Genomic DNA, 144179 nt, shown 5'->3' with positions numbered 1-144179 from the left:
GAACATCCAACGACAGGGACTGGTGCAGCCTCCCTCATGTGCTGTCGACTAAGTCCTACATGATAAGGAGGAATGACTGGAAAGATGCGCAGTCTGTGGGCTTCGTGTCAGACAGTCTCACACAAAAGGATTTGCTGATCCTCAGCATGTTAGGCTGAGATAACGATATTTCTCTTTGGGCTCTGAGCACAGAGCTCTTCCTGTGCAACTTCTCGAAAACCAGATGTGAACATGTCTCATTCTGCTCCATAGTGTGAACCCTGCAACAAAAGATTATCTTGGAGACTTCTGAGGTAAAGAGCAAGGCTTGCTGGACCTCATGATGATCCTCCATGGCATCGAACCACATTGCCTACAAAAGTTGTAGGTTCTGCACACTTTTCTGCCCATTTCTATCTCACATTCAGAAGACCCTTGAGAATAATGGTTGTCTTGATGTTCCCCTTGACTCTTTCCATAAGTCTGAGGGAGACTTAAAGTGGCACTTCTCGTTTTTACAACCTGTGGAACTGCTTTTGAACTCCTCCATCAGCAGTTTCACGTTCAGATTCCTGACGACCAGCAGGAGCCAGTGCTCAAAGAAGAACACCAGCTTGACATCGGTGATTTTGTCCGAAACTAATCTCAACCTCTACAGTCTCATTTCACAGGTGAAACACTCGACTCTGATGAACATCCTTCCTAAACGTCCTCCTGTATTTTTTCTTTTAATACGGTGGCATTGACAGGCTCCTTAGCCTATTTAATTCTGATCACCAGGCCGGTCACATGTTTCTTTCGTCTTTGCTGTCTCATCTCCACCTTCAGCTTTATCTTCTGTTTCTTGTAGCGGTGACAGTGGAGGAAGACTGCATCAATGGTGTCTACAGCAGCAACATTGTGAACCTGGAACAGGAATCCTGTTGCTGTCGTGGCGCCAGTTGGTAGGCCAAGGTACACAATACCATTATCTTGATTGATTGCATTGAACCGGTGTTAATGAGACAGTGAAACTGAGAATTATAAGCAGGAACCTTGCAGCATTCACTGCCAAATTCAATAAAGCTAGAGAGGTAAGCAAGACTTCACCTTAATTGAATATTGAATGGGTTGTTGATGAGAAATCGCCTCAAAGTTTCAAGGGGAAAAATAGACCTGAGTTTCAGAAGAAGTGTTTTTGGGATGGGTCAATTTAAAAGAGGAAACAAAAATGTCCAATACTGTTTTATGTAATACGCTGTCTGAGACTGAAACTGAAATAAAATTATGCTTATTATATCAAACTGCTGCTGAACCGTTGTAATTCGAAATGACCTGGAACACTCACTAAAAGAAGCTCAGAAGTCACATGACACTAAGTTATCGTTCAACAGTTTTATTTGAAACCACAAGCTTTCATGTGACTTCTTATCTTTTTCATCCCAGTCCCACACAGGCAACTCCAGAGCATAGGTAAAAGATGCTAATCAAATCAAAATGTTCCCACATGCACTCCAGAGAATATCAGGGCAAAGAAGCAGGAGCATTGGGAGTCGGAAATAAAGCCACGACTCCAATCTGATGAGCTGTAATCTCATTTAAGTATAAAATTGTTATTGGGAATAGACATTTCAGAACTCGAAATGTCCTCGAGTTATTAGAGGGAAAGAGTGATTTTGTAAAGTGGTATACTTATCTGCCTTGTTTTTCTGAGATAGTAAACCACGTCTCATTATTAGTGCAAAACGAGATCCACTAAGAAACAAGTAGATTAGACCATACAAAGATGATATTGTAAATATTTACAGAGAAATATCCAATATGTTGATGATTCACTTTGCCTTAACAGTTTTGAGGAAAATAAAAGCAACAATTTTCATTCATTCCTTTTGGGAATAAAATTAACATCCTTATTTGGTCTGGCCGATATGTGACTCTAGACTGACAGCAATGTTGTTGACTCTTGACTGCTGTCTGAGATTGGCAAAAAAAAAATGGTGTCGAAGCAGTGATGTTTTGATCCTATATAAGACCACAGAGGATATGCTGCAGTTATACAAAACCCTAGTTACTTCTCAGTTGGAGAAATGTGAGCAGATCCAGGCACCACACTTTCAGAAGGATATATTAACTTTGGAATGAGTTTTGCAAGACAGATACCTGCTGTTTCGGGGTTCAGTTATGAGGTGAAACTTTACAAATTAGGTTCTGTTCCTCTAGAACTTAGGAGAGATGATATTAGTAATCACTTTCACGCGTAAAGGATGGTGGATGTTGGTACATTGAAGTGTCCAGCAGCATCAACCAGTTCTTAATGGGGTCAGGAGATTCCAGCTCTCCTTTATGGTAGCTGGCAATGTCCATTTTCCTGGCAGTAACATTTTTCAATTTTTCTTCTACTGTGAGTGAGGGATTCTGTTTTTTTCTTCTTCTGATCTGTCCTTTGTGGCTTTGGTATCACTGGGGTATGAGACTGCACTGAGGGCTTTGGGCCAGCTATGCTTATCGGATCCAGGAACCTTATTGTCAGGTTGTCTTGGGAAATGGACTGCAAGTGGTCATGTTTGGTTTCCTTGTCAACCTGTTTTGTCAATGCTGCGGCATTCTGGGTGGTCCTTATGTGGTTTGGGTTCTGTGTTCTGTGTGGCCATGCTTTGAGTAGGAAGGATGGCTGATCTTTTCCCACAAATATACATATAATACCTATAATAATGTGTATATGATGACTTGAAGGAAGGGAGTGAATGACTCAAAAATAGATGGGAAAACAAGTTCGAACAGTGTGATGCTGCAAAAGCACAGTCAGTCAGGCTGCATCCGAGAAGCAGGTGAATCGACGTTTCTGGCTTAAACTCATCATCAGGATTGCAGTGGGTGAGCGCCATGGGGGCTGAGATAAATGGGAGGGGAGAGGGGTTGGGGGAAGGTAGCTGGGAATGCAATAGGTAGATGAAGGTACTGGTCGTGGTGATAGGTAGGAGAGAAGTGTGGACCAGATAGGTGGGAAAGAAGATGGACAGGTAACGTCATTGAATAGGGCAGTGCCGCTTTTGGAGTTTGGGAATTGGATAAGGCGGGGGAAGAGGAAATTGGGAAACTTATGAAAGAAGTTCGTACATTGTACATGCTGTATTTTGTAACCCACAATTTTGATTCAGGATTGCCACAAACGGCAGGTTTCTGTTTGGGAGGTTTCCGGCTCCTAACTTGTTCTGGTACTGCCTCTTCGGATCCCTCTGGTCAGGTCTTAGTTTCCTGTGTTGAACTGGATCATCCAACTTGAATGTTGCCGATCTGATCTTTAGTATGGAATGCACTTCCTGCTTCATCCATGGTCTACATTTAAGTAACACTCGGATTGACTTTATCTCAATCCTCCACACATTTGCTAATGAGATATGTGATGGCGATGGCATACTCATCGTGGAGTTTGGTTAAGCCTTGGAACAGTATTATACTTCCTCTTGTGAAGGGTCCTCATTTCTCAGCTTCTCCTTGTAAGCTGTTTCCACACGGTAGGAAAGTCGAGTCGCTGACGACACAGACTCAGACTGAAGGGACGACCTTTAAAATGGAGATGAAGATAAATTCCTCCAGCCAAAGGATGATTATCAAAATCGTTGCAACAAAGGGCTCTGGAGTGCAGGCCATCGAGTGCAATTAAGATCGAGATACATCGGAATGTTAAAGGTATTAAAGAGTAGAGGAAGCAGGCAGCAAATGGGAATCTGAAAAAGATCCTTCATGATCAAATGATGGGATGATTGGCCTAATTTTGCTCCTCCATTGTATGGTATTACGATCCAAGACGCAACACTTTTTATGTATGGGCAAAAACAGCTCAAAAATGAAAAAAAAATCTATATTTATATATTACATCCTTGTTTCAAACATGCAGCAAAGAGCTGGTGTCCTGATTTTCTCTATATATTCCTCTGTCGCGCTTAAGTTTTTAGATTTAGGCCTTTGACCTGAAGTAACATTTCAGCTTTCTGGGTTAATAGGGCAGTCACTGATATTTAAATCATTTCCAGATTCCAGAAATACTCAACTGAGATTAATCCGTGCACCGTGACATACTGTAGAGTTCACTTGTTCTTTTTCAGCAGAGGGAGTCATATGATGAAATAAATGCATAACCATGCACAGAAGGACAGCGAAACACACCCATATCCTCACTTACACACCCGCACACGGACACAAAACATACTCGCACAAAGAAATACAGTCAAATTGAGAGAGAGGAACACCCTCACAAACAGAAATAGAAACAAATTAAATACACATACAGGCACATACACACAGACAGACACAGACGTAGACGCATACACACACACGCACACACACGAGAACTGGAATGTGGGAACACACCTACACACAGACACAGAATCATATCCAAACTTTCACAAATCACACAGAGGAATACTGCAGTGCAGGAACATACCTACATACTAGCACATTAATGCACCTACAGCTTAGCACAACCACACAAACATAAATGCAGACATACTGCGAGATATAGGAACACACCTATGTACAGCCAGAATGCTCAGACAGAAGATTTGCTCAGGGCAGGTTCGAGCATTTGGGAGTGAAGAAAGAGGCCATTTGATATGTTCTATGGTGGAATTGGTCATCCTGGAAGCAGATGCAACGGAGGCAGAGGCATTGGGTACAAGGGATAACATTTTTCCAGGAGGAGGTGCAGTCCAGGTAGCTGTGGGAATCATACCCATATACATAAACACACCAATATTAGTTATCAAAATAGTCCCCAAAGACACAGAGGGAAACCACACTCAGATGCATAAGCATACTCAAAATGTGTCACACCCAGGGACATTACCAGAGACAAAAGCCGAGGGATACTCACACACAAAGTGAGACTTCCACAAAGGCAATGAAGACCCCCACACACTGAAAGGGAAACACATGAACAAACCCCCCTCACAGCCAGTCGGTGTGAGAGAGAAAGATGATCAAAGGTCAGGAAATGGATGGAGAGTCATTTAAGGAAATGTAATGTGTATTACGTGAAGGTATTGGTGGCTGTGTCTGTGCGCATTGCATTTTGCAAAATTACCGCCTGGTTAAAATCAGTGAATAATGGGATCAGTAAGGGATTTGAGTCGATGCAATTGAGCATATGCTAAACTGAGGCAAGTGTTTGATATGTTCAGCGTGAGAAAAAGGCACAGGGAGCGCAAGGGGGTGGGGGAGAGAGAGGAAGAGAGAGAGAGAATGAGATAGACAGATGGAGGAAGATAGACATTAACGAAAACAGAGAGGCAGACAGACAGAGAGAAAGAATGATGCAGATAGGAAGAGGCAAAGAGAGTGAGACAGACATAAAGAGAGACACTGAGGAAAGAAGCTAAGAGAGGACGAGAGGGTGAAGGATTGTCTTCAGTGGAATACAGTTATGTGGATTTGAGGCAACAATTAGAAGAGCCGTGGTCTTCTGAAGTGATGTGCGAATCAGGCTCAAAGGGCTGGATCGCCTCCTGCTGCTCATTGTTTGAGAGTCCCCGTGTGTTAACACCAGGGAGAGAAGCGTGGTGAATAGTTACACATCCTCTTTGACCCCCACCATCCACCGCTGGGTGTTATACGAAGATCCACGTGATTGTGCTGATGGAATTCTAGCCGTACATGTGCATTTCCTGCACTGGGAACATTGCTGCTGTATCTGGACCTCTCTCAGTTATTTGCTGAGTCAATAAGGGAAGAATTTACATGACCAGTTGATGCATTGCGTTCCTGAACTTGACTCTGAACTTGTGCAGAGTCGCTGTATAAAATCATGTGCTCGTGCTGCAGCTCAGATACTTCAGCATTTCGTCGACATAAAGAAAAACACGTAGGTATCTGTACTTCCCACGATTTGTTTCTTTAATGCGAAAGTACAATATACCTAAAGGGGGAGGGTGTGCAGCCAGAAGTCGTGGTACACATTGGCACCAACGACATAGGTAGGAAGAGGGGTGGGGAGGTCATTCAAGAGCTCAAGGAGTTAGGCTGGAAGCTAAAAGCTAGGACAGATAGAGTCGTCATCTCTGGGTTGTTGCCGGTGCCACGTGACAGTGAGGCAAAGAATAGGGAGAGAGTGCAGTTGAACACGTGGCTGCAAGGATGGTGTAGGAGGGAGGGCTTCAGATATTAGGACAATTGGACTGCATTCTGGGGAAGGTGGGACCTGTATAAACAGGACGGGTTGCACCTGAACCAGAAGGGCACCAATATCCTGGGGGGTAGGTTTGCTAGCACTCATCGGGGGGGTTTAAACTAATTTGGCAGGGGGATGGGATCCGGACTTGTAGTCCAGCAAGTAAGCTAGCTGTGTGTCAGGATGCCCAAGACTGTAGGGAGGCTGTGGAGAAGGTAGCACTGACAGGGACTACTTGCGGACACAGAGATGGGCTCAAGTGCGTATACTTCAACGCACGGAGTATCAGAAATAAGGTGGGTGAACTTAAGGCGTGGATCGGTACCTGGGACTATGATGTTGTGGCCATCACGGAAACATGGATAGATGAGGGACAGGAATGGCTGTTGGAGGTTCCTGGTTACAGATGTTTCAGTAAGATGAGGGAGGGTGGTAAAAAAAGGAGGGGGGTGGCATTGCTAATTAGAAATGGCATAACGGCAGCAGAAAGGAAGTTTGAGGGGGATCTGCCTCTGGAGGTAGTATGGGCTGAAGTCAGAAATAGGAAAAGTGCAGTCACCTTGTTGGGTGTTTACTATAGGCCCCCCAATTGCAGCAGAGATGTGGAGAAACAGATTGGGAAACAGATTGGAAAGGTGCAGAAGCCACAGGGTCGTAGTCATGGGCGACTTCAACTTCCCAAATATTGATTGGAAGCTCTTTAGATCAAGTAGATTGGATGGGGCGGTGTTTGTGCAGTGTGTCCAGGAAGCTTTTCTAACGCAGTATGTCGATTGTCCAACCAGAGGGGAGGCCATATTGGATTTGGTACTCGGTCATGAACCGGGACAAGTGGTGGGCTTGTTAGTGGGTGAACATTTTGGTGATGGTGACCACAATTCAGTGACTTTCACCTTGGTTATGGAGACAGATAGGTGCGCACAACAAGGTAGATTTTACAATTGGGGGAAGGGAAATTACGATGCTGAAAGACAGGATTTGAGGAGCATACGTTGGGAGCAGAGGCTGTCGGGGAAGGATGTGGGGGAAATGTGGGACTTTTTCAAGGAGCAGATACGACGTGTCCTTGATATGTATGTACCTATCAGGCAGAAAAGAAATGGTCGTGTGAGGGAGCCTTGGTTGACGAGGGAGGTTGAATGTCTAGTAAAGAGGAAGAAGGAGGCTTTCATAAGGTTGAGGAAACAGGGTTCAGACAGAGCAGTGGAGGGATACAGGATAGCCAGAAGGGACCTGAAGAAAGGGATTAGGAGACCTAAGAGAGGGCATGAAAAATCCTTGGCGGATAGGATCAAGGATAACCCCAAGGCATTTTATGCGTATGTGAGAAACCTGAGAATGACGAGAACGAGGGTAGGTCCGATCAAGGACAGTAGTAGGAGACTGTGTATTGAGGCGGAAGATATAGGAGAGGTCTTGAACAAGTACTTCTCTTCAGTATTTACGAACGAGAGGGACCGTATTGTTGAAGAGGAGAGTGTGAAACGGACTGTTAAGCTAGAAGAGATACCTGTTAGGAAGGAAGATGTGTTGGACATTTTGAACAACTTGAGGATAGACAAGTCCCCCGAGCCTGACGGGATATTAGATTAGATTAGATTAGATTACTTACAGTGTGGAAACAGGCCCTTCGGCCCAACAAGTCCACACCGACCCGCCACTCACCATTTATCCCGTTTTACCTAACACTACGGGCAATTTAGCATAGCCAATTCACCTGACCTGCACATCTTTGGACTGTGGGAGGAAACCGGAGCACCCGGAGAAAACCCACGCAGACGCGGGGAGAATGTGCAAACTCCACACAGTCAGTCCCCTGAGTCAGGAATTGAACCCGGGTCTCTGGCGCTGTGAGGCAGCAGTGTTAACCACTTTGCCACCGTGCCACCTATATCCTAGGATTACGTGGGAAGCAAGAGAGGAAATTGCAGTACCGTTGGTAATGATCTTCTCGTCTTCATTGGCAACGGGGGTCGTACCAGGGGACTGGAGAGTAGCGAATGTTGTGCCCCTGTTCAAAAAAGGGAATAGGGATAACCCCGGGAATTACAGGCCAGTTAGTCTTACTTCTGTGGTAGGCAAAGTAATGGAAAGGGTACTGAGGGATAGGATTTACGAGTATCTGGAAAGACACTGCTTGATTAGGGACAGCCAGCACGGATTTGTGAAGGGTAGGTCTTGCCTTACAAGTCATATTGAGTTCTTCGAGGAGGTGACCAAGCATGTGGATGAGGGTAGAGCAGTGGATGTAGTGTACATGGATTTTAGTAAGGCATTTGATAAGGTTCCCCATGGTAGGCTTATGCGGAAAGTCAGGAGGCATGGGATAGAGGGAAATTTGGCCAATTGGATAGAAAACTGGCTAACCGGTCGAAGGCAGAGAGTGGTGGTAGATTGTAAATATATATTCCTGGAGCCCAGTTACAAGTGGAGTTCCGCAGGGTTCAGTTCTGGGTCCTCTGCTGTTTGTAATGTTTATTAATGACTTAGATGAGGGAGTCGAAGGGTGGGTCAGTAAATTTGCAGATGATACGAAGATAGGTGGAGTTGTGGACAGTGAGGAGGGCTGTTGTCGGCTGCAGAGGGACTTAGGTATGATGCAGAGCTGGGCTGAGGAGTGGCAGATGGAGTTCAACCCTGCCAAGTGTGAGGTTGTCCATTTTGGAAGAACAAATAAGAATGCAGAATACAGGGTTAATGGTAGGCTTCTTCGTCAGGTGGAGGAACAGAGGGAATTTGGGGTCTATGTACATAGATCTTTGAAGGTTGCCACTCAGGTGGATAGAGTTTGTAAGAAGGCCTATGGAGTATTTTCGTTCATTAGCAGAGGGATTGAATTCAAGAGTCGTGAAGTGATGTTGCAGCTGTACAGGACTTTGGTTAGGCCACAGTTGGAGTGCTGTGTGCAGTTCTAGTCGCCTCACTTTAGGAAAGATGTGGAAGCTTTGGAGAGGGTGCAGAGAAGATTTACCAGGATGTTGCCTGGAATGGAGAGTAGCTCGTACGAGGATAGGTTGAGAGTTCTCGGCTTTTTCTCGTTGGAACGGCGAAGGATGAGGGGTGACTTGATAGAGGTTTATAAGATGATCAGAGGAATAGATAGAGTAGACAGTCAGAAACTTTTTTTCCCGGGTACAACAGAGCGTTACAAGGGGACATAAATTTAAGGTATAGGGGAGATGTCAGGGGTGGGTTCTTTACCCAGAGAGTAGTGGGGGCATGGAATGCGCTGCCCGTGGGAGTGGTAGAGTCAGAATAATTGGCGACCTTTAAGCGGCATTTGGATAGGTACATGGATGGGTGCTTAATCTAGGTTAGAAGTTCGGCACAACATCGTGGGCCGAAGGGCCTGTTCTGTGCTGTATTGTTCTATGTTCTATTTGCACCGCACACTACCCACAGAAGTGCAAAGCTTGTGGATATGGTGAAGAGGGAAATCACCAACTTCCTCAGGCTCTTCATCTCTGCGAGTTTTTGACTCTTGCCCTTCCTCTGACCCATCAGGGTCTTGCAGGCTCGACTGGCCACTAAAATGTACCTGACCATCAGAGTGTTCATCAACAGAATTAACACAAATGTCATGAAAGGGGTTACTATGATACCAAACCACTTGAATCTCAGCCACCTGGGATCAGTAAAATAACTTGACTTTACATGGCAATACCGCTCAACATTGTCAAATATCCTCCCAGGTTCAAACCGAAAATAGAAGGGAACACTTTTTGAACAGAGCGGAATGCCAGTTGCAGGTAGAACCACAGCCAAGCTTTTCTCTGTCCAATTTTTATTTTTGTTTTCTGGCAGCAAATATTTACAAAACGGTCAAAGGAGAAAAGGGCAGTGAATCATATGGAACAATCTGTGGCTGAATGAGCTAGCACAAAGATAGCATTGCACACAGGGGTGATGTTCAGGAAAGATTTTCAGAAGTAATAGGGTTTGAATTGCTGCAGTATGATCTCCGTGGGAAGAAAGAGTATATTCAATGTTGCCATAGCCAACAGGCAAAGCGCTGTACAGTTAGAGCTCCCACACTTACCACATGCAAGGACCAAAGTCGCCAGGAAATTAACTGAAAGAGACAGAAGGCAAAGTTGAAACTAAACGTTACTGATCAAACGTTCTCTGTATCTGCTCAGACAGCAGTGAGAAATGTTAGCGCCTTACTGGGTCAGTTGGGAGGTTTCAGATGTCAAATCTAAAAATGACAGCGCTGTGCCAAATTCATTTCAATTCTGCTCACTCCTGATTTACGTGGGGAAGGGCAGGGAGTTATCAGATGATATGGGGGTATAATATTGAAGGTAAAAGGCCATAGATTTAGAGGTAATCTGAAGAAAAGGCTTTCACACAGAGAGTGGTGAGGGTCCTGCAATTCAGTACTTGGGAGGTAGTTGATGCAAGAAACCTCACAATCTTTTAAAGCTGCTCAGATTAACACTTTGGTGTAATAGCATTGGAGACAATGAATACAGTGTTGGAAACCTGGGACGAATGTACATAGATGTCGTGTAGATTTAATAGCACAGACTTGATGGACTGAAGTACCTCTTCTGTATGTACAGTTTCTATGTTTCGAGGAGACAGGTTGAAAAGTGAGCCATTTTATTGAAATAAATCAAAGATATGTTGATGTGGCAAACAGGAAGCAGAAATACAAATAGCTGGAAGTAATCAACAGGTATGGCCTAATCAGTGGGGAGTGAAAAAGAGTTAATGGAATCAATTTTCAAAGGAATATCTTCATCTGAATATTCATCACTGGTCTCAAAACGTTGACCCAGTTTTTCTCCAGCACAAGACCATATCATTGCAAACAAAGGACACTGGTTCATTTCTAAAATGGAATTGAGTTTCAAAGCGCTGATACTCATCAACATTAGAACATTTTTTCAAATGCTGTTAGCACTTTGGAGTACTCCTCTTTACTATATTGCAACAAATTTGAGTTACTGCACTTGAGAAGATGCAATTATTCAATGGATTAGAATAATGGAGCTGCAAAAGATTTGCTTCATCATTAAATGCACAAGCCACTAACTCGTGGTGTTCAACTGAGAATAGATTAAATCATTGAGCAGCTCAAGACTTGTTGTCATTTTATCAAATGTTCTAACTTTGCTTTGACAATCAAGTAAATGAATGAAAACGTCAAAGAGGAAAGTGTGACATTTTATTGTATTGGGTTCATTGTCTGACTTAAATTGTTTTGTATTGTACTTGATGACATTTGTGAATAAAGTACATAATGCAAACCAAACAATTCACTACAAAGCAATTACTGAATGCATCTGCTCCAATCCGTTTATAGTATAGGATAATATAAATCTGTTCTAACGAACTCCCTGTTGTGTGCTGATGTTGTCAGTGATAATTAACATTTGAAATGATAATCTGAACACTCTGCAGTTGATGGACAGAGCGTGATTTCGCAGCACATCTTTTAAAACAAAAGCACTTCATTTTGTAAGGAGAATGCCTAAATGACGCATGCAATATTAACCTAATGGTACGATAATAATTTCTTACTTTGTCAACTCAGTTAAAATTATTCCTCCCCATGAAAAATTACTTCATGCTATGTAAAAGTTATGAAACCACAAACATTTCTTCAGTGAACAACTAGAAGGTGGCCATAGCGCTCTGGAATTGACTTTAACATTCCACAGTATTCCAGTGATACCTGACATCTGCTGGAAATGTACGGCAGAGAAACAGGCCATTCATCCCACAGAGTGAATTCATTTTAACACTCTTCAGTCTTTCTAAAATCACATAGTATCGTAGAAATGTTATGGCACTGCAAGTTGTAATTCATGTCTTCATCAAGTAAATAAATGAGCTGCTTGTTCTATTCCCACTTTCCAGCACCTGGCCGGCAGCTTTGTCAGTGACTTCACTCCCTGTGAACATACATGCTCACTTTCAATGAGTTGAGGAATTTTACCTCAAGCATCCCGAAACAGTGAAGTGAATTCTATACAGACCACCACCTTCTGGATGAAAGGGTAAGCCCTCAAGTCCCCTACAATCCTTCCATCAACTATTCTCATTCTGTGTCTTCTGATAAGTGTCCCTCCGTGTGGAGTGACAGATCTCCAAACAAGACCCTGATTATTTTGTACACCTCAATCACATCACCTCTCATTCTCTTTTCTTCTCGGGAATATGACCTGCACTCTATCCAAATTTCCTCAATGCTGCAGCAGTTTCCACGACCAGGCAAAATTCTTGTAAATCTCTTCTACAGTCTCCTGAGTGCAATTCTATCCTCATTATTACCTGGTGATCAGAACAGTGCACAAAACCACAGCTGTGAGCAAACCACTGTCTTGTATATTTCCAGCGTATCAGGCCTGACTGGGCATGGAGGTTATCTGTTTTGGTTTGCCTCTGGTGCAGGATGATGGGGTGGTAATTTTGGGAGGGCTAACATGCAATGATATGTTAGTGTGAATGTCGGTTCATGTTCTACGGTATATAATGGATCTGGAGTGGTGTAATTGGGATGCAGTGTGATCAAAATGTTGGGATATTTAATCAGTTGCTCAGGAGTTAATCTATGTTTTTAATAACCTCACTTCTGTTGTGATACCAGCATATGTAATTATAGAAAAAGCCAGGCAGCAGGCAAAAATCCAGCTGGATGGATCGCAACTTTATTTGTTTTGATTTAACGAAGTGTTTTGTTTCGGAATTGTATTCACATAATGCTGCAAATACTGCTTCATCAACAAAGCAGAATTTAATTATAAAAGAAATGATGATATGATAGATTAAACCAAACCACGTATTTGTAACGCAGATTCAAAGTCAATGAACACACAGTAAATGTGAAATTGTCATTAATTTCAAAATAATGCATTAATGCAAGAAAACGATTTTGATATATGATGCAAAACATCACTCCCAGTGACTTTCCAAAGAAAAGACACCTGGTATAATACTCCCACCAGAATCCCTGCATTTAACACTTGGCTAAGTGAGTGTGACTTCCACTTATAAACTGGAACTTCAGTAAATGTCTTCCTGAAGCTACCATACAACTGAGTGTTAATGTATACAGCTTTATATAATCTCTTCAGAGTTTTATTTTATTCTAAGGCCTGGTATAAACACAACATTTTCATTCCAAGGTAATGTAATTGACTAAAACTCTAATTCCCTTCGCATGAGCACATATTTATACATTCACCCAGTTCTTGGGTCTTACGAAAGCTAAAAGAAATCACGAAAATGATAAAAGTGAAACTACGAGTTTCTCAGTTAAGGGGGTTTCTTTAATGTCAGAACCCAAAAGTCTCCAACAAATCTTTGAGTCTCCATTATTACCATTCTCGGTTTCAAACAATCAAAAATATACAAAAGCTCATTCATGGACAAAGTCATTCACCAGACAACCAAACATCAAAAACCGTTTTTCTAAAAAATTGCTATGGTTACAGAAATCCAGACAACCTAACTGTTAAATTCAGAAGCACAGAGAAGGCCACTGCTTATGCACCCAAAAACCGAAATAAAACTCCTGCTCAACGTTATTGCATTTTCTATATAAATAAAAAATATTTGTTTGTATTTTTCCAAATGACTACTTTTTTAAATTCCAGAGAAATTCTCCGCAGCCTCTGATTGAAATGGAGATTTCTGAAAGAGATGAATTATCCAGAGGAAAGTTCAATTTCCCTGTCACTCTTGCGATGATGGGTATTCTGCAGGGACCTTTGGTCTGAGACTGAATTATTTATCGTCTGCCCCAATATGAGGATGGTTACAACATGCCCATGTATGATTCTCAGTGGCAGAGTGAAACAGCAAAGAATCCTCAGAGAGATTGACACACATTGAATGGCGCAAGGCACTTACCAGGAATTGATACAATCAGAAGGGTCGTGTACAAAGTTTTCAGCACATATTTCAAGGAAAACTGCATTTTCTTCCTGAATCTCTTTGCACAGGTAATCTCTTTGTACTAAATGGCGAGGTAATATAATCCCAAAGCCCTTCCTTTATACCTGCTGGCATCGCGGAGAGGACTGTTACATTACAACATGTTTTTGAGGATTTGAACAAACAGGTGACGAAAGTGAACTTTTGTGATTGAATATGTTTGGAACTGAGGTTCATTGGATCATGCAAATCTCAATTGGTCAATTGGAAATATTAGAAAATGCATATTGAATAAATTCATAGAATCCCTACGGTGTGGAAGGAGGCCAATCGGCCCTTCGAGCTCACAATCACCTGCAAAGTGTATCCCACCGAGACCCAGCGGCTGGCCCTGTGAGGCAGCAGGGCTAACCCCTGAGCCTCATTGCTGCTTATAGCTACTAGCATGAACACTGCAACACCATTTATCCCACTTTGAAATCTCATTTTATTCCAGAGTCGCTCTTCCTTTGACTGTGACCATTTAGAAATCTAATTATAGTTTTTGAGTGTCTCTCTGAAAAACGCTCTTCTCAGCACTGGGTTGTGTTTTTCCTATTTACCAAAGGCTGTTCCCACAAGGGATTGGTTACTTGAGATGACACATTGTCGCCTTTTACAAATCCAATATCTCAATAGAATTCCTCTCCTTGTACAGGTATAACTTCTCAATAGAATATAAAAATCCAATTAAGACAATGATTGAAGCAGGTAAAACTACTCCAAACTCAATGGTTCGATTAGCTCCAATCAATAGGGAACGTCGCACCATAAAAGAGTCTCTTACATATGTTTCAGAGCTGACTCTGAGGCACTCACAAGTTGGTCAGCAGCAGATGGGATTGACTGATTCTCTGCTACCTGCACTGTACTACGTATGTATAGTAGAGAATTCTAGAACAGCTCACTGATTAAGTGGTTGAACAGCCTGCTGGAAAATGTGGAGGTGAGCAGAGGGAGGGATTTGCAAACGCACAAGAATGCAGAAATGTGAAATTCTGGAAATATTTGCACTGGAGTCAATGTTGTCAATGAGGCCTTTAGTCATCGGGGAATGGAACTTGGTGTGAGCACTGGCAAAGGACAGAAAACAGACAGCAGGAATGAATATGACATTTTGAGTTTGTCAGGCTGCTATTAGTGAGTGCCACACGAAAAATCATTTGGAACACATCCATTTATAATCTCTATCAATGACTGAGAGAATGGGATTCTGTGTTACCTTGCCGTTAACGCAATGTCAGGTGGGACAGAAAAATACAAGACCAGAGGACCTCAAGACAAAGGAGTAGAACTTAGACCATTCCATCCTTCGAGTCTGCTCCAACATTCAATCATGTCTGATTAGTTTGTCAAGCCCATTCTTCCGCTTTTTGCCTGAAAACCTTGATCATCTTGACAATCAAGAACCTATCTGTCTCAGTCTTAAATGCACTCAATAACCTGGCTTTCACAGCCATCTGTGGCAATGAATTCATAGATTCACGACTCTCTTGCTGAAAACGTTTCTCCTTATGTCCATTCTAAAAGGTCTTTCATTTACTCTAAGGCTATCCTGTCGACTCCAATGCTCTCCTACCAATGAAAATATATTCTTAACATCCACTCTGTCCAGGCCATTCATAATTCTGTAACTTTCAATTAGATTACCGCCTCCCTTACTTCATCAATCTAAACTCCGTCGAGTTTCGACCCTGCATCCTCAAACTTTCCTCATGTGTTGAACTTTTCATTCCAAGGACCATTCTCACGAAAGTCCTCTGAACACGCTCCAGGGCAAGTACATCCTTCCTGAGATATGGGGCCCAAAACTGCACACAATACTCCAACTGTGGCCTGAGCAGATCCTTATAGAGCCTCAGAAGTATATCCCTGCTTTTATATTCAAGTCCTCTGAAAAAAACAACTATCAACATTGCATTTGCCTTCCCAACTCCTAACTCAACCTGTAAGTTTACCTGGACAGAATCCTGGACTAGAACTCGCAGTCTCTTTGTACTTCAGACTTCTGAATCCTTACCTCATTTGGAAAAATATCCATGCCTGTATTCTTCCAGCCCAAAAACATGATCTCACACTTTCCCACATGCCATTTCTTTGCCACTCTCCAAACCTGTCCAAACTCTTCTGCAGCCTCGCTGCCTCCTCAGTACGAGCCATCTTTGTATCATGTGCAACCTTAGTCAAAACGTTCTCAGTTCCTTCATCTCGATCACGAATGTATAAAGTGAAAAGTTGCAATACCCAGACTGAGCCTTGTGGAACATGACTTGTTCCTTCATGGGATGGACCATTTTATCCCACTCTCTTCTTTCTGTTAGAAAGCCAAGCTACTTTCCATGATAATGCATTGCCTCGAACACCAAGGCCGCTCATCCTACTCAGCAGCCTCCTTGTGCCAACTTGACAAAGGCCTTCTTTAAGTCCAAGTAGATGACGTTCATTGCCTCTACTTGGTTTAACCTGTTGTTCGTTCTCAAAGAATTCCAGCAGATCTGTCAGGCATGACCTCCCCTTCGATAAAACCATGCTGACTTTGCCCCATTCAGGTATACAATTCCAAATATTTAGAAATCTCATCTTTCACAAAAGATTCCAGGATCTTACTCACGACTGCGGTTAGGCTAATCAGTCTGTAATTTACCATTTTTACCTTATTCCATTTTTAAACATGGCTGTCATGTCAGTGATTTTTTTGTCTTCTGCGACCCTCCCTGATTTTAACGATTCCTGAAAGATCACCACTAATGGCTCCATTATCTATTCAACCATCTCTCTTAGAACTTTGGGGAATTGTCCAACTGGTGCAGATAATTTATCTACCTTAGGGCTATTCTGTTCTTCTAGCATCTTTTCCTTGGTGAGGGCCAATATAGGCAACTCTGCTCCTTCACTCTATTGACTTTTTGGGATATTACTCCGTACAATCACAAAGGCCAACCTCCCACCTATGGAATCCTCGGCCAGATTCGCTGTCAAAGAAAGGCCACCAGCATTCTCAAAGATCCATCACACCCTGGCAATGTTTTTTTGACAAATTCTTCCATCGGGGAGAAGGTTCAGAATCTTGAACACACGCACCAGGTAATTTCAAAACAGTTTCTACCCTACTGTTTTAGAATGCTGAAAGCACTTACAAAGTCTTAGCATTCGCCTGTACTTGTGTTTTGGTCTTTGTCGCTGTTTACCTATTATTTTCTGATGTATGCTATTTAAAATTGTTATCTGCCTATATTGCTCGCAAGAGAAAGCTGTTCACTGTGCCTTGGTACATGTACAATAAAATGAATTCAATTCAATTCAATGCCAACATGACGACTGACGCCAAGTAATTATTCCCTTCCTCAGCCATTTCCTTGTCCCCCATTATTATCTCACCAAAGTCATTTTCTGGCAGCCCAATGTTCACTTTTGTCTATCTTTTGCCTTCTATATATCTAAAGAAGCGGTTACAGTCTTTTTTATATATTACCTGCGCACTTATCCTTATATTTAATCTTCTCCTTTCTTATTTATTATTTTATTGCCCTCTGTTGAACTTGGTAAAAACGTAGAGCATAGAACATAGAGCAGCAGTGGCTCATTGGCCCTCGCTTTTGTTCTGACCTTTAATGTTAAAATACGATCATATTACCTGATATGCCCTACATTTTTTCATCATCCATGTGCCTAAAATAGAGTTCATTAAAGTTTCATAATGTATATTCAACACATCCACAACTGTTAGTGTAAAGAACCTCCCTCTGACATCTCCTCTAAGCCTTCCTCCAATCACCTTAAAATTATGTCCACTCGCGATAGCCATTTTTGCCCTGGGAACAGATTTCTGGACATCTACTCTATCTATGCCTCTACATCTCTATCAAGTCACTTCTCATCCTTCTTCGCTCCAATGAAAAAAAAACACAAGCTCCCTCAAACGTTCTTCATAAGACATGCCCTCCAGTCCAGGTAGCATCCAGGTAAGGCTCCACTGCACTCTCTCTAAAGCTTCCACATCCTTCCCACAATAAAACAAACAGAACTGCACACAATTTTCTAAGTGTGGTCTCACTATGGTTTTATCGAGCTGCAGCATTAACTCACGGGCTCTTAAACTCTGTCGCCCTGTTTCTGAAAACTAATACATTGCACATCTTATTAATAAACCGACCAACTTGGGTTGCAACTTTAAGAGATAATTGGATGTGAACCCTAAGATCCCCTGTTCCTCAACATTGCAAAGGATCATGCTTTAACCCTGTATTTTGCATTCAAATTTGATCTGCAAGAACGAATCACTTCACACTTCTCCAGATTGAACTGCATCTACCACTTCTCAGCCTGGTTCTGCATCCTGTCAATGTAGCATTACAACCTACAACAACCCTCCAACCTATTCACAACTCCACCAACTTTTGTGTTATCAGTAAATTTACTCACCCTCCCTTCCACTTCCTCACCCAAGTAATTTATAAAATGACAAAGAGCAGAGGTCCCAGAACAGATGTCTATGGAACAATAGTATTCACTGAGCTCCAGTTCAAGACTCCCAACTAATGCCACCGTCTGTCTTCTGTGGGACAACCAATTCTGTATCTAGACAGACATGTTACCCTGTATCCCATGCCCTTTTATTTACTGAATGACCCAACCGCGGGAATCTTAAGAAACACCTTGCTAAAATCCATATGCACCACATCTACTGCTCTACCTTCACCAATGTGTTTTGTTACATCTTCAAAGAATTCAAGAAGGCATGTGAGACATTACCTGCCCCTTACAAAGCCATGTTGACTGTCTAAAATCAAACTATGCTTTTTCCAAATAGTCATAAATCCTGTCTCTCAGAATCCACTCCAATAATTTGACAACCGGCAATGGAGCACTGACTGGTTTCTAATTCCCAGGGTTATCCCTATTCCCTTTATTGAACATGGGAATAACATTTACCAGCCTCCAATCATCTGATACTATTCCATTTGATAAGTAAATTTGCAAAGATCATTGCCAGAAATCTCTTCCCTCGCTTCCTGTAGTAACCTGAGCTATATCCCGTCTGGCCTAGGAGGCGTATGTATCCTCATACTTTTCAAAATTTCCAGCACTTCCTCCTTTTCTAACATCAGAGTTTTTGACCGTATCAGCCTGTTTCATACTGGCCTCACAAAAGACAAGGTCCCTCTCACGAGTAAATGCGGAAGCTCAGAATTCATTCATGACCTCTTTCACCTTGTCTGAATTCAGGCACAACTTCCCTCCGGTACCCCTGATCAGCCCAACACTCACTCTGGCCATTGTCTTGTTCTCCAGGTAGGTGTAGAACACCTGAGGTTTTTTCTTCACCTTACCCAACAAGGCTTTTTCATGCCCCCTTCTGGCTCTCCGAATTCCATTCTTCAGTTTCTTTCTGGCTACCTTGTGACTCTCTAGAACCCTGTTTCATCCTTGCTTCCTCAAACTTGCATAAGCCTCCTGCTTCATCTTGACTAGATGTTCCACATCTCTTGTCATCCAAGGTTCCTTCACCCTACGATTCATTCTGAGCATCAGTTGGACAAACGTATCCAGAACTCGCAACAATTGCTTCCGAAACAACCTCAATATTTCTGTTGTGCATTTCCCTGAGAATGCCTGTTCCCAATTTATGCTCCACAGTTACAATAGCATTGTAACTCCCCCTCCACCAATTAAATACTTTCCCATACTATCTTCCCCCATTCCTCTTCATGAATAAAGAAAAGATCAGGGAGCTGTTATCATTATCATGAAAATGATCTCTCACTGAGAGATCGGAAACCTGGCATGTTTCGTTGCCAAGCACCAAATCCAATATGGCCTCCGCTCTAGTCGGCCTATCTACATTCTGGGTCAGGAATATTTCCAGGACATACACCTGCCAAAATCTGCTCTCTCCAAGCTATTTCCGCTAAGGGGGTTCCAATCAATATTGGAGAAACTGAATCTCCCATGACAACGAACCTGTTACTTCTGCCTCTTTCCAAAATCTGTCCCACAATCTACTCCTCCATGTCGCTGTTGCTATTGGTATGTCTTTCGAAAATTTCAATAAAGTAAATGCTCCTTTCCTGTTTCTGAATTCCACCCAAAGTGACTCAGCAGACAAAACCTCCTCGACGACCTCCCTTTCCGCAGCTGTTACACTATCCCTGATTAGCAATGTCACTTCCCCACCTCTTTTATCTCTCTCCCATTCCTTTTGAAACATCTGAATCCCAGAATATCCAACAACCATCCTTGACCCTCTTAGATCCAAGTCTCTGTAATCGCCAAAACATCATAGCGCCGAATACTGATCTATGCTGTAAGTTCATCACCATTATTCCACACACATTTTGCGTTAAAATAGATACATTCAACACATCATACTGACTGTAACTTTGTCCAATCAACTGTCTATCCTTCCTCACAGACTCTATGCACGCTGTATCGGGCTTTTCACCAGCTACCCTATCCTATAGCAGAGGTTCCCAACCCCCTGCTAAACTAGTTTAAACCATTCCATAGAGATGTAACAAAACTTGCACAAAGGATATTGGTACCCCTCCAGTTCAGGAGCAACCGTCCTCCTTGTAAATTTCCCAGCTTCCCCAGAAGGTATCCCCATGACCCACATATCTGAAGCCCTCCCTTCTATAGCAGCCGTGCATGTTCTGCTGGAATCACCCTGTGTTCCTCGCCTCACTAGTGCGTGGCACCGGTAACAGTTCTGTGATTTCTACTGTGCTCATCCTGCATTCTAGCTTCCAATCTAACTCCCTAAATTCACTTTGTATGCTTCATCCCATTTCCTACATATGTCATCGGTACCTAGGTTTACCACGACTTCTGGCTGCTCACCCTCCCCTTCAGGCATCCTGCAGCCTCAATCTGAGACATCCCTGACCCTGGCACCCGGAAGGCAAATGGCATCCGGAAATAGAAGCTCCTGTCTCTTCCTCCACGCATTGGATCTCCTATCATTGTCACACTTCTATTGGCCGCTTTTCACCTCTGAGCAACAGAGCCAAGCTCAGTGCCAGAGACCTGGCCGCTGTGCATTTTTCCTGGTAGTTTGTCCCACCATAAGTATCCAAAATGGAATATCGATTTTCGAGGGGAAAACCCACAGGCGATCCTTGTACTGACTGCCTATTCCCTTTCCCTCCCTGATAGTCAACCAGCTACCTTTATCCTTTAACTTAGGTGTGACGACCTCCCTATAAATCCTCGCTATTACCCACTCAATCTCCAGAATGATCCGAAGTTCATCCAGCTTCAGCTCCAGTTCCCTACAGGGTCTGTGAGGAGCGGGAGTTGGGTGCACCTTTCGCGGGTGAAGTCAGCAGGGAAACAAGTCATGACCCTTACCTCCCACATCTTGAAAAAAAAAACATGCAACTGCCCTGGTCTCCATCCCCATGCTTTAAATTTCCAAAAGAGATTTTTAAACATAAAACCTTTCCAACCCTTCGCATAGTGTCTCTTTTTTTGCTTCGAGGGGGAGGACGGGTGGGAGACATAATCCGTGTAGTGTTTCGGATTTAGCCACTGCCCGAATACATTAGTTCACTTATCCAGCAGTCCCTGTGTCCTCATCCGCTCCTGTCAACTTTTGCTTTACTGATTCACAAGGTAAGTATATAATATTCTAACTTCCTTTCCCAGCAGCCCCAAGCATTGCCCTCTGTCAACGTCCCCTCCTGAAATGGAGGATACAGTTTCACGAGGCAAATATTTATTATTGTAACTTGAAAATTCTCATCTCGGTTTTTTTTTTAACATTCTAACTGCAGCATGGCCTGTTTAAACTGTGCACTGTTGTTTGAAAGTAACTTGGTACTTGTCTCTATTTCTCTGTCAAAACGTGTGGTGCCACAAAATCACAACTGGTCATACAACATCCGATGAGCAGGAGAGTACACTTTTCAGCCACATGGTCTTCATCAGGAATGAGATTTTCGAAACGCCGACTCTACTGCTCCTCAGATGCTGCCTGACCAGCTGTGCTTACCCAACACCACATTTTTTTGATTCTGATCTCCTGTATCTGCAGTCCCCACTTTCTCCCTATGTATTTCTGAGTCTCGTTAGACTCCATTTGCAGTGAAATAAAGCAATCTCAGCTACCTCGTGTCTTAAATAGTTGAGATCAATCTGGTGCATTCTTGCTCATAACATATTCTCCTCCCCATTGCGGTAACGAGGCGTAGACTGGGTGACCGCTTCAGAGAACACCTTTGCTCTGTCTGCAAAAGTAACCCTGAGTTTCCAGTTACCTACCACTTTAACACCCCACCCTGTTCCTTGGTCAACATCTTGGCCTCAGGCTTGTTACAGTGCTCCAGCGAAGCTCAGCGCAAACTGGAAGAGCAACACCTCATTTTCCACTTGTGGACACTGCAGCCTTGCGGACTGAATATTGAGTTCAATAATTTTCGGGCCTGATCTCCCCCATGTCCCAGCCCCTTTCCGACACATTAGACCTTGTTATCACAGAGTGAGCTATTACACACTTCCAATTGGTACCACTTACAGTTTCCAATAACAGCTATTTACTTTCTCAGCCAGATCAGTATCCACGCCTTTGTCTGTCCAACTGTTCTCCTATCTTATTGGGCTCTATCCCGACCTACCATTTGCTCCTTACCACCACCACCTTATCTTCAACATATAAACTGGCATTTTCTTAGTTATGATCAGTTCTGAGGAATGGTCACCGGTCTCGAAATATTAACTCTGATTTCTCGTAAAAGATGCTGCCAAACTTGTTGAGTGTTTCCAGCAACATCAATTTTGTGTCAATATTTAACCATGCTCAGTAGTTCAGCCTAAAGTTTTGATAAAAATGCTTCAAACTTAAATTTCACACAAAGAACATTTATTTCATGAGAAGATAAAACATTGTAAACAATATCAATTTGCTGCATATTCATTGATTACTTTGTGATCACTCTCGGAACCATATTTCCATTTTATCAGGAAACGGTACACGTGAATTTATTGTAAGTTATCGATCTGTCTAAACACAATGGACATCATACACAGTCTATCTTGTGAGTGAGAAAAATAAGATTTGTGTAAGTGAGAGAGAAGGAAGAGAAGATTGAGGAAGTGGAATTCTATCCGGTGGGAAGTGACAGAGAGAATTTGGAATGGTCTGTGCATGTGGGTGTGGGTGTCGCAGGAAAATAAGTGGGAAAATGAGTGGGAAGTTTTCGGGAGAAATAGACAATGAGCAAAAAAGGAAAGATTCAGAGCCGGGAGTCCGTGTGAGGATAGGGTGGGGTGTCAGTAGCAGAGAGACTGCGGGACTGGAAGAGGATGTATGTGTGTATAAGAAAGGATGGAAAGGTGATAATGTTATAGTAAAGAAGGACGCAAGGGAGACCCGGTGACATGAACCAAAGATACGGAATGATAGAGGGCAACTTGACAGAGTGGCATGTAGATAAGTCTTGGAGTCACAGAGCTGTATTTCATAGAAACAGACCCGTCAGGACAACTTTTCTAATCTGACCAGGTATTGTAAATTAGTCAATTCCCATTGGCCAGCATTTGGTCCATGTCCTCCAATCCCTTCCTATCCATACATCCATCCAGATGCTTTTTAAATGTTATAATTGCACCAGCCTCCACCACTTCCCCTGGCAGGTCATTCTATATAACATCCTCTTTGTGAAAAAAAACAATTGCGCTGTAGGTACCTTCTAAATATTTCCCATCTCAATGTAAACCTATAGATCTAGTTTTGGACTCGCCCACCCTAGGGAAAAGACCTTGGCTTTTCACATTATCTATTCCCCTGAAGATTTTGCAAACTTCAATAAGGTCACTGCTCAGCCTCCGACGCTCCTAGGAGAAAAACTCCAGCCTATTCAACCTCTCCCTATCGATCAAACCCCCCAACCTTGACAATATTCTTGTAAATCCTATCTGAATCTTTTCAAGTTTAGCATCTTGCCAATAGCAGGGAGACCAGAATTGAACGCAGTTTTTGTCAACGTGACCTCATATTAACTATACTCAATGGACTTACCAAGAAAGGTATATGTATCAAACACCTTCTTCACTATCCTGTCTACCTGCAACTCCACTTTTATAAAAATATGAACCTGCACTCCAAAGTATCTTTGTTCGGCAACACTCTCCTAGACCCCACCATTTTGTGTATAAGTCCTGTCCTGATATACCCGGCCAAGATTCAACACCTCACATTTATATAAATTAAACTTCATCTGCAAATCCTCTGCCCCCTCGCCCATCTGATCAAGACACCAAGACTGAAAAATTCACTGAAAACAACAAATACTGGAGATCACAGCGGGTCCCTCACCATCTATGGAAAGACATCAAGCTATAGTTTCCAGTGGAGATTATTCCTCAGCAGAGCTGATAAAGGTTCACTTTTGGACTTGGTTTGATCATTGCTCTGTGTTATTCCATAGAATGTTCAGATGGAAAGTGCGATTTTATAAGTTTGGAACACCTTCACTCTATTCTGTGACTTACATAAGTTAACGATGAGGTTGAGTGAGAATTTCAGGGCATTCTTCAGCTCCTATCCGAATTTGGTCTGGGTCACGGCATAACTGGACCTCCTGATCCAGGAACTGAGAAGCTGCAGCATCATTGATGCACGTTCTGTAATAAACCGAGGGCCAGTGTAAGACAAAAACTGCGGATACCAGCAATTCGTGTATAGATTTTATAAACAACCCGGGTCACCCATAGCAGGACAAAATTGTCAGATATACAGAAGAGCAACTTGATGGTTTTCCTTCGGTTCTCCATTTTTATATCATCGTGATACTGTCTATTGTTCCGACCTCGAAGTTCCCTGCGGACACATTTGGATATGCCTGACTGTAAGGGCATTGAGCAGCAAAATTAAAAAGAAGGGAAGTACCGGGCTAAAAATAAAGTGAAACAACTACTATGCTGCCCATGCAGTGGAAGTAAAGAAACTTGGTTTGTTTGCACAAGACGAGGGAACGTTGTCAATCATGGGCTATGGTCCGATTGTAAAGTACCGGGGAAAAGCTTCCAAAGATCCCAGAGCAATCCATGCTCCAACAACTATTTTGCGGTTTTCTCTGTGCGATATTTTGTTTTCATCTTCTTGCAACAAGTCATCACAAATCGATTAATAGTGAAAGCAATTGTCAGCTAGACCTAAACCACCGTGACTGCAAATCCTAGGAATACAATTAGATTGCAAACTATAGTCATGCGCAGGAAGGAATGCGTAAAATAAATCACAACGATGGCAGTCAATATGGGATCCATGATAACACTAAGAAGATCAGCCACTGCCAATTCCATCAGGTAGCCACTGATATACTTGGAGAGACAACAGTTTCCTCAAGCCAGAATCACAATTATTACCACATTAGCTGGAAAATAGAGAAAAGAAAACACAGAAATTTCCTTCAACCAGAACAGCAGTTTATGAGAAGTGAAGTTTCCATCTTGTAGTTCTATTGAAAAGTGTAAATAAGTTGATTACTCTGTGGAAACCGTTTGCCTTACAGAAATATTCAGATAATAATTCTCGAAGATGAAGTGGGACAGAAGTGAATTAAGTCAGTGGCAGATCAATGAAATAAATAAAACATTGACAGACCAATGGCGATGATGGAAAGGGATGATTACGCCTGCATTGAGTGAGAGTGTTGGGGAAGGGAGAGTTTTTTTTGAAGAGCTTGTAATTGTTTTAAAACTAACCTGGTTTTGTGGATGTCCTGGCATGCTCAAGGCCAGAAGAATGTGTGGCCAGCTTGCTCTTCTTGTTCAGGAGTGCTTCCAGAGGCTGCTGCAAATAATGGTAAAAAACCCAGGAGACACAGAGTGAAGGTAATGCTCCATATTAGATTGCATCAAGTAACTACAGGCTGAGAAAATGCGTGAGGTTGGAATGGAAAGAAGGGAAAAGACGTGGATGAGCTGGAGCTGGTTATTGCAAATGCAGAAAACCTGAAGATGGGGCAGATGCAAAGGACACAATACGAAGAAGTGAGAAGATGGAATTCATAGGGACGTACTTCAGTAGAATTCTATCAGAAAATTAATCCATACATTCCAGTAACAACATTCAATGAATACATGACGTTGCAGAACATTAACGTGTGCTTCTGGGAAAATGCCTCACAGTAAATTTAGATCAGCGTCAGAGAGATTTCAAAGTGCAATAATTCAACAATAAGTCACTTGCATTGAATAATTCATTGTGATGTATTCATTTATTCTGTCAAAAGTAAAGGGAATTTGTCTGAAACAAACTACAGAAAATAGAAAAGTCACATTCACTCCGACAACATTGTCCCAATAGTTTGCGATCACAGATTCTCTCAATAATTATCCTGCACACTTCAGTCATCTTTCCTTAACAACACTGCGGGATATATTTTGTTGTTACTTAAAGTACTCGATTTTTCTCTGTTTCCATTCTCATCGATACTCCTCCCTCTGCGTCTCTGAATTGCATGTTTAAACGTGAGAGAAGTTACACAATTTATGAGTGATCGTTTCACATAGACCAAATTGAACCATTCTGTACATCCAATTTTGTACGTTCCCCGTCTTCAATGAACTCACTCTCAGCGTCAGATTCTTCACTGCTGTGGTGTTTGGGAATAAGTGAATGATTCGATAGATCATCCAAGATTCTATCCGCCCAAATGCATCACTCACTTCATCGAAAGTAGATGAAAAAGACAGAAGCAGAAGTCTTTTCCAGACAACCTCCCAATAACTGAAACTCGGTCTTCTGGATTTATAATGCTTGATGTTAGATGGAATGATTCATTAATCAATGAATGATCAGCTTAACTCCTGCAATTGTCAATCTACAGATAGATAGAGCTCATAATTTTGAAAGATGTTGTGTGTAACATTACATAAACCCGTTTCATTTTATAATGCAGCTCAATATTGGATTTGCTAAAGCGAATCTCAGAAGATGTATAAGAGTCAACAAAAGCTGAAACATCTGAATCAAAGTCAGGTTCACTGAAAACAGAAGAATATTTCACGTGAGGATTCGTCAAGATCAATTTAACACCAGCTGAAAATGAACCATGTTACTGGTCAAAGCATACATTCCAGTTTTTCCTCTTAACAAAAAGAGCATGCTCTGTCTCATTTAAAATAATTGAAAAACGATCGTAGAAATATTGTCGGACACGTTTGTTCCATTATATGAAACTACACACAGATCATTGGGCTCTCAGCAAAGACACATGATTGTTCAGATTCAGTACAGAGAGTAATCCAACAACAATATCACCGTTTGGTGAACATATATCATTATGGACGGAATTAATCCCGAGGAAACTGAACGAAAAGGAACGAGATTGTTGCATGAATAAACTTTCGCTTCAGGACAGGTGTCTAACATGGAGAGTAATATCAAGCACAGCTGCAGCACAGTTTATACTTAGATACACTATTATAGGTGAAACACCAGCTTACCAGGAACTCCAATGACTGCAAGCACAGAATACAAAACGTCTTCTATCCTGTACATTAATATATGCCCCATTTCTCTGGGAAGCAGCAATCGTCCAACAAACTAAAACCTCTAGGAGGTGGTCTTAGACAATACAATGTAAATGACCCCAATTTATACAGTGGATTGGTCTCCAATGACACAGTTATACGCATGATCATTGCTAGGGTTGTTTTTCAGACTGGAGGCCTGTGGCCAGTGGAGTGCCACAAGGATCGATGCTGGGCCCTCTACTTTTTGTCATTAACATAAATGATTTGGATGCGAACATAAGAGGTACAGTTAGTAAGTTTGCAGATGACACTAAAATTGGCGGTGTAGTGGGCAGGGAAGAGGGTTAGAGCTGAAAAATGTGTTGCTGGAAAAGTGCAGCAGGTCAGGCTGCATCCAAGGAGCAGGAGAATAGACGTTTCGGGCAGAAGCTCTTCTTCTTTCCTTTGTTGTTGCTTTCCTGAGATTTCATTGCAATTTGAAGAGTGAGTAGTTATTGCCTGATTCTCCTTTCAATGGGTTGGCAATGTTGAGTTATCCTCTCGAATCGCAGCAATCCATGTGCTGTAGGGACATAAATGATGCTGGTCGGTAGGGTTCTGAAGATGGGTCTCAGGACTCGAAATGTTAATGTTGGCTTCTAATCCCTATTAATGCCAGACTTGCTGAGTTTCTCCAGAGGTCACTGGAATTGGAATGTTAATGCAGGCTTCACTTCACTGATGATGCCAGACATGCTGACTTTCTCCAGTAGTTTTTGGTTTGGTCTTCTGGGAAGGGCATGGTGAGATTTTGATTTAGCAGCTGCGAAGGAATGGTGGTATACGTTCAGAATAGTGAATGGTATGTTGGAGGAGACCTTACTTATGTTGTTGTTCACATGTGCATGATTCTTTGTGGACACAATGGATCATGGGTTAACTATACAACAGAAGAAGGTTTGATTCAAATTCTGAGTTATTTAAGTTGCTGGACTGGATACCTATCAACCAGGTTTTGTAGTCCCTAATAGTTCAAGTTTGATTTGCTATAGAAGTTACACTTGTACATTGAGGGATATGGACAGTACTGCATCGCAATCCTGGCAGGTTAAACTCAAGATGGCAGACAGATCTTTTTCTCTTGATCTCTTCCCCCTTCTTGTTCTGTGCCTCTGTCTCTCGCTGTCTGTCTGTCTGTCTCTCTCTCTCTCTCTCTCTCTCTCTCACACACACACACACACACACAAGCTCATTGATCTCCTTTGATTTTGATTCTATTATTATTGTCTCATGTACCTAAGTACAGTGAAAAGTTTTGTTTTGTTTGCAATACAGGCAGACCATACCACACAAAGTGCATCAGAGTAATACAACAGAGCGAGGAATACAATGATACACCCGCAGAGAAGGTGCACAATGGGCGAGGTCATTATTACATTTAAAGTTTGAAAGGCCCATTCAGCACTCTAATAAGAGCAGGGGAGAATCTGTTCTTGAATATTTCATTCCGCTATAACGTGCATTTCAAAATCATAGATTCACTTTGAAACGACTGATAAACAAGGGACACTTTTTCGAAAGCCTGACATTTTACTGGCTATGACGTGATTCCGGTCACATTAAGTGAAATGGTACTGCTATTACGTGGTTTTCTTATAACACGGGATTGCTACTGAACAGAAGAAAATGACTCCATGTTTTAGCGTTTATACCCTCTGCTTGGTGGAAAAGTTTGGAGGCGATTATAACTGGGGTGGGAGAGGTTTTTGCTGATGTTGGCAGCCTTCCTGAGGCAGCGAGAATAGATTAAGTCAATGTTTGGGAGCCTGTCTAGCATGATGGACGGAGTTGTGCTTATAACTCTCTGTAGTTTCTCACAGTCCTGGGCAGAGCAGTTGCCGTGACAATCTGTGATTCATTCAGATAGAATGATTCTGATGATGCATCGATACAATTGGTAAGGGTGAAGTTGACTAGTTATGGTCATCTGATTTGGGAGGAATCGACCCCTTAGAGCTGCACAGTGTCTCGGTGGTTGGCACTGCTGCTTCACAGTGATAAGAACACACGTTTGATTCCACCATCGGACAACTATCTGTGTGAAGTTTTCATTTTATCCATGCGTGTGCGCCAAATGTTTCAGTTTCTACCCACAGTCCAGGTATGCGTAGATTAGCTGGATTTGCCATTCTAAATTAACCGTAATGTTCAGGGATATGTTATGCATCAGACTAGACCCCTTAGAACATTTCAAGAAAGTATCCCAGACCCTACATTTGCCCGTTGTTTTGAGCATTTTCACTGTGGATATTCCAGGAGAAACGTTACTGGTCGAATCACTTCGATTTAAACAAAACAGAATTTATTTACAGGCTCAATGAATGAAACATAAGCAACAGAAAACAGAATACCAAATAACTCAACCTCTGTTAAAACCCAACAGATCATACCGACTTAATGCTGCTGTTCCAAATACTTGTAACAATTCCCATGTACACCCCTTGGTACAAAAGGGATAATCAAGCACAGGGTCTTACAGGACAGAAGTTAGAGACAGAGAACCAGCCTGGACCTGCTTCTTTGGTTTCAGCAGGTTTTTCCACCCTACTGCTAAGAATCTACCAAAACAGAGTTAAGCTGAGCCTGGAGAACTTGACACTCCCTTTCATTGTACAAGTGTGTATTTAAAACTTGAAAGAATACTTCTGACAGAGGCAGTATCTGTCAGCTATTCTCAAATTGGCTCGAAATCCAATTAACCCAGAATTTTCGGAGTCTGTGTCATCGAGATCCATGAAAACAAAGGCCAAAGACAACATGACGCTGTTAAAGGAGCAGGTTCGCCATTGATGTACAGGTCAGGTGCAATAGCCATGGGAAATGCAGGGTTTCAGTGATAGGGTAGGGACATACGGCTGGGTGGGGTGCAGTTACTGCAGACTTGTTAGACTGCAAGGCTTGTTTCCTGCTGTCGGGATTCTAAGGATCCTATGCTCCTTCTACACTCAGAGTTGTGTGTCAAATTCAGTACTAAATCCATTTACAAAGTTGACAATGACATCACTGTAGTGGGTCAGATTTCAAACAATGACGAGACAGAGTAAAGGAAAGAGATAGACAGTTCAGTGGAAAGGTGTAAAGACAACAATCGCTTCCTCGATGTAGTAAAATGAAATAGCTGCTCATTGAATTCAGAAAGCAGTGTAGAAGTGGACGGCACGGCGGCTGTGTGGTTAGCACTGCTGCCTCACAGCGCCAGAGACCCGGAGTCAATTCCCACCTCAGGCGGCTGACTGTGTGACGTTTGCATATTCTCATCGTGTCTGTGTGGGCTTCCTCCGGTTGTTCCGGGTTCCTCCCACAGTCCAAAAACGTGCAACTTAGGTGAATTGGACATGATAAATTACCTGAAGTGTTAGGTGAAGGAGTACATGTAGGGGAATGGGTCTGGGTAGGTTGTACTTCGGCGGGTCGGTGTGGACTTGTTGGGCCGACGGGCCTTATTTCCACACTGTATTTAATCTAAGTCACGCCCTTTTCTGCATCAGTGATGCTGAAGTGGAGATGGCTTAAAGTGCCATGCCCATTGGAGTAAATATCATCAACAATTCATCCGGGTCCAGCCACGTCAACGTTACAGTCAAGGAAGCACTCCACATAAATTGCTAACGAAATTCGGCATATCCACAATACCCCTGACTATTTTTTACTGATAAACTATATAATGCATTCTGTTTGGATGCATCATAGATTTGTGAGTCAACTGTGCACAAGACCAAAATTCCAGGGAGTTGTGAACACAGCCCAGACCATCACCCAAACCAACCTTCCATCCATCGACTCTGCCTATATTTCCCATTGCTTCAGGAAAACAGTGAACAAAATCAAAGCGTCCTCCCTGATTATCCTTCACCCTCCCCCCTCCCCCCTCTTCCATCGGTAAAAGACACAAAAGTTTGTAAACTTGCACCAATAAATTCAAGAACAGCTTCTTCCTCGCTGTTATCAGAATAATGAATAGACCTCTCACTCAGTAATTTTGGACTTTGCACCTCTCTGTAGCTGTAACACTATATTCTGCATTATGTTCTCCTACCATGATGTATGGACATAAGGTATGATTTGTCTGGTTAGCATACAAAACAATACTTTCCACTGCATCTCGGCACATGTGGCAATAGATTAGTCGAGACATTAAGACATACAGCACGGAAACAGACCCTTCAGTCCAACTTGTACATGCCGAGCAGATATCACAAACCAATCTTGTCCGACCTGACAGCACCCAGCCCATATCCCTCCAAACCCTTCCTGTTCAAATACCGGTCCAGATGCCTTTTGAGTGTTGCAATTGCAACAACCTCCACCACATCCTCTGGCAGCTCATTCCACACACGCACCACCCTCTGCATGATAAAGATGTCCCTTAGGTCTCTTTCATATCTTTCCCCCCTCAACATAAACCTATGGCCTTCCAGGTATGAACTCCCCACCCAAGAGGAAATACCCTGTCTATTTACTTTATCCATGCGCCTCATGATTTTGTAAATCCATGTAAGGTCACCCCTCAAGCTCCGGCGCTCCAGGGAAAACACTCCTAGCCTGTTCAACCTCTCCCTATAGCTCAAATCCGCCAACTCTGGCAACATCTTTGTAAAACGTTTCCAACCCTTTCAAGTATCATAACATCTTTTTGATAGGAAGGAGAACAGAATTACAAACAATATTTCAAAAGTGGACTAACCAATAACCTGTGCAGCCACAACATGATCTCTCAATTTCAACACTCTGTCCAATAAAGGAAAGAATACCAAACGTCTTCTTCACTGTCGTATCGTCCTGTGACTCTATTTTCCAGGATTAAATCAAATCAAAATCATACTCGGTAATGTTTCCTGTTATAAGACCAAATGTACCTTGGAAATTCTCCAAGGGGTTTTTTTGGATTGATAAACTGCATCAGCTTGTAACTTTGAATTATTGTCATATCTTGGCTCAGCTTAAGTTTGCAACACATTGCCTCAGCTAAGTTCTTCAAACACTTAACCAAAGATTCACACTTAGAATAGACAACCTTTAGCACAGTGATGCATTGCTGAGGCACCCACTGTTTACTTAGAGATAGATGCTCATTGAATAGCCACAGACGAGTGAAGCAAGCCTCTAAAACAATAAATTTGTAAAGATGGGAGTAATTCCATTTAAATTGTGGTTTAAAAACAGTTCCACGGTGAAACTACTTTCAGTTTCCATGAGATAACTTGTACAATTAGAATTTTTCAGCTATCAGAGTTTTACAAAGCATTTGCAGCAGTAAACACGTGACCTCGCAACTTCGGATGCGCATTGCGCTGTTTGCATTTTCTTTTCTTATTAATGAACGATGCAGCAACCTCTGTTGCCAGGGGAATACCGCAGAGGATATTAATTATGGGTTGTGGCAAACCACTGACTTAAAGTCTAATCCAGGGAAACATTTCAGAGCGAAGTGAAGCATACATTCATACAGAAAATGCATTATCCAACTGAAACTGTCCTGAAAATATACAACACTATCCTGGCTGCGATTGGAGTTCCTGGTAAGTGTTTTGCTGATGGAAAAGTAAAAACGTGTCTCTGAGCTACTTTCTGTGTTTTCGTTTGCCTGTGAGTGCTAATGTAACATGCTGGCAAAATAATCAGAATTGAGAGCAATGACATAATTTTGCACAGTCCAATATCCTGTTTTCAACAATACTCTTTTAAGACGGTGCTCAAGCTCACAATGTTATAAAAAAGCACGCAGCACCAGGTTATAGTTGAACATGGTTTATTTGGAACCACCAGCTTTCGATACGCTGCTTCTTCATCATGCAATGCTTCGAACGCTACTGCTTCCAAAAAGCCTGTTGGACTATAACCTGGTGTTGTGTGACAATTAAGTTCATCCTCCCCAGTCTAACACTGGCACGTCCAAATCAAACTCACAATAAAATGATGTTCGTATTTCAGATTTTGTAATTAAGTCGCTGGTCAAAGTTATCCGCATATACCAATGAAATGGAGCTCAGTGTCACAGTCCTAGAAAAAGAATATTAGATAGACTGAAGCTTAAAGTGTCAATTTAACCGGTTGGTTCACTTTCAGAAATGGATCAGCTGCCTCCATTGACCATGACTCACTGGGATTATTGTCGCTTCCACATTGTGCTGACTGTAGGTCAATAAGTAGAATGAATCTGACAGTTCTATTGTGAAACTTCCCATTCAATGGAGTGGTCATCACGTTTTACATATACAAACAATTTCGAAGTGAATTTAGAAAATGAAAGTGATTGGAACTAATTGGTTGACGTTTGATCACTGCTGAACAAGTGAAACAAATTATAACTACGTTGTCACAAGCGTAAAAAAACATACTTACTAATTTCTGAGAAAGTAATAGCCACAGTATTCATATTCTATGAATCATAATGTCTTCCTCTGAGCACACGTAATGTATCTTAAATATATTTTTCTTGTTTGTTCACCTCTAAAGTTCATTCATAAGATTCTTAGAACTATAATGTCTGTGTATTATTCCTGAGATAATATTAATATAAACGTTAAAATATTTTTGTTAGTTATGAAATTATTCACTATTTTTTAACCATTTAATTCCTCTTTTCAAATCTCATTTTCTTTTCAAGTTTTGAACCATTATCCATCACGTCATTCTGTTAAAACCCTTTCACATCCCGAATGAATTACCTTCCCCTGAGCTTGGAACTGTCACCGAGAAGTTAATTAACACATTTCTCCATGTTGGTCTTCCGTTAACTGGTGCAAGGCCCAGTCAAACCCAGCTGAATAACATAATCAGTGCGTGGGATCTTCCCTGAGAGGATACATCAGTCCCTAGCCCTCTCAGCGTTCATCAACCATTTCCTGTTAGATCCAGAGCCTCATTTGAAATTGTTTCATTTTGGTTCATTGACACGTTCCTGCTGGAATTCCTCTGTAAAACAATGGCTCGGCTCTAGAAATGAATAACACCACATTTCCTGGTGCTAATTTTGCGTGGAGACGCTGTGGTAAGGGATGTTTGCATGGCTGCTGGGTGTAAACAGTGAGGCATCCCACTAAAACCGTGTTGGTGTAGAACCTCTCATAGCTCTGTTCTTGCTGAGCTTGTGCATTTTTCTTTGTTCCAGTCTTATTCAGTTACTTTGTTAGACCCGGTACTACAAAGACGATCTTTGCATTATTCCCCCGATTAGCTCCATATGGATTCACTTCATAGAATTTGTTTGAAGTTTCCACCACTTCCCTTTATTCAAAGGACCACGTTTGATACTTGCCTCATATCTTCAATTTCTCCCATTCCATTTCATGCGATAATTTCCCACCAATATCATATTTAAACTCACCAACTCGTTGCCAACACAATCCCCATTTGTTTGACCTGTTTACACGACTGTTCATGCCAGTGTTTCATAAATATCGTCAGCCCCTTCCTTTCACCCATCCCCTATTGGCAGCCTTTCACCAGGTCAGATTTTTACGCAATATATGGAAAGCACATACCCCCCTTGAGATATGATTTTTGACACTGTGGCGAGTTCTGAACGTTGCCACTGGCTAGTTTTTCACCTTGATGGTTTGCACCATGATGGTCTGATCATAATGGGTATTTGGCATTTAGAGGGATGATCAGTGATGAATTGGCAGCTCAGTTCAACAATTCTGCTTTCCTTTGTATGCATTGTGAATTTGATAGAAACAGCTTAGCAAAATAATTTCAAAAAACTCGAAACTTATTGCAACATTTACTTTTGAACACACGTGATGGGAGGTTTGAGTCTGTATGCCTGCCCAATTCCACTAAATGTGCAAATGGGAGAATTGGACTTGAACAGAGGTTGGTATCAAATGTTCTGAAAACGCTCGACTTCTGGTATGACAAAACGCACCCACTTTGTAACTAAAGTATAGAATTTATTGTTTAAGTGTGATGTTCTGCAATATAATGTTAAATTTTATTGTGATTCATTTTTGAACTTCCATCTTTCAGTTAATTTGGTGGCGATTATTATATTATCCCATGGAAAGTGCGGGCTCTCTCACCGCACCACTCGCTACCTGGTGTCCATGGCAACAGCAGATCTGTTGTTTATTTTCACTGATGTAATTGTGTGGAAGGTTGCTTATTATTATGCCCCATTGTGTTTCCTGTACCTCACCCCTGTGTGTCGAGTCACTAATGTGTTACGCCATGCCGCTACAGATTGTTCTGTCTGGCTCACTGTCACTTTCACCTTTGATCGATATGTGACCATATGCTGCCAGAAATTGAAAGCAAAATATTGCACTGAAAAAACAGCGTGTGTAATTCTAGCAACTACATGCTCACTGCTGTGTTTGAAAAGTATTCCATTCTACTTTCCGCTTGAACCTGCAAAGAAAATTGATGACACTGAATGGTTTTGTTTTGTAACACCAAGCTATTACACTGAGGCCGGATGGGCAGGGTTTGACTGGTTTGACACGATTCTCACCCCTCTGCTACCATTTTTTCTGATTCTGTTGTTCAATGTCTTGACAATCAGACACATTTTACTGTCTAGGCAAGTTCGGAAGGGATTGAAGGATCAAAGCAAGAAGGAGAATGACAGTGACCCCGAAATGGAGAGCAGAAGGAAATCTGTGATATTGTTATTTACCATATCTGCAAGTTTCATTCTTCTGTGGTTGGTATATGTATTGCATTTCTTGTATTATCGCATTACGGGCAGGAGTGGTAGAGATTATAACAATTCCGAATACATATTTAGTGAAGTTGGAGATACTCTTCAACATTTCAGCTGCTGCACAAATACATTTATTTATGGGGCAACTCAGTCCAAGTTCAGAAACCAGCTCAAGATCATTGTGAAATATCCATTTACATCCATTATCCAATTAGTCAATACACCAAATTGATAAAATCAGCATAGTGATAGATTATTTCCTCTCTCCTTCCATCAGTTCAAAGAAGGAAACACAGCTTTGCTGCAAAAGTATTAAAGTACTGGCTCATCAGATAGACCAGAGCATGTTATTTTCTGAGTTTCAATTTGATCTGACATTACTCATATATACCTCTCCATTCCGTATATACTCTTCTCTACTTCATTTCCTTGAAGACGTTGTTTCCTTCAAAATCTGTGCAACTGTTTCTGCAGGTACAAGTTTGTGTCCTTTGAAACTAAGTTCTACCCTTTCCTTTAAAATGACATTCTTCCGTAGTTATCAAAGATATCTTACATCATGTTTGAACAAGGACAGAATAAAACTTTAAACAATTGTAAACTTATATACCCACTCTACTGTTGTAACTTGTTCCATATCAATACAATAGAAAACAAAACAACACAACAAGAGACCCTTCAGCTGACAAAGCCTGCCTGGATCCTGATCCTTATTTAGATCCATTACTTTCTATTCCCCTGCTCACCTCTTATTCATGTGTCTATCAAAATATGCTTTAAATGTTGTTAATCTGCCTACTTCCACCATCAACACTGGAGGTACGTACCAGGCACCCATCCTCCTCTGTGTGAAAAACTTCCCTGCACTTCTCCCCTCAACCTTCCCCCTTTCACTTTGAAGCTGTTCTTTCTTATAGTTGACCGTTCCACCCTGGGAAGAGCCTTTGACGATCTATCCTAATTATGCAAATCTTAATAATTGTGGATTCTAGAATTGGGAGGAAATAGTCTCGAAGTCAGGACCAAACCATTCAGGAAAGATGTGAGGAAGCACTTCTGCACTCAATGGGCGGTGACATAACTCCACAGAGACCAATAACCCGTCACCAAGTCACTCTTTACTCACACGTGGTGTCATGAAACTACGGTTGACAGAGGTGCAATTTGTTTCTTTTATGACAAAAGATTGAGACAGAGGCAAAGAGCAGTCTGTTTCAAAGCCCATAAATAAAACAGTCTGTTAGGTCTTGGAGTTTTTTTAATGTAATATTGGAACAATAGAAACAGCCCGAATGGGTGGGGCAAGTTTCAACAGAACCAGGATTTTTACTTCTTAGCTTTTCAGAGGCAGTTACTGGAATCTTGAAGCTGTGTTTAGAAGCCAGCATTTGGCTTTCCTTGCTATTCTCTAGCTCTTTCAAAGTTTTGTCTTAGTATTTTCTCACCTGAACTAATGAACTATCTGTAAGTCGATTTATTTTACAAAATTCGCCTTTGCCAAGTGCATGTTTATGGGGTGTTACTATATTGGTACATTTACTGTTTAGTCGTCAAATAATTTATTATTCTGTTAGGTTTTCTAGTAGTGTTAAGCGATTCAAATTCCTTCTTCCTGTTGTTGTACTTTAACTGTACTGTATGAGTAAAGTGTATTTTCCTGCAAATCTATTAGTTTGGCCAATCGACTTTAATCTGGAACGCACTGCCTGACACTTGCCTTTAAAAATAAGAAATATGTAGTGTCTCAGATTACTTCTTAACATTGTTGAGGGGGTTTAATCTGGTCCATAACAATGGGAACTCCTCCACACTGATCTAGCTCCCTCAGAGTCAGCTCTCAACGTTAAGGGGATCCCTTCACATCAGAGGGCAGTGCTGTGTGATTAAACAGTGAACGGGAGGACAGGGATTAAATCAAAATTGATTTGAACGGGGAAATAATACCCTTTACTCCTTGCTGTGCCCATCTCCCCTGAATATCTCAAGGGCGTTGGTGGACACCACGTACTCCTCCAGAGACACCCGGGCTCTGACATAGCCGCGGAAGAAAGGCAGGATACTAATACATGTTCTTAACAGTATCCCTGAAACTATTGGTTATTTTCAATCCCCGCACTATCGCCTAGCTGTGGTTGTGCTTATTATTTTTCCGCAGCACCATGTTGTGTGTGTACAGGTGTGAGATGCAGTGAAAGACAAAAGCTGCACGAATTTTTAATCAAGTTTATACCACCAGGAAGAAAGGAAACATCCGAGTGGCCTGTGACAAGCAGTGCTCTTCACATCAAAGGGCAGTGCTGCATGATCAAACAGTGAAGGAAATGACAGGGATTAAATCAAAATAGATCTGGACGGGAAATAGTACCCTCCTCGCCATGCGATGCCCATCTCCCCCTGAACAGCTCAAGGGTGTTGGTAGACACCACGTACTCCTTCTGCAGAGAAACACGGGCTCTGACACAGCCGCGGAAGAAAGGCAGGACACTAATACTTTTTTTTTCTTTTTTTTTTCAGTGACAAGCACTGCCCCTTTGCATCAAAGGGCAATGCTGTGTGATCAAACAGTGAAGTGGGAGACAGGCTCCGCTCCTGGTTATATATTTTTTCTTTCCTTTTAACCCCCACACTACGGCCTAAGTGCGGTAGTGCTTATTTTTTTCCCCAACACCCATGGTGTGTGTGTGTACAGCTGTGAGACGCAGTGAAAGACACAAAGTGCACGAATCTTTATTCAATTTCCACGACCAGGAAGATAGGAAAACACCCAAGTGGCCAGTGACAAGCAGTGCCCTTCACATCAAAGGACAATGCTGTGTGATCAAACGTTTAAGGGGAGGGTAGGGATTAAATCAAAATAGAGTTGGACAGGGAAATAATACACTCCACTCCCTGCGGCGCCCACCTCTCCCTGAACGACTCCAGGGTGTTGGTGGACACCGCGTGCTCCTTATCCAAGGACACCCGGGCTCTAATGTAACCCCGGAAGAGGGGACTAATACTTTTATCTGTCAGATGGGGCTGCCTGATTGCACCAAATTCACAGCCCCAATCAACAAATTCATTTTCGATGACGTCATTACAATCACTACAAATACTAAATGTATGAAGCTCTCTTCCACAAAATCCAGTTGATGCAAAAAAGTTTGTTAAATTTACGTATATGATAGTTACATTTTTATTAAGCCATGTCATTTGGGTTAAGCCACAGAACAGTCATGATCTGAGTGAATTTCAGAACAGGCTCGAGAGGCTGAATGGTCGACCCCTGTTCCTATGTTTCTGTCATCGAAGGAAAACAGGGTCACCTACCAAGTCTCTCTCACAGCTAAAATGCTGCATTACAGGCACATTCCCTGTGAATCACCTTTGCACCCCATCCACGGTAAGATCGAACATTATTTGCATTAACCTTTGTGTGGCTAGTTAATAAGGTTAGAGCAAATGGGATTCAGAATTACTGAGCCAATTGGATGCAAATTTGCGTGAAGATATGAGACAGAAGAGGGATGGTGGAGGGTTCATTTTTGGACGGAGACCTGTGATCAGTGGTGTGCTACATAAATTATTGCTAGTCCACTGCCTTTTGATATTTATATGAATGATTTGGATGTGTGTGTAAGATATGTGACTTGTAAGTTAGCTTATTGCACCAAAATAGGAGGTGTCATAGACAGTGAAGAAGATTATCTCACGAGTACAATAGGACCTTGAACAGATGTGCCATCCACCAAAGCGTGGCAGATTGCGTTTAATGGAGATAAATGTGAGGGATTGCATTTTAGTAAGACAAACTAGGGAAGGATTCATGGTAGGGCCTCGCGACCGTTCCCAAAAAAAAACTGGGGTGCAAATGCATCGAAACTTGAAAACGAAACACAAGAATACAGGGTGATGAAGAAAACATTTGGCATGCTTGCGTTGATTGGCCATTACATTAGGTATAGGAGTTGGGATGTCAGATTATTGCTACACAGGACATTGGTGAGGCCATGTTTAGAATTCTGCAAACAATACTGATCACCCTTCTTGAGGAATGATGTTGTTAAACTTGAGAGGGTTTAGAAACGATTTACATGGATTTTGTCAGGATTAGAGTGTTTATGCTTCAGGGAGAGGCAGAGTATGGGGGGGGGGGCATTTTCCTTTGAACATTAGAGATTTCGGGGTGACCTTTTAAAGGTTTATAAAATCATGGGGGACAAAGGTTGGATGAATAGTAAAAACCTTTTTCCTCGGATGGGCGTGTCCAATAATAGTGGACAGTACGTGAGAAGGGTAAGACTTACACCAACCTGAGAGGTAACTCCACACTGAGCGGTTGCATGTGTGGAGGAGAGCTGCCAGAGAGAATGGTGGAGGCAGGTACAAATGCCGCATCTAAAATACACCTATGTCTCTGTGTGGTGAGTGCTTTTTCCTGAACATTTCATGAACATAAAACGGAGACATTGCAAGGCACTAAATTCCACATCAGTGACTCATTACCGAACCAATCCAATCCAATGGATGAGTAAATCAACCAGATGCGTGGGTAATTGCTGAACAACTCCTACCAGTACTGCTCTGGACAAGTATTCATGTTCGAAGTGGACTTTGCACAATACGATAGATATGCACTCAAAAGGAATTATCGTGTTTAATAACACTTTTGCTTTTAATGTATAGACTGCAGGATAAGTCTGCTTTTCTCCAGGTAATGTGTTTGAGTAGTTTCCATACTCTTTTATACAGCAGCAGCATTGGATGATAAAAAAGATTGTTTCCTTTTGACAAACACCCTTCATATTTCTCATCCACTACATTCAACTCTGTTGCTCTCACAGCAGTGTTTATCTTAATTTTCGTAGTTGTCATTGACATTTTAGTTTGATCAGTATTTTCCTGGAGAGTTTTTTTCTGGACAAACTTCTGTGCACCACATTAACTCCCTTGGACACGAAAATGTAATGAAAAAGGTGCCTACCTTGTTCCAACAGAAACACAAGGTATCGATTTTCACTTCCAATCTTATCACTCTCCTTTCTGGGCCATGGAATTCATTCTGAGCCATTGCCAACTGTACCCTATTTATATTGGCTACTTGCTTTTCTTTCACTCTCACACTTTCAATTGTTTGTGGGTTTGCGGAATGACAGAAATACAGCATTAATTTCATGGATCAGCTCAATCATTAGCTACTCCTGCAGTTGTAACACTCTAGCCTTCAACAAGTTTCTCAATCTTACAACGACTACTGATTGCTACCTTACATTGAAAAATATCACATTTTTCCCAAAAACGTGTTATTGTATTATTCACAATGTTACGTTCATTGGTAAGATGGTAGATAATAGGCTTTTTGTATTGATCTCATTATTGTTCTTCACATACCTTTGTTAATAGGTAAGGAAGTATTCTCACAGGAACAGGAGGCAGTTAGTAAGATGTATAACCAAGGCTGACAGTCATATTCAGGGAAATGAATCTCGTTGTCTGGGGCTGAGAGTAAAATACACATGAATGACTCTAGGCTATTTTGGCAGTTTGGAGGTCTCCAGACACCACTGTGCTTTCCGATCTCAGCCTGTAGAGGACAGGCACAAAATCAAACATACAAGGAGTCACTCTAATAAGAGATATTTAGCCCATGAATTCTGAATACTTCAAAAAACCATGATGAATAGAATAGTTTTGCTTCATCACTATCTCCATCCTTTCAAATTGCAACATTTCCTTCATCTTGTTTTCCCTTTTCTTGGATCTTTGGAGATGTTTTTCGAACTGCTTCATCTCTTCTTCATGCTCAAACTATTTTACGTAACTTCTTCATGGGCAATGCCAATGACATATATTGGAGTGATCCCTGATATTCCACACATTCCATATGCTTTGATAACATTTCAATTCCCTGTTTTCTTTGCTCTGATGGGCATTTGCACCTGTAAATCATTTTTCAGTTCAGCCCTGCTTAAGCCTTGTAAATTAGTCAGTGTTATCTCCTCCCTCTGCTGCACAATTAAATCTACTTCCATTGCCATTTGATATTTTCGTACAGACTTTAATACTGGTCTATGCTCTGCTTGCTAATGAATTACTCTAACCCACAGCCAATCCACATGGTCTACATTTAGAAATTCATCACAGATCTTCCAAACCTTTGTCACGGGTTGAACAGACAAGAGTACACTCATAATCAAGTAAAACTGCACATCTGAGCTGTTGCCACCCAGGTTGATAGTGTTGTTGGGACTATGACGTTTCAACCACATTTCTGATCACAAATGACTCTTTTATAGGTAATCAACGTTCTCCACTTGAAAAAAAAATCAGTACACACTATCTATGAGCCATTAAATATGTAAAAATATGTTGCAGACATTAGATTCCCTACGCTATGGAAACAGAACATTTAGTCTAACAATACCACATTAACTCTATGAACAGGATCCCACCCCTCTGACTAATGCTCCTAACAAATTTGGAGAACATAGCATGGCCAATTCACCTGACCTACACATCATTGGAACGTGGGAGGAAACACACGCATTCATGGGGAGAATGTTCAAACTCCACACAGACAGTCGCCCGAGGCTGGAATCGAACCTGGGACCCTGGCACTGTGAAGCAACAGTGCGAGCCATCATGCGGCCCCATTCATGTATGCATCTTGGTATATGCAAGTGACTATAATGGATCAAATGTTTCACTTGACAAACCCAGGCCTCAGGATGTTATTCTGGCTGTGAGCGAGTGGCAAATACATTAATAAGGCAGAGTATATATTTCATACATTTTTTCAGCAACTTCCTTTGAGCAAGCAGAAAATCATTAATCATGTACTCAGTAACCTAGAAATAACTCATTCTGATCCTCTTCCTGGGTGAGCCCAGACACTGAATGCTGGCCTCCATTCGGCACTGATATCGATCCAAGCTCTGCAGCCCTTGCTGGCATCCTAAACCCAAACACTTTCCACGAGGGTTACTGTGCACTGATACTAATCAAGAACCCCTGGTTATTTGATCTCCACACCAAGGAATGTTGTTGACAACTGTCAGCGTTCCAATGCAGCTCAGCCTGAGTCCCACTCTGGCTCTCTCCTGACTGTGTTTGTCCCCATTGCTCAACACTGAGGCCCAGATATCCTGTAGAAACCACACTGGGAGGCTGCGGTTCTGACATCTCGTGACCCTGTGGCCGGCCTCTGACCTCACCATGGGAGATTACCCCCCCTACCCCGACTGAGAATGAGCTGTAAACTGGTAAACGGTCAACCATGTTTCAACCTGGTGCATGGCTGCTTAAAGAGTCATTGAGATATACAGCACACAATCGGAGCATTCGGTCCAACTCATCCACACCGACTAGATATCCTCAACTAATCTGGTCCCCTTTGCCAACACCAGGCCCAAAACCCTCTCAACTCTTATTATTCCTATTTCCAATCAGATGACTTTTAAATGTTGTAATTGTACTAGCCTCCACCACTTCCGCTGGCAGCTCATTTCATACACGCACCACCCTCTGCATGAAAGAATTTGGACATGATGTCCCTTGTAAATATTTCCCCTCTCACCCAAAAGCTATGCCCTCTGGTTCCGATCACTCCCATGCCAGCGAAAAGACCTTGTCCATTTATCGCATCCATGCCCTAATGTTTTTATAAACCTCTATAACGTCACTCCTTAGCCTCTGATGTCCGGTGGAAATCAGACCCAGCCTATTCAGCTTCTCCCTAAAGCACAAATCCTCCAAACCTGGAGACATCCTTGTCAATCTTTTCTGCACCCTTTCAAGTTTTACAACATCCTTCTGGTAGGAAAGAGACTAGACTTCCATTGACCAAATACAATGACAGCAGTAATCTTTAGAGATTGAAAGATTCATCTGCTGAAACAGTCAGTCCAGCTCGAGATTCCTGCAGTGACTTTAGACATCTCTTTCCATTTGGACTGAAACAATTTCCCCATAGCCTGAAACAGAATGAAGACTGAACAGGGAACAAGCAGATTAAGCACAGCCATAACTAAAATGGAAGTAATCCTTCAAAAGCTATTAACAAATATTATCCAGAAATGTGAAGACAAACACTCACCCGATCAGCTCCAAATCTCTGCGGGGCTGTATGAGGCAGGTGACAGTGGGGTGAATTGGTCTGTGACGGAATTTAATCCCAAATCAAGAACTTTCAATGACTGGTTTGTACTGACAGCAGTGGAGAGCTCCTGATCACAAGAATCTATGAGACGGAGGTCATACAAGCTGGGCAGAATGGGAAGACAAATGAAAAGAATCAAAGTAATCCTCCACTGTTCATTAAAAAAATACGAACACTGGTTATGTGAATAATGTGCAGTGTTTGATAGTAAAACAGTCTCTAATGAAAGTACCTATTGAAGTGTGTATTTAAATTAATTCTTGAATAGAATAAGTCATGTACAGTGTGACATCAACTCATAGAAACACAATCTCAGGGTCTGGTACATATTGCAGTTTCTGTAGTTGACAGTCCGAACTCCTCAGTATTTCACAAAGTATCTCCAAAATTGTACTTATTCATGTTCAGTTCCAATAAAGACTGGTTCGTACTGATAGCAGAGCTGACAACATGGACACAAGGTTTTATATCACGACATCTGTACAGCCTAAGGATGAAAGAGAAAGGAACGCCAGGAATCAGAGTACAACCTCGGTGCTGATCATTACTTATCCAAATAATAACTTAATTATAAACGCAATCTCACATAGTGTGGAACTCGCAACAGCTTTTGTATTTTGCAATGAGGATTCAACGGAGCATTTGACAGAAGTTTCAATCCGAACTGTTTTAGCTTATTATTGTCGACATTTAATTCTGCCAGTGACAGTGTTGTGTTGAGGCGAGACTATCAGCACAATATTCTGAGAGAGCGTGGCCATGAAGCCTGAGGATTAGAATCAGCAGAAGTACCCAGTTTTCATATTGAGTTGTGCTAATAATAAAGTGATGAGCATGTAGCTATTAGAAACACAGTTTAAATGTTTGGGTACATACTCTAGTTTCTTTATTTTACCGTTTGAGTTCCCCAGAGCTGGTAATAGCTGTTTCTCTCCTGAATCTCCAAAAACATTATTATTCAGATTTACTGTAGTCAGAGATAGACACCGTGCACGAGAGCCAGGGAGAGAGAAAACGAGTGCATGAGAAAGCCAGAGGGGGTGGGGGGTGGGGGGGGGGGGGGAAGAGAGAGAGGGCGAGGGGGGAGAGAGAGAGGGAGAGAGAGCGAGAGAGACAGATAGAGAGAGAGAGGTGGCGCACATGAGGGAGTCAGAAAAGTGTGTGTGTAAGAGAAAAAAGAGAACAAATTATCAGGGTTTTACTATTAACATTACAATAATGATGATGTAAGCATTCAGAGATGCAGGTCTCACATATCGACAGGCGTACCCCGAGCAGAGAGGAAAAGGGTGGTGTGGAAAAGCACAGCAGGTCATGCAACATCTAAGGAGCAGGTGAATCAACAATTCGGGCATAAGCCTTTCATCAGGGGAGTCGGGAGCAGACAAAGAGATAAATGGGAGCCGCAGTTGCTGCGGAAGACAAGACGAAAGCCACATGCACGTTCACGTCCACCCCCACAGACACCATCGAACACACCACTTCCACTCACCCACTGCTCTGACCATCCCCATGTAGCAGAGCAGGAGCAGGCCATTGGCTCACTTAGATTGCTTCACCATTTAATATGATTGGAGATGATCAGTTTTTATTTTGAACTCTACATTTCCATCTAACCTCAGTAACTTAGATTGTTATTACGCAAATAAACTATCTAACTGTGACTTTCCAATATTCAATAACCCCAACTCCAACACGTTTTTGGACAGTGTTCAATTTCTCTCAACTCTGAAAACGAAGTTCTCCTCATCTTTATCCGAAAAAGCTAAGCCTTAATTTTAAAGCAGTGACCCAACATTCTGAAATCACCCACAAGAACCACCATCCATTTGATATCCAACCCATCAAGTCCCTGAAGGCTTTAGTCACTTTGATCAAGTTACCCACAAACACATCTAAACTTCATTGGAAACAAACCCAGTCCGGCCTCGAATCTTCCTAAGATAAGCTACTCGTTCAAAGTATTAATCTGTTATGCAAAACCACCTCGAATGCATTTACATCCATCTTTAAATGAGACTGGGTGACAATGAATTGAGCCTGTAAGTTTTCAATATAGGTTATGACAGTGAAATTAAAGAGCAGGGTTTAGTTAACCAACCTTGTACCAAATGAACTAATGCAGCCTCGGGTTTTGTGTCAGCAGGAATTCATAAATAATAGTTTGTGCCATCAAATCATTGCAGAGAGGCTTTGGGGCCAGAAGAGGTTTGGACATAGGGAGATGAAGAACACTGGTAAGAAACGTTGTAAAACAGTAATGGTGTAACTGTTCCTTGACTGAGTGGAAGAGTCATGCATGTCATTAATCTATGACCTGGAATTGAAATGTATTTTTCCTTCTGTTTGTCTAAAGCATGAGTAGATGCTTCTGGTATAAAACCACTGAATATTTCTGTATTCTCCAGAGACTTACTCTGGGTGAACTAGTGATGCTCTCCCTGCATTGTTTGAATAAAACAACTGTAATCTTGTACTCAGTCTCCAGTGGTCATTTACATTACAACAACAGAAAACAAAACTACACACAGTATCTAGCATGTGATATCACGTGGCCTGTACACCTGAAGCATAGCAGTCTTACTTTTACGTTCAAATCCAATTGTAATAAAGGATAGTTTCCCTTCAAGTTAATGAAAATGCTGCAGCTGTAACTCAAAAACTAAAATCGCTCAACACCTCAGAATTCATCAACCATTCCGTCTTTAAAGGAGCATAATGTTTAACCAATATAACAGACTTTTATCGAAGGATTGTCATTTGCTTTCGATAAGGGAGGCTGTGAATTTACTGTATCTGTGTTTGATCCCCCTGTACGTTCCTGCTTCCATCCATTTTTGGATACAGGAATTGCCTTTCTTCAAAAGTCCTCTCTTGGCCTAAAGCTTTGTATTAATATTTGAGGACTAAAAGGATGACTAGGGTAGGAATAGTCCAGCCAAAGACAAAAGTGGGAAGTTGTGTGTGGAGCCTTTGGAGATCGAGGAGGGGTTAAATGAAAAAAAAAACTCATCTGTTTTCGCTGATGAAAAGGAGAAAACAGAAATACAGGCTATTGGAATTGGAAGGATTCAGGTTAGTAAGGAGCGGTGTTAACAATTTCCGAAGGTGTGAAAGTAGATAAGCCCCTGTGTTGATTGAGATTTATCCGAGAATTCTCTGGGAAGCGAGGAAGGAGATGGTCGAGCGTTTAGCCGTGATCTTTGAGTTTCCATTTTCTAAATGTTTTGTAACTGAAGACCTTGTTCAAGCAGAACAGCAGAGATGACCCAGATAATTATAGAACATTGATCCTTACGTCTGTTGTTGGAAAAGTTTTGGAAAGGATTACAACAGATAGGACATATAATCATCTAGCAGGTAGCAATTTGATTGGAGAGAGTCAACATGGTTTCGTCAATGGCAGGTCGTGTCTTACAAACTTCATCGAAATTTTTGAGAAATCGACTAAGCATGTGGATCCGGGTAGGACAGTTGACGTGGTAAAAACAAAAACTACAGATGCTGGAAACCAGAGTCTAGTCTGGAGTGGTGCTGGAAAAGTATAACAGGTCAGGCAGCATCCGAGGAGCAGGAAAATCGACGTTTCGGGCAAAAACCCGCCATCAGTTGACATGGTGCACATGGACTTCAGTAAAACCTTTAATGAGGACCCGCATGGTGGGCTTTCAGAGAAAATGCAGAAGCATGAGAAAGGGTGATTTAGAATTTTGGATTAGAAACTGGCATTCTGTAAGAAGTCAGCGAGTGCTGGTGGATGGGAAATATTCAGCCTGGAGTCCGGATGCTAGTGGTGTGTCACAAGGCTCTGCTTGGGTACCTATTTGCCATTTGTATAAAATGAACACAGGCATAGGTGGATGGGTTAGTATGTTCACATATGACAGTAAAGTCGGTGGAGTGGTGGAACGTGCGGAAAAATGTTGCAGGTTGCAGGGGGATCTGGATAAACTGCAGAATTGGGCTGAGAGGTGGCAAATGGAGTTCGGTGCAGAGAAATGCGAGGTGCCTCATTTTGGGAAGAATAACAGGAAGGCAGAATATTGGGTCGATAGAAAGATTTTTGGTAGTGTGGATGTGCACAGGGATCTTGGTGCCCATGCAATAGATCACTGAAAGATGCCACCCAGGTTGATAGTGCTGTTAAGAAGGCATATGGTGTGTTAGATTTTATTGGTAGAATGATTGAGTTCCTGAGCCATGCCATGCTACAACTGTACAAAATACTCGTGCGGCCTGACTTGGAATATTGTGTACAGTTTCGATTGCCCCATTACAGGAAGGATGTGGAAACATTGCAAAAGGTGCAGGCGGGCGTTAGCAGGATTTTGGCGGGTCTGGAGTGAAGGTCTTATGAGGAAAGGCTGAGGGACTTGGGTCATTTGTCATGGAAGGCGTAGAGAGGATTTAATAGAGACATGCAATATTATCAAAGGATTAAATTGGGCGAGCAATGAGAGTATTGTTTCCTTAAACGATGACGCCGGCTTGTATGAGGGGCCAGAGTTGCAAATCGAGGGGTGATAGATTTAAGAGCGATGTCAGAGGCAGGTTCTTTACTCAAAGCGTGTTAAGGCCTTCGAATGCCTGCCTGCCAGTGCAGTGAACACAGTCACATTAGGGGCATTTAAAGAGTGCTTGGATAAGCATATGAATAATGAAGGAATAATGTCGGGAATGGGCTTAGATTTGTTCATTGTTCGGTGCGATATTGAGGACCATAAGGCCTGTTCTGTGCTTTATTGCTCTATATTCTATGAATCTTGCTAATTTTGTAAATTCATGCCAATACACCTCCAACGTCGTTAGCAATTTCCTTCAAGACCCTGTGATGAAGTCCATCTGAAGCTGGAGACTAGTCAGTCCCCCATGTCATCAGTTTCCTGAGTAAGGTCTCCTTAGAGAATGTAATCTCACTACGTTCCTCACTCTCACCTCCTGATTTTGTTTTATCTTCGACAGTGAGAGAGAAGTAAAATACTTGTTCATCTCATTAGCCACTTCCTTATTTTCTACCATTAACTCGATTTTCTCACTCTGCTGAGGACTTATATTTACTTTACGTCCAGATTTTATATTCATAAAACTGTGGAGACTCTTGTTTTTCTGTTTTTAGATTTCAAGTTTGCTTCTTCTCACATGCTAGCTCCCTTTTTCTGATTAACCTTTCAAGCATTCTGTTCCGTTCTTTATTTTCAGATCAATCATCTGACGTATCTTCATCTTTAAAACTGCATCAAATTGAATGGCTTCTCTCACTTGCTTAGCTAACCACAGATAGGAAGTCCTCCCTCTAAACTTTATTCCTTTAGTTGGAATAGAGTAATTCTGAAGGATGCTCTTAAATGTCACCACTGTCGCCATTAATCTACGTCGGAGCTGCTCATGTTATTCACTTCAGCTCGCTTAACTTTCATACCCACACCTTATTTAAAATTAAAATATTTTTCGTCAGCCTAATCTTCTCTGTTTCAAACCTGATGCAAAATTGAATCATATTTTGATTGCTGCTATCTCGGAGTGTCTTTAATCGGAGATTGTTTCACAAATCATGTCACATCACACAATTCCCATAATATGATAAACGTATAACCTGCTGCCTGATTGTTCAAGTACATGCAGGTCGAAGAAACTCTCTCAAAAGTAAGGGATAACTTCTCATCCAGGCGACTACTGCCAAGTTGATTTGGACTGTCTATATATAGATTCAAGTCAGTAATGATTATTGCCATCGCACTGTCACAAAGTCCAATATTTCTTCTTGTCTAACTTGTCCAACACTGTGGTCATCATTAAGGGGCCTGCAGACCACTCCTATTAGATATTGCTTTCCTCTGAGAATCGCCGTGCCATAATGATTCATTTCAACGTATGTTATGGATTTTTTTATTTTATTTTGAAAGACATGAAGCTTTCACTTTTCTCTTTGTTTACTTTGTGATGTTAAGTTTGATGGTTGCTGTATTCCTAGCTTTCCGTTAGTTCTCCGGCCATTCTTGCTATTCTCCGACTCTCATTTCTCATGTTTTCGTTTTCCTTTCAAGTTTCTTTTTTTTTTGACAAATCACATCTTTCCATTTTTCATCCCTTGCGCCATCTACTGAGTTCAAAAGCGTCTCTCATTCCTTGTTACCATCAAGGTGACTGAGCAGTCAGCACAGCTACCTCACAGCTCCACGGACCTGGGTTCAAATCCAGCTTTGTGCGACCGTCAGTGGGTGTTTGCAAATTGTCCCCATGCCTGCATGTGAGTCCTTCTGATGTTCCAGTTTCTGTTCAAAGACTTTCATGCCAGGTGATTTGGCCTTCCTCATTCGCCCAGTGTTCAGTGATGTGCGTTCGTCAGGGGAACTGTAGAGCAATAGAGTAAGGGAATTGGTCTCGGTGCTATACTCTTTGGAGGTTCAGTGTGGACTTGTTGGGCCAAATGGCCTGTTTCGACACTGTTGGGAATCTATGATTCCCAAGATGGGCTGCATGCAAAAGGACTGTTCTGGCACAGGCAAACCGAAGTGTATCACTCTCACTCTCACTCTCTCAGTGCCATACGAATCAAAACACACTTCTCTTACATCATTTGCTGTACAATGTATTTTCCAACTTTATGCATCCTATGTCAACTTGCAAGTGGTTCAGATAGCATTCTATAGATTAGAAACGTTGACAGTCGATTTTTATTTGCTGCCTAGACCCTTGTACTATCTAGGTGAACATTTTACTTAATTCTACCAATGGCATTGATACCAATGTTGACCAAGTCATCGGGACTTTCTCCCTTCCATTAAATATTAGAAACAATCGCACACAGTCTGATACTCGCGCGAGTTGATGCATTATATAGTCCGGTTTGCTCAGAATCTCAGCCAGTAATTTCACTCCTAAATCTTCCACTTTGTTGCTTCCCAGCATAAACAGAATGAAAGAGTGAGAAACAAAGTGAATAAAATACTGTTTGTTTTTATTTTCTTTTCTGTCTTGAATGTACACAGATTTACCAAAAAATATCAGAAAATAATCAGATTTTCCCAAAATTGGCAGCTAGATTTGTTATGTTCAGAACCCCAGTGAATGTCGTTAAATTCAATGATAGGCCTTACTGGACAGTAGGTCTGTAACTCATTAGTGAGAGCTACAGTCTTCATAAAGTGGGGTAGTAGGCATAGCTACAAGGTAAACTGCATCACTGTAAGTCAAAATGATGTCAAGGTGGAAATTTATGGGAAGGATAGTTACATTTTTTTGAGTGCGAGCAGCAGATAAGGTAAGACTGTTTGTTTTAAAAGTACTTACCGGTAGCGGGCAGCGGTGTTTTTTTTCACTCTCTCTTCACAGAAAGAGCGGGAGCAGCAGGGGGAAGTGACGACGACCAGAGAGGCAGCCGGGAAGGAAAGCAGTGAGTATAAATACTCACCCTTCGACGCTAACGGTCAGTTTGAGTGCGAGCAGCAGCTAAGGTAAGACTGTTTGTTTTAAAAGTACTTACCGGTAGCGGGCAGCGGTGTTTTCTTTCACTCTCTCTTCACAGAAAGAGCGGGAGCAGCAGGGGGAAGTGACGACGACCAGAGAGGCAGCCGGGAAGGAAAGCAGTGAGTATAAATACTCACCCTTCGACGCTAACGGTCAGTTTGAGTGCGAGCAGCAGCTAAGGTAAGACTGTTTGTTTTGAAAGTACTTACCAGTAGCGGGCAGCGGTGTTTTTTTTCACTCTCTCTTCACAGAAAGAGCGGGAGCAGCAGGGGGAAGTGACGACGACCAGAGAGGCAGCCGGGAAGGATAGCAGTGAGTATAAATACTCACCCTTCGACGCTAACTGTCAGTTTGAGTGCGAGCAGCAGCTAAGGTAAGACTGTTTGTTTTAAAAGTACTTACCGGTAGCGGGCAGCGGTGTTTTCTTTCACTCTCTCTTCACAGAAAGAGCGGGAGCAGCAGGGGGAAGTGACGACGACCAGAGAGGCAGCCGGGAAGGAAAGCAGTGAGTATAAATACTCACCCTTCGACGCTAACTGTCAGTTTGAGTGCGAGCAGCAGCTAAGGTAAGACTGTTTGTTTTAAAAGTACTTACCGGTAGCGGGCAGCGGTGTTTTCTTTCACTCTCTCTTCACAGAAAGAGCGGGAGCAGCAGGGGGAAGTGACGACGACCAGAGAGGCAGCCGGGAAGGAAAGCAGTGAGTATAAATACTCACCCTTCGACGCTAACGGTCAGTTTGAGTGCGAGCAGCAGCTAAGGTAAGACTGTTTGTTTTAAAAGTACTTACCGGTAGCGGGCAGCGGTGTTTTCTTTCACTCTCTCTTCACAGAAAGAGCGGGAGCAGCAGGGGGAAGTGACGACGACCAGAGAGGCAGCCGGGAAGGAAAGCAGTGAGTATAAATACTCACCCTTCGACGCTAACGGTCAGTTTGAGTGCGAGCAGCAGCTAAGGTAAGACTGTTTGTTTTAAAAGTACTTACCGGTAGCGGGCAGCGGTGTTTTCTTTCACTCTCTCTTCACAGAAAGAGCGGGAGCAGCAGGGGGAAGTGACGACGACCAGAGAGGCAGCCGGGAAGGAAAGCAGTGAATATAAATACTCACCCTTCGACGCTAACGGTCAGTTTGAGTGCGAGCAGCAGCTAAGGTAAGACTGTTTGTTTTAAAAGTACTTACCGGTAGCGGGCAGCGGTGTTTTCTTTCACTCTCTCTTCACAGAAAGAGCGGGAGCAGCAGGGGGAAGTGACGACGACCAGAGAGGCAGCCGGGAAGGAAAGCAGTGAGTATAAATACTCACCCTTCGACGCTAACGGCAGTTTGAGTGCGAGCAGCAGCTAAGGTAAGACTGTTTGTTTTAAAAGTACTTACCGGTAGCGGGCAGCGGTGTTTTCTTTCACTCTCTCTTCACAGAAAGAGCGGGAGCAGCAGGGGGAAGTGACGACGACCAGAGAGGCAGCCGAGACCCGGAAATAGGTAGAGCGTAGGCTTACCTGGGTAGGTGTGTTTCCCCTTTAAAAGCGCGCAGCTGAAGAACCCGAGGCACTACGGAGGTAGTGCCTCCCACCCGCCCTCCTCCTCTAACCTAATAATAAGATCCATTGTGGTAAGTAGGTAAGTGCTGAATTTTGCTTGTTGTATTGTTTAGACCCATTTTTGTTTTAAAATAAAGGTTAGCTTTAGAGGGATGGCAGTGAAGGCAGTGCAATGTTCCTCCTGCAACATGTATGAGGTGAGGTATGCCATGGACGTCCCTGCTGATTACACTTGCAGGAAGTGCACCCATCTCCAGCTCCTCCAAGACCGTGTTCGGGAACTGGAGCTGGAGTTGGATGAACTTCGGATCATTCGGGAGGCAGAGGGGGTCATAGATCGGAGCTATAGGGAAGCAGTAACTCCAAAGATGATAGATAGATGGGTGACAGTGAGGGGGACTGGGTGGAAGCAGCCAGTGCAGGGACCCCCTGCGCCCGTTCCTATCAAGAACAAGTATACCGTTTTGGATACTTGTGGGGGGGACAACTTACCAGGGGTAAGTGACGGGGCTCAGGCCTCTGGCACGGAGCCTGTCCCCGCTACTCAGAAGGGAAGGGGGGAGAAGAGCAGAGCAATAATAATTGGGGACTCGATAGTTCGGGGCACAGATAGGCGGTTTTGTGGGAACGAGAGAGACTCACGTTTGGTATGTTGCCTCCCAGGTGCAAGGGTACGTGATGTCTCTGATCGTGTTTTCCGGGTCCTTAAAGGGGAGGGGGAGCAGCCTGAAGTCGTGGTCCATATTGGCACCAATGACATAGGTAGGAGGAGTGCTGAGGATGTTAGACAGATTTTAGGGAGCTAGGTTGGAAGCTCAGTTAGAACAAAGAGTTGTTGTCTCTGGTTTGTTACCCGTGCCACGTGATAGAGAGTCGAGGAATAGGGAGAGAGAACAGTTAAATGCGTGGCGACAGGGATGGTGCAGGAGGGAGGGATTTTGGTACTTGGATAACTGGGGTACTTTCTGGGGAAGGTGGGACCTCTATAAACAGGATGGTCTGCACCTGAACCTGAGGGGCACCAGTATCCTTGGGGGGGGGGGGTTTGCTAGTGCTCTTGGGGGGGTTAAACTAACTCTGCAGGGGCATGGGAACCCAGACTGTAGCTTTCGGGTGCAGGACCTGGAGTCTAGGGAGGTTAGGAATATGGCATCAATCTTAAAGGATGGTGCCTGTAAACAGAAGAGTGGCTTGAAGTGTGTATACTTTAATGCCAGAAGTATACGAAATAAGGTAGGTGAACTTGCAGCGTGGGACTTCGATGTTGTGGCTATTACGGAGACATGGCTAGATCAGGGACAGGATTGGCTGTTGCAGGTTCCAGGGTTTAAATGTTTTAGTAGGGTCAGAGGTGGGGTTAAAAGAGGGGTGTGTGTGGCTTTGCTTGTCAAAGATAGTATTACATCGGTGGAAAGGAAGATGGACGAAGATTTGCCATCTGAGGTAGTTTGGGTTGAGGTTAGGAATAGGAGAGTTGAGGTCACCCTGTTAGGAGTCTCTTACAGGCCTCCTAATAGTCCTAGAATGGTTGAAGAAAGGATTGCGAAGATGATTCAGGAGAAGAGTGACAGTAATAGGGTGGTTGTTATGGGGGACTTTAACTTTCCTGATATTGATTGGGAAAGCTATAGCTCAAGTTCGTTCGATGGGTCAGTGTTTGTCCAATGTGTGCAGGAGAGTTTCCTGACACAATATGAAGATAAGCCAACAAGAGGTGAGGCCATACTGGATTTGGTTCTGGGTAACGAACCAGGCCAGGTATTAGAACTAGAGGTGGGTGAGCACTTTGGGGACAGTGACCACAATTCGGTGATTTTTACTCTAGTGATGGAGAGGGATAAGTGTGTACTACAGGGCAAGAGTTATAGCTGGGGGCAGGGAAATTATGATGCGGTGAGGCATGACTTAGGATGTGTGGATTGGAAAAGTAGATTCCTAAGCAAGAGCGTAATTGATATGTGGAACTTGTTCAAGGAGCAACTATTGAGTGTCCTTGATAAGTACGTACCTATCAGGCAGGGGGGAAAGGGTCGTGCGAGGGAGCCGTGGTTTAATAAGGAATTGGAATCCCTTGTTAAATGGAAGAGGGCGGCCTTTGTAAAGACAAGGCGTGAAGGTTCAATAGGGGCGATTGAGAGTTATAAGGTAGCCCGGAAGGACCTGAAGAGAGAGCTAAGAGCAGCAAGGAGGGGACATGAAATGTCCTTAGTTGGTAGGATTAGGGTAAGACCTAAGGCTTTCTATAGGTATGTTAGGAATAAAAGAATGACGAGGGTAGGAATAGGTCCAATCAAGCATAGTAATGGAAGTTGCGTGTGGAGGCTGAAGAGATTGGGGAGGCACTGAATGAATACTTTTCGTCAGTATTCTCTCAGGAACAGGACATTGTTGTCGATATGAATACTGAGGCACGAATAAGTAGAATGGATGGCTTTGAGATATGTAGAGAAGAGGTGTTGGAAATTCTGGCAAAGTTGAAAATAGATAAGTCCCCTGGGCCTGATGGCATTTATCCTAGTATTCTCTGGGAAGCAAGGGAGGAGATTGCAGAGCCATTGGCCTTGATGTTTGTGTCCTCTTTGTCTACAGGAGTAGTGCCAGAGGACTGGAGGCTAGCAAACGTGGTTCCCTTGTTCAAGAAGGGGAGTCGGGATAATCCTAGTAACTATAGGCCAGTGAGTCTCTCTCTGTTGTGGGCAAAGTCTTAGAGAGAATTGTAAGGGTTAGGATTTATGCACATCTGGATAAGAATAATGTGATCAAGGATAGTCAGCATGGTTTTGTGAAGGGCAGGTCGTGCCTCACAAACCTTATTGAATTCTTTGAGAACGTGACTAAGGAGGTAGATGAGGGGAAAGCGGTAGATGTGGTATATATGGATTTTAGTAAGGCGTTTGATAAGGTCCCCCATGGTCGGCTACTGCAGAAAATAGAGATATGGCATTGAGGGTGAGTTGGAGGTTTGGATTAGGAATTGGCTGGCTGGAAGAAGACAGAGGGCAGTAGTTGATTGCAAAGGTTCATCTTGGAGTGCCGTCACTAGCGGTGTTCCACAAGGATCTGTTTTGGGACCATTGCTGTTTGTCATTTTTATAAATGACCTGGAGGAAGGGTTAGAAGGTTGGGTGAGCAAGTTTGCGGATGATACGAAAGTCGGAGGAGTTGTAGACAGTGAGGAAGGATGTGGCAGGTTACAGCGGGATATAGATAAGCTGCAGAGCTGGGCAGAAAGGTGGCAAATGGAGTTCAATGTAGCTAAGTGTGAGGTGATTCACTTTGGTAAGAGTAAAAAAATAGATGAGGTACTGGGCTAATGGTCGGATACTTGGTAGTGTGGAAGAGCAGAGGGATCTTGGTGTCCATGTACTCAGATCTCTGAAAGTTGCCACCCAGGTAAATAGTGCAGTGAAGAAGTCATATGGCGTGCTGGCTTTTATTGGTAGAGGAATTGAGTTCCGTAGTCCTGAGGTCATGCTGCAGTTGTATAAGACTCTGGTGCGGCCGCATCTGGAATATTGTGTGCAGTTTTGGTCGCCATACTATAGGAAGGATGTGGAGGCACGAACGGGTGCAGAGGAAGTTTACCAGGATGTTGCCTGGTATGGTAGGAAGATCCTATGAGGAAAGGCTGAGGCACTTGGGGTTGTTTTCATTGGAGAAAAGAAGGTTTAGGGGTGACTTGATAGAGGTGTGCAAGATGATTAGGGGGTTAGATAGGGTTGACAGTGAGAACCTTTTTCCTCGTATGGAGTCAGCTCTTACAAGGGGGCATAGCTTTAAATTAAGGGGGGGGTAGATATAGGACTGATGTTAGGGGTAGGTTCTTCACTCAGCGAGTCGTGCGTTCATGGAATGCCCTGCCAGTAGCAGTGGTGGACTCTCCCTCTTTATGGGTATTTAAGCGGGCATTGGATAGGTATATGGAGGATAGTGGGTTCGTGTAGGTTAGGTGGGCTTTGATCGGCGCAACATCGAAGGCCGAAGGGCCTGTACTGCGCTGTATTCTTCTATGTTCTAAATGCAGACAATGCTACCGGGTGTTAAACAGAAGAGCAGAATAGAATGGAGCAATAAAGAGGATTTGTCCAATTGCAGATGTACAGAGAATTCACTGTAGCTACACATGAAAGTTTAGTCGAATATGTTCATTATTTGCTGTTAGGTTAAGGAAAGTTTCATGGTAATTGGGGAGAAAATGACAATTGCAGAAGACCATGGAAACTCAGCAGCACTGAGTTCAGAAAAAGCAACACGTGGCAAAAGTGGCATAGAATAAATGGTGTCTTATCAAAGGATGCTGCCATTAATACTGGGCAGGACGGAGCTATACTGAGAGGACAGACTCCAGCTGAATCAGTATAAGGCATCTGTTCTCCTGGCAAGAGCAAACAGGGAGGCATAAAACAATTCAAAATTCGTGAATGAAGGCGGTACAGGAAACTAAGTCAGTCCAAATGAAACGGTAAAGGATAGAATAGAAAAAAAAACTGTCACAAATCTGATCCTTTCCTTTCTGAAAGCTGTCCCTTTACTCAAGGATACTACGTTTTTCTTTTTTTTTTCAGAGGGGTAATAAATTGCTTCCGGTTCTGATTACACTGGTTCTGTTCAGAGATTAAATATAAACAGATGAGACTTCAAGCCAAAATGGTCATGTTTCAGAAGTGACTGGTACAATGAAAGGGGACTGGTCCGCTCCCCAGCTGTGTAGCTCAGTGCGAAACTAGTTCGGATTTCAGCTGTGGGGAAACAAGTTCTCTCTCTCTGCCCTTCTAACCTCAACCTGAAAACATCAGTTCCATTTTATAAAACAATTTTAAGGGGGGTTGCTTTTTGGGACTGTTGTGAATATTCGGAACATTCTAATTAAATCTAGGTTGGATTCACTGAGCTCTGTCGGGTTTCTTTAATCTGTTCTTTGTGGTTCATCGCCTAATTTTTAAAATAAATTTATGTCTGTTTTAAAACCTAACAGTCAACCTAGCTTACGTACTCCAGCAAACCTATCGTCGGTGTTGCCTTCACAAGACTGTTTTGAGTAGCCTGGCCAAGTCCATAACAGATCTGGGGCTCTGCGGGAATTTAAACAGCGAGTGGTATGTGCCTTTATTTCGGGAGTTGTTATGGTTTGTTTGACAAAGCTCGGGATTCTAATGGCTCTTTCATTCACCAAAAGTTTTAGTCGCGGTGACTTTAGAAGTTTTGCGAAAAGTGAATTAGACCAAGCTGCAGCAATTAGCAAGCAGCCAATCTGGAATTAGAATTGCCTGCTTCTGAAGAAAGGAGAGATAATTACAGCGGTAGCTCAGCATGTGGATTTGCTGGAGAAATCATCAGAATCTGTAAAAATGGCAATAACTCGGTTGCAAATGAAGCGGTTGAATTAGAGGTGAGATCTAAGGAAAGGGCTTCAAAAATGAAACAGTTTGATTGACTATTAAAACAAAAGAGAGGAAAACAGCGAGTGGAGCTGAAGAGAGGGAAAGGAGAGAGAAAGCAGCAGGAGAGAAAGAAAGAGGTTTTGAACTTCAACAACTAACACTTAAAGAGGAAAGTCAGCTTAGAAGATCGGAGATAAAGGTTAAAGGTAAGCTGAGTGAGGAATAGAGGAAGATGAGCAAGCCCATGGTAGTCAGAAGCCTAATGAGAAACTGGTTAAGTGTGTTCAAGCAATGCCTAATTTTGATGAGAAGCATGTGGAAGCATTTTGTTCATCTCATTTGAAAAAATCGTTAAACAAATGCAGTGGCCAGTGGCAACATGTGTTTCGTTGATCCAAATGAAACTTGTATGTAGGGCGAATGATGTATTCGCATTCCGATCACTGGAGCTTTTTGGGGAGTATGAGGAGGTGAAAAAAAGCCATTTTAAGTGCATATGAGCTTGTACCAGACGCCGATCGACAAAGTTTCAGGAAGCTAATGAGGGACCTTGGTCCAATCTTTATTGAACTTAAAATGATCAAACCGAGTAATTTCAGATGGATAACAGCTTCAAAAATGCAGCAACCAGATGATGGCCTAAGAGAGGAAATTATTTTGGAGGAATTCAAACATTCACTGCCTGAAGCAATGGGAACTCAGGTGGAAGAGTAGACAGTTAAAACAGCAAGGTTAGCAGCTGAAGTAGCTGACCATCATGAGCGAATCCATAAAACTCGGTTTCGCTTCCAGAATCAATTTCAGTCCATGAGGGATGGGAGTTGCGACAAAGAGAAACCCTCACGTGGAAAGGGAAAGATAGATCTCAGTGAAGACTATAAGGGTAACTTTTCACAGGCTAAACATAACCCTTTGTCTTGTGGGGATGGGAGTGGTGCAAAATGACAAAGAAGCTCTGGCGTTTTCATTATAATGAGGTGGACCAAAAAAAAATCACAGTTTGGCGGGATAGGAGAAAGTCAGATGTAGCAATACCAGACAATCCTGGGAGTTTTGTTGAACTAGTAACAAAAATCACAAGTGAATGTGTATAACGTGAGCAGGATACACAAGATAGTCGGAGGTTTATTAAGGAGGAAGAGCTAGATCTGATTAAAACGATACATGCAACGGTAAATATTATTCAGATAGGCCAAGAGGAGCAGGTAAAGAGTTTACAACATTAAGCGACACAGGATCCTCTCCGGCTGTGATGCTGAAGCATGAGGAGGTATGTACCCTTGTGTGACTATTGCTGGAAACGTTTCTGGTAACAGGGATTAATTGGTAAGGGAAAAAAGACGCTGTATTATGTAAAGTGAGGTTAGAATATCCAGAGAAGAGTGGGGAATTTGTTTTAAGAGTACTGGACAAACTCTCAGCTCCAGAAATACAATTTGTCCTTGAAAAGATGCAGCTGATTCACGGGCAGGCATGCCACCTACTCTAGTTGAAAGGTCAGTGGAAACTCAGGCAACAGAAGAAAGGAAGGGTGCGTATTCTGGAACTTTCCCTGATTATGTGGTCACAAGATCACAAGTTGAAGCAGGAGACATCAGCTGTCACAGATAACGAAGCTGACAAAGCTATATCCAAGACGTCTATTGGTCAGATACTTTGGAGAGATCAGGAGCAACTGGATAAAGATGCAAGTATATTTAGCTCTGCTAAGCTTATCGAATTAGAGCAAAAAGAATGAACATCATTTCGCCACAAAAAGACATAACCCACTCTCACTGATATCCTTACATACAGAATAGGAACGACACCACTTCGACTGGGACAACGCATCTATCCTAGGACAAGTCAAACAGAGACACATACAATAACTCCTGGAAACATGACATTCCAACTATAACTACATCAACAAATACGTTGATTTAGATACCATTTACCAACCCCAGATAAAAAGAACAAGAAATGACATCATCATAAGAAATGGTGTCACCACAGGATATGACATCACCAACTGCAGGAAACTAAACATAAAAGGAAAGCGGGCTTCGCCACCAGTGCTTCATTCGGAGGCTCACTGAAGATATTACCGAGCATGGTGACGAAACGTCTGAGAACAAACCTTCCAGTTCAGCGAGCAAAATTACACCCAAAACCACAACCTGAGATACAAACCTTCTCAAAACACGATGGAAAGAAGAGAACTTAAAACAATTGTATCAAAAGACATTTACAGAGATAGAGAGTGAATCCATTCCAGTGTGTTATGATTTAGCAAATGTTATCTTAATGAGAAATTAGAGACCATCTCATATTCAAGCTGATGAGAAATGGGCAGAGATTCATGAAATTGTTTTGTTAGTGGAGTATAGAAAGGACGTGATGCAAGTAGGTCGCATGAACTACAACGTTGAGGTCATGTTCGGGTGATGAAAACACAGGATAAAATACAGCGACATTTTTACTGGCCTGGACTACCACAAATATGCAATTGAATTTTGCTGCATGTGTCATCCATGTCAGCTAATTGGAAAATCACAGGCAATAATAAAACCTGGACTTTTAATACAAATTCACAAATTTGAGGAACCTTTCTCAAGTGTCATGTATGATTGCGTAGGTCCCCGATCTCAAGAAAAAAATTGGAAATAAGTTTTTTTACATTAATGAACCTGTCATATAGGTTTCCAGAGGCAATTCATTATGCAACATCACAGCTAGAAGGGCTGCTGAAGAATTACTTAAAGTTTTCATGAGACACGGACTACCAATAGAGATCCAGTCAAATCAAGGATCAAAATTCGCATCAAATCTGTTCAAGGAGGTTATGGATAATTTGGGAATAAAGCAATTCAAATTTACTGCTTACCATCAGGAATTACAGGGAGAGCTAGAGAGATGGCATCATACATGTTGGGGGCTAATGGTTAGGATTATCCAAATGATTGGGATAAGAGAGTTCCATTTACATTTCTTGCGATCAGAGATGCACCGAATTAATGGACAAAATTCAATCCGTTTGGGCATAAAGTAAGAGGTCGTTAATATTGTTAAAGGAAAAATTAGTAAATACTAATTCAGAGACCATTACTTTGTACTATGTGTCAAATTTTAGAGAAAGTTTTAATGGAGCTGTAAGGTCGGCTAGGCAGGTTTTAAAAGTAAGTGAAAGTGAGTACTGCAGATGCTGGAGATGTGAGACAACTATGTGGTGCTGGGAAAGCACAAAGGGTCAGGCTGCATCCGAGGAGCAGGAGAATCGACGTTTTTCCTGTTCCTTGGATGCAGCGTTTAGACGTATCACTGCGTAGAATGAAACAGGATGCGGATAAGAAGTCATAAATTCGCAATTTTGCAATTGAGGATAAGGCATTGATGTTACTTCCAGTAGCAAGTGAGCTTTTAAATGCAAGGTTAAGTGGATCTTATCAAATTGAAAGGAAATTGAGTGAGTCGAATTCCAAACAGGAAGAAATCTCATAGAGTGTGCCATGTGAATGTGCTGAAAAGGTATTTTGATAGGGAAGGAAAGTAAGAGGAGAAGGTGTTAATGATTTTAGCACAGAAGGAGGAACCAGGTTCAGAGCAGTCTGAACAGGATAATCCTCAATTCAAATTGGACAAGTTTCAAAAAGTGAGATAAATTATTAAATACCTTCCACAAGAAAATCAAAATGACCTGAAAGAGTTATTTCTATTAAATGGGGAGATTTATGCCGAAATAAACTGGTAAGTACTGCAGAGAGGGTGACAGTGAGGGGGACTGGGAGGAAGCAGCCAGTGCAGAGACCCCCTGCGGCCGTTCCCCTCAAGAACAAGTATACCGTTTTGGACACTTGTGGGGGGAACGACTTACAAGGGGTAAGCAATGGGGTTCAGGCCACTGGCACGGAGCCTATCCCCATTGCTCAGAAGGGAAGGGTGGAGAAGAGCAGAGCAATAGTTATTTGGGACTCGATAGTTCGGGGCATAGATAGGCGATTTTGTGGGGGCGAGAGAGACTCACGTTTGGTATGTTGCCTCCCAGGTGCAAGGGTACGTGACGTCTCTGATCTTATTTTCCGGGTCCTTAAGGGGGAGGGGAGCAGCCCGAAGTCGTGGTCCACTTTGGCACCAACGATATAGGCAGGAGGAGGGCTGAGGATGTTAAGCAGGCTTTCAGGGACCTAGGTTGGAAGCTCAGAGTTAGAACAAAGAGTTGTTGTCTCTGGTTTGTTACCCGTGCCACGTGATAGAGAGTCGAGGAGTAGGGATAGAGAACAGTTAAATGCGTGGGAACAGGGATGGTGCAGGCGGGAGGGATTCCGGTTTTTGGATAACTGGGTTCTTTCTGGGGAAGGTGGGACCTCTATAAACAGGATGGTCTGCACCTGAACCTGAGCGGCACCAGTATCCTTGGGAGGAGGTTTGCTAGTGCTCTTGTCGGGGGTGGGGGGGGGTGTTGAAACTAACTCTGCAGGGGCATCGGAACCTAGACTGTAGCTTTAGAAGGCAGGACCTGGAGTGTAGGTAGGTTAGGAATATGGCATCAATCTCAAAGGGGAGGGTGCCTGTAAACAGGAGAGTGGCTTGAAGTGTGTATACTTCAATGCAAGAAGTATGCGAAATAAATTAGGTGAAATTGCAGCGTGGGTTGGTACCTGGGATTTCGATGTTGTGACTATAACGGAGACATGGGTAGAACAGGGACGGGATTGGCAGTTGCAGGTTCCAGGTTTTAAATGTTTTTGTAGGGTCAAAGGTGAGTGTAAAAGAGGGGGAGATGTGGCATTGCTTGTCAAAGATAATATTACAGCGGTGGAAAGAAGGATGGATGAAGACTCGCCATCTGAGGTATTTTGGGCTGAGGTTAGGAATAGGAAAGGTGAGGTCACCCTGTTAGGAGTTTTCTACAGGCCTCCTAATATTCCTAGAGACGTAGAAGAAAGGATTGCGAGAATGATTCATGAGAAGAGTGAAAGTACTAGGGTGGTTGTTATGAGGGGTTTAGCTTTATAATATTAACTGGGAATGCTGTAGCTCGAGTTCGTTAGATGGGTCGGTGTTTGTCCAATGTGTGCAGGAGGGTTTCCTGACACAATATGTCGACAGGCCAACAAGCGGTGAGGCCATACTGGATTTGGTTCTGGGTAACGAACCAGGCCAGGTGTTAGAATTGGAGGTTGGTTAACATTTTGGGGACAGTGACCACAATTCGGTGACTTTTACTCTCGTGATGGAGAGGGGTAAGTGTGCACTGCAGGGCAAGAGTTTTGCTGGGGGCAGGGAAATTATGATGCCATGAGACACGACTTAGAATTCGTGGCTTCGAAAACTAGGGTTCAAGACACGGTCGCAATTGATATGTGGAGCTTGTTCAGGGAGCAACTGTTGAGTGTCCTTGATAAGTATGTACCTGTCAGGCAGGGGGGAAAGGGTCGTGTGAGGGAGCCGTGGTTTAATCAGGAATTGGAATCCCTTGTTAAAGTGAAGAGGGCGGCCTATATAAAGATGAGGCGTGAAGGTATTTTGGGGGGATGGAGAGATATAAGGTAGCCAGGAAGGATCTAAAGAAAGAGCTAAGAGCAGCAAGGAGGGGATATGAAAAATCCTTAGTTGATAGCATGAGGGAAAACCCAAAGGCTTTTATATGTCTGTCAGGAATAAAAGAATGACTAGGGTAGGAATAGGTCCAGTCATGGATAGTAGTGGGAAGTCGCGTGTGGAGGCTGAAAAGTTTGGGGAGACACTGAATGAATAGTTTTCGTCAGTATTCACTCAGGAACAGGACATTGTTGCCGATGTGAATACTGAGTCACAATTAATTAGAATGGACGGCTTTGAGGTATGTAGGGAAGAGTTGTTGGAAATTCGTGAAAGGGTGAAAATAGATAAGTCCCCTGGGCTTGATGGCATTTATCCTAGGATTCTCTGGGAAGCAAGGGAGGAGATTGTAGAGCCATTGGCCTTGATTTTTATGTCCTTGTGGTCTACAGGAATAGTGCCAGAAGAATGGAGGATAGCAAATGTGGTTCACTTGTTCAAGAAGGGGAGTAGGGATAACCCTAGTATCTATAGGTCGGTGAGTCTCACTTCTGTTGAGGGCAAAGTCTTAGAGAGAATTGTAAGGGATAGGATTTATGAACACCTGGATAAGAATAATGTCATCAAGGATTGTCAGCATGGTTTTGTGAAGTGCAGGTCATGCCTCACAAACCTTATTGAATTCTTTGAGAAGGTGACTAAGGAGGTGGACGTGGGTAAAGCGGTAAATGTGGTGTATATGGATTTTAGTAAGGCGTTTGATAAGGTTCCCCACGGTAGGCTACTGCAAAAAATACAGAGGTATGGTATTGACGGTGAGTTGGAGGTTTGGATTAGGAATTGGCTGGCTGGAAGACAGAGGGTAGTAGTTGATGGTAAAGGTTTATCTTGGAGTGCAGTTACTAGCGGTGTATCGCAAGGATCTGTTTTGGGACCATTGCTGTTTGTCATTTTTATAAATGACCTGGTGGAGGAGCTAGGAAGTTGGGTGAGCAAGTTTGCAAATGATTCGAATGTCGGTGGAGTTGTTGACAGTGAGGAGGGATGTGGCATGTAACAGCGGGATATTGATAAGCTGCAGGGCTGGGCAGAAAGGTGGTAAATGGAGTTCAATGTGGGTAAGTGTGAGGTGATTCACTTTGGTATGAGTAACAAAAAGATGGGGTACTGGGCTAATGGTCGGATAATTGGTAGTGTGGATGAGCAGAGGGATCTTGGTGTACATGTACACAGATCTCTGAAAGTTGCCACCCAGGTAAATAGTGCTGTGAAGAAGCCATATGGCGTACTGGCTTTTATTGGTAGAGGAATTGAGTACCCGAGTCCTGAGGTCATGTTGCAGTTGTATAAGACTCTGGTGCGGCCGCGTCTGGAGTATTGTGTGCAGTTTTGGTCGCCATACTATAGGAAGAATGTGGAGGCACTGGAACGGGTGCAGAGGAGGTTTACCAGGATGTTGCCTGGTATGGTAGGAAGATCGTATGAGGAAAGGCTGAGGCACTTGGGGCTGTTTTCATTGGATAAAAGAACATTTAGGGGTGACTTGATAGAAGTGTACAAGATGATTAGGGGTTTAGATAGGGTTGACCATGAGAACCTTTTTCCACGTATGGAGTCAGCTATTACGAGGGGGCATAGCTTTAAATTAAGGGCTGGTAGGTAAAGGACAGATATTTGGGGTAGATTCTTTACTCAGCGAGTCGTGCGTTCATGGAATGCCCTGCCAGTAGCAGTGGTGGACTCTCCCTCTTAATGGGCATTTAAACGGGCATTGGATCGGCATATGGAGGATAGTGGGTTAGTGTAGGTTCGGTGGGTTTGGATCGGTGCAACATCGAGTGTATTTTTCTACGTTCTGTGTTCTACTAACCTAATGGTGCATGATATCGGGATGGGAGATGCTGTTCCGTGTAAGCAACTTCCTTATAGTCATATCCCTCTCAAATTAGCATGGGTTCTGAAGGAGGTAGAGTGCATTCTCCAAGATGACATAATTGAAGTGAGTTCAAGTGACTGGAGCTCACCCATTATCATGGCGACAAAGTCCAATGATAGCCTGAGTTTATGTGTGACTATCGCAAATTCAAAGCAGTTACACGTACTGATGTATATTAAATTCCACGGTTGGAGGACTGTGTCGAAAAAATGGGGCAAACAACTTGCATTTCTAATTTGGACATGGTCAGAACTTACTTGCAAATATCTTTCTCAGAGGGAGTCAAGATAATTTCGGCTTTAATGGACTATATCAATTCAAAGCCATGCCATGTGGTATGAAAACACTCCAGACACATTTCAGTGACAGACTGATGAGGTCATTGCTGAATAACCCAACTGTGTGGTGTATATTGATAATCTTTCGTGGTCTTTGCGAATGAGACTTAGACCCCTGCGTTCATGGTTTTCTTTAGAGGGGTAATAAACCACTCCCGGTTCTGATTAGATTAATTTGACACCGAATTTAAAGGATATTGAAAGGTATGTTTGTCTATGTGTAAACAGATGAGTCTTCAGGAAAAAAATGGTCATATTTTAGAAGTTACCTCTCTAGCTGAGTAACCGGTTCAGAACTATTTAGGTGTTCAGCTGTGTGGAAACAGACTGGCTCTTTCTCTCTCTCTCTCTCTCTCTTTACTCTTCTAACTTCAACATGTCAGTATCTATCATATTTTAAAACTTTTTTTAAAAAATGGGGTTTGCTTACTGGGACTGTTGCGTATATTTGAACTACCTAATTAAGTCTAGCTTAAACAGACTGAGTTGTGTAAAGGTTCTTTGTGTTTCATTGTGAACTTTGTGAAAAAAATTCTGTCCGCTTTCAAAACCTAGCAGTCAACCGAGATTTCTTAATCTGGGTAATTCTCACTGCACATTTACCAAAACAAATTATATCATTATAGCCTCGGTTGGCTGCTAATGAATGGGGTAAAAATAATTATTGCAGATGCTGGAAAGCAAATACTGGATTAGTGGTGCTGGAAGAGCACAGCAGTTCAGGCAGCATCCAACGAGCAGCGAAATCGACGTTTCGGGCAAAAGCCCTTCATCAGGAATAACGGCAGTGAGCCTGAAGCATGGAGAGAGAAGCTAGAGGAGGGTTGGGGTGGGGAGAGAGTAGCATAGAGTACAATGGGTGAGTGGAGGAGGAGATGAAGGTGATAGGTCAAGGAGGAGAGGGTGGAGTAGATAGGTGGAAAAGGAGCTAGGCAGGTCGGCAGGCTGCTCAAGAATGTTTTGCGTGGTCTGGCCTCGACCATAGCATTACAGATAGAGATGAAAACAGAGAAATAGGATTCAGGAGTATGAGAGCAACGTGGCGGATAAAATATAATTAGAGGATTCACAACAAAAATCTGTGGAAGTGTCTCAAGAGGAATAAAAGCAAAACCACCAAAGATAAATTACTGAGGCACGGTCGCTGGAGAATTTTGACAGATAACTCAACTTACAAAATTGATGCAATTGGGAAAGCAAGTGAAAGATGAAGGTGCAAAACTTGACCTAGTCTTGGAAAATAAGGCAGTGCAGGTGACTGAGGTGTCAGTGGTGGAGCACTTTGGGGCCAGCGAACATAATTGTATTAGATCTAAAATAGTTATGGGAAAGGATAGACCAGATATAAAAGTTGAAGTTCTAAATTGCAGAAAGGCAAATTTTGGCAGCAGTAGGCAAGACCTTTGGAAAGCTGGTTGGACACCGATGTTCTTAGGTAAAGGGATGGCTGGATCATGAGAAGCCTTCGGAAGTGAGATAACGAGAATCCAGAGAAAGTATATTCCTGTTAGAGTGAAATGAAAGGATGGTAGATATAGGGAATGCTAGCTGACTAAAGAAATTCAGAGTTTGGTTAAGAAAAAAGAATGAAGAACATGTAAGGTATCGACAGGAAAGATCGAGTGAAACTTCGAAGAGTATAAAGGCAGCAGGAGTATACTTAAGAGGGGAATCAGGAGGGCAAAATGCGGACATGAGATAGTATTGGCAAATAGAATTAACGAAAATCCAAAGGGGTTTTACAAAAACATTAAGGACAAAAGGGTAACCAGTGAGAGTATAGGGCCCCTCAAAGATCAGAAAGGCGGCCTTTGTGTGGAGGCACAGAAACTGGGGGAGATAATAAACGAATATTTTGCATCAGTATTAATGTGGAAAAGGATATGGAAAATATAGATTGTACGTAGATAGATGGAAGCACCTTGCAAATTGTCCAAATGAGAGAGGAGGAAATGCTGCATGTCTTGGAACGCATAAAGGCGGATAAATCCCTAGGACCTGATCAGGTGTACCCTAGAACTCTGTAGGAAGCTAGAGAAGTGATTGCTGGAACTCTTGCTGTGATATTTGTATCATCAGTTGTCACAGTTGGGATGCCGAAAGACTGGAGGTTTTCTAACATGATGTAGGGTACTAAGGACAAGCCAGGGAACGACAGATCAGTGAGCCTGACGTCGGTGTTGGGCAAGTTGTTGGAGGGAATCCTGAACGACAGGATGTACATGTATTTGGAAAGGCAAGGACTGATTAGGAATAGTAAACATGGGAATGGGAAGTCATGTCTCACAAACTTGATTGAGTTTTTGGAAGAAGTAACAAAGAGGACTGATGAGGGCAGAGCGGTAAATGTGATCGCAATGGACTTCAGTAAGGTGGTCGACAAGGTTCCACTTTGGAGATTGATAAACAAGGTTAGATCTCACAGAACACAGGGAGAACTAGCCAATTGGATACATAATTGGATCAAAGGTAGAAGACAGATGGTTGTCGTGGAGGATTGTTTTTCAGACTTGAGGTCTGTGACCAGTGATGTGGAAAAGGATCGGCGCTGGTTCCTCTACTTTTTGTCATTTACATAAATGATTTGGATGTGAGCATAAGAGGTACAGTTAGTAAGTTTGCAAATGACACCAAAATTGGAAGTGCAGTGGACAGCGAAGAGGGTTACCTCAGATTACAAATGTATCTTTATCCGATGGGCCAATGGACTGAGAAGTGGCAGGTTGAGTTTAATGCAGGTAAATGAAGGGGTGCTGCATTTTGGGAAAACAAATATTAGCAGGATTTATGCACTTAATACTCAGGTCCTAGGGGGTGTTGCTGAACAAAGAGACCTTGGAGTGCACGTTCATAGCTATTTGAATGTGGAGTCGCAGGAAGATTTGATAGTGAAGAAGGCTTTTTATATGCTTTATTTTATTGGTCAGTGTATTGACTACAGGAGTTGGGAGACCATGCTGCGGCTGTACAGGACACTGGTTAGACCACTGTTGGAACATTGCGTGCACTTCTGCTCTCCTTCCTATTGGAAAGATGTTGTGAAATTTGAAATGGTTCAGAAGATATATACAAGGAGGTTGCCAGGTTTGGAGGGTTTGACATATCAGAAGAGACTGCGCAGGCTGGGGCTGCTTTCCCTGGAGTGTCGGAGGCTGAGGGGTGACCTTAGAGAGGTTTACAAAATTATGAGGGCCTTGGATTGGGTAAATAGACAAAGTCTTTTCCCTGGGGTCGGAGAATCCAGAAATAAAGGGCATAAGTTTAGGTTGAGAGCGGGTAGATATAAAAGAGACCTAAGACGCAACATTTTCACACAGACGGCGGTATGTGTATGAAGTCAGCTGCTAGATGAGGTGGTGGAGGCTGCCACAATTGCAATACGAAAGAGGCATTTGGATGGGAATATGAATAAGAAGAGCTTGGAGTGATATGGACCGGGTGCTGGCAGGTGGAACTTAATTGGTTTGGGATATCTGGTTGGTATGGAAGGGTTGTTCCGAAGGCTCCATTTCCATGCTGTACATCTCTATGACTCTAAACAAAGTGGTGTTTTTGCAGAAGCTATAACTATTAATTCAAACATAATATCAGCACAAATCATCCAGACAGAAATAGCATCATAAAACTGGAGACAATGTTTAGCAAATGATTGATCGCATATTAATGCAGATAATCTATATAGCACTTCTTGGTGAAGCGAGGGTGGAGGGAGAAATGTACACATAGACTCCTGGGAGAATCTTCTGACAAAATGGTGAAAAGAGTAAATGGATGATAGATTAAGTTCCTGAAATATAGCCATGACTCTTTTTGTTTCAGTTATATAAGCATTTGATGCTGGTCCATAATGAGAATAAGCCACAATGAAACATACATTCTTGGAAACATGATAACAAAATTTTCCTTAACATTGTAGAAGATACAATTCAGAGGGGCATGAGTAGTGTTACGTTCTCCTGTGTAGTCTTATTGACTTCACCAGTTTTGAAGACTTGCATTGGTTGATCAGGAGAGTCATTAAAAACCAATTAAAATCCCATCATATTGACAATAATCCATTAAGGATTCTTCAGTCTTAATGAAATCTGTCATAAATCTTCATTCCTGGTAAATTGTGTTGAAAATGATTCTCTCTGATCCAACTGAAGTTTTAGACTCCCTTCATTATGGAAAAAAAGGCACAATCCATGGCTTGTCAACAATTTGGCCAAAGCTGAGAGATAGATAGTTACCTCAGCAGTTAGCATTTGTGAAGGAAGTCTCCCAATCGCTGCAGTCCTTCGTACTGAATGTAGCAGTTCTCAATATCAAGTTAATTTACTGAATCACAGAATTCAATGTCAAAACAGAGGCCAACACAGTCTGTTGGGGTCAATCGCAAGTCACTTCATGAAAATGTTTCCACACATTTCACTGAGTTCCGTGTAAGTGATTTATTCTGAGGCTCAAACAGGTATTGCAATGAATTCAGGAGAATTTTTTTAACCAGTCTTAGTATTTCCAAATTCCCTTTAACAATGTCCTTCACATAATCAATGACATGGCAGACTGACTGATGAAGAAATTGGCACAGAAACTCTTTCAGAGCTGATTGTGTGAGGACAGACCAATAATTAAACGTTTGAATATTTGAAATCGCCTATCTTCCTTACTGTGGGCCTTACTGAGCAATTTCTGAATACCCCGGGGTCAGGAGTCAGGAATTGTACAAAACCGTTGCAAGTTCTTAGATGATGGGGAGAGGGAATATGTAACACACCATCTGTGCAAATCATGTCTCTCCAAAAGTTCCTTCCAAATCCAGACAGGAACTGGGAAGTTAGCAGATGGTACAGAATGAAACCTCCATTTCGAAACACAGACTTCTTCTCGGAGTCGACAGAGAATGCTAGCTCACCAAGCTTGAGAAACACGTTTTGTTTTGGGGCGGGTGGGGCGGGTTCAATCTGACGTCTATGGTTTATCAGAACGTTGTAAATATAGTAGGAATATATTAGGTAATGGTCTTGGGAACCTGCTGCTTTTTCTTGTCTCTTTGTGTGAAGAAGGATCCCAGTGACAGACCGAGGATCCAGCAGCACGAAGGGCTGTAGCACATTGTGTACAGAATCTCGTTCTCCTCTACATATTTGTAAACAGCTGCTGCCAGCGTCTGATCTTTAAAAAAAACCTCGTAAAGTATACCTTCCGTTCATGAGCAACAATTCCCAGGATTTCAGCCCAGATGCTGACCTCAGCCTATTCAAATAAATGCAATGCGGTAGACACGAGCACTGAAGATCCTGGTAGCAGCTTGTGCTGGATTAAACTATACACAATGTCAGACATTTCACAACAGCTTTCGGGAATAGTGCACATGAACTGAGGTTCCGCATTTCTTCGACTGTCAGAAAAATCAATACTGTCTTTGAATCCATCCAAACCATCAAATATAAACAGCAATCCCTCTGGGTTCTTCCAGAGCTCTCCCAGAATATTCCCAAAGATACTGATTCAGTATCAGCTTACTCAGGTTTATCGTACAATTAGTTATGTTCAAATCCTGGAATTTAAAACTGAATACAAATTGGAACTCTGTGTATGTTTTCCCAGTGGCCCAGTCATAAACCATCTTTTATACCATTGCTGATTTTCCAATTCTGGAGACACTGTTCAGTGCTCGTAAAGTTCCAGTGTTAGATTTTCGGGGAGAAAAGCTGCTGAGGAACAACTAATCAGGTCGGATTTTTTCCCAGTACTCTCCAGAGATGTTTCTGTCTCCAATTTTCATGGTCTCGGCCTCTTGCTAGCAGTTCATGTTCTACAGGTTTACTACTTCGGACAGTGGAAACAACCGTTAGCTCAGTGCGCCTACCAACCAACTGGAAAATCTTCACCTTCTCCTATATTAGCATTGTGTTCACTTACGGTGTTTCAGTTTGGACACGGAGTGTCTCCTTTTATTTCTGTTGAACATCTTCAATTGTTACAGACAGAAATTAGTTCTCCATGTTAGTTAGATTAACAATGAAGGAAAACAAAAAATATTAATCTCTTTTCACAAAAGACAGCAAAACGTTGCATTTAGTGCACAGACACAGTACAGATTTGTGCAGAAGTTAAACGTCCATGCATGAAAACGTCACTTTTTAAGTGAAGGAAGGTCGAGAAAGAATACAAGGTCGTAAGTTTTGGTCATCGAGATTTCTATGAAGGTCATATATACCCTGCTAGCTTTATAATGTGTCTTATAACAGACATTATCTTACAAATTCTCACAGGTCTCACCTCATGTCTCCCAAAGTCTATCTACAAACTGAAAGCCCAGGTGTGTTAATGGAATTCTCTCCGTTTGTTTGGATTAGAGCAAATGTTGGATTGGGACCACTTGTATCACCTTCAATATTCAATCCATCCACCGTGGGAACACAATGGCAGCTATGTACACCTTGTCGAAGAGGTACTGCCACAATTCACCCGATTATTTAGACTGTACGTTCAGTTTGGTCAGACAAGGGCAACAGATGAATGAGACGACCACCACAGATTAATTCGCTGTTATTAGGCCAAACCTTTCAGTAATGTTCTCATTTCCATATAATAAGCATGACAGGGATAGAAAAAAACAAGCCACCACATCCCAAAACACGTGGAAGGTTGTGTTCAGCAAGCGACACTGAATAGGCCAGGACTTCCATCCCACTGCAGAAGTGTTAAGGGTGAGGTTCTCATCATAAAAGTATTTTATTGTATTAATATAATTGATGATTTACAAAGTATATGAAGAGTGTAGGTGTCCATCTGGAAATGAACAGGGTCAGCAATAAATCCTGAAGGTCATTCAGGTGAAATATCTTCACTCCAGAGAGGTGTAGAATATGTGACTCATTATCAACGGAGTGGTCCAGATGAACACATGGATGAAAGTTGGTTAAACTCACAGAAAGGATACAGTAATACAGGTGAGATAAGGTACATGGAGAACATTTGAGGTGAATGGATTGTGTCCGTTGAATAGACTCAATGTTTTTCAATGAACTTCCTCCAAAATCCCAGACAAAGAGCAGCATCAAAATATGACAGTCCCAAAATATAGTTGTAATCATGTCCTCGATGCAAAGAAGTAATCTTTGAAGTGTATCAAGATCCTGCCAGCTGTGTTCAGGCTTTCACGGTGTATTAGGACCCTGCAAAGAGTTTACAGGGCTTCACAGTGTATCAGGATCCCGCTACGTGTTTAGAGTATTTCACGGTGTATCAGGATTCGGCAAAGAGTGCACAGAGTTTCACATTACGCCGGGACGCTAATAGTTATGTACCGTGTTTCAAAGAGTATCAGGACCCTGCCAGCTCTGTACGGGGTCTCACAGTGTATCAGGACTCTGCCAGGTGTGTATAGGGTTACACATTGTAACATGACCCTGCCAGGTTGGTACAGGTATTTACAATATATCAGGACCCTGCAAGGTGTGCAAATGGTTTCACAGTATATAACAGGATCCTGCCAGACATGTACAGGGTTTCAGTCTATCAGGAACTTGCCTGACATGTATAGGCTTTAAGAGTGTATCGGAAACCTGCCAGGTGTATATAGGGTTTCAGAGCTTATCAGGAATCTATCAGATCAGTGCATGGTTTTACAGAGTGTTGGGATCCTGTCAGGTGTTTATAGGGTTTCATGGTGTATCAAGTTTCTGCAAAGAGTGTACAGGGTTTCCCAATGTATCAGGAACCTGCCAGGTGAGTACAGGTCTCACACTGTAACCAGACCTTGTGAGGTGTGTACAGGTTTTCACAGTGCATCAGGAACCTGTCAGGTATTTAGAGGCTTTCACAGTGCATCAGCATCCTGCCAGGTCTGAATAGGATTCACAATTTACCTGGGTACTGTCGGGTGTGTACATGGTTTCACAATGTAAAATATTCTGCCAGGTATTCAGAGGGTTTTGCTATGTATTGTGACGGTCCCAGGTGTATACAGGGTTTTCCAGAATAACAGGACCCCTCCAGGTGCATTCCAGATTTCACTGTGTAACGGAAACCTGCCAGAAGTGTACAGGGTTTCACAGTGTTTTGGGACACTGCCAAGTGTGCACAGTATTCGCAGTATATTAGGACTCTGACAGATGTGTACCGGATTTCACAATGTATATATTTCCTGACAGGTGAGTACAGAGTTTCACAGTTTATCATAATCCTGCCAGGTGTACATTGGTTCACCATGTATCAGGATCCTGCCAAGTTTGTACGAGGTTGCACAGTTTATCAGGATCATACCAGTCGTGTGCAGGATTTCCCAATGTTCATGACCCTGTCAGGTATGTTCAGGGATGCAAAACTTTGTAAGTTACTGCAAGGAATGTAGAGTGTTTCACAGTGTATCAGGAACTTTCCAGATATAGACAAGGTTTCACAGTGCATCAGGATACTGCCAGCTGTGTACAGGGATACCGGGAGCATCGAGACCCTGCCAGATGAGCACAGGTATCACACTCTAACCGACCCTGCCAAGTGTGCACAGGTTTTCACAGTGTATCATGATACTGCCAGGTGTTCAGAGAGTTTCACAATGTATCAGGATCCTGCCAGGTCTGAACAGGGATTCACAGTGTATCAGGAACCTGGAAGGTGTGTGCAAGGTTTCATAGAGAACCTGAATAGTACTGGGAGCATACAGGGTTTCACAGCGGATCAAGATCCTGCCAGGATTGCATAGGCTTTCAAATGTATCAGGATCCTGCCAGGTATGATCAGGGTTGCAGTTATTAGGCTCCTGCAATGTGTGTACACGGTTTCACACTGTATAAAGAAATGGACAGGTAAACAGCATTGTACAAGGTAAAAAGTTTTTACTGGGCGTGCACATGGTTTCACATTGTATCAGGACCTTGCCAGAAATGTACATGGTTTCCCCGTGTAACAGAACCGTGCCACTTGTGTACAGGGTTTCATGGCGTATCAGGATCCTGCAAGGAGTTTACAGGATCCTGCCAAGTGTATACAACGATTCACAGAGCGTAAGGATCTGCTTGGTGTGTACAGATTTTCACAGTGCATCGGGATCCTGCCAGGTTTCTATAAGGTTTGACAGTGCCGCATAACCCTGCCAGGCCTGTACAAGGTTTGACACTGTATCAGGAACTTGCCAGGTGGGCAGAGCGTTTCACAGTATATCAGCATCTAGCCAGGAGGGTACAGGTCTTCACTAAGTATCTGGATTCTGCCAGAGGTGTACTGGATTTCGCAGTTTATCAGGATCCTGCCAGGAGTGCAAAGGATTTCGTAGTGTATCAGGATCCTTCGAGCTGTAAACAATGATACGCAGAGTATGGGGACACTGACAGGTATGTATAGGGATTCACATTATGTCAGGATGCTGCCAGGTGTAACAGTCATCCACGGTGTATCGGGACCTTGCCAGGTGTGTGCAGGTTTTCACATGTATCAAAAGCCTGCCAGGTGGGTACAGAATTTCAAAGTGAATCAGCACCCTGCCAGGTATACAAAGGATTTCAGATTCAAGGCACTCCAAGGACTGTACAGTGATTTGCACATGTATCAGGTTCCTGCAAGTTGTGTACAGGGTTCACAGTATAGCAGAACGGTGCCAAGTATGCTCAGGTTTTTACAGTGTAGAAGGACTCGGCCAGGTGTATACAGGGGTTCATAGTGTGTCAAGACCCTGACAATTGTGTGCAGAGTTTTGCAATGAATCAGCATCCTGACTGGTCTAAACAAGTATTAACAGTGTCTCAGGACAGAGCCACGAGTGCACAAGGTGTCACAGAGTAACATGACTCTGTCAGGCGTGTACAGGATTTTCACAATATACCAGGACCCAGCAACGCTTGTACAGGGGTTCAAAGTGAATCAAGACGGTGTCAGGTATATACAGGAGTTCACAGGGCATCATGACTCTGCCAGGTGCGTACAGGCGTTCACAGTGTATCAGGAAACTGCCAGCTGTAACCAGACTTTCACAGTGAATCAGACCTTGCCAGGTGTGTACAGATTGTCACACTGTAATACGACCATGTCACGTGGGGGCAGGGTTGCACAGTGGAACAAGGTCCTGCCAGGTCTATACATGGTTTCACAGTGTATCAAGATCCTGTCAACTGTGCACAGAATTTCACAGTGTATCAGGATCCTGCAAGGAGTGCACAGATTTTCCATGTCTCTCAGGAGCTTGCCAAGTGTTTATACAGTTTGACAGTGTAATAGGATCTTGCCAGGTGTGTACAGGGTTTCACAACATATCAGGATACTGTGAAGATTACACAGCATTTAACAATGTATCAAGATCCTGCCATGTGGGTAAAGGGATTCACAGTGTGTACAGCGTTTCACAGTGTAACAGGATACTGCCAGTTTTCTGCAAGGTTCGACAGTGTATTATGAAACTGCCAGGTGTCCACAAGTTTTGACAATGTATCAGGACCCTGCTAGGCGTGTAGACCAATTCAAAGTATATCAGCATCCTTCTAGGAATGTACAGGGATTCACAGTGTAGCAATACTCTGCCAGGAGTGTACAGGGTTCTGTGGTGTATCAGGGTCCTGACAGGTGTAGGCAAGGTTACATAGCGTATGGGGACCGTTCCAGGAGTCTACAGGAATTCACAGTGTATCCGGACGCTGCGAGGTGTAAACAGTGATTCACAATATATCAGCAGGCTGCCAGATGGGTACAGATCTCAGTGTATTAGCACAGTATCAGAGGTGTATAGGGTGTTACATTGTTAAAGCGACACTACCACTTTTGTACAGGTTCTCACAGTATATCAGGGCCCTGCCAGTTTTGTATAGGGTTTCAGAGTCTATCATGACCTTGCCTGACATTTACTGGTTTAACATTGCATCGAGACCTTTCCAGGTGTAAACAGGGTTGCACAGTGTATCAGGACACTTCCGGGTGTCTACAGCGTTTCACAGTGAGTCAGGACCCTGCCCCGTGTGTTAATGGCTTCACACTGCATCAGAAGTGTGCATAGTTTCACAGTGTACCGGAACGCTGCCAGATGCACCCAGGTTTTCACAGTATATCAGGATCATGCCAGTTGTGTACACGGTTTCGCAGCATATCAGGATCCTGCGAAGACTGCACAGCATTTCAGTGTATCAAAATCCTGCCATGTGTGTACGGGGATTCACAGTGTGTCAGGACCCGGCCACGTGTGTATAGCGTTTCACAGTGTGTCAGGTTCCTGCTAGTTTTCGACAAGGTTCAACAGCATATCATGACCCTGTCAGGTATTCACAAGGTTTGACACTGCATCAGAACCCTGCTAGGTGTGGAGAGCGTTTCACAGCATATCAGCATTCTGGCAGGAGTGTACAGGATTTTGTCGTGTATCAGGATCCTGACAGGTGTAGACAAGCTAACACAGCGTATTGGGACCGTACCAGGTGTGTACAGGTATTCACAGTGTATCAGGACGCTGCCAGGTGTAAACAGGGATTCATAGTAAATCACCAGCCTGTCTGGTGGATACAGAGCTCACAGTGTATCAGCACACTGCCAGGGGTATATCGGGTGTCACATTGTATCAGGATCCTAACATGTATAAACACCGTTATACAGCGTATGGGGACTGCACCATTTGGATGCAGGGGTTCACAGCGTATCAACAGTCTGACAGGTGCATACAGAGCTTCACAGTGTTTCAGCACCCTGCCAGGAGTCCATAGGGTGCCACGTTTATACAGGGTATCACAGTTTTGCCAGGTTTGTACAGGGTTTCAGAAACTATCACGAACTTTCCTGACATGTACTGTTTTAACAGTGCATCGAGAGCCTACCAGGTGTAAACAGGGTTTCAAAGTGTATCCGGATGATTCCAGGTGTGTATATGGATTCACAGCGAGTCAGGACCCTGCCAGGTGTTTATAGGGTTTCACAGTGTATCAGAATCCTACCAGGTGTGTACATTTTTCACAGTGTAAAAGGATGCTCTCAGGTGTCCACAAGGTTTGAGAATGTTTCAGGGCTCTGCCAAGTATGCATTGCGTTTCACAGTATATTGGCACCCTGCCAGGAGGGTACAGCGTTCCACAGTCAATCAGAACCCTGCCTGACATGTACAGGACTTAACCGTGTATCGGGTTTCTGCCAGGTGTGTACAGAGTTTCACAGTGTGACAGGATTCATCTAGATGTATGCCTGGTTTCACAGTGTAACGAAACCAGCCAGGTTAGCATCGGGTTTTACCGTATAACAGGATCCTGCCAGCTGTGTACAGTGTTTCACAGTGCATCAGGATCCTGCGAGCAGTGTAATGGGCTGCACAATGTAAACGAATCCTGCCAGGTGTGCAGAGGGGTTCACCTTTCTACAGAATCCCCACAGGTGCATTCCGGGTTTCACAGTGTATCAGGACACTACCAGATCTGTACAGGGTTTCACAGTGTTTCAGGATCCTGTCAGGTGTGTAAAGAGGTTCACAGTTTATGAGGAACCTGCCAGGTGGAGACAGTGTTTCACAGTGTATGAGGACCCTGCCAGGTGTGTACAGTGTTTCACAGTATATCAGGATCCTGTCATGTGCGTACACGGTTTCACAGTGTAACAGGATCCTGCATGGGGAGTAGAGGATTTCACAGCGTATGAGCAACCTGCCAGGCGTGTCCAGAGTTTCACCGCAAAGAACGATCCAGCTGGGAGTATCCAGCATTTCACAGTGTATCAGGTTCCTGCCAGGTGTGCAGAAGGTTTCACAGTTAACCAGTATCCTGCAAGGAGAGTAGAGGGTTGACTGTGTATCAAGATCCTGCTGGATGTGTGCACAGTTCTTTGATTGAACGGGATCCTTCAAGGTGTGGACACAGTTTGACAGTGTATCAGGTCCCTGCCACTTGTATACAGGGTTTCACAGTATACCAGGACGCGGCCATGCGTGTACAGGGTTTCCTAGCGTATCAGGATTCTTCCAGGTCTGTCCAGCATTTCACAATATATCAGCGTCCTGCCAGGTGTGCAGATGGCTTCACAGTTTGTCAGAAACTTGAAGGAGTGTACAAGGCTTTCTGTGCTACAAGAGGCTTCTAGATGTGTGCAGGGTTTTTCAGTCTAACTGGATCCTGCTAAGTGTGCACAAGTTATGACAGTGTATCAGGACCCTGCCAGGTGTGTACAGGGTTTCACACAGTATCAGGATCCTGCCAGGTGCGGACTGGGTTTCACATTGTAAATGGATCCTGGCAGGTGTGCACAGGGTTTCCCGGAATATCAGAACCCTGCCAGGTGTGTATGGAGATTCACAGTATATTGAAACACTGCCAGGTATAAACACGGTTTCACAACGTATCGGGGCCGTGCCAGGTGTATATACGGTTTCACTGTGTATCAGGATCCTGCAGATCAGTCCAGATTTTCACAATATATGATGATACTGCAAGGAGAATCCAGCATTTCACAGTGAATCAGCGTACTGCCAGGTGTGTAGAGGATTTCACACTCTTTCAGGATCGTGCAAGGTTTATACAGAGATGACTGTGTATCAGGCTCCTGCTGGATGTATACCGGGTGTTTTTCAGTCTAACGGGATCCTAACAGGTGTGCACAAGGTTTGACAGTGCATCAGGACACTGCCAGGTGTGTACAGGGTTTTACAACGTATCAGGCTCCTGCCAGGTGTGTAAAGGATTTCACAGCATATCATAACCATTAGATGTGTACAGGGTTTCACCGTGTATCAGGACGCTGTGAGGCATGTACAGGGTATCCAGCGTGTTCGGATCGTTCCAGGTCTGTACAGGGTTTCATAGCGGATCAGGTGTGTACAGGGTTTCACAGTTTATAGGGACCCTACCTGTTGTGTACAGGAATAAATAGTCTATCGGAAACCTGACAGGTATGTACAGGCTTTTACATTATATTGGGACTCTGCCAAGTGTTTACATTGTTTTACAGTGTACTGAGACGCTTCTAGGTGTATGCAGGGTTTCACAGAGTAACAGTGAACTACCAGGTGTCTGCAGGGTTTCACAGTGTAATAGGAATGTGTCAGGTGTGTACCGGGGTTCACAATGTATCAGGACTCTGCCAGTGGGTACAGGCTTTCACAGTGTATCAGGAGACTGCTAGCTGTGTAGAGGGCTTCAGAATGTAACAGAAGCATTCCAGGTGTGTACAAGGTGTCACGCTATATCACGACCCTTCCAGGTGGGTACTCTGTTTCATCACAATATATTAGGATCCTGACAGGTTTGTGCAGTGTTTCACGATGTATCAGGACGGTGCCAGATGTGTACACTGTTTCACAATGTATCAATGAGTGTGCAATGTATCAATGTTTCTCAATGTATCCTATATGTGTGTACAAAATATCATATTGTAATGCGACCCTGCCAGCTGTGTACAAGGTTTCAGAATATATCACGACTCTGCCAGGTGTGTGCAGGTTTTCATAGTCCATCAGGAACCCGCATGTCTTGTGCAGGATTTAACAGTGCATCGGGAGATTGCCAGGTGTATACAGAGTTTCACTCTCAATCGGGATCCCGCCAGGTGCATGAAGGGTTTTAGAGCGTATGAGGACCCTGCCAGGTGTGTGCAGAGTTTCACAGTGCATCAGTTTCATGCAAAACGTGCACAAGATTTCACAGACACCGAGATTCTGGCAGGTGTGTAAAGGACTCCAGGGTGTGCCAGGAACCTGCCTGTCGTGTGTGCAAGGTTTCATAAGGTATCATAACCGTGCCAGGTGTGTACAGGGTTTAACATTGTAATGGGACCCAGCCAAGTGTTTACAGGGTTTTACAGTGTACCGGACACTGCCAGATGTGGACAGGGTTTCTCAGTATATCGGGACCCTGCAAAGTTTGTACAGGGATTTCCAGGGAATCAGGATCCTCCCAGATGTGTATAGGATCTCACAGTGTATCAGGGCACCAACAGGGTGGACATTGTTTCCAAGTGCATCAGGATCCTGCCAGGTATGTACAGGTTTCTGAGCTTACCAGGATCCTGCCAGGTGTGAACGGGGTTTAGTGTATCATGATCCTGCCAAGTGTGTACTGGCAATCACGTTGTAACATGATCTTGCCAGGTGTATGCAGGGTTTCACAGTGTATCTGGACCCTGCGAGGTGTGTAGAATTTCACAGTGTATCAGGATCCTATCAGACGTGTATAGCATATCAGGATTGTGCAACTGGTCTACACGATTTGACAGTGTATCAGGATTCTGCCAAGTGTGCACAGAGTTTTACAGCGTATCCTGAACGTTAGGTGAGTACAGGTTTCAACATATATCAGAACCCTGCCCGGTGTGTACAGGGTTTCCCAGCTGATGAGGATTCTTCCAGGTGTGCACAGGGTTTCACAGCCAATTCGGATTATGCCAGGTTTGTACAGGGTTTCAGTGTGTCAGACCCTGCCAGGTGTTCACCAGGTTTGACAGTCTATCGGGGCCCTGCCTGGTGTGGAGAGAGATTAATAGTGTGTCATGATACTGTCAGGTGTGTGCAGAGATTCACAATGTATCAGGCTCCTGGCAGGCATGCACAACGTTTGACAGCGTATCAGGGCCGAGCGCTGGCAGGTGGGACTGGACTGGGTTGATATATTTAGTCGGAGTGGCCGAGTTGGACTGAAGTACATTTCTAAGACTCTATGACTTTTACAGGTGAGGACTCGGATCCCCAGTGTACTAGAGTCCTGTCAGATGTATACAGGATTTCTTATTTTATCAGGATCCCTCGATGTATTTAAAAAGGTTTTACAGTGTACCAAGACACGGCCAGGTATGTGCAGGGTTTCACAGTGTATCAGGATTCTGCCAGATACGTACAGCGTTTCATAATGTATTGGAACCTGCCAGGTCTGTCCAGGCTTTCTCAGTATATCTGGACCCAGCCAGGTGTGTAAAGGGTTTCACAGTGATCGAGAGCCTGCCAGGTTAATACAGGGTTTCACATTGTATCAGGATCCTACCAGTTGTTTACAGGGCTTTACGGTGTACTGGGAAGCAGCCAATTGTGTACAGGGTTTCACAGATTGTTATGAAACTGCCAAGTCTCTACCGGGTTTCACAATGAGTCAGGACTGTGCCAAGTATGTATAGGGTTTCACATTGCCAAATGACCATGCCAGGTGTGTACAGGTCATCACAGTGTATCAGCATCCGGTCAGGTGTTTACAGCATTTGACAATAAATCAGGATCCTGTCAGGTGTGTAAGGGATTCATAGTGTAACTGGGTCCTGCCAGGTTTGTAAAGGGTTTCACAGTGTGTCGTGACTCTATCAGGTGTACACAGGGTTTCGCAGTGTACCAAGATCCTTCCAGGTGGGTACAGTGCTGCCCAGTGTATCAGAATCCTTCTGGGTAGGTACAGGGTTTAACAGCGTATGAGGAACATGTTAGGTGTGCACAGGATTTAACAGTATGTCAGCGTCCTGCCAGAATTGTACCAGGGTTTCACAGTGTATCAGGACACTGCTAGATGTGTGCAGGGTTTCACAATGTAGCAGGATCCTGCTAGGTGTGCACAGGGATTCATAGTGTGACAGGATCCTGCCAGGTGTGCACAGGTTTTAACAGTGCATCAGAATCCTGTCAGGTGTGTACAGGGATTCACAGTGAATCAGACTTCCGCCAGGAGTGTGCAGGGTTTCACAGTGCAACAGGAAACTGCCAGGTGTAAACTGGGATTCACAGTGTATCGGGGCGTTGGCAGGTGCTTTCAGCATTTCAGAGTTTCAACACCCAAGCAGATGGATACATATTCTCACTGTGTATCAGGATGGTGTCAGGGGTGTACATGATATCACACTGTAGCATGACCCTGCCAGGTGTGAACAGGGTTTCACAGTGTGTCAGACCCTGCCAGGTGTGCACAGGATTTCACCGTGTAACAGTAAGGTAACACACACCCTCTGTGGCCAGGGTGTCAGAGTTTGCCTCGCATGTGCTGGTTTCCCAGTGCATCAGGACACTGCAATGTATAAATATGGTTTCACAGCGTATCAGGACGATTCCAGGTGTACACATCTTTGACCGTGTATCAGAATCCTATCAGGTGTGCACAAAGTTTCACAGTTTGAGAGAACCCTGTCATGTGTGTGCAGGGTTACACAGAGCATCAGGATCCTTCAAGGAATTTACAGGGTTTCACAGTGTACCGGGATGCTGTCAGGTTCACAAAGTGTTTCACAGTGTGTCAGGACACTCTCAGATGTCTACAGGGTTTCAAAGAGTATCAAGATACTGCCAGCTGTGCACAGGGTTCCACAGCGTGAAAGAATCCTGCCAGGTGTGTACACGTTATCACAGTATTGCAGCACTCTGCCAGGTGTGTGCAGGGGTTCACAGTGCAGCAGTACCTTGCCAGATGTGTACAGGGTATCACAGTGTATTGGGACCCTGCAAGGTGTTTACAGGGTTTCCCATTTGAACAGGATCCTGCCAAATATGAACAGGTTTTCACAGGGTATCAGGTTTTCACATTGTTGCCAGGATCCTGCCAGGTGTGTCCAGGGTTACACAGTGTATCAGAATCCTGCTAGGTGTGTATAGGTTTTCACAGTAAATTGGTAGGCCGCTTGGTATAAAGAGGGATTAACAGTATATCAGGATCCTGCACAGAGTGCACAGCTTTTCACAGTATATCAGGATCCTGCACTGAGTGTACAGGGTTTCACAGACACCACAATACTGTCAGGCGTGTGCAGGTTGGCACAGTGTATCAGGCAACTTCCAGGTGTGCACAGGGCTTCACAGTGAATCAGCACCCTACCAGGTGTTTACAGAGATTTGCAATTTATCCGGAACCTGCCAGGGATGTACAGAGTTTCACACTGTATCATGATCCTGTCAGGTATTTACAGGATTTCACAGTGTGTCAGGACCCTACCTGACGCGCACAAGGTTTCACAGTTTAACAGGATTCTGCCAGGTTCGTCCCGAATTTCACTGTGTTTGTGAACCCGATGCAGTTTCCATGCACACAGGAAAAAAACTCTGTGGATTCTATACGTTAAATCTACATAATACGGGTTAAAGTAAAACCAATTGGAATCATGTTTCCCAGCTCTAAACTTCAGATTCACAAGTTTGAAACCAAAGAAAAAATAGTTAAATTCAAACACATTGATGCAGGGAAATATAGAACATAGAACAGTACAGCATAGAACAGGCTCTCAGCCCACGATGTTGTGCCCAACCATTGATCCTCTTGTAAGGTAAACCTAATGTACAAACCTTCAAATTTCTGTGACCATATGCATGTCCAGCAGTCTCTTAAATATCCCCAATGACCTAGCTTCCACAATTGCTACTGGCAACGCATTCCATGCTCCCAGAACTCTCTGCATAAAGAACCCGCGTCTGACATCCTCTCTATACTTTCCGCCAAACAGCTTAAAATTATGAGACCTCATGTTAACAATTTCTGCACTGGGGAAAACGTCTCTGGTTATCAACGCTATCTATGCTTCTCATTATCTTGTACACCTCAGTTAGGTCCCCCCTCTTCCTTCTTTTTTCCAATGAAAAAAGTCCGAGCTCAGTCAACCTCTCTTCGTAAGATAAGCCCTCCAGTCCAGGCAACATCCTGGTAAACATCCTCTGAACCCTGTCCAAAGCATCCACATCTTTCCTATAATAGGGCGACCAGAACTGGACACAACATTCCAAGTGAGGTCTAACCAAAGTTTTATCGTGCTGCGACAAGGTCTCACTGCTCTTAAACTCAATCCCCCTGTTAATGAAAGCCAAAACATCATAAGCTTTCTTAAGAAACCTGTCCACTTGGGTGGCAATTTTAAGGCATCTATGTACCTGCACACCAAGATCCCGCTGTTCCTGCAGACTTCCAAGAATCCTGTCTTTAATCCTGCACTCAAATTTCAAGTTCAACCTTCGAAAATGCATATCTTCGCATTTATCCAGTTTAAACTCCATCTGCCACCTCTCAGCCCATCTCTGCAACCTGTCAATGTCACGCTGCAACCTACAGCAGTCCTCTAACCTGTCAACGATTTCTCCAACCTTTGTGTCGTCTGCAAACTTGCTAACCCATACTTCAATCCCCTCATCTAAGTCATTAACAAAAATTACAAAGACTACAGGCCCAAGAACAGAGCCCTGTGGTACACCACTCACCACTGACTTCCAGGCAGAATACTTTCCTTCCAATACCACTCGCTGTATTCTTTCGACCAGCCAACTCTCTGACCCGACAGCTAAATTTAGCTGTGTCCCATTGCCCCTGACCGTCTGAACGAACCTACCATGGGGAACCTTATCAAGTGCGTTGCTGAAGTCCATATACACCACATCCAGAGATCGACCCTCATCAACCTGTCTAGTAACATCCTCAAAGAACTCAGTAAGATTTGTGAGGCATGACCTGCCCCTCACAAAGCCGTTCTGTCTGCATTTACTGAAGCCATGCTCTTCTAGACGGACATAAATCCTATCCCTCAGAATTCTTTCTAACACCTTGCAGATGACAGACGTGAGATTAACTGGTCTGTAATTGCCGGGGATTTCCCTATTTCCTTTCTTGGAGAGAGAAATTACATTTGCCTCCTTCAGTTGGAGAGCGAGGATACAAATTGAAAAATGAAATAAAATAATTTAATATATCCATGTTGCTAATTACCATTCAGTTGACTGGGTATTTCGGAAAAATTTTGGACCATAAACATGTAATGAAGTAGATCAGGACCTGTTCAGATTATTTAGATTTAATTAGTTCAGATCTGTGTAACACTGACAAATTATGAAGTGCTCCAATCTGAAAAGAAATAGTGTGAGACTCCACTGTATCATGTCCCTGTATTTCTTTCAGTGTTTTATCCAACTCTGGGAGCCCATAGCGCATTTTCACAAAGGATACCCATATCATCCTTTCGGTCTGAGGGTCTTTCTCCAGTACCAGATTTAGCAGCAGTTTGGAACTGTCTGCCCGGATTATCTTCTCCACAAGCTCAGTGATTTCCTGGAAAGAATAATCATTAATAGATTGAGTAGTGCCGTGAAAGATAAATTTCATTAACGAGAAGGAAAGGATCTCCTCAGGAATGGGGGCTTGAGCCTGTAAAGCAGTAACTGCACCAAATCATGAGCAATGGTGAATATGGGTGAGTATACTGGAGATCTCCTCTGGAAAGAGGCGATCCTAAATACACCACTTTTCCCATAAACATTGCTTTTCCTTTAACTGTACCCGAATTGCTTTCACGACAATTACTGGGCCACGTACTGATCCAATGCGATCAAGAGTAAAGCAGTGAGTAACAGAAGTGGCACATCCAGCCCCTCCAATCTAATCTGTTCTCCAGTGAAAATTATGATTCAAGACAATGACATTTTTCTTGAAAACACTTCATTTGTTAGCCTCATACCTTCCTTGAAGGCACACAGTCGTTGTTTCAGAGGACAATTGTTTCAGCTCCAGTCAATCACTGTAACAATGTCTCAGCATTGTATCCTGGGACCAACTGTTTTCAACCACATGCAGCAAGCACTGGACAACAGCCCTGTATGACAGCCTGGATTGGGTTGACAGTTGAGAAGTAATGTTCGTGGCACAGAATTGTCAACGGATCAGTTTCTGTAATAACAGTCTGATTAACTGCTTTATTTCCCTATTCAATGGCGTGAACATCTCTATCTCAGCAATTATCACATCAAACCTTTTTCGAACTCATTCACCACTGATCAGGTGAAGGTACAGAGATATGAGAACGAACATAAACTCAGAGGGAACACGGATTTTAAGTGATCCTGGATAGTTATGGAAATAGCCTGAATAGAGATAATGAATGGACTCAAACTGGAGGAAGGATGTTGAAATGATAGACAATTGAGCACAGAGGAGCACTGAAGATAAACAAGCAAAAGATGCAAACTGAGTGGCAGTCAGGTGAAATAGGATGCATGCAATAGAACTTTGGACGACTGAATTTTAACGTGTTCAAAGTAAAGTCTGTCACAGTTGTATTTTAATTATTATTGCTTAGTGTGCTAAAGGCCTGGATGGGTGGTTCATCAGCTCACGGACTGAGATAGGAGACCGTGGGATAATGTTATTCAGTAAGAAGTTAGTAATATTTGTGATGTAGATGACAAAGAATTAAAAGATCAGTCCAAGGACAAAGAAGACAGAGATAGTAAGGTTAGACTGTTGATGGGCAGAAGATTTAATTAAGGTGATGAAGGGATAAAAGTTATTCTAAACTGATGACATTACAGAGACCAAAATTAATAAGTCATAGAATCACACAGTGTCTCGTGTGAAAGTAAGCCTCTCGGCGAATCAAATCCACACCAAACCACTGAAGATCATTCAACCCAGATCCACGCACCTGCACCCCCCACTCAACAGGTTGTGTTTCCAGTAAATTTGCCAGAGATTTGGCGGAAAACATATGACTATCTGCAGGTAATATGCTGTGAAAAGCTTTTCACCCAGTGGATGGTGGTGATCTGGAAGTCACTGCCCAGTATGGTGGAGAAGAGCCTCAATTTGTTTAAAAGGATCTTGGATCAGCACTGAAGGTTCAATAATCATAACTGCTGCATTGGAGTTTGAAGTGACTGTGAGTTTCATATCCGAAAGCAGACACAATCCATTCAATGGTCTCATTCTGTCGTGTAACCATTGTATGATGACATGATACCCTCTACCCATCCTTCCCAATGTCACATACTGTCTGAAATCACTGAGCAGGGGTAGGGCTCCATGCTCCCACAGGTCACACACTGTTTTTATTTCACTATGGCAACAGGGGAGGATTGCACGTTATCTGGTCTCATTGAGGGGATTCATACACTGTGTGATCTCACGAGAGGGAGGGGTTACACACTGTCTGATCTCAATGGGTAGGCGGGTGGAATAACACACTGTCTCATCCCACAGGGGGGTCTCGCACTGAGGGATCACATTGCGGGAGGTCACACATTATCTGATCTCGCTCGGGAGTTTGCAAATTGCCTAATCTCACTGGGGGAATTCAATCACTGTCTGATCTCAGCAGACGGGAGAGGTCACTCACTGTCTAAGATAATTGGGAGAAGGGGTTGGAGAAAAAACAAACCACTCTGCCTTCCCGCCTCTTGCCCACAGAAACCATGTCTGTTCTGAGCCAAACATCGCCTCCTCATCGTGCCACTGCCAGATCAACTTCATGCCACTCATCATGCCTCATGCCTCATCATGCCACTCAGCTCAGAAACAAACACTGAAATGAAACTTTACCTCAGCAGTTTCCCGAACGAAGGAATACAGTACTAAGATGATCTGCGAACTGGTTTTCCTACCACACAATAGTTTCGTCGCACCTGAAGCCCCAAGGGCATTCCCTGTCTCCCCAGGTGCTCAATCTCCTCAAAGCCGACGCAGACAAGGTGGTAACAAGTTGTCTGACAAGAATCAATTTTATCGTTTGGATCAATTGAAGCCAGGATACTATCCATTAGCACCTGCTCCTGCAGAATAGCAAACATCTTTTATAATAGTTAACTGATGGATATTGCTGGATAAACAATTGTTTTCTATTAACTGTATTCGAAAATGCATTGCCCTTGTATTGAACATTTCACTGCTGTAACTGTTTGTATCTGAAGTGCAGGGAGGAAAATACTTGTCTTAAATGTGCAAAGTGTCCGTTTTGTACCAATCTGGTCAATTTCGCCTCCTCATGATAGTGTGTGAAATAAACCAGTGTTCGTCAATTTCACAAGATCTGTGTATGGCCTCCATTTGTAATTGGACAATCCTCCAACAGTTTGGTTTAGCCTGCAGGTTCTTAACTTATACAGTGTCCCCGACCTGACTTTTTTTTAAAAATGGCACTGGTAGGCTCTACAACTCAGTCAGTGGTCCAGGCCTCAGGGAACGTTTGGATGACTGCTTGAAGGTAGATACAGAAGGGAGACCTAATTCTAATTGTCCGAAATTGTCCAATTCCTCACCTGTATCAGTTCTGTCGTCCTGACAGAGGACAGACGGTCAGTTGAGATGGCAGATCAGATGATTCCTAAAACTTGCCTCCCTACATTTCGCTAAATTTGGCTATTTCACGTGAACCTGGCCGGAGGTAGATTGCTGCTGTAAAAAGAAAACCCTTGCACAGTTTTACTTTCCTGATTGTAAGGTCCTGAGATCGTCTTGACAAGGGCGCTCTTGCATGTTCTGTTCATTTGTCTCGTGTCCTATACTGTCTGTTTGTCCTATCTGTGTGTTTTCGACGTACCTGTTCGTCTTGTTTCTTTCTGTGTTTTTCAGTGCTGCAGCCTGGTTTGCTTTCGCAAGTCAGCCACTTGAAGGGAAATGGTTGCGCAGAACTCTAGACTGTCTGAGAATGGAGCACCCATGGAAACAGCTCTGCCTCGTCCCCTTGGTGATAGAAGTTCACGAACACTGATTTTGCCATGGAGAATACCGAGATGCCATCGCAAGTACGTATGCTTCAAGGCCAAGATAGGAGATCCTCTCATTACACCTGAGTGACTGGCAGACACAGTTTTAAAAGAGACAGGGGATCGCAGGTATGTGAACCACTTTAGCGGGGACATCTACACACTGTCCATATCGGAGTTCCTTTAAAATAGACACATGTATTACTGCACCTCGAGTATTGCGGGTGGGCATGGGAACCCCTCCTGGGAAATGCCTACATACTGCAGTGCCTGAAGAAGGGAAATTGCGAAGGGGCACCAGCCCCCTTAAATAAAAGAGCGCCATCAGGTCTCAGATTCTGCTGTTTCCCCAGACTCCCTGCCCCTTGCCCCATTGGCGTACATACCTTAGTGCCCAAACGATCCCCTCCAGAACTCAGTATCTGACGCACTCGTAAACAACTGCATTGGTTACCTCTCAATCCCAGAAAGAGCCATAAAATAAAATGGCGACCACAGAGCAGACTGATCTAACACCGCCACTAGATCCCACTCAGACTAACACACTGATGCGGACAGGAGCCGCTCCCTGAAAGTAGAAAACCTCTTTCACCAGCACCCTTGCATTATTATCAGCCCCAATCCCCTCATGTTGAGGTTCGAGCCATGCTGCAGGAAGCCCCAGACCTGTTAAAGCACCCGATCGCATACCACAGTTGGCTATTTTAGATGTGTTCTATTTACAATTGCCTACCACAGGACGTCCAAACCCCCTTACAGCTGGCTTACGGGAGCCACTGGACAACCGTTCTCTCCTCCATTGAGGTGCCGACTGAACGGTGCGACACAGCACGAGAGCTCAATAGTTGGTAAGACAGAATTGTTAAGGAGGCGATTAACAAAAATAACACCAGGCAGATTTTGATGCCGTTGCCCGTTGCCTGCAGAAATCAGACGAGAACATTCAAGACTTTATCGCTCACTTTAAGGCTGTGTGGGACTGCACAGCGGACATACCCTTGCTAGAGGACGAGAAATTGACCGTTCAAATCTAAGTCAATTGCATCCAGCCTCAACATGGTCAAATGCACAAGACACACAATTTGACTGCTCAGACAACAGAGTGGGAGACACACTTACCACTTTAAACAAATTAAACAGAAATGAATTTTCTGAGTTGCAAAAACAGAAGGAAGTGTACCCCCGCCACACACAACCTCATAACCAAAGAGGCAGGTACATGCAGGTACAGCAGAGCCCTTACAAGACTAAGTATCAGTGCAGGTTCTGCGATAAGAGGGACCACTGGGCAGTCATCAGTCATCAACAGCCGAACACTTCCACCCTCCCAGCCACAACATAAATGGGTCACTCCACAGTGGCAGTTGCAGCAGGCCACATCCACTATGGCTGATCCATCCCTCGGGACACGAAACCTAGGGTTGTCGCAGGAGGTAGGTGCTGCAGGCTGCCTCTATATTCCTTTCCCACTCTCCATCTGAGAATCCAATGATGGACGTGGGGGTCGCCCTATTTCAGTCTTGGTGGACTCTAGGGCCGCCTACTCATCTGCACCACCCTCTGACGAACTTCCCCTTCGTTCACAAACTATTCACAACGTGCGTGTCTCTGTAGTGCCTATAGCAGAGCCACTATCAAATCAATTTATGTTTAGCATAGGTACTGCCACTGCTCCTGGCACAACGAAAATCTCCGCCTCCTGCCCTGTAGTCCTCCTGAGCTGGCAAACCTTGTAAATTAAACGGTAGCATTCATTGTTCTCCCCAGGTTCTCACGTTCAAGAACCCTGACACACATTACTCTATGCTACAGACAGCCATTTTCTGCAGCCCGAGGTCTTCACACCCCCTCCAGTCACATCTACATCTGGTCGTGTTCATACACACCTTTGCGTGCTCTCCTTGACCCACTCTCCTCCCTATTGCCCACTGCTTTTCCATCCCTCACAGTATACTTCCTGCGCTGTGATATTTGCAGGATGATTCCTCTGTCAGTTTCACTGCACTGCCTCAGGCCCACAGGTCTATCACCCGACACTGCACTTGCGGACCCCCCTGTCTCTCACCTCCCCAATGGTTCTGACTGTACTGTATATTATGGGATCAGCAGGGGGAGCAGCGAAAGTCCAAATGTGTGCAGAACAGTCTGCAATGTTCTGCCACGGCCCGACCTCGATTCCACATATTGCACTCATCATCAAGAGCCTATCGCTCCCCAAGGACTTGGAAGCTATGACAGCGCGGCTGCAACAACGACCACTGCACTTTGCGCCCCTTGACCCTGCAACTGCCGTCTAGGTTCAGATTGCACAAACAGGGAAGAATGAGTTCTGTGTGCGCTGCACACACATACCAGTACAGGCCACCTTCACCAAACAAAGTCCGGCCACTGCCCTCTCTTATGTAGACCCCTTACTTTTGAACGACCTTCCAGCCTCGCTCTGGGCTCAGCATTCAAAGCATGCAGTCCTAGTGCTATCTGCCACTCCACATACTGCTACACTCAAACAGGGAGCTGCACTGCCGTCAAAAAGACAGTACCCTCTGCCCCAACGGGAACAGAGGGAATCAAACCGGTTATTGACTCCCTCTTGCAACAGGGTATCATACTGCCTACGACCAGCTACTGCAATACCCCTCTCCAGACCATCCAAAACACTGGATGGCCAGGGAAATGGTGCTTCATTCTGGACCTAAGGGCAATCAATGCAAATGTTGTTCCCTGCTCCCCAGCAGTTCCTGACACTAACACAATTTTCATCAGCATCTCTGCCTCAGCAACTTGCTTTTCTGTAACCGAACTCCGTTCAGCCTTTTCCTCCATCAAGTTGTCTCCTGAGAGCCAGTACCTTTATTTAGGGTGGCCGCCAGTATACATGGGCACGGCTAATCCAGGGGTATATGGGCAGCCCCACTGTATATGCTTCCACAATACACCGGACACGCAAAACCCGCCACCATTCCAAAATATCTTGCTTCAGTGTACTGACGACTTGTTAGTGGCCTGCACCTATGCTGATGCTTGCATACAAGATACTGTTGCCTTATTCCACTGCCTGGCACAGGGTGGATACAAAGTCTCCATCGACAGAATATGGGAGAAAATACACTACCTGGGATGTGAACTCTCGCATGGCCTCAGAGCACTGTCAAAGGAGCAGGTAACAGCCAATACTAAATCTGCCTGCCACAAGGGCTCAGCTGCTATCTTTTCTGGGCATGATTAATTATTGCAGGCACTGGATTCCTGACCAACGTGCTAGCAACGCCCCAACGCGAGGCATCCTTGCCAAAGCAGCTTGCAAAGGTGAGCTGGACACCTTAAATGGAACAGGCGTTCACGGAACTCAAACATTTTGAAATCTCCACTTCTGCTCTGGGGATTCCGGGCTATCCACAGTCGTTTCAACTCTATGTGACTGATAAAGAGGTATATGCATCGCATATTTTGACACAGGTCCCTGGGGATCTCCGGCGCCCTATACCCTTCTACTCTGTACAATTGCAGCTGTTGTAAGGGGAATGCAAGCCTGTTAATGTGATGTGGTAACGGCACAGAAATCCGCCCCCATTTCCTTGGATTATCTATGCACAGTTCTGGTTCCCCATTCGACTTCCCTGCTGGTTAACTCGGCAGCAACTCAACGTTTTACAATCAGTTGGAATACAGGCTAAGAAGTCTCTTCCAGGCCAACCTATCCCTTCACCATGCCATCACCCTAAACCCCGCCACTCTTTTTCCTGTCACCCGGGACGACTCTGCAGAACACCATGATTGCTTAGGTTTAGTGCAGCAGATTGTCACCCCGTGCCCTGACCTCTTTGATACATCAATAGACAACCCTGAAGTGATCATGTTCACAGATGGGTTTTAATTCAGACACTCAAACCGACCGACACAGGCGAAATACACCATTTGCAACCGAATTGAGCTCCTCAAGGCAGTTGTGCTGCTAGAAGGGACATCTGCACAAGCTGCAGAACTACTTGCCCTCATCAGAGCCTTTATTATCAGTGAAGGTAGTTCAGGTAACATTGATACAGACTCCAGGTATGCTATCAGAGTCATTCACAAGTTCGGCACTATCTGGAAGCAAAAGGCATTCATTATCGCGGCAGAGAAGCCATTGTAACATGCTCAACAAATCGGCAATTTACTAAAATGCATCCTTCTACCCTCCACTGTTGCTACCAGTGGTGGCTGGAACGAGACAGGTCCTCTGAAATGAACACTCTCAACCTGCCACCGCAAAGGGGAAATTCGGGGGAAATTGTCTGGCCCGCTGGAATTCAGCAGTGTGCCAATAAAACAAATGTAAGGGATAGTTCTACCTATCCCCCACCCACCCAACACCACCACCATGCAATCCATCCAACAAATCCCCGGCCTTACTCCTCACAGATACTACTGGACAGGGTGCACCCATTCTACAATAGATGTCCAACCAGGTGGAATGCTGGCAGGAGCTGGTGTACTAATTCCTTGCTCCTCACTCCCTCAGCAATCTGATGCAGAGTACGAGGCAGTAACCTGAATATTGAAGTTCACAACAGGACCAGCCACAATACCGATTTCACCACCGCCTGGACACGACACAGACCGACTGTCTACAGACCTACAATGGCATATATGCTATTTGTGTCCACAAAAATATTCCGCTTATGGTTAGCCTGGATTGTGAGCTGCAATGTTGGGTACGTGGTCCCTTTTGTCTGCCAATCCGAGTCTTCTCCTCTTACAAAATCACTATCTCAAAGGAAGCGAACCCCAACAACCCATGCAGAAATCCGATTCGAATTAGTCACCTGGCAGTTGCCAACCACCTTTGAAGAGATGGCCAATGCCACTGCCAAAGAGCTCACACAGCTGAATGTGGATATCGTTGGTTTGTTCACTTGCCCCTGACTCAGAATATTTAGACGTCGACTCGGACTCCGATTACTACCCCACTGATTATGAACCTCCTCCCCCTTCCCTCCCGGCTCAGAATATGTTCCTCCATTTGGCGCAACCCGTAACTTAACACTTCCCTGGCAAAAACAGAAAAGGCTAATTTCTGGGAGATAAACAAACCACTATGCCTGCCCACCATTTGCTCACACATCCATATCTGTTCTTAGCCAAACATAGCATCCCTTCATGACATTGACAGGTCAGTTTGACGACGCTCCTAGTTCAGTTCAGGAACTAACAGTAAAACGAGAAACCTAAGCAGTTTCCCGACTGAAGTAAGGCACTGCCTAGATGAACTGCTGTCTGGTTTTCCTACTTCACAGTAACAGAATTTCCTCTCTGCCCCAATACTCGATCCTCACAAAACCCATGCAGACTAGGTGCCACCAAGATACCTGACAAGAATGAACACTACCTCAGGGACCTACTGAAGCCAGGGTGCTAACCATTAGAACCCGTTCCTCCAGATTATCCAAACCTCCCGTTACAATTGTTAACTGATGGATACTGTTGGACAAGTTTTTCCTTATATTTAATCAAAACTACAGTACCTTGTAATTAACATTTCTCTTCTGTAACCCTATAAGAACTGTCTGTATTTAAAGTTCACGGAGGAGCATGCTTGACTTAACTGTGCAAAAGTGTCAATTGGGTTGATTTCTTCTCTCCATGATGTCGTGAGCAATTAACCAGTTTGCGTCAATTTCGCAAGATCAGTGTGTGGCGTCTATTTTTAATTGGACAATTCTCTGACAAAGGGATTACAAGCTGAATGATCTCAATGAATAGCTGAGAGGTCACACGCTGCCTGATCACACCGGGGGGACCACGCTGACCTTGATGGGGTGCTTACCATTGTTTAGTCTCTGAGTTGGGGACCACACACTGTCTGATGTCATTGGCGGGGGGTGGGGGGTTGTTCGCACACTGGTCTCACTGGGGTGGGTTACACACTGTCTAACCTCACTGGGTGGGGTCACACAGTGTCTGATCTCACTGTAGCATTGGGATTCACACACTGTCGATCTCACTATCGGGTGAGGGGTCACACACTGTCTTACCTCACTGGTGGAGCACACACTGATCTCACTGGCAGGGAGGTCACACACTGTCTGAACTCACTGAAGGAAGCCACTTCGTCTGATCACGCTGGGCCAGTCAGACACTGCCTGATCTCTCTGGGAGGGTCCCACATTGTCTGATTTAACTGGGGTTTATGGGGTCACACACTGTCTGATTTCACTGGAGTTGTTGGGTCACACACTGTCCAATCTCAATGGGAGAGGTCATGCACTGTCTGAATACACTGGGGGGTCACACACTGTCTGATCTCACTTGGGGTCACACACTGATCCAATGGGGGAGTAACACACTGTCTGAACTCATTGGGTGGTTCAGTCACTGTCTGATCTCACTGGGGTGTCACACACTGTTTGATCTCACTCGCCGGGGTCACACAGTGTCTGATCTCATTGCGGGTCACCCTTTGACTGATCACACTGGGGGATCACACACTGTCTGATCACACTGGGGGCGTCACCCAGTGTCTGATCTCACAGGGGGTCGGACACAGCTCTCACTGGGGTGAGTCACACACTGTGTTACCTCACTGCGTATGGTTATACGCTGTTTGATGTCACTAAGCGTTGGGTGTTCAAACACTTTCTGATCTCACTGAGGCGTGGGGTGTCACACACTATCTGATCTCACTGGAGGCTGAGGAGTCACACATTGCCTTACCTCACTGTGGAACACACATTGCCTTATCTCACTGACAGGGGGAGTTCACACACTGCCTGAACTCACGGAAAGGTCACACTTTGTCTGATCACACATAGGGGGTTACACACTGTCTGATCACACTGGGGCTACGTCATACAATGTCTGATCTCACTGGGGGTTGCGGGGTCACATACTGTCTGATTTCACTTAGGTTATTGAATCAGACACTGTATGATCACACTGGGAGAAATCGCGCACCGTCTGATCTCACTGGGGTGGTTCACACACTGTCTGATCTCACTGGGAGGGTCACACACTGTCTGATCTCACTGGGGTGACACACAGAGTCTGATCTCAGTTGGGTTCATATTTTGTCTGATCACACTGGGAGGTCAAACACTGTCTGATCACACTGGGGGAGTCACACAGTGCCTTATCTCACATGTGGTCCCACATTGATCTCACGGGGATAGTTTGCACACTGTCTTACCTCAATGGGTTTGGTCACACACTCTCTGATCTCTCTAGGAGTGGGGGTTACCCACACTGTCTGATCTCACTGAGGTGTGGGGGTCACACATGTCTGATCTCATTGAGGGGTGAGGGGTCACACACTGCCTTATCTCACTGGGGTGGTCACACACTGTCTGATCTCACTCAGGCGAAGTCACACACTGCCTAATCTCGCCACGGGGTCATACTTTGTCTGATCACACTGTCTGATCTCACTGAGGGGTGGGGTGTCACACACTGTCTGATCTCATTGGGGAGGGCCACACATTGCCTGATCTCACTGGCGAACAGGAGTCACACACTGTTTGATTTCACTGGGGGATCAAATACTGTCTAATCATATTGTGGGGAACTGTTAGATGTTTACAATTTGACTCCAAAGTCACACTCATACCTACTTTAGCAGTGCGTTCATTAAGTATAGGACATTCATTCAATATATCACTATAGTGTTAATCCAATACACCATTCACACTGACCCTCTATTTGTGAAAATTAAATAAATTTCTCACCATCTCCAATGAATAAAACACAGATATTCTCCTTCACTGGTGACGGTACATGCTCGATAGTGTGTTACATCCGCGTGCTCTTGGTCTAGGGCGAACTGTGTACCTTCACGTGTGCACAAGGGTATTGAGCAGACATGCATACTTCACAGACTCCTGTGATTAGCCCACGAGTGGTGTGGCTTGTGCGATGTCAATTTAGTGACCAAGCCAACATGATACTTCGGGTGGGCATTCAGTGTATGTCCTGTCCTGATTCATTACGCCAACCACCAATTAGACCTGTTCAGCCAATAGATAGCTTAAGCATCATGTGCACCTGGGCAGTTAAATCTGGGCGTGGTGTTGCTGCTGAGGGTCCAGGGCGGGAATTAGGTTTTAACTTGGATTGCAACAATTATTGGAGTGGGTTTGGGAAGATCACAGGAGGGGAGAGGGGTAGTCCAGAGTACAGATAATTCAATTTCAAGTTAGAAATTGGAGTCATAGCAATGCCCAACAAAGCATAAGGCCCTTCAACACATTGTGTCAAAAACAACCACTTGCCTATTCTCATGCCATTTTCCAGCTCTTCGCCCATGGCTGCCTGCCCCTTGGCATCACGAGTGAATATCTCAATACATCATAAACGTTTCAAGGATTTCTGCCTCTACCAGCCTTACAGGCAGCCAGTTCCAGATTCACACCACCCTTTGGGTGAAAAATCCTTTTCTCCGTCTGTAATCCATCTGCCCCTTACCTTCAAAAGATGCCTCTTATTTATTCATTCAATTCTAAGGGGAAAAGGCTTTATTAAGATCTACCTTATCCATACACTACATAATTTTGAACACCTCGGTCCGGTTCCCCTGAGTTTCGCTGATCGAAGGCAAACAATTCCAGCCTCTCTAGTTTCACTTCATAGGTGAAACAATCGAGCCCTGGTCAATCTCCCCTGTCACCTTCTTTGTGCTTTTTAAAAATGATGGTGGCTGTGTCAGGGTTCGCAGCGTTTAGGTCCAGCAACCCAATAGCATTCAATCACTAAGACAATCACATCATTCTTCGGTTCTCTTTTTTCTTCATCTTCATCCTTTCTTTCATTTGCTGGTGATGATCGAGGAAGATGGTATCAGTGGCGTCTGCAGTGGCAGCATTATTGGTCGAGTATGCGAATACTGGCAATGGCAGTGAATAGGCCAAAGTACACAAACCATTTATTTTGATTGATAACATTGAATTGGTGTTAATGAGACAGTGGAATGGAAAAACTAATCCAGGAAACTTATAGCGTTCATTGTCAAATGGAATGAAGCCAGACCACATCCTCACTTCATATTGAATGGATCGTTGATGAGACACTGCCACAACTTTTCAGGTATAAGAATAGATCTAAGTTTCAGTAGAATTGTTCTTTAGATGGCTAGGCGACTACGGTTGGGTTAATTAAAAAGCAATAAATTAAAATATCCAGTACTGTCTTATGAAAAACCATTCCCAAAATAGAAATTCCATTTAAAATATGCTAATTACATTGTTACATCAAACTACTACGAAACCAGTGCACTCAGAAATGACAGACATAAAAGGCTCAAACAAGGCACTCAAATCAGAGGGATCCCTCATCCACTTCAGAGAATATAGGGACCAAGAAACAGGAACCTTATGTGTGGGAATAACAGCTACAACTTCAGCTGGATGATCTGTAATCATAAACATTTTAAATATAATCTTCTCCCAAAGCAGATTTTAAACCAGCATACACATTTCAGAACTGTAAGGTTACACGAGATATTAGAGGGAATGATTAGTTTTGCAAAGTTGCATATCTATCTATCTTATGTTTCAAAGATTATAAACCACGTCTTGTAGTCAACTGTGTCGCATTAGTGTAAAACAAAGCTCACTGAGTAAACAAGCAGTCAGACCATTGGAAAACAAAGCTTCAGGAGCATATTGTCAATGGCTGAGGGGAAATGACCAACATGTTGATTAATTATTTTTACCTCAACACTCACAGGAGAAAACAAAACAAGTAAAGTTTCACTTATGTCCTTTGGGAAGGGAATAACCACCCTCACGTAAACTAACTAATGTGCGACTCCGGACACAAAGAAAGATTGTTGATTATTTACTGCCCTCTGGGAGCAGCAATAAATGCTAACATCACCTAATAAAGAGCTTATTGTGATCTGAACAGTGAGAGTCTGACAATCATCATGGTGCAGAAGGGATGAGTTTCTGCCCCTCCACCTTCACTCCTACAGGGGAAGTGTGGAGACCCTGACTGCCGATCTTTAACACTCATCCACACGGCAGTCCGTGAAGACCCAATGTTTCAGTTGAACTCAACTAGTTCGTAATTTCGAATCACTCCTGCAGCCTCTTTCCATTCAATCCCGCCCCTGACAATCACCTCTTTCTCCCTTATCTCCTGTGGCTTTGTGACATCATTCAATATTATTAAACATGGAAGTGGATAGATTCTTTTTCAGGTTTCCATGGTTGGTCTGTGGGGTGGATGTGGATGGTCCTCAGCGGCGCACATTACAGTTTGATGAGCCACTATTCTCTAGTGGTAAGAGAACTAGACTCGAAGGGCTGAATGGCGAACTGCTGCTTATTGTCTGTGTGTCCCCGTGTGTGACAATCCATCAGTCAATCAGTGGTAGCAATGTGTTCCGAGCGTAGTGAATGGTGACCCATCCTTTTGCCCGTTTCCACATCCACCACTCGTTGTTATACTCAGATTCATGTGATCGTGCTGATGGAATCCTGGCTGTTCATGTGCAATTCCTGCACTGGGAACACTGTGGCTGCCTCTGGAGCTCTCTGAGTAATTAAGTGAAGTGTTTCCATGACCAGTTGGTGCACCACTTTCCTTACCTTTGCTCTGAACTTGGGACAGATTTACTGCATATAATAATGCGTGTTGCAGCTGAAATCCGTCAGTATTTCTGAGACATACGTAAAATGAATGACATAACTGTCCATTCCATGTCGTGTTCTTTTAATGGTGAAAGTACAAGATGTTTGCACTGTACACTACCCACAGAAGGATGAAGCTGATAGCTATGGTGAAAAGGGAAATCTCTGACTTCTTCAGCTCTCTTTGTGACTGTCTCCCTTCTTCTGACCATTCATAGTCTTGCAGACTCGATTGGCCACGAAAATATATCTGACCATCAAAATGTTCATCAACAGAATTAACACGAATGGGATGAAATTGGTTAAAACGATAACAAACTTCGTTAACCTCAGCCATCTAGAATCAGTAAATTAACTTGAATTTATTCTACAGTGCCATGTAACATTGTTAATTATCCTCCAAAGTTCAAACCGAGAATAGAAGGGAATATTTTTTGAACAGTGCGGATTGGGAGTTGCAGACAGAACCAGCTAATACTTTCTCTGTCCCATATTTTCTCTTCATTTTCAGGCAGCAAATGACCACTAAACGATCAAAGGAGAAAAGGATGGTGAATCAGATGGAATAGTCTGTGGCTTCACGAGGCAGAGCAAAGACACACTGCACGCAGGGGTGAGGTTCAGGAAACTCTCTGGGACGTAAACGTATTTGAGTTGCCACAGTATGATGTCTGTTAGAATGAACAGGAGAATTGACGTTGGCATAGGCAATACACAGCGACTTGTGCATTTAGATTAGATTAGATTAGATTACTTACAGTGTGGAAACAGGCCCTTCGGCCCACCAAGTCCACACCGCCCTGTCGAAGCGCAACCCACCCATCCCCCTACATCTACATCTACCCCTTACCTAACACTATGGGCAATTTAGCATGGCCAATTCACCTGACCTGCACATCTTTGGACTGTGGGAAGATATCGGAGCATCCGGAGGAAACCCACGCAGACACAGGGAGAATGTGCAAACTCCACACAGTCAGTCGCCTGAGGCAGGAATTGAACCCGGGTCTCTGGCGCTGTGAGGCAGCAGTGCTAACCACTGTGCCACCGTGCCGCCCAAAGAGGTCACACTTACCATGAGCGATGGCCAAAATCACCTGGAAATTAACTGAAAGAAACTGGATGTAACATGCAAATTAGAAACTCATGAGCAAACATTCTCCACGTCGGGCTAGAGAGCAATGGAAGATCTTAGCACCTAACTCGGTTAGCTGGGATCGTTCAGATGTTGAGTTTGAACAGGACAGCTCCAATGGCCTGACCCATTTCGAAGTTGCTCACTCCTGGGTTGGACTATGTGTGAACAGGCAATCAACAGATGTCCGCAAGCATAATTTTACGATAAAAGGAAAGAGTTTTAGAGGCGATCTGTGGAAGATATTTACATCCAGAGAGTGCTGGGTGCCTGGTAATTCAGTGTATTGGAGTGCGTTGCAAGCAGGAAACCTCATGCACTTTAAAAAAACATCTATCTGGATGAACACTTGTGACGGCGTAGTATTCAAGACTACGAGTGTAGATTTCGTATCGCTTTGACAGCACAAACTATATGGACAGAAAGGCCACCTGTGTACATTCTGGTTCTCTGATTCGAAGAAATCCTTCTCGGAGACAGGTTGGTAAGTGAAGCATTTTCACAAAACAAATGAAATGGCTGTGAATGCTGAAAATATGGACCTGAATCAGATTTACTTAGCAAAACCCAACAAGTATTGCAGTATGTGTGAGGAGTGAACAGAGTTAATGGAATCACTGTTCATCAGAACATCTTCATCTAAACATGGGTCACTGAACTCAATACATCATCTCAGATTTCGCCCCGCTGAAGACCCTATCATTGCAGGCAAAACACAAGGGATTTCTAATAGGTCATTGAGGTTGGAAGTGTTCATATTCATCAATATGGAACATTTATTACACTGCTCTTCTCACACCAGGGAGTTAGAGTCATAGATATTTACATCATAGAAACTGACCCTTTCCCCAAACCATCCACGCTGACCAGACATCTGAAATTAATCAAATCCCATATGCCTCCCATCCCCCTGAACACTTTCTCTTAATTCAACCATCCAGATACCTTTAAAATGTAATTTTTGCATAAGCCTCCGTCACTCACGATAGCAGTTCATTCCATACACGCACCACCATTTATGTGAAAATGTACCCCTTAAGTCCCATGTAAAATGCTCCCCTTTCATCATAAATTATGCCCTCCAGTTCTGGACCCCCTCACCTCAGGGGGAAAAGCTTGCCGATTTGCCCTGTCCATGACCCTCAGATTTTTAAGCCACCATACAATTATCCCTCAGCCATTGACTCTACGGGGAAAATATTGTCAGTTTATTCAGGCTTTTCCGAGAGCTAAAACCCTCCAATCCTCGCCATGTCCTTTTAAACCTTTTCTGAACCCTTTCAAGTTTCACAACATCCTTCCTTTTGAAGAGAGAACCGAAATGCACACAATATTTCAAAGTGGCCTAATCAATGTCATGTGCAGCTAGATCATGTCCTCCCAACTCCCATAACTCAATGCTCTCACCAATAAAGGAGAGCATACCGAACGCCTTCTACATTATCCTATCCATATAAGACACCATTTTCAAGAAACCTGAACTCAACGGTCGCTTTGTTGAGTAACACTTTCCAGGATCTCATCTTTAAGTGTACATGACCTGCTGTGGTTTATCTTTCCAAATTGCAGCACCTCACATTTATCTAAATTTAATGAAATCTGACACTCCTCGGTCCATTGGCCCATTTTATTAAGATGTCATTGTACATTGAAATACCATTCTTCGTTGTTCACTGCAATTCCAATTTTGCTGTCATCTGCAACACAATTATGTTTCCAATGATTACATCCAAATTACTTACATAAATGATAAAAGATGGTTGTGGTTGTGGATGGCCAGTCATCTCAGCTCGAGGAGATCTCCACACGAGATCATCAGGGTAGAATACTCAGCCCAACAATCTTTTGCTGCTTTATCAATGACGTTCCCTCTGTCCTAACGTCAGAAGTGGGGATGTTCGCCAATTATTGCACAGTGGACAGAATCATTCGCGACTCCTGAGATACTGAAGCAGTCAGTGCTCAAATGCAACAAGATCTGGACAATATGCAGGCTTCAGCCAAGTATCATTCGCCCTCACAAATGCCAGACAATGACCATCACCAATAAGATACACTCTAACCACGGTCCCTTGATATTCGGCGATGTTACCTTCACTGAGTCCCCCACGTTCAACATCCTTGGGGTTAACTTTGATCAGAAACACAACTGGACTCACCACATAAACACAGTGGATACAAGACATGGCATACTGCAGCGAGTAACTCATCTCCGGGCACCTCAACGTCTATCCACCCTCTGCAAGGCACAAGTCAGAACTGTGAAGAAATTCTCCCCATTTGCCGAAATAGGGGCAGCTCCAACATCACTCAAGAAGCTTGACACTATCCCGAAAAAAGCACCTGCTTGAATGGCACCACATCTACAAACATTCAATTCCTCCAGCAGTGGCACTGTGTAGCAGCAATGTGTCCACTCTACAAGATGCACTGCTGAAGTTCACCAAAGATCCTTAGACAGCACTTTCCAAACCCGCAACCACTTCATCTAGAAGGTCAAGGGCAGCAGGTTCTTGGGAACACCTCTAACTGTCAGTTCCCCTCCAAGATACTCACCATACTTCTTTGGGAATGTGCCGCCGTTCCTTCACAGTTGATGAGTCGAAATCCTGGAATTCCCTCCCTACTGGCATTGTGGGTCCAAGCAAAGAAAGTGAACTGCAGCTATTCAAGAAGGCAGCTTTCAACTTCCTTCTCAAAAGGCAAATAGGGATGGGCTATCAATGCTGGCAGCCAACGATGCCCAAGTCCCTCAAATGAGAAAATAAAAGGAAAAGCGGTGGGCACAGTACAGATATTTATGACACTGGTCAGAGGCCTCCAGGCTGAAAAGTATTCCTCCACCACCAAACTAAGTCTTTGACCTTCGAACCAGTTTTGCATCCAAATGGATATTTCGCCCTCTATTCAAAGTGATGTAACGTTGATAAACAGTCTAACATGAGCAATCTCGTCAAACACCTGACTGAAGTCCATATAGATCACGTCCAACATCCTGCCCTAAACAGTTATCTTTGTTAATTCCTCAAAACACTCAATCAATTTCATGAGACATTACCTCCCACGCACAACGCCATGCTGACTTTCCCTAATCAGCCCTTGCCTTTCCAAAACATGTAAATCCAATCCCTCAGGATTCCCTGCCCACCACCAAAGTCAGGCTCGACAGTCTATGGTATCCTGGATTTTCCTTACCACCTTTCTTAAATAGTGCACCACGTTAGACATCCTCCAGTCGTCCAAAATCTCACTGTGACAATCAATGATACAAATATCAGCATCGAGCCTCGCAATCACTTCCATAACTTCCCATAGAGTTCTAGGAAAAACTGATCAGCTGCAAGGGCATTTATCTACGTTTATGCATTTTAAGAAATCCTGCACCTCTCATCTGTAATATGGATTTTTTTAAAAAAGCTGTTACCATTTCGTCCCCCACATTCTGTATCTTCCACTTCGTTCTCCACAGGGAACAATGATGCACAATACCCATTTAGTATAACTGCCTCCTCTCCCCCAACCCCATTTCCTGCTATTCCACTCAAAAACTGCCTTGCTGATATTTGATGGGTTATAATCTCTCCTTAGTTACACTTTTGTCCGAAATGTACTTATGAAACTCGTTTGAATTCTTCGTAACTCTATTTGCCAAAGCTACCATGAGCCCCTTTTGGCTCTTTTGATTACCATCTTAGGTATACATTTACTGCCTCTGTACACTTCTAAGAATTCACTCAGTCGCTGCTGTCCGTACTTGAAGTATGCTTCCTTTATTTTCTACAAAAATGGCTATACCTACTTATTTCATTTGTTAAGCCTTTCAATTAAGCCTTTACCTGAGAACATCCGTCCCCAATCAACTGTTAAAAGTACTTGCCTCATATTGTCAAAATTGGCCTTTCAACAGTTTAGAACTTCAGCTTATTGATCCGTTCTATCCTTTTCCATCACTATTTCAAACTAACAGAATTTTAGACGCTGGCCATAAAGTGCTCCCCCACCTACATCTCAGTCAATTGCCCTGCGTTATTTACCAAGAAGAGGTCAATCTTTGCACGTTCTCTAGTCGGTATATCCACATACTGAATCAGAAAATTTTCATACACATACTTTTAAAAAAGTCTTTTCATCTATCATTGTGGCAGTCTTATTCTATTTTTGGAAAGTTATAATCCACCAACATTCCCATACTATTATTCTTACAAATAACTGATATGTGCTTTCAAAATTATTTCCCAATTTTCACTGAATCGCCATCGTCACGACTATCCCTCGAGGTCACGGATGATGGTCTTCGCTCTGTTGATCTATTTATGGGCTCTCAACTGGCTTATGAGTCCAATCTTGGCTTTGAATGTTCTTCTGCACTCAGGGCAAAGAGTTGCAGATGGTAGACCGGGCTTTGGTTGTTGCTGTCTCGCTTTCCGTTTTCTTCGAATTTTGTACATCTGTTGCTTAGAAAGTTGCTGTTCCTTCTCAGATGATGGTTTGTCAGAGTTTCCTGTCCTTGGCACTGATTTCACAATTATTGATGTCGATGTTACATTTCTTCATGTTGGCTTTTAAAACGTCTTTCATTACCTTCTGTTAACCGCCTGTTTTACGTTTGCCTTCTTTAAGTTGGGAGACGTTCATCTTTCATTTGAACAACGTAACAGGTCCATCTTCATTGGGCCACTTCCCACTGACATTTTTTGTGGTTGGGGGGGGGGAGGGTCGATAGCACAATCCCAAGAAGGTGATCATCCCTCTCTTCATTCTCAGTTCCAACCAAACATTCTTTCTTGATGTATTCTCAGGTTTATCTCCCTATGTACAGCCATAAAGTTATTTATTAAGAAATATGTAATTTCCCCTCTTCCCTTGTCTCACTTTATTCCCTTCCTACAACATTTCTATCCTGCAACTTTAAACTGCCATTCCTGTCCATCCCTGAGCCACATCTGTGTAATTGCTATGATATCACAGTTTCATGTTCCACACCACTTTATCTCCCTTCACGGTTAGGCATCTTGGTAAGAAATAAATGCAATTTGATGTATCAGATCGACCTTGTTCTCTGTTATGTTGCTGCCAGCCCTAACTATTTGACTTTCCCCTTTTCACATAGTACTAGTCTCAGACTGACCTCTTTCCTCACTATCACTTTGCATCACAACACCCACGACACCCCAAGCTCGCACCCTTCACTCTGCCCTTATTGGTTTAAGTGTTTCTGAGCAGTTCTGGCAAATCGTCCTGCCAGTAAATTTGCTCCTTTTCAATACAACTACACTATATCATTCTCATACCCGTCACTTATAAGACAGAAGAGATTCCAACGATCCAAAAATGTGAACTGTTCTGCCCTACACCAATTCCTCAGCCACGCATTCATCTGCTCTAGCCTCCTTTTCCTCCGCTCAGTAGCTCGGAACACCAGACGTGATACAATACTGTAGTAATAACCTCGAGGATATCTTTTTAAAATTCCTGATAAACTTTCTGCATTCTCCCTTCAGAATCTCCTCCATTTCCCTTAAAATGTCGATAGTACCCATGTGTGCAGTGGCCTCCTGTTGGTCTTTCTCCTCTTTGAGAATATTCTATGCTCTCCCTGAGATATTCTTCACCCCTGCACCATGGAGGCAACACTCCATTCTGATTTCTCACTGCTGGCTGCAGAAACGTCGCCTGTGCCTCTGACTAGACAGTCCCCGATCACAACTGATCGTTTGGAACTTACGTTACCCCTCGTGACATCGGAGCCAGTCTTGGTACCAGAAACATGTTTATTCCAGCGACATTCCCTTGAGAGTTCATCATCCCTTACATTTTCAAAAAGCATACTTGTTGGAGATGTGGATAGACACAGCGGACTCCTGCACTACCTGCCTTCCTCCCTAACTTTCCTGGAGGTAACTTGTGTATCGGTGATTTTTCTGTCTTCCTTTTGCTGCTACCCATCACACCCTCTAGTGTCCGTAAATTCCTTATTGCCTGAAACTGTTGCCCCAGCCTAACTATGCGATCTGATACGATTTACAACTTAACACACTTACTGTAGACATAACCATCAGGAATTTGGAAACTCTCCTTTATCTTCAATATCTGACAGGAAGAGCTCATCATTCTACTAGGCGTCATCTTTGTATATTAACAATTTCTAGACGCTCAAAGTTTGTGAGAAGATTTATAGCTTGGGTGCTGAGCTACATCCCAAGCACTGAGGATGTCACCTAGACAGGGGACGAAAGGTCTGTAACTCAAATTCCCAGCTCGGCAAACAGAACCACATCAATTTCTAGATGCAGAAAAGAGTAGAGCATTGCTGCTCTTAAACACAAAACTGTTCCAGGTGAACTTAATGCTTCCGTTTTAAAGTTCCAAAGTTTAATCAAAAATCATATCTGAACAAAAGTACAACTAAAGAAAGCCCACCCTGCTGACTTCTGTGAATTCACAAAAAATACCTCAGCCAGTCTAGATTAAAAAACCACGCCCTTATTTGCTTCTCTGCTGTGAGCTCTCCCACACAGATTCTTCCAAGGTCAGCTATGAAGTTTGCTGTTTGTTATTTTTTTTTTCCTCAGGTGCACTCCGATGATCTGAATACGTGAACTCGAACAGCAAAGGCATAACTTGTGTCAGAGAGCAGTGTATATTTCATTCTCTCTCAGTCTCTAACCTTTGCGTCCCTTCCACCTTTGTTTTACAGTTAGTTTTATGAGAGAAAACAGGAAATTTTCTAACTTTTTTAAACAAACTTACAAAGGAATACAAACAAATATAAACACGAATATACAATTTAATATTTATATATTTAAAAATAATAACAAAACACAACAAACAATGAAAAGAGAAAAAAACTCATCTAACCACTAATCTAACCTACAAATAACCAAAGCATATCACAAATATTTTACATTACTCAAAAAAACATAGTAATTAAATAATGAAGTACATACTCAGAATGAATTAGCATCGAGTCATAACAAAACCCGAATTCCTACGGGATTCCTCCCCCCGGGGGCCACCGGACCACCCAGAACCACTACCAACTATATAAAAGCCCTTAACAACATGGCAGAAATATCTGTATCTATATAGTTCAAAAAGGGCTGCAATGTTTAATAGAATAACTCAGTTTTTTGGTGCACCAAATTTGTAAAGAAGTCAAAGGGGATACATTGCATGATTAACTTGTGCCAATTCGAAAGTTCTGGAGGGCTCTCAGCTACCCAATTCAATAAGATATTTTTCCTTACACAAAAGGAGGGAATGAAAAATAGTTTCTTCCCATGCTCATCAATGGAGGACAAGTTCGAAAAGCCCCGAAGAAGAGATACCGGATCCAATCCAATTTTCAGTCCTAAGATTTCTGTCAGACCCAGTATTTGTGGATCTTGTGACATGTCCATAAACAGTGTGTGAGAGTGCCTGCTTCTATTTTACATTTCGGACACATTGGAGATATTCCTATCCATAATTTTGCCAGCCGTTCCGGTGCCATAAGAGCCCTATGGCGTCTCTTTAACTGAATAACTTTAGTTCTATTACAAATAGAGATCTTTCTGGCACTTTCCCAGATATCAGCCCACATTTCTAAAGGGATTTCCAAACCCAATTCCTGATTCCATGTTTTAAACAGTCGTTCCATGTCTTTTCATACTTTGTTATGTGATGAGTGATAAAGAGTGCTAACCGAGGGTGGATCCAATGGCCACAATACAACACAACACAATACAATACAATCCTCCCGATCCAACTTATAAGGACTATCTAATAATGTGGTCTTCTTCTGTATATAATCTCGAATTTGGAAATACCAAAAAAGGTCTCCATTAGGCAGTCCAAACTTCTGGTGCAGCTACTCAAAAGACATCATAGCCTGCCCATCGGACACATCCCCTAAACAAGAAACATCTCTGGACTTCCAGGTTTTAAAGTAACGTCTGTGAGCCCCAGTTTAAAACCCCATGCTCCCACTATAGGAGTATAAGGAGAGTTTTTGTTGTGAATTACCCTCACCTTGCTGCATCATCCTCCAAGACTTTAATTGTATTTAATACAATAGAGTTTCTACAATGATCCATAATAGACCTCATCTTATGTACAAAATAAGAGATTGATGAGGAGACTCTTTGCTTGGGAAGTCTCGATGTCTAACTAAATTGATTGTGTGTCACACGAGACCAATCGACTACATAGCTTAATAAAGAATTTTTCTGATACTTCCTAAAGTCTGGAAAATCTAGACCTCTCCTCGCTTGTTGAAGCTGCAACTTCTTTGATTTAATAAGGGACCCTCTATGATTCCAAATGAAAGGATCAAGCTAGCCATGTATTTAACGCAATGCCAGTCTCGACAGCTTCAAAGGAAGCATTCTCATAGGATATAGGAGACGAGGCAAAATATTCATTTTAATTAGAGCTACTCTGCCTCACCAGAATATTGGGAGAGTGTCCTGTCTTATCCTCTCAAATAGTTGCACAAAATTGGTTTTATATAGCTGACCAAATACTGGCCTGAAAAAAAAACTAAATATGAAAAAAATCCCGCCTGACATCCCCTACCCAATTAGATTAGATTGCTTATAGGGTGGAAACAGGTCCTTTCACCCAACAAGTCCACAACGACGTTACGAAGAGCAACCCACCCAGACCCATTCCCCTACACTGTAATACTACCGGCAATTTAGCATGGCCAATTCGCATAACCTGCACATCTTTGGACTTGTATGGAAACCGGAGCACCCGGAGGAAACCCACGCAGACTCGGGGAGAGCATACAGACTCCACACAGACAATTGCCCGAGGCAGGAATTGAACCTATGTTTCTGGCGCTGTGAGACACCAATGCTAACCACTGTGCCATCGTGCTGCCCCTAACCTCGCGCATAAGCCTTAATGGTTTACCAAATTACTGACGGGTTACTGGCCGTACCTGAGTTAATTTCGACTAAGGCTTTTAATTATTGAGAAAAATGTTTTACGAATTTGTTCTCCTTAATTAAGAAGGAATCCACACGCCATTGTCGGGGGCTTGTCTCATCATCCCTAGTCTTAACTTTCATGTACACCGCGGCATGACCAGAGATTATTATATTACCTATTTTGCAGGATAAAATGGAATTCAGAAGTGTCTTGGGAGCACAAAAAATCAATTCTAGTCTGACACATGTGTGCGTTAGAATCGAAAGTCAAGTCTCTGCTCGGCGGATGAAGGCACCTCTGCACATCCACTTGCCCTCGCTCCTTTCTCAAATCTGCCAATTGTCTGGGTCTAAGAGATATACCCTCAGTACTCTTGGGTATCCTATCAGTCTCTGAGTCTATAATACAATTAAAATTACCTCGTATAATTGTATGGCAGGCTCCAAAAGCTATCAATTTGAAGAATGCTTCCGTTATAAATTTGAAGGGGTGCAGCGGAGGACAATAAAAATTCAAAATTCCATATTCCTTTCCATTTTATTAGTGCTTTGATCAGTATGTACCGTCCAGATTCATCTATTATCTGGCTTAAGTTTTTGAAAGGGAGATTCTTCCGAATGAGAATGATTGCTCCCCTACTTTTTGAACTAAACGATGAGAAGGAGGCCTGATCAAATCCACCCTGTTGTCATTTTAAGTGCTCTTTATCCGGTGGTTGTGTCTCCGATAAGACAGCTATATCAACCCATTCGTTTTTGAGGTTTGATAATATCTTCTTCCTTTTGATTGATGAACTACTCCCCTTGACATTCCAAGTGCACCACTTAGTCGAATGATTAGCCATGATTGTACAGGCAAGTCCGAGACCCCCCCCAGCATGAAGAACCCAAACCGAAACACCCCAAGCAAAGACCATAGAAAATTCGGAAATATAAAAATTCTTTCATACATTCTCGCCAATATAATTAAAATCTATTTCTAAATAAGAAAAATATAAACTCGTTTAAAAGGAGATATCCCCCCTAGCTCCCAGGGGGCATAACTACCTGTCAATGAACCCACCATATCCTCTCCCAACCTGCACCCCGCACTAAGCGCAGGCATCACAAAATGGAGTAAACAAACTCAAGTGTTTTATATAACCAAAGTTAAAAAAGTGCCCACCCACATCAACACCTTGGTGTGTTTCGCAAAGATAATACAAAATATAAACAAAAAACCTACAAAGTTGCAATCCCAGCAAGTAATTGATACCTAAGTAAAATAACAGAAGAAAGCACTGCTCTAATAAAAGGGGTAGGACAAAGAAAACTCCCTCCACACCCCCCACAGACAAATCAAATAAGCCGCCCAGCCTTTAAAAAAAATCACATCGTAAATAACAAATGAGCACCCCTCCCTACACCCACCGCCGCATCCCTCAACCCCCGGACAAGCTAATAAGCAATAAAGGGGATGAAAACAGAAAGAAAAAGTAAACCGCCGGTGGGGGTGGGGTGGGGAGCGCAGAATAAAATCATTAGCCATACGGTTTAATTCTTACAGTCCATTTAAAGGAGTCCAAACGTTCTTCAGCATTCTCAGGTCATCCAAAGTTGTATATGGATCCTTCGTGGCTGAAGCACAGTGTTGCTGGGTAACACAAGGAACATTAGATGTTTAAATTTCTTAAACGCTTCTTCACCTCGTCAAATGCCCTTCTCTTGCGGGCCACGGCTGGAGAAAAATCCTGTTTTAACATTATCCTCGAGTTCTTGCATATCGTGGCCTGGGGATCCTTCCCCAGGACTCTGGAGGCTTCCAGGAGCATCTGCTTCTCTTTGGAGCCAGCATTGGAGCCAGAACAGAACCAGGCGGTGGCGCTGGTCCGACTCAGGCCTGCGTAGAGCATCACAGTTGGACCGCACCTAACCTGATCCGGATTCTATTTTTTATATTTCAGCGAGCTATTGCTTTAAAAACATTGCAAGCAGGCCTTTATCTTCCCGTTCGGGAAGGCCCAGCAAATGAATATTTTTTTCGATGACAATGATTATCAAGGTCGTCGATGTGTTCTTCTATGATATGGACTCACTGTTCGAGAGCCCGGACCCGACCCACTGCTGACTCTTCAGCTGCTTACCAGGTCGGGCCCTTTTGCTCCGCCCCTCTGACGTGATGTTCGAGTATTCAATTTCTCAGTCGTGCTTCCACAGCGCGACCGAGATTGACACCCACCTGCTCCTGGATTCTGCAATGTAGGCATTGATCCTCTCCTGCAGTTTGTTAATTACGGAGACCAGACTTGCCTCCACAGGCAAGTCCCCCAGGGTGGCCGCAGACGTCTCCGCTGCTGATGGAGGGGGTGTGGGTGGGATCCCCGCCTCTTGTGAGCTGCGGAAAGTTTTATCTTTAATCATTTTAAACACAGCACCAAACTGCTCAAATTTGATTCAAAATGGCTAAGTATGCTGGGCAAGACTTAAACTTGTTGGGTCGCCGCCAATCTTGAATCTCCCCTTCCATCTTTTTAAAAAGCTGCTGTTCTGATGTTTTCCCCCTAAGATCCACAACAATGTAATAGCTTGTAAAACAATAATCACTGTTTCTGGACTTTGAGGAAATCAGCTCCAACACCTAAAATAGCTCAGAAAAGGAGCGCCTGTGGCAGCCACATTTATTTTCCGTCCTCCATCTAGGATTATCCACAATCCTTTGGTCACTATATTACAAAAACATGCGTTGTTCCATTTAAGAAGATGTAATTATTCGATGGAGAATGTCAACAGAACTGAGAAAGGTTTGTTTCATCATTAAAGTCACAAGCCACTATCAACTATTAACTTTATGAGCCTTTCATGGCTATTTACTCAAGTTGTAAATTTACTGGTACATTGAGTCAGCAAAGAATGTAAAATTCAAAAGGAAAATGTGACGTTTTACGGCATTCTCTCCATGGTCTGACTCAAAAAATTTTGAATGTGCTTCATGATATTTCATGAGTAAATTACATGATTAAAACAACAGTTCAATATAGCAATTATTGAAGACGGCTTTTTGCAATCCACAGACAACCAATTATAATATCGCAAATATGTGGTGTCTCTGACTCTCTGTCCTACACTGATCATGTCAGGGGCAAGGAATATTGAAACTGATCATCTTAATACCCAGCAGTTCATCTTCAGGGCAAGTCTTCATAACCCTTCTTGAAAAGATAAACACTTTATTTTAGGATGAGAGTAACTAATCAATGTAAGCAACAGTAACTTAATTGTCTAATTCATACATTCTTCTGCTCTAATATTCGCTAAAATTATTCCTCCACATGAACAATTGCTTTGCACATGGCAAAAAATATGAATCTACAAACATTTCTTCAAGGAACAACACGAATGTAGCCACAGCCATCTGGAATTCAACTTAACACTCTATACAATTCCAAAGATAATTTAGAATTGTTGGTAAGTGCAGCACAGAAACAGGCCAAGTGAATTCACTTTCACACTTACCAGTCTTTTTTTCTATCCCATAAAACTAAAGCAAATTTAGTGAATTGAAAGCGGTCATTTGTGTCTGCATCAATTGAACAAACTAGCTCCTACTCTGATCCCACTTTCCAGCAACTGGTCCACAGGTTTGAAGTTTACTTCATTTCATGTGCAGATCCAACTTCCCTTTAAATGTGTTGTGCCTTGCCACCTCAAACACCAATCAAAATGAGAATTGAATTCGATACATACCAGGAATGAAAGGGTTAGTCCTCAAGTCCTCGATAATACTTCCTTTTTTTTTCTACTGGTAAATGTGCCCTGCGTGCGAGGTTACAAATCGCCATCAAACACTTCATTTACATCATTTCTCATTCAGCTCTGAACTCGACAAAATGACAGTATCCATTGTTCTTCAGTGCTGCAGTAATTTCCACACACTGGTAACGTGCTAGTAAACCTATTTTGTTATCTCCTCGGAGCAATTGTGTCCTCACTATAATGTGATGATGGTGATGTGCCCAAAACCAGAGCTGTGAGCCACAAAGTGCCTCATGCAGTTCAACTATTAAAGGTCTTGCAGAGGGTTGAGGGAATTTGTTCTGAGTTTGGTCTGGTGCAGGGTGAGATATGAGGATCTTTCGGAGGGCTAATATGGAATTTCATTTCAGTGTGGAGTTCTAATCCGAGTGTGAGGCACGAATGGATCTGCAAGCATATAGCTGGGGCAGAGTCTGGTTGAAGTTTGCAGTAAGAAGTGTTCAATTGATTCACATCTGTTCTGATAGCAGCTGCTGTAATTCCAGGATAAACCAGTCCCAAAGCAAAATCCAGAGTGATGGATCATGGCCAAATTTCTTCTGAATTCAGGAAATTCTTGCTGAACCAGAAATGCATAATGTTGAACATATTGGCTTCGCAACAAAACAGAAGTTTGTTTCAAACGAAATGATGATAAAATGGAATAAGTCAATTTACTTCCTTATGATGCGGATTCAAAGGCAATAAATAAGTAGTAAGCATATAATCTCATCCGTCTTAACGAAATAAAAGAAAATTACTTCTACATATTACACCAGACCAGTGCCATTCGAAGAAAACACACTTCGTATCTTATTCACACCAGACTCTCTGTATCAAACATTTGGTTAAAGACTTGTGACCGCCACTTTTTAACTGGAACTGCAGGAAACCTCTTCCAAGAGCAACCACACAGTTTCGTGTCAATGTACCCAGCTTTATGTAATTTCTTCGCAGCTTTTTGTTTCATCCAAACACTTCTATCTGGGATCAACATGAAATTTTCACTCCAACGTCACTCTCTCATTCCCTTTTCATCAGCACAGATCTATGCATCATCTCACTATCAGTTCTTACAGAGATGAAAATCATTGACAAAATCGATAAAAGAGAAACTGGAAGCTTTTCAGTAATTTTTTTTTCGCCTCACTCTCAGATTCCATAACTCTCCAACAAATCTTTGAAGCTTTGTTATCACGATGCTAGGTTGCAAACTATTAAAAGTAAGCAACAGGTAATTCATGCACAAAACCATTTAGCCAGATTTCAAATGCAGGTGTAAAACAAATTGCTGTAGTTGCAGAAATGCCTACAACGTAACAATTAACTTCACGAGCACAGTGAACCCCGCCACTTATCGACTCAAAAACCAGAACCAAACTGATCCAACATGTTCTTGTGCTCTCAACATTATCTTACGATCGTTTATATTTTTACGAAGTGACGACCATAAATAAATACTCGTGTATAGGTCGAATTTTCAAGACTATGTTTAAAAGTTTAATCAACTAAATCGACAAATGCACTAGCACAAGTTTTGAAGTGCTGAAATATTCCAATATTAGCAAAAGTCGATTTGATTGCGCAACTAAATCCTGGGTAAAGAAAGAAATGCAATGAATTATGGTAACGGCAAGAGATAAAAGCAAGAGACCCATAGAAATAATTAAAGAGTCAAAGATTTATTGAAATTCTGCAAAATCACACTGTTCAACATCAGCATGACCTGGTATCATGGCATACTTAAAATAGAACACTTATTAAATTCTGAAAGTGTAAGAGTGATGAATTTTCCCGCCAAATTCTTCTATTTTCATCCCATTAACTCACATATGTTATGAACCTCAACAACAATAATCCATTTGTCAAATAATTGAAGGTATACTTGAATTTAACTGATAAATCTCACTTTTATTCAGACATAATGGCACAACTAAAATGATGAACTTTTAAACAATATCAGCTTTTGCATGTATAGTGAACAATGTGTGATAGGTACCGATAGATTTACTACCAGTCTGAACAAATGAATGAATCGTAACCTGCTGCAGTAAACAAAGTGCGGTAAGCAGATGAATGAATGAATGAAGTTAATGAAAAAATACAGTTTCCCATGTAAAACGTTTACATAGTCAGGTCTACTTATAAATGAGATGTATGGAAAATACAAGATTTGTAGCCAAACATTTGTAGCCAAACGTTTACATAAGAACGACCTATTCAAGACATAAACACAAGCATCTTCCTTAATTCCATTGAAACTCCCTGTAGTCACAAACGGAAATGGAGATTTATGGAAGATGCCTAGAAGAGATGAACAATTAAACAGTGGAAAGTTCAACTTCCCAGGCAATTATTTCGGAATCTGCAAAGATAGTTATTCCACAAGATTTCTGTAGACTGATACTAAATCACTGATCGGGTGCTCCTGTGTGACGGTGGCCTCAAATGCCCATGTGTCATTGTTAATTTCAGAGTGTAACTGCAGATAATCCCCAGATTCACACAAATTCAATGTCGCAAGGCTTTTACCAGGAATTGTCACAATCAGAAGCATTGTGTAAAACATTTCGTCTATCTGATGTAAGAAAGAAGGCATTTTTTGCTTCAATGTCTATGTGCAAACAATCTCTTCGCACGAAATGCCGAAGTGACATCATCCCGAACTTTTCATTTATACCGATTGGCATCGGCTGGGCAAACTGTCACATTATAACTTGGTTCAATTCATCATTTAAGAATTTGAACAAACATGTGACAACGGTGAGTTAACTCTCATGTGACAGAGCATTTTTAGAAAAAATGATTTGTTGGGTGATGCAATAAGCAAACATCGGAAATGCAAAATATAAAATAAAATCAGAGAATCCTTACTGTGTGGAAGAAGGCCAATTGGTCCTTCAAGTCAACACCAACAGTGAAAAGAGCATCTCACTCAAACCCTTCTGTTGTCCTTGTGAGACAGCAGGGCTCTTGTGAATTGCAGCTGTTCGTTATATATATATAAACACTGTATCAATTCATGTTGAAGTTGTGCTTGGCTCCGGAACATTAGCAATGCTGTCTCTGACCATGTGGAGCTGCTGTTGAACACTTCCAGCACTTTGGGATGGATCCGTAGTCCCAGCGCTGGCCAGATGTGTGGCAGAACAAAAGAGCGGCGATCAAATGTTATGGATTGTGGGGAATGATTCGTTCGGGACACCTGGTATCTGGTTATTGTGGAGTGGAACACATATTCTGGAAGAGGGATCAATAAATATGGAGCACTGGAGGAAGAGAGGTGTTTAAATATAGACAGGTAGAGGGTTAAGTAAGTAATAGAGCGGGAATTCAATAGAGGATAACAGACAAGAGACGAGGGTTAAGCCGAGAGTAAGAGGGAGAGAGCTGAATGCAGGGGAATGGGGAGAATTAAATACAGAAAAGGGAGAATTTAATGTAAACTAATAGACAAAAATCTTTGGAGAGTGTAAGAGAAAGCGTATTGATTACAGGGGCACAGGAAGATGGTTAATACAGGGGAAGCTGTCAGAATTGTAATGAAATCAACTAGATTAATCACCTTGATATGAGTTCCCTGATTGGGGCCATTAAACTGATACAATCAGTGAGTTCTGGCTGACATATATAAAGAGGGGTGTCAGGGATTCTACTCATTCTAGGAAACAGCTTTCTGCTAGCTGGGTCAGTGACATGTACCATGCAAGTGTAATTGCAGAGCGACTTGATGATAGATTACCAGCCTTTGTAGAAGTGGACAGGATTTAATACAGAGTAATAGGGAAATGGCTGAATTCAGGGGAGTAGGATGAGCTTTCGTTTAAGGGGACTGAGAGGTCAATTAATACAGAGTAATAGGGAAAAAAAACCTGAACAGGGAATAATGAGGAGTGAGTTCAATACAGAACAGCGGGGAGACTCAAATACAGTGGAAAGGCGAGGGTTAAATACAGTGTGAACAATTGGAAAGTAGTTGTGAGAGGCGTAATTCGACAGCAAAAAGGAGAGAGTTAATGATGTTAAAGATTTTTATAAGTGCAGTTCATACAGAGTGAGTTCAATAGAAAATAATCGTGAGAGGATGAAATGGGAGAGGGTTCAATGCAGAGTTATAGTGAGAAGTTTGAATGCAGAGGAAGACAGAAATCGTTAAGTACAGGTGAATGTAGAGGATAAAATACAGATAAAGTTCAGGTTAAACAAAGAGCATTACAGGAAATTTAAAAACAGACCAACGAGGTCGATTAGATACAGGGCAGTGGAATGGAATGAGACAACTGTAGACAGACAGCAGCTTAAAGACAGAGGGAGAGACGGAGTACGTGAAAGGCAGGTTAATCAGAAGTGATTCAATGAATGTCGAAGATAATGGATTACATAGAGGGCAATAGAGATTATTAAATATTCCGTAATAGAGAAAATATGGTAGTTCCTGAGATGTTTTCCAGCATCAGTCTGTGCAGGGGAGGGGTGTGGAATTGGCATAGCCTTCGAATGAGCAAACAATCTATGTTCTCATCCCTGCAACTTTCCAAATCTCAACTTTGAGCCTTAGCTCTCACTCTATCCATCACAATGATTAGTTGCCTTCATGTTGCTGTGTCTCCCAGTATCACCTGTCTCCACTGCACCGACTACTCCCTCATTCCCAATCCAGTTGTCACTTCACCTTATACACCCCCATTCCTCACACCTTTCCATTTACTCCTGCCTTCTCTTTTTCAGGTAGAGTAGTGTAGACTGACGAATGCCCTTCTGCTGGGCTTGTGCTGACATGAGAGAGGATGCATGGATTTATGTTGCTCCTTTTTACCATCTCAAAATAAATTAAATTGCGTGTTCCCCTTCCTCTGTCCATAAAGCGGATATGTAATTTCATTTGAGGTATGTGGGAGTCACTGGATAATGACAGCAGTTATTGCCCATCCCTAATTGTCTCGAGGGCAGTTAGATGTCAATCACATTGTTGTCGGTGTGGATTGACATGCAGTCCTGACCACTGTCCCAAAGTTGGTCCTTTTTTTTCTCTTAAAGCCTTTTCTCAAGAAAACTGTGTCCTTTTTTTCAGAGGGATCATAAACAGTTCCTCGGTCCAGGGTGACTGGTTTGGTGCAGTGATGGAAAAGGATTTTGAAATGTGCTTTGTTTATATGCAAACAGATGAGAATTAACGCCGAAATGAATTAGAATGTTTTAGAAGTGACCTGTATCATCAAAGCGAAATGGTCATCTCTGTCGCTGAACAGTTCACTGTACACGTACCAAAACAAAGTTGTGGTCTGGGATACATGCTCAAGAATGCTCAAGTGGTCTGTCCAAGACAATAACAGAATGGGGTGTCATTGTGGGATTTTGAACAGCGAGTGATAGGTTCGAGCATCTTTATTTTTGGGTGTTGGTTTGGTTAGATAGACAATGCTTCATTGGAATGGATCTTCCAGTCGCCAGACATTTTGTGGAAGTGAATGTGATGCCTTTGGAAGTCTTGCAAAAGCTGGATAAGATCAAGCTGGAGTGATTAGGGGACCAACTGGGATTGGATCTGCCTGCTTCTGTGAAAAAAGGAGAGATAGTTACATCAGTAGCTCAGCAGTTAAACTTGCTGGAGAAACGAACAGAATCTATAGAGATGGTATTAATTCAATTGAAAATGAAGCAGCTTGAGTTCGAGGAAAGGACAGCAGAAATGAAACGGTTTGAGTTGCGATTAAAAGCAGGAAAGAGGGGGAAAGGGAAAGCTGCAGAACAGAGAGAAAAAGAGAGTGCAGCAGAACACTGAGAAAAAGAGAGAACTTTCGAACTTCAGAAAGTAAAAGATAAAAAGGAACAGCAGCATAAAAGGGTGGAGATAAAGGCTGAAGATAGTAGGAAGAAGTATGACATCTTGTGGAAGAGGAGAGAGTTAAAATGACAATTTTGGCGGCTGAAGTGGCTGATGATATGAGCTGATCCATAAAATACAGTTTGGTTTGCAGTATCAATTTCAGTCTATGAGAATAGAAGTTGAGGCAAAGAGAAACACTCACACGGACAGAGAAAGATAGATCTCCGTGAAAATCATAAGGATAACTTACCACAGTGTAAGAAAGTAAGCCTTGAGGGGGAGAACCAAGTTAAAAAGCTCCAGTGTTTTCATTGTAATAAAGTGATCCACACGAAATCCCAGTGTTGGTGCGTTAGGGGAAAGCCAGATGGAGGAAAACCGGACAAGTCTGGGAGATGTGTTGGACAAGTTGCAAAAAGCATAATGGAATTTAGACAACTCTCTCAGAGTGTTGAAGATGATCGGAGGTTGGTTAAGGACGACGTGCCAGATCTACCAAAACAAAAATACATACAAGGCTAAAGTTTATTCACATAGGCCAGGAGGAGCAGGTAAAGAGTTTACAGGACACAGGATCCTCTCACTGTAATGCTGAAGGATGAGGAGATGTGTAATCCTGAGGGATTATTGCCAGACAAGGTACTGGTAACAGTAATTCGTATTGAACTAAAAAAAACTCAATTATATAAAGTGGTGTTAGACAGTCCAGAGAAGAGTGGGGAATTTGTGGTCGGAATACTGGACAATCTCTCAGCTCCAGGAATACTATTTGTCCTTGCACATGCTATGGCTAATTCAGTAGTAGGCATTCTGCCTACTCCAGTTGAAAACGCACTGGAGACGCAGGCAACTGAAGAAATAAGCGATGTTTATCCAGATATTTTCCAAGAAAGACCACAAAGGCACCAACTGATGAAGGAGAGATCAAAAGTCACAGACAATGAAACTGACGTAGCTTAACAGGGACATTTTTGATCAGATAAGTGGGACAGACCTGGACCAAAGAGGTAAACATACAAGTATCTTTATTGAATTACAGCAGAAAGATAAAACAGCTATATAAAAAGACGTATACAGAGAAGAAGAATGAATGCATTGCTGTGAGTTATCACTTAACAAATTGTGTCTTAATGAGGAAATGGAAACAACCACACATTCAAGCCTATGAGAAATGGATCGAGGTTATTAAATTGTTTTGCCAGTTGGGTATATAAAGGAGATCTAAGTGACGCATGAACTATCATTTAGAAGTCATGTAGGGGTGAGGAAAGGACAAGCTAAAATACAAAGACATTTTTACTGACCTGTCCTACACAAAGGATGTCGTTGAATTTTGCCAGAGGTTTCATACATGTCAGCTAACCAGAAAATCATAGGCATTAATAAAACCTGCACCTTTAATACGTATTCGAGCATTTGAGAAGCGTTTCACAAAAGTGTTGATTGATTGTGCAGGTCCTCTACATCAAAAAAAGTGGGAATAAGTATTGATTATCAATAATTGATGGGTCGCCTAGATTTCCACAGGCAACCCCATTTTCCAACATCACAACAAAAATGGTTGTTGAAGAATTACTGAAGCATTTTCTTTATGAGAGACGGACTACAAATAATGAACCATTCATGTCAAAGATCAAATTTCATATGCAAACTATTCATGGATAGCATGCAGAATCGAAGGAAGTGCTAGGGTGATTGCATCAAACAAGAAAGTTCATGTTGAGGGCTTATGGTCAGGATTATCCAAACAATTGGGATAAGAGACTTCTGTTGGTATTTTTTCCATCAGAGATGTACCGAATGAATCGACCAAACTGAATCCAATTCCATTATTTTTGGCACATGTAGTAAGAGAACGGTTAAAATTGATTAATGGGAAATTAATAAGTCAGAATTCGGAAACCATCCATTTGGACTACGTGTCAAATTTTAGAGAAAGATTAAATAGAGCTGGAGAGTTTGCCAGGCAGTTTTAAACGTATCGCAGCATACAATGAAACAGGAAGCAGACAAAAATTCACAATTTGCAATTGATGATAAGGTATTGATGTTATTTGCTGTAACAGATAAGACTTAAAAAGCAAGGTTTAGTAGGTCTTATCGAATCAAGAGGAAATTGAGTCAGTTCACTGCACGCAATATTCCAACTGTGGCCTAACCAATGTCTTGTACAGCCGCAACATGACCTCCCAACCCCTGTACTCAAGACTCTGACCAATAAAGTAAAGTATAGCCAACGCCTTCTTCACGATCCTATCTACCTGCGACTCCACTGTCAAGGATCTATGAACCTGCACTCCAAGATCTCTTTGTTCAGTTACACTCTCGAGGACGTTAACATTAAGTGTATAAGTCCTGCTAAGATTTGCTTTCCCAAAATTCAGCACCTCGCATTTATCTGAACTAAACTCCATCTGCCATTTTTCAGCACATTGGCCCATCTGGTCCAGATCCTGTTGTAATCTGAGGTAAGCCTCTTTGCTGTCCACTACACCTCCAATTTTGGTGTCATCTGCAAACTTTCCAACTGTACCTCTTATGCTCGCATCCAAATAATTTATGTAAATGACAAAACGTAGAAGGCCCAGCACCGATCCTTGTGACACTCCACTGCTCACAGGCCTCCAGTCTGGAAAACGATCCCCCACCAATACCCTCTATCTTCTACCTTTGAGCCAGTTCTGTATCCAAGTGTCTAGTTTTCCCTGTATTCAATGAGAGCTACCTTGCTAATCAGTCTCCCATGGGTAACCATGTCGAACGCCTTACTGAAGTCCATATAGGTCACATCTACTGCTCTACCCTCATCAATCTTCTTTATTACTTCTGCAAAAGACTCAATCAAGTTTGAGAGACATGATTTCCCAAACACAAAGCCATGTTGACTATCCCGACTCAGTCCTCGGCTTTCCAAATATATGTAAATCCTATCACTCAGGATTCCTTCCAACAACTTGACCACCACCGAGGTCAGGCTCACCAGTCTATAGTTCCCTGGCTTGTCTTTACCGCCCTTCTTAAACAGTGGCACCAGGTTTGCCAACCTCCAGTCTTCCAGCACCTCATCTGTGACTATCGATGATACAAATATCTCAGCAGGAGGCCCAGCAATCACTTCTCTAGCTTCCCCACAGAGCTCTCGGGTACATCTGATCAGGTCCTTGGGATTTATCCACCTTTAACCGTTTCAAGACATCCAGCACTTCCTCCTCTGTAATCAGGACATTTTTCAGAATATCATCACATATTTCCCTACAGTCTATGTCTTCCATATCATTTTCCACAGTAAATACTGATGAAAATATTCATTTAGTGTCTCCCCCATTTTCTGTGGCTCCACACAAAGATCGCCTTGCTGATCGTTGAGGGTCCCTATTGTCTCCCTCGTTACCGTTTTGTCCTTAATGTGTTAATGATTACATCACAGAAAGAAGAACCAATTTCAGAGGACTCTAAATTGCACGTTCCTCAAATCAGATTGGAGAGAGAGGAAGTTGCAAAAAATTGAGATAAATTATTGAGGTAGCTTATACAAGAAAATCGAAATGACCTGAAAGAGTTATGACTATCACATGGAAGCAGATGAGAAATGACTGTCCTATGAGGAAATAAACAGGGAACTTCTCACCGAAATTGTGCATGACGTAAATATAGGGTATGCAGTTCCGATTAAGCAACATCCTAATGGGATAACCGTCTAAAGTTGGCACAGATTCAGAAGGAGTAAGACCACATGCTCCAATATGGCATAATTGAAGTGAGTTACAATGAATGGGTCTCACCCATAGTCATAGTGCCGAAGCCAGATGGTACCCAACTGTTATGTGTGGACTATCACAAAGTTAACAGCATTATAATGACTGATGCATATCAAATTTTCTTTTGAAGGACTGTGTCATAAATTTAATTTTCTAAGTTGGACATGCTCAGAGGCCACTGGCAAATACCTCTGTCAGGGAGAGGAAAGGCGATTTCAGCTTTCATAAAACCAAATGGATGATTTTAGTTCAAAGTCATGCCATTCGCTATGAAAAACACTCCAGCTACATTTAAGAGGCAGACAAAATAGGTCATTGCTTGATTGCCCAATTGTGTTGTTTATTTGATGACCTGGTGATTTTTAGTCGCTTATGGAAGGGACATTTACAGCATTTTTCGGACTTGTTTGACCAACTTTGGAATACAGGATTGGTGGTAAACCTACCTAAAAGTGAATTTGACAAAACCCAAGTCACTTCCTGTACCATGTTATTGGACATGAACAAATGGCCTCACGGGATGCAAATACGAAATTTGCATTTGGGAATGGGGAATTGGGGAATTTCCCACACAGTCGCCGAAAAAGGCATGACTGTGGTTTCTGGGATTGAGTGGATTGTACCAAAAGTTTGTGCTGACCTTTTGGAGTGTAGCCTCTTCACTCACCAAATTGTTCAGAAAAAAAGGCAAGACATTTTAAAGGACATTGGACAGTCAAAAGGCATTTGACAGTCTAAAAACTGTGCTAACCACTGCCCCAGTATTAGTCACACCGGATTGCACGAATCCTTTTTAGGTTAGTTAGCGATGCTAGTGATATGTATGTCGATGCAATCCTCCTGCAGGAGGATGATGACATGATAGAAATATCTAGCAGATATTTTTTCCATGAAGTTAAACATTCATCAACAGAAATAAAATAATGGTGGATAGAGGAACGTTAAGCTTGGTGTTGGCATTAAAACATTTCAGAGTTTATTTTATCAGCAATGCATGTGAGGCAATCATATACACTAATCACTACCCATTGACGTTTGTGGAAAAATTAACAACAATAATGCCAGACTTTTTAAATGGAGCTTGTTATTGCAGCCATTCAATTTGACAAGTGTGCATTTGGCAGTTTGCGCAAACGTGATCGCTTATGCGTTGTCGAAACTCGAATGAGATACAGAAGTGGTGCTGGAAGAGCACAGCAGTTCAGGCAGCATCCAACGAGCAGCGAAATCAACGTTTCAGGCAAAAGCCCTTCATCAGGAAGAAACGTTGATTTCGCTGCTCGTTGGATGCTGCCTGAACTGCTGTGCTCTTCCAGCACCACTAATCCAGTATTTGATTTTCAGCATCTGCAGTCAGTGTTTTTACCTTGAGATACAGGAGTGTTCGGTAGAGGGTGTGCCACGACCTTAATTCGGATGTGGATGATTGCTGGGAAAACTCAGCAAGTCTGGTAGCAGCTGTGGAGAGACATTAGAGCGGAATGACCGCCTGTTCCTGTGGAAGCAACTAGAGAAGGGGCTGAATGGCCTCCTCCAATTCCAGTGTTGCTGTGTATGTCTATGCCAACAGCATACTCATTCAATCATTAAAAACTAAGAAATGCTTTGTCCACTGAATTTAAAACAAATTCTGTCACTGAAATTATCACATCTCTGTCTATTTGTTCTCCTGTTGAACAGTATTTTTAAATAAGGGCTGCTTGCAGTATTCCAAATGTTGCAGCTACTCATTGCCAGTTAGTGAGATATTTCTATGTGCATTTTATACTATTAACCAGTGAAAGGGGCAGGCAAATGGTAGATAATGCAGGAAGTGAGAAAACTTTAATCTGGTTGGTAAGGAGCAATAATATAAATATAGTCGCAGAATTCTGGAGAACCATATTAACATCAAGACTTGGAGTTATGCTTTTATTTTAGAAAGTGACTGCGAAGGTTTGGTAGACTTGCAAAAAGTCATACAAAGGCCACTTGGAGCACAAAGGTCAGGGAAATGTTGCTAAACCTTTATTACTTACTGTTTCAGCCACAGTTGGGGAAAGCGAGCTGATCTGAACTCTTGAAAAACGGATGTTTTGTAATGGGTTTAAACTGAGCTCTGCCCACTGCTGAACACCACATTTTAGGAAGGATGCCAATGCCTTTGATAAGCTCTGGGAGGAGATTCATAGTCATAGGGACATAACAGACCATTCAGCCCCCCTCCGCCTCCACCGACCCTGTTCCAGCCGTCAATGGGTAATCTGTAAGTTCATTATCCTGCAGTTGTGACTTATCCCTTTATACCTAAGCCCAACAAAAAAAAACGGTCTCGAATTTAAAATTAGCAACCGATCCGGCATCCATGCCGTTTGTGCATGAGAGTTACAAACATCCACTAGCTTCACAGTGGGGGAGTGTTTCCTAATATCTCTCCTGATCACACTGGCTAGAATTCTCAGACTACGTCCCTTTATTCAAGAATTCCCAAACAGTGGAAATAATTGTTTATATCTACTGTCTCCTAATTTCTTGAGAAACACGGCCCGATTTGTACAGTCCCACCTTATAAATTAAATCCCTAAATCCGGGCATCATTCTAGCAAATCTACACTGTACTTGCTCCAAGGTCAATACATCTTTCCTAAAGTGGTGGTGGCTGGCTCTGCCCACAGTGCGTCAAGTGAGATCTCAAACGGGTTTTCTATAACTGCAGCAAGACATATGTGGCCATACATGGGATGAGAGCTTCACTCTCTAGGGCAGCATTTAATCCTATTCCATAGGCAGTTAATATTAACCCACGTTGCTGTGGGTCCGGAGTCACATAAACCTCATACCAGGTAAGGACAGCAGTTTCCTTTCCGATAGGACAGTAGAGAAACATTACTTGGTGATTCTGTTTTCCTCCTGGAAAACACAGATAAAATGATTAATCAGCATTTTGACGATTTCCTTGTAGGCATTGACATGATCCCCTGTAAGCTTCATTTCCATATATTCTGATCAATGAGCTTACTTATTGGATCGCGTTTAACATTAGCAGTGAAACACAGTTCATTGTCTTTGGAATGCAAGGTAGATAAATATACAAATGTACAAAAACAGTCTTTCTATGTAACCTTGCAGTTCTGAAATATCGATGCCCACAAACTAGTTTAAAATCCTCGATTAAAGCTCGTTGCAAGGGAGTTTTGGTTGTTCTTCCTACTCTCAAGGTTGCTGCTTCATTGTGCTGATATTCTCTGGACAGTGTGTGGGATATCGCTGATTAGAGTGGCTTCTTTTAGCGATGACGTGGAGATAGAACATAGAACAACACAGTGCAGTAAAGGCCCTTTGGCCCTCGATGTTGCGTCGATCCAAGCCCACCTAACCTACACTAGCCCACTATCCTCCATATGCCTATCCAATGCCCGTTTGAATGCCCATTAAGAGGGAGAGTCCACCACTGCTACTGGCAGGGCATTCCATGAACTCACGACTCGCTGAGTAAAGAAACTACCCCTAACATCTGTCCTATACCTACCACCCCTTAATTTAAAGCTATGCCCCCTCGTTATAGCTGACTCCATACGTGGAAAAAAGGTTCTCATGGTCAACCTTATCTAAACCCCTAATCACCTTGTACACCTCTATCAAGTCACACGAAAACCTTCTTTTCTCCAATGAAAACAGCCCCAAGTGCCTCAGCCTTTCCTCATACGATCTTCCTACCATACCAGGCAACATCCTGGTAAACCTCCTCTGCACCCGTTCCAGTGACTCCACATCCATCCTATAGTATGGCGACCAAAACTACACACAATACTCCAGATACTTCCGCACCAGAGACTTATACAACAGCAACATGACCTCAGGACTCCGGAACTCAATTCCTCTACCAATAAAAGCCAGTACGCCATATGTCTTCTTCACAGCACTATTTACCTGGGTGGCAACTTTCAGAGATCTGTGTACATGGACACCAAGATCCCACTGCTCATCCACATACCAAATATCCGACCATTCGCCCAGTACCCAATCTTTTTGTTACTCTTACCAAAGTGAATCACTTCACACTTACCTACATTGAACTCAATTTTCCACCTTTCTGCCCAGCTCTGCAGCTTATCTATATCCCGCTGTTACCTGCCACATCCTTCCTCACTGTCAATAACGCCACCGACATTCGTATCCTTTGCAAACTTGCTCACCCAAACTTCTAGCTCCTCCTCCAGTTCATTTATAAAAATTACAAACGGCAATGGTCCCAAAACAGATCATTGTGGAACACCGCTCGTAACTGCACTCCAAGATGAAACTTTCCCATCAACTACTACCCTCTGTCTTTTTCAAGCCAGCCAATTCCTAATCCAAACCTCCAACTCACCCTCAATGCCATACCTCCGTATTTTTTGCAGTAGCCCACCATGGGGAACCTTATCATACACCTGACTAAAATCCATATTCACCACATCTACCGCTTTACCCTCGTCCACCTCCTTAGTCACCTTCTCAAAGAATTCAATATGGTTTGTGAGGCACGACCTGCCATTCAGAAAACCATGCTGACTAACCTTGATCACATTATTCCTATCCAGATGTTCATAAATCCTATCCCCTGCAATTCTCTCTAAGCTTTGCCCACAACAGAAGTGAGGTTCACCAGCCTATAGTTACTAGGGTTATCCCTACTCCCCTTCTTGAACAATGGAACCACATTTGCTATCCTCCAGTCTCTGGCACTATTCCTGTAACAACGAGGACATAAAAGTCAAGGCTAATGGCTCTGCAATCTCCTCCCTTGCTTCCCAGAGAATCCTAGGATAAATGTCATCAGGCCCAGGGGACTTCTCTATTTTCACCCTTTCCAGAATTTCCAACACCTCTTCCCTACATACCTCAAAGCCATCCATTCTATTTAATTATGACCTCAGTATTCGCATCGGCAACAATGTCCTGTTCCTGAGTGAATACTGACGAAAATTATTCATTCAGTGTCTCCCCAAACTCTTCAGCCTCCACACGCAACCTCCCGCTACTATCCTTGACTGGACCTATTCCTACCCTAGTCATTCTTTTATTCTTGACATACCTATAGAAAGCCTTTGGGTTTTCCATAATCCTATCAACTAAGGACTTTTCATGTTTCCCTCCTTGCTGCTCTTAGCTCTCTCTTCAGATCCTTCCTGGCTACCTTATAACTCTCAATCGCCCGAATTGAACCTTCACGCCTCATCTTTACATAGGCCGCCCTCTTCCCTTTAAAAAGGGATTCCATTTCCTGATTAAACCACGGCTCCCTCACACGACCCTTTCCCCCCCTGCCTGACAGGTACATACTTATCAAGGACACTCAATAGTTGCTCCTTGAAGAAGCTCCACATATCAATTGCGCCCTTGCCTTGAAGCTTACTTTTCCAAGGCACGCATCCTAAGTCGTGCTTAACCGCATCATAATTTCCCGGCTCCCAGCTTTAACTCTTGCCCTGCAATGCACACGTATCCCTCCATCACCAGAGTAAATGTCACCGAATTGTGGTCACTGTTCCCAAAGTACTCACCTACCTGCTATTCTAACACCTGACCTGGTTCGTTACCCAGAACCAAATCCAGTATGGCCTCACCGCTTGTTGGCCTGTCTACATATTGTGTCAGGAAACCCTCCTGCACACATTGGACAAACACCGACCCATCTAACGAACTCGAGCTATAGCTTTCCCAGTCAATATCAGGAAAGTTAAAGTCCCCCATAATAACTACCCTCTTACTTTCACTCTTCTCCTGAATCAGTCTCGCAATCCTTTCTTCTCCGTCTCTAGGACTATTAGGAGGCCTGTAGAAAACTCCTAACAGGTTGACCTCACCTTACGTATTCCTAACCTCAGCCCAAAATACCTCAGATGGCGAGTCTTCATCCATCCTTCTTTCCACCGCTGTAACATTATCTTTGACAAGCAATGCCACACCTCCCCCTCTTTTACACCCACCTTTGACCCTACAAAAACATTTAAAACTTGGAACCTGCAATAGCCAATTCTGACCCTGTTCTACCCACGTCTCCGTAATAGCCACAACATCAAAATCCCAGGTACCAACCCACGCTGCAAGTTCACTTGCCTTATTTCGTATACTTCTTGAATTGAAATATACACACTTCAAGCCACTTTCCTGTTTACAGGCACACTCCTTTGAGATTGATGCCATGTTCCTAACCTCTCTACACTCCAGGTCCTGCACCCTAAAGCTACAGTCTAGGTTCCCATGCCCCTGCAGAGTTAGTTAAAGCCCCCCCCCCCAAATAAAGCACTAGCAGACCTCCCCCCAAGGATACTGGTGCCCCTCAGGTTCAGGTGTAGACCATCCTGTTTATAGAGGTCCCACCATTCCCAGAAAGAACCCCAGTTATCCAGAAACCGGAATCCCTCCCTCCTGCACGATCCCTGTAGCCACGCATTTAACTGTTCTCCCTCCCTATTCCTCGACTCTCTATCACGTGGCACCGGTAACAAACCAGAGACAACAACTCTGTTTGTTCTAACTCTGAGCTTCCAACCTAGCTCGCTGAAAGCCTGCCTAACATCCTCAGCCCTCCTCGTGCCTATGTCGTTGGTGTGAATGTGCACCATGACTTTGGGCTGCTCCCCTCCCCCATAAGGACCCGGAAAACACGATCAGAGACGTCAAGTACCCTTAAACCTGGGAGGCAACATACCAAACGTGAGCCTCTCTCGCCCGGACAAAACCGCCTATCTGTGCCCCGAACTATCGAGTCCCCAATAACTATTGCTCTGCTCTTCTCCACCCTTCCCTTCTGAGCAACGGGGACAGGCTCCGTGCCAGAGACCTGAACACCATTGGTTACCCGTGGTAAGTCGTCCCCCTCCCACAAGTATCCAAAACGGGATACTTGTTCTTGAGGGGAACGTCCACAGGGGGTCTCTCCACTGGCTGCTTCCTCCCAGTCCCCCTCACTGTCAACCATCTGTCTGCAATCTTTGAAGTTACTACTTCCCTAAAGCTCCGATCTATGACCCCCTCTGCCTCCCGAATGATCCTAAGTACATCCCACTCCAGCTCCAGTTCCCTAACATGTTCTTGGAGGAGCTGGAGATAGATGCACTTCCTGCAAGTGTAATCAGCAGGGACGACCATGGCATCCCTCACCTCAAACATGTTGCAAGAGGAACATTGCACTGCCTTCACTGCTATCCCTGTAAAAGTAACCTTTTAAAGATAAACTAGGTCTTAAAAAAAAAGAACAAACAAAATGCAGCACTTACCTACTTACCACAACGGGTCTTATTATTAGGTTAGAGGAGGAGGGACGGTGGGAGACACTACCTCCGTAGTGCCTCGGGTTCCACTCCTGCGCACTTTTATTGGGAAAGAAACCTACCCAGGTAAGCTTGCGCTACACCAGCTTCCGGGTCCTGGCTGCCCCTCTGGTCGTCGTCACTTCCCCCCTGCTGCTCCCGCTCTTTTTGTGAAGAGAGAAAAAAAACTCCGCTGCCCGCTACCGGTAAGTAATTTTAACACAAACCTTAGCTGCAGCCTTCCTGGTTTGTTTAAACTCAGCCACTGCTCGCACTCAAAATGACCGTTGGCGTCGAAGGGTGAGTATTTATTCTCACTGCTTTCCTTCCCGGCTGCCCCTCTGGTCGTCGTCACATCCACCTGCTGCTCCCTCTCTTTCTGTGAAGAGATGCTGGTTTGAACGGGAGTGGACATGGTCAGAAATCACAGAACACCAGGTTATCATCTAATTTATTTGAAACCCATGTTTTCGTGCGATTTCTGATCTTCTTTTAGATATTTATTAAGGTCATTTCCAATTGCAGTGCTTAACAGTATTAAAATGTACCAACGTAATTAGCATAACTTTAATTCAGTTTCTATTACAGGAGGCGTGTTGCCTTAGACAGTATTTGATATTCATAGTTACCCTTTTTAATTGACCTGTCTGAAAAAGTTCTACTGAAACTCAGATCTTGCTCCACCCCAAATATTGTGGCAATATCTCATCAACAACCCTTTCAATGGACAATCAAGGTGATTGTTTTTATATCTGCCTGGCTTGACTGAGATTGGCAGTAAATTCCGCAAGCGTCCTGGTTTAATACATCAGTTTCACTGTCTCATCAACACCTGTTCAATGTAATCAATCAGGATAATGGGATTTTGTACCTGGGTCTATCATACTGACACAACAAATGACACCATCATCTTTGTTTCAGATTCTTAACGCTGCTGCTGTAGACACCAATGATGGCGTATTACTCCATCGTCACCGCCACAAGGAAGAGAAGATCAAGGCATTAGTGAAAAGAAGAAAGAAGTTGTGACCGGCCTGGCGATTAGAAACAAATGAGCTCAGGATCCGAAACACTGTCTGCCCTGTCACCACCGCTGTCTGAAAAAGAATCATCACCACGATGAGGGCAAGGGAGATTGACAAGGACCTGATTGTTTCACCAGTGAATTGAGAAGTGAGAGGCTCGATTTGGTTTCCGTCAATCCATCAAAGTCAAATTCGTGTTCTTCTCTAACCCTGCCTCCTGCTGGCCAGCAAGGGAACGTGGAATCTGAACGTGGATGGCTGATCCCTGAAGATATGGATGAACTCAAAAGGGGTTCCACAGGTTGGAGAAATGTGGATAAATACATCAGACGGGATATAATTTTTCAAGGAGAAGAAAAAGAGAATTTTTATTCTCAAAGGTATTCTAAATGCGACAGAGATAGGCAACAATACTCGAGAAACGGGTGCAGAATCTACTCCTGTTACAGACGGTTGGGGGTGATGTCACGGATTATTTCCAGGAGGTGAAGAAACAGTAAACTTCACTGTTTACCTCAGAAGCCTCCAAGATAATCTTCCGGTCCAGGGTCCACACTGTGGAGAAGAGTGAGATGTGCTCACGTTTCTCATTCAAGGAGGTGCACTGGGATACCAATGTGCTCAGCAGTCTGAAGAATGAAGATGGCTCCGTAATGTCACCATAGTCTGAGATCCTGAGTATCAGCAAATCCTTTGGTATCAGACTGCATGATATGAAGTCCACAGTCAGTGCGGCCCCACAGTCATTTCGGTCCTCAATCAAGGAGGCCACAGGTGATGGCACAATGGAGAGGCTGGACCAGCCGTTATCAGTGAATAAGATGACAAAATTCCTCAAGTCCTTAGACAAGAGTACATTTCCCGGAAGTGATGGCTTACTAGCCGAGTTCGATTCACTCTTTGGGACCTGATTGGTCATGACCTGCTGCTGGTGTACGACAGTCTGCTTCAAACAGGTAGCCTGTGCGATTCCATGAGGAAAGACATCATCTCCCTCCTCTGCAATCAGAAAGAGGAGAGGGACATCTGATGGCCAATTTCATTGCAGAGAATAGATTTTAAAAATCTGTCTAAAGTCTTTGCCAGCGAGATCATGTCTACTTGAAAGAAAGCGATTTACCCTGATTAAACCCTAATCTGTACCTGTCAGGATGACCATGAGAATTTCACACTCCAGAGGGATAAGATTGCCTACATGCAGGACAAGGGGAGCCGAAAGCCTGTCTCACCAGCCTGGACTAGGAGGATGCCTTTGACAGCGTATCACTTACCTATATGCGGGATGTCCTGTCTAAAATCGGCTTTGGAGAGGGAATATACTCTCATGCATCCAACCGCTCTATACCAACGTCTTTAGTGCAGCCGCAATCAAAGGTTGGAAATCAGAAAGATTCCAGACCAAATCTGGAGACAGGTTGGGCTGCCTATTGTCACCTTTTCTATTTTATTGGTGACCTAGAGGAATCTGAATAAATGTTGTAATTCATTCAGACGTTTCAGCCTCTTTAGCCATTGCCTATTCACTGAGTATCTCATTTGTGAAGCCCCTCAATCCATCTTTGCACAATTATATTTCAATCACATCCCTCACATGTTCCACAGATTCAGAACCCGATTTTCAGACTTAATTTCTTCATTCTCTATATTCTTAAACAGTTTGTTCATTTTTTGATCACTCTTCCCCAACACAAATATATTATTAAACCTTGCAATTGCATTGTGTCCGTAGTTTTTCAGAGAAAGTCAGTTGTTGGATAATGTAGTTTACTTAAGCATTGGAACCTTGCTATCTTGCCAGTTAATCAGAATTTGGATAATCGAATACTGGATAATGGAAGTTCTTCTGTATATTGTTAAATTATGCTAATGTATTGTTTCAGTAGTTTTTGGGGAATGTATATTAAATTGCTATATGCTCACATCTGTGCTCTTGTGTCAACTCAATGCTGTGAGATATGATAAGATAACCGCTTCAATGTGGTATGTATGCCCAAATACCTCACACATCATCACAAATGATAAATAATGAAGGTGAGCTTTCGACAGTAACTGTGTCTCTAAACACATGCCTTATCGCAGCTCTCCTCAAAATTAAAATACTGTTCTCCCGAAAGAACTCTGCCCCTGAATCCGTGGGACATGTGAGGGAAGTGATTGTTACTAAAGGCCAGGATTCTGAAGCACAACAACTTCATGGAGGCAGCAATGGCTTTTGTTGCTTTGTCTTTCACTCACAAATTTCTATTTTCAACTTCACTTTCGTCCTAACTGAGTTTGATTCTCGATGCTTATATAAGCTCTAATCAATACAGATCGGCCTAGTGAAATGAGAAAGTCCTGGAAACATTTCAGAGCTGACTCTGAGGCAGGCAGGAGTTCCACTGCAGCAGACATGTGGGTCATTCTCTGTTCCCTGCAGTGTACTCACATGTGCACTGAAGAAACCGAAGATAGCTGACGGATGAGGTGATGCAATAGTTGGAAGAGAGATGCAGAGTTAAGACCAGGGAAGGATTTGAACACATAAAGGTCCAGTAATGTTAACTTCCTGAAATGTTTGAGTGGTCGTCAACATTTTTCACTAATTCCAGTAGTGATAGGGACATATGTCTTCTCTGAGTACTGGTAAAGGAGAGAAAACAGAGAATGGGAACATAGTTTCATTTTCATGTTCTCAGGCTGGTATTTGCGGATCACTATTTGGGACACAGTATTTATAATTTCTACCAGTGAGTGACATGATGAGATCGTGTGTTAGACTTGCTGATAATACAATGCCAGGTGAGACAGTAAAAGACAAGGAAGACATGGGAATTTTGGAAAGAGGAAGGGCAGGTTCACTGTGAGTGATCAAGTCATAGACTGAGCAACATATTGTACGGAAATGTGAGGCATGCTCCCTTCACTTCAGCCTTGGACAGACTTCAGGCCTCAATAAATTTCTTGATGCTTTCTGTTGTCCTAAATTAAGAGGTGACAAGGCATCTTTCTATCAATTCAATATCAGCGCTTTCCATTATTCTGTTAATCATTTTCTGCTCTCAGATCCTTTCAGAATAAAAGTCTTTTTAGTCTTCTTCATGTAACCCTCGTTCGCCAGCTATCATTCTGGTCAATCGGTGCTGCACTCAAATGCACATGGACAACTCAGTCCCCACGTTTTTGTTGTTTCTTTTTTCGTTTGCATACATTGAAGCGAATGCCGTTTTAACATCAAGTGACACAGTGGATAAACGTAAAATTACTGAGTGACTCCTTCAGAAGCATCTGTCCTGACATGACAGAGTTGAGAATGGTGATCAGTCTTAAGGACGTTTCATAACAAAGTTAGCAGTTTTTTCGAGGAGGGCCGGACTGTGGTTGGTACAGGAGTGGGACCGGGCGAGTGTCAAAAGTGAAGAGCGTGAGGTCCTGGTCTATATTGGCACCAATTATGTTTGATGGAGAATTAAACGTTCAGAGTCTTGCATCATGTCATTAATCAGCACTTATTTACAAATACATAGCCTGTGACAGTAGCATCTCACTGAGTCAGGTATTCAGCATCTCAATATCCCTGACATTCACCTTTTAGAATCAGAGAGGTATCTCTGATTGACACTGAGTAACCGCCCCAATCACTGATTTCACTTCAAATCCGGTCCAGCTACCCGACCTCATGACAATCATTACCAGGAGAAAAAAAACAATAAAATTCTGAAAGTATAAATTAACAAATCCGGCAAGAAACTGAACAGCTGGTCCTTGGGTGACCCTGAGCACCCATTAGGCTGAAGTACGTGTAGCTGGAAACTTTGGTTCCAGGCGGAAGGGCTTTCGACGTCTCGATGTTTGAAAATGTTTCTCAGGATGGAGCGATCTGAATACATTGCATTTCGTTTGTTTTAACTGAATGGGGAAACACCCAGATGGCCAGACATGCGACAGTTGCCAGGTAATATTTAATCAGTCCTGTCAGATGGTTGGGAATTTGGGAGTAAACTCAGTTTTGATGGAAATGAAGCTGGCAATGGGAAGTAGACAAGCAGCAGAATCACATTCTGGATCTCTTAAGATGTTGTGCTTCTGAATCCTAATCTTCAGGATCAAATACTTCGCTCCCGTGCTTCAAAGATTTAAGGACAGAGTTCTAACCATTCCGCCACTTCTTGATTTTCGAAGATCCTCTGTAGCATATGGGTTAAGTGATACAGTTATTGTCGAAACCTAACTGTTTTCTACTTGGTATTTATGATGATGTATGAGGTATTTGTTCAGAAGCAGACTGAAGGAATACATCAATATTTTGAACTGTTCACAACCACCCAAGAACCTAAAGCCACAATGCACATTGAGAGGACTAATTTATTCCATCTCGCCGCATTAGATTGACAGAAGATCACAGGTATAAGCATGCAGCAATTTCTTATGTATTTTTGCAAAAGAAAAATACGGACAAAATGAGACAGCATTATGTAACAATGTTATTGTATTTGGGAAGAATGACCACATAATGCTCAAATTGTTTAGTAAGATGGCAAATGAAGAAATTGAATTTGAATCTCAGACCCCTGAATTTAAGTAAAGAGAACAACAAGGAACTGATGCATAATAAGGGCAAACATGGATTAAGTTCTCAGTGGATAGGCAATGCTGTTGGTGCAGTGCAGTCGAATCCACTTGCAGCTCTCATCGCAAAGCCAGTTTTGAAGAGTACATCACAATTGTTGGTTTGCAATTTCCTGTCAAAGGCCTTCTCCTGGTCCAGGCTGATAAGGAATGTTTCCAAACTCACAATCCCACACGTAGGCAATTTTATTGCTGAGGTGCGCTCGGCTTTCAGAGATCATTTGCACAGTAGAACACAGCTTTTGTCGGGGTGAATCACTGATCCCTCAGCAGATCTGACCTAGTTGGCGATGATCTCAGGCAGGATTCTGTAAACTGCATTTATCAGTGAAATTGGTTGTCACACCGCCCTGTTCCCCTTCTAACTGTACATGAGCGGGATGGTAACTTTCCTGTTTGAAGCATACTATTGTCCACTTCCAGCAGTTCCAGGTTAATTAAGTGCCACAAAGTAAAAACAACTGAGGTGTTAAGCCAGCAGTTCTGGAAAGTGCACGCTTTTCTAAGGACTTGACGGCGTTGGGCAGCTCCTCCAGTGGTAACTGCTGGTGTAGACTCTCCCGTCTGCTGTCGTCTAAGACCTCCGTGGTAGAGGACAGTAACAACTGGGAGGCTGTACTGTCTGTGCCGTTCATGCCATATAGACTGGCATAAAGTGATTTGCTGATGCTCAGGATGTTCTTCCCGGTGGTCGCTATATCAGTAGAAACCCTTTTAATTCAGACTCATCTGACAATTAGCCCCATGGCCTGGCTTCACAAACAAACAAAGATTGATTGGTCTGGTCCTTTTACCACAAGTTATCTCAAAGGCTGAGAGTTATTCTCAGCAAACAGTTCCCAAACCACAGCTCAAAACACATTTTAATAAAAGAATACAAACAACGAAAAGTCAGTGAAGGTTCTATCTCCTCTGCTTCCCATCATTTCTGGTGTATTGTTCACCTTCTATTTGTGAAGTCTCTAAGAATTTGAAGAGCTTCGAGAAATATGAGACAAATGGGAAACTTTATGATATCTGAGCGGCATGAATGAGTTTTATTTGATTCGATTTGATTGATTTATTGTCACATGTACAGAAATACCGTGAAAAGCGTTGTTTATGAGCAGAACAGGCAGATCACACTAAAGAAGGAGGTGCAGAACAAATGATTTAAACAGAGGCATGCAGATCCCATTGCACTGGGCATACAAGATAGATCAGTGTTAGAAAGATCAACATTAGTTGAGTCAAGTGAGCACATCCAGTCGTCTAATAACAGCTTGGCAGAAGCTGTTTCTGAACCTGCTGGTGAGTGCGTGTCAGACTTCTGCACCTCCTCACTGACGGAAGAAGTTGAAGGGGATCATTACCGGTGTGGGAGCAGTCCGATGTAGTCCATAGTGAGAAGTTTGGCACATGCAATGGGCTGGGTCGTCAGGATGACAAACTGGGATGAGGTAGCATATTGATGCAGATAATGAATTGAGGGTATGAACAGCAATTTCTCTTTTTGTTTCTGATTTACGTTTGTCTGCAGTTATTTTGGTTTTGTTTAGCTCATCCTCCAGCCTCTTAGACCGGAGGAGGCCATTCAGAAGCTTGAGACGATGGCCTAGTTAAATTATCACTGGACTGTCAAACAGTCAAATAATTTTATGGGGACGCGGACACAGCAGATGGCGGTATTTGAATTCAATAAAAGTCTGGAATTAAAGAGGCTAATGATGACCGATTGTTGGTTCACTCATACACTTCAGAGAGGGAAACAGCCATGCTTTCCCGGTCAGGACTACATGTGACTCCAGACCCACAACAATGCAGTTTACACTTACTTGCCCCCTAGGCAATTAGGGATGGGCTATAAATGCTGGTGCTAGCCAACGACGCCCTCAGACACTGAATGAAGAAAAACAAAGACCCTCTTGAAACTGTAACAGAGGAATTTGAGGAGACAATTTAACTCATTTTGAGATGGCAGATGGGAACAACAGGTGTCCATTCATCCCCTCTCATGTGAGGACAACAAAGGTCGGTGGGAATTACGTCAGTCCACATTATTGGAGTTGAAAAAGCCGAGGCATATGGGAAAGGGAAAGTGTGAGGAGTGGGAATTTGTGTTAGGGTCAATGACCTCACAGTAAGGATTAGGAATAAGGAATATTTGGTGAGGTGGAGAGAAGGCAATACAGCAGGGAGGCAAATAATTGTGTCAATGGACTGAGTGACAGCAAGACTCACTGTTGACTTCTGGGAAATTGAAGGGATGAGGCCATTTGTTGGTAGCTCAACTGAAGGCAAGGCTCCTTGCTCAAGATTTGGAGATGCAATTGTAGGACTAGGGTGTACACAGATGACAAACACACAATATCAGATTAAAGTCCAGCAGGTTTACTTGGAAGCACTAGCATTTGGAGCGCCGCTCCTTCATCAAGTGGTTACCTGTTGGACTATAACCTGATGTTATGTGATTTTGAACTCCTTTGCTCAACACTGACTAAGGCTGGAAATAATCGCTATTAGAATCATAGAGATGTACAGCATGGAAACAGACCCTTTCGTCCAACTCGTTCAAGCCGACCAGATACCCCAAACCAATCTAGTCCTACTTGCCATCACCCAGCACAGATCCCTCCAAACGTTTCCTATTCATACACCCATCCAGATGCCGTTTAAATGTTACAATTGTACTAGTCTCCACCACTTCACCTGGCAGCCCATTCCATACACGCACCACTGTCTGAGTGACAAAGTTGTCCTGAAGGTCTCTTTTATATCTTTCTACTCTCACCCTAAACCCATGCCCTCTAGTTCTGAACTCCCCCACCTCAGAGAAAAGATCTTGTCTATTTACAGTATCCATGAACCTCATGATTTTATAAACCTCTATAACTATTATTAAATTAAACGCAATCTCCCACTGCTCAGTCCATTGGCTCATCTCATCAAGATCTCGTTGTGATTTGAGGTAGCTTTCTTCATTGCCCCCTGCACATACAAATGTTTTATCATCTGCAAACGTCCTAAGTATACCTCGTAAGTTCACATCCAAATCATTTATATTAATGACGAAAAGTAGTGAACCCAGCACTGATATTTGTGGAACTTCATAGGATTGCAATCTGAAAAGCAACCTCACCAAATATTCCTTATAACCAATCCTCACAGTGAGGTTATTGAACCACCACCCTGTTTTCTACCTTTGAGCCAATTCTGTATCCAAATGGCTAGTTCTTCTTGTATTTCATGAGAACTAACCTTGCTTACCAGTCTCCCATGGGGAAACTTGTCAAATGCCTTACTGACGTGTATATAGTTCACGTACACTGCTCTGCCCTTATTTATCCTCCTTGACACTTCTTCAAAAAATCAATTTTAACACGTTTTCCCACGCACCACGCCTTGTTAGCAATCCCTAATCAGTCCTTGCATTTCCAAAAACAAGTGAATCCTGCCCCTCAGAATTCCCTCCAACAAGTTGTCCACCACTGACGCAAGGCTCACTGGGCTATAGTTCCCTGTAATGTCCTTACCAACTTTCTTTAACCGTGACATCACGTCAGCCCGCCTCCAGTCTTCTGGCACCTCACCGGTGAATAATGATGATGTAAATATCACAGCAAAAGCCCCAGCAATCACTTCCCTAGCGTCCTGTAGAGTTCAAGGATACACCTGAACAGGCTCAGGGGAATTATCCACGTTTATGTGCTTAAGACGTCCAGCACTTCCTCCTATGCAATATGGATATTCTTCAAGATGTCACCGTCTATTTCCCCACATCTGATACCTTCCTCGTCCTTTTTCACAGTAAGCATTGTTTAGTATCTCCCCCATCTCCTGCGGCTCTACAGAAAGGCCGCCTTACTGACGCTGAGGTGCACTATTTCCTCCCTTGTTTTCCTTTTGTCGTCAATGTATTTGTAAAAACACCTTGGGTTCTCCATAAATCTATTTCCCAATGCTGTCTCATGTCCCCTTTTTTCCCTCCTGATTTCTCTCTGAAATGTACTCCTACTGCCTTTATACTTTTCGGAGAAGTAACTTGATTTATGCTCTCTCTACTAGGCATATGCTTCGTATTTTTCTTAACCAAACCCTCAATTTGTTTAGTCATCCAGTATTCAATGTACCTACCAGACTTTCCTTTAATCCTAACAAAAATACACTTTTTCTGGACTCCCGTTATCTGATTTCTGAAGGCTTCCCATTTTCCAGCCATCATTTTATCTGCAAACATCTGCCGACAATCAGCTTTTGAAAGTTATTGCTGAATACCGTCAAAATTAGCTTTCCTCCAATTTAGAACGTCAACATTTAGATCTGGCCTATCATTTTCCATCACTATTTTAAAACTAAGAGACTTATGATCGCTGGCCACAAAGTACTCCCCCATTTACATCTCAGTCATCTGGCCTGCCTTATTTCCCAAGCGTAGATCAGGTTTTGCACCTTCTCGAGTAGGTATATCCACAGACTGAATCAGAAAATTTTCTTGTATATGCTTAACAAGTTCCTTTCTATTTAAACCCTTAACACAATGGCAGTCTCAGTCTATGTTTGGAAAGTTAAAGTCGCCGGCCATAACCACTGCATTATTCTTTGAGACAATTGAGATCTCTTAAAAATATGTTTCTCAATTTACCTCTGACTATTAGGGTTCTTCAATACAATCCCAATAAGGTGATCATCCCTTTTTTATTTCTCAGTTCCTCCCAAATAACTTCCCTAGATGTATTTTCGGGAATATCCATCCTCAGTAGAGCTGTAATGCTAGCCCTTATTCCAATGCCACTCTTCCTCCTCTCTTGCCTCCCGTTCTGTCCTTCCTGTAGCATTTGTGCCATGGAAACTTAGCTGTCAGTCGTGACCATCCCTAAGCCATGTTTCTGTAATTGCTACCATATCCCAGTCCCATGTTCCTAACGATGCCCTAAGTTCGTCTGCCTTCCCTGTTGGGCTCCTTACATTGAAATAAATGTAGTTTATTATGTTAGTCCTACCTTCTCTGCTTTGTCCCTGCCTGCTCTGAGTGCTTGGCTCGCTTCTTTTCTCAACTGTACCAGTCTCAGATTGACCTCTTTCCTCACTATCTCTCTGGGTCCTACCCTACCCCCACCTGAATGGTTTATTTCTTCCTGATCAGCTCTTGAAAGTCTCCCTGCCAGTGTATTAGTCCCCTTCCAGTTTAGATGCAATCCGCCCTTCGTAAACAGGTCAGTTCTACCCCAGAAGGAATTCCAATGATCCAAAAATGTGAATCCTTCTCTCATACAACAGCTGCTCAGCCGTGCATTCATCTGCTCTCTTCTCCTTTTTCTACCCTCGCTAGCTCGTAGTATTAAGAGTAATCTAAATATTACGAGGACTTCCTTTTTAAATTCCTGCCTAAATCTCTGTATTATCCCTTCAGAATTTCAACATTTTCCCTTCCAATGTCATTGGTTCCAATGTGTACAATGATATCCTACTGGACCATCTCTCCGTTGAGAACATGCTGCATCCTCTTTGAATCATCCTTGATCCTGGCACCAGGGAAGCAACACAACGTTCTGACTTTTCGCTGCTAGCCACTGTAACGCCTGCCTGCGCCTCGCACTACAGAGTCCCCTAACACACCTCTTGGAACCTGATGTACCCAGTCTCAATACCAGAATCTTGGTTGTTTGTGCTACTTTCCCATGAAAAACCATCACCACCTATATTTTCCAAAAGCGCAAACTTGTTTGAAACAGGGATAGCCACAGAAGCCTCCTGCACTACCTGCCTATACCTCTTACCTTTCCTAGAGTTAATCCATCTATGTGACTGTATCTGCGACTCTTCTCCCTTCCTATAACAGCAATCCATCACACCCCCTTGCTCTTGTGAGTTTCTCATCGCCTCTAACTGTGACTCCAACTGTTCTATTTGATCAGATAGGATTCGGAACCAATGGCATGTATTGCAGATATAATCTCCAGCAACACGTAAAACTCTCTCTGAACTCGCACATCCGACAAGAGGAGCATACCGCTCTACTAAGGGCCAGTTTTGTTTCTTCAATCTTGTTTGATTAAAAAAAACACTCCTCCAGGCTAACTTAATACTTACGTCTTATGTTTTTAAGTTTAATGAAGAGATGTATTTTAATAAAACATATAATGAAGAAGGAATCCACTGTAGTCACTACTGCAGACTCCCCGAGGCCACACTTAAAACTCCTCACTTATATGTCTCTGTGGTATGACCTCTCCAAAACAGGATTCTCCACGATTAGTTGTGAACTTCACTCTGTGTTAATTTTCCTGGATATACTCCTGTGTCCAGCGATACATGAATTCAAACAACGAAGGCAGTAACTGTGCAGCTTCACTGTTGTGCAGTCAGCAACGTGGGTTTCTTTGTCAGTCTCTCTGCCACACTGACCTCACCAAGTGTTTCCTTTGCCTGTTCCCTTCCATTTGAAAGTTGTTTTGACTTTTATTTTTATCCCAAAGTTCAAAAACAATGCAACAGCATGTATAACCGTTTTTGCTGGTCCTGGAATTTGAGGAAATCAGCTCCAACACCTGAAATATCTCAAAAAAGGAAAACCCTGTAACAGCCAGAAGTTTTTCCGTCCTCCATCTTGGATTACTTAAGAAAAGTACATAGGAAATGCAATAAATATTGACGCAGCAATAAAACAGGCAAATGTCAAAGTCATTTGGCAGAAATATTCATTTTCAGAACTTTCCAACAAGCAGTAAGACATGATTTGTCTGGTGGCGAGAAGGGATTACTTGTGAGGTCCTTTATGTACACCTGGACTCTTCACACCACCTCACTGTGCCACCGAAGTGGCTGTATGAGCACAGACTGTCACACAATGCCTGCTGCAATGTGCTTTTGCAAAATAATTCTCGAATAATCTACAATTCTTTCTTTTGTTTGAAGTGCGTTTGGAGTTTCTCCGTGGCGCACGATTCTGTGTTGCTCGGTCTCTTACCCTCGAAACAGATCAAGAAACCATCGCTAATGGCTTGAGGACTAACAGCTCGGTGAAAGACGCACATTTCTCTGCTTATAATTGATTGGGCTTCCAGAGCAAGGAGTTGACCTTGCAGACTGTCACAACGTTCAGGACCATGTGCTCAGGGATGCAACAAAGCTCGGGCTGTTTCAGCCAAAGCAGAATAGGGAAACACAAATTTCTGAGCGCATTATGCTGAAGTTAACTGGGCGTCCGTTTCGTTATCCGACCCTCCTGATGCCTCGACTGAGTGTGCACATCATCTTGTGTAAGTAATTATTTGCCTTCGGTTTGCTTCCTGTTTGAGTCAATATCGTTTTTTTTTGTTACTTTACATGTTACTGTAAAAAAAACGAAGTGCTTCAGCACCTACATATGCATATGATTTTTTTTTGAATAACGTATATTTTTGAAG

The 144179-nt window shown here is 43.1% G+C and overlaps 1 pseudogene; it reads right to left on the bottom strand.

Moving 5' to 3' along the window:
• Positions 1 to 44064: 44064 nt before the first annotated feature.
• On the bottom strand, positions 44065 to 103823 carry LOC140468660 (NACHT, LRR and PYD domains-containing protein 3-like; annotated as a pseudogene).
• Positions 103824 to 144179: the final 40356 nt, after the last annotated feature.

This window comes from Chiloscyllium punctatum, chromosome 47 (assembly GCF_047496795.1).
Source record: "Chiloscyllium punctatum isolate Juve2018m chromosome 47, sChiPun1.3, whole genome shotgun sequence".
Classification (NCBI taxonomy): domain Eukaryota; kingdom Metazoa; phylum Chordata; class Chondrichthyes; order Orectolobiformes; family Hemiscylliidae; genus Chiloscyllium; species Chiloscyllium punctatum.
This window is presented reverse-complemented; position numbering and strand designations above follow the sequence as displayed.